Here is a 144179-nt window from a genome sequence, read left to right on the forward strand (position 1 = left end):
GGAGAAAGAGGAACACTCCTCCATTGTTGGTGGGATTGCAAGCTTGTACAACCACTCTGGAAATCAGTCTGGCAGTTCCTCAGAAAATTAGACATAGTACTACCAGAGGATCCCACAATATCTCTCCTGGGCATACAGAAGATGTTCCAACCGGTAAGAAGGACACATGTTCCACTGTGTTCATAGCAGCCTTATTTATAATAGGCAGAAGCTGGAAAGAACCCAGATGCCCCTCAACAGAGGAATGGATACAGAAAATGTGGTACATTTACACAATGGAGTACTACTCAGCAATTTAAAAGAATGAATTTATGAAATTCCTAGGCAAATGGATGGACCTGGAGGGCATCATCCTGAGTGAGGTAACCCAATCACAAAAGAACACACGTGATATGTACTCACTGATAAGTGGATATTAGCCCAGAAACTTAGAATGCCCAAGATACAAGATACAATTTGCAAAACACATGAAACTCAAGAAGAACGAAGACCAAAATGTGGACCCTTTGCCCCTTCTTAGAATTGGGAACAAAACACCCATGAAAGGAGTTACAGAGACAAAGTTTGAAGTTGAGAGGTAAGGATGGACCATCTATAGACTGCCATAACCTGCGATCCATCCCATAATTAACCTCCAAACGCTGACACCATTGCATACACCAGCAAGATTTTGCTGAAAGGACCCTGATATAGCTGTCTCTTGTGAGGCTATGCCAGTGCCTGGCAAACACCGAAGTGGATGCTCACAGTCAGCTATTGGATTGAACACAGGGCCCCAATGGAGGAGCTAGAGAAAGTTCCCAAGAAGCTAATGGGGTCTGCAACCCTATAGGTGGAACAACAATATGAACTAACCAGTATCCCCCAGAGCTTGTGTCTCTAGCTGCAGAAGATGGCCTAGTCGGCCATTATAGGGAAGAGAGGCCCCTTGGTCTTGCAAACTTAGTATGCCTCAGTACCAGGGAATGCCAGGGCCAAGAAGTGGGAGTTGGTGGGTAGGTGAGTGGGGGGTAGGGTCTGGGGGACTTTTGGGATAGCAGTTGAAATGTAAATGAAGAAAATACCTAATTAAAAAAGTAAACAAGAAAAAAAAGAGTCAACAGAGTCATCTCAACCACTGAGAAGGTAATTTCCATTCTAAGTAACATCTTCACTGCCTCTGTTTTACATTGTCTCCATCAGTAAGGTTGGAGTGGCTGCTCTTCTGTCTTCAAGTTGCAAGCACTCAAGTATTCAAGACAATGACAACAATACGGTTGAACACAGATCAATCCTTTTTACAGCACTTATAAAAACCTTAAGAGGAAAAGCAACCTTATTGACTGAACAAGTCCTACATCCCTGTTCTGATGCTAAGGATGAAAAGTATAACATTTACAACATTGTTAGAATGCTAACATTACTGACCTTCTATTACTAAGGAGATGAGCACTGGTCAAGCAATGTACAATAAAAGGAATGAGCATTCGGATCAGAGTTTTCCTCACTAAAACCATTTCTCTCTATAATACTGCACTGTATTGCCTTTGGAAATAAATGCAATGATGCATTTAGAAAAACTACAATTGATGATCTGGGTATATCAGAGATGACTCAGCAGTTAAGAGCACCGACTGCTCTTCCAGAACACGGTTCAAGTCTAAACACCCAAATGGTGGCTAACAAATATAATTGCAGCTCCAGGAAACCAAATGACTTCCCCTGTCTTCTACAGATATTTCACAAATGCTGTAAGATACCCACACACCAAGATTTAAAATAAACAAATATCTTAAAAATGAAAAAAATAATTATTTTTACATATAAAATCCATGTTCTTTAATATACTATGATCTATAGAGATAACACTTTTATATTAAAGGCCTCTCCCATGGAGGGGCCATGTTTTCTTGTTTTGTTTTGTTTTGAGCTAAACTTGAAACAAACTTGATTACATAATAACTAGGTCCATAGATACGGGTTAGGTCCATACTGAGATCTCCAAGGGTGTATAGTACTTAATTATTTCACTCAGGGACTGTGTGTAAAGACAACACTCACAAGGCTATATACTTTCCACCTTTGACAAGCATACACCTTGACATGCTTCCTGTTTACATGCATCCTGCTTATGTGACATTAAGCACATGCTGTGCAGTTTAGGCAATCAAGCTTGTTCACAGAAGGGAAAACACAGGCTTGTTATCTTACATCAACAACAGCATGCAGTATTCCAGGAAGTTATCCATCCTTGGGCAAGTGGAGATTACAGGTCAGAGGCATTTTTGTTTTATATATCTCTTAAGCACAATAATTAAAATTTAAAACATAACTTTAGCCACCACAGGACAAAATCCTCCAGGTCATTTAACATGGCTACTAGAGTTCCAACTATCACATACACATTCCAGGAATGAAGAAATGAAAGATCCAAAGGACCTTAGTGACTGTAGACCTTTCTTCAACAGCATTCACTTCATTGAATTAATAACATAACCCCACTTTAATTAATTAAAAAGAATTACATCACTTCCTCCTTTCCTTCCTCTCCTCCCTCCCATGTATCTTCCTTTGGATTCTCCAGGCTCCCACTTAGCCCCTCTCAAACTTAGCTTCTTTTCCTTTGAACACTATTGTTATATGAGCACATAAGTACATAAACATACCCTGCTCAGTCTGTTTATTGCTACTGATGTACATATGATTTCAGAGCTCACAACTTGGTATTGAGTAACCAACTAAGTAAGGGTCTCACCCCTGGGAAAGACTAATTTTCTTCTCTTGACAGTCATTAATTGCTTATGGTTCTTTGTCTAGGGTCAGGGCTCACTGAGATTTCCACCTTCGTGTTAACATGTTTGTTGATATTATCATTGTTAAAGTCCTGTTTAGGCAGCCCTGTTTTTGTTATATTGTGTGTGTAGCTTCCTTGTCATTCCTAGAAGACAGTCATGCTTTTTCAGGGCAGCAATGTGCTCTGCCTACAAACTATACTGACATGCCCTCCTTGAAACTAAATATTGTGAATTGAATGAAGCCATGTTTATTTTTATGATAATATCATAAGTATACTCACAACGAATAACTTCTAAGCAATAGAGGAGATAAGCTGAAATAATTCAATGTACCATGCTTCTAAAATACACATTTAATTTCCATCTCATTTTTCTCCACATTTTCCTACTAGAAGGGATAATTAGTGGTAAGATAATTTCATAGGTGAAATTCCACACAATGGACACAAAATGTAACTTTGAGTTGATTTCTATTAATGGATGTCTGCCCCAGCCTTCAGTTTTGAACAAGCATGCAGGGAACAGCTAGCCATATGCTTGAGTGCAACTTGGGGCCAGGAACATTCTGTGCTTCTGCATACAGTAACACTAGCTCCTAGAGGGCTAAGTCATGTTGCCCTTGTTGAAAGGAACCCATCATCCAAGTCATCCTCTTCACAAACCTACGTAGAGTCCTATATCAAGTTACTAAAACCCTCAGTAAACAAACACAGCAATGTTAGCAAAGTCTTTCAAATGTACCTGTTTCAGAATTACATTCTGACCTATCGTAGGAATCCCTAAAACAGCAGCAACTACAGGATATTCAATAATGATCAAAAGGTTTTTGAAATGAGGCCTTCATTTTAACATGCTGAACTTTGCTTCAGTCCAAAAAGGCGTGTCTGGAATTAGGGCCCTCTCCCTCAAAGCCACATTGCTGCTAAGCAAAATAAGAAAAAATGAAGTTATTTAGCATGATCACCTTCTAACCATGTTCCTTGGTGGTTATCATAGACCATGCCTTGGGTGGCTATTGTAAGTTCCCAGGCCAAAAGGAAAAGGGATTCACAAGTACAGTATAAATCAACTAGAAACCATTTTGCTTGGCTTTCATACCATTGTTATGAAATACAAGTACTAGAGACTAATAAAGAATAATCTGCCAAAGCTGACCGCTTCCTGTGCCTTTACCACATATTCACAGCAGACTTTGGGTTGGAAGAAGTGTGGCATGTGATAGAAACCATTTATCAAATTCTCTACCTTTAAAAGAAAATTCTATACCTTGGATCTAGGTCTCTGTCACTCTATGAGGTAAATTATCTATTGGCCCATGAAAAGTATCAGCCTCAAAAATTTCTATAGAAGGTGCACTAGCTGGTTTTGTGTCAACTTGACACAAGCTAGAATCATGCAAGAAAGAGCAGCAGTTGAGGAAATGCCTCCATGACATAGAGCTATAAGGCATCTTCTCAATTAAGGATACATGAGTGGAGGGAAGCCTATTGTGGGTAGTAACCCTTGGGCTGGTGGTCCTGGTTTCTATAAGAAGATAGACTAAGCAGTCCATGAGGAACATACAAGGAAGTAGTACTCGACCATGGCCTCTCCATCAGCTATTGCCTCTAGGTCCCTGCCACATTTGAGTTCCTGACCTGACTTCATTCAGTGATGAACAGCAATGTGGAAATGTAAGCTGAATAAATCCTTTCCTCCCCAACTTGCTTTTTAGTCATGGTATTTTGTCCCAGCAATAAAAACCCTAAGTAAGACAGAAGGCTAATTGTCAAGTTTTAAGAGATAATTTGAGTTGCCTACTTGGGAAGTTCCAAAGACTATCCAGTGAGTATATCTATTGTCAAGGAGACTTTTGTCTAACTTACCTGGAGTTTAGTGCATTTCAAAGAAAAAAGGAAGAAGGAAGAAGGAAGAGGGAAGAGGGAGGAAGGGAGATGAGGAGGAAGTGGAGGAGGAAGAAGAGGACAAGGAGGAAGAAGAAGAAGAAGAAGAAGAAGAAGGAGGAGGAGGAGGAGGAGGAGGAGGAGGAGGAGGAGGAGGAGGGAGAGAGAGAGAGAGAGAGAGAGAGAGAGAGAGAGAGAGAGAGAGAGAGAGAGAAACAGGTTAAGCATATGGGGTTGTTTCTTAGTTGGTAAAATACTTATCCACTATGCACAATATTACACTTTTATCCTCACACCACAGTGGTGGTGTAAGCCTGTAATTTCAGCACTCAGGAAGCAGAAACAGCAGGATCAGAAGTTTTGGGTCATTCTCATCTTCACAGTAAGTTAGCTAGCTAGGCATCATCTGGGTACACACTGTATTTTAGCAACTTAGCATTAATTACCTCAATACATCTCAGTATATTATTTTACCTGGGAAAACAGGAGTTCAAAGATCAAATGATACTTTTATTTCCTGGAATAGTATCACTATGAATAAAAATTTCATTTAATGCATTAATTAGCTCCTCAAACAATACTAGGTAATATTAAACAGTAGATGTTTAATAAATAATTGTTGATGGACCAGTTCCAAAGTTGATTAACTTTTATCTATGCTAGAATAGTTCTCCAGATTTTTGAGATGATAAGATCGAAGAAGAGAGGGAGGGGGCTGGAGAGATGGATCAGTGGTTAAGAGCACTGACTTCTCTTTTAAAGGTCATGAATTCAAATCCCAGCAACTACATGGTGGCTCACAGCCATCTGTAATGAGATCTGACTCCTTCTTCTGGAGTTTCTGAAGACAGCTACAGTGTTCCTACATATAAAAAATAAATAAATCTTAAAGGAGAAGAAGGAAGAGGGGGGAGGGGGAGGGGAAAGGGAAGGGGAGGGGGAAGGGGAAGAGAACAAAGAGGAAGATGAGAGGGAGGGAAGGAGGGTTTGTGAAGGGAGAGGAAAGAAGAGGGGAAAAATGGTACTATCTCCACTATCTCCATAATAGGCAAAAGAACATTTGCCTATTATGGAGTTAGGCAAAAATAATAGGCAAAATAGGCAAAAAAAAAAAAAAATGGACAATTGTTTTTCTGCCCTGGCCCATCTCGTTAACATAGCTGAAATGAAAATTCAGTTACTGAACACCAAAAGTATTTAGTCCAGATCTTGTTAAGGGAGTTTTATAACTTAATCAGCCTACTTCAAAATGCTGAATGATGAAAGCATCAAGGCAGAGTTGGATGACCACCATACAAGCAGCTAATGGTGACGATGTTCAATCTCTCATCTGTACATGGCTGTAATGTGCTATATAATAACACAATAAGTATTGAAAATGTAACTATAAATACAATAAGATGTCTACTTCAAGTTTGTAAGTTTGTTATATAATAAAGTAACTGAAAACAAATATAATATGCATTGTAACATAGAAGAATCTAAAATATAGAATATCTTATAATCTTAAAATTGAAGAAAAAATTAAAAGAATTTTGCACATATGATCTTGGTCAGAAGGCTGGAAAGCAATTAAATAAATTTGTTATTCAAAATACATAACTTTTCTGCCGTACAGAAAAAAATTATATAGTTTTCAGGAAAATGTAAACAGTTGGAGATAGTTTTATTAAGTGACTTAAATCAGTATCAGAAAAAATTGCATGTGTTTCTCATTTACGGGCCCTATGTTTTATATAAATATATAAAATCATATATGTACAGATGATGTAACCACGGAAGCAAATATGTGTGGGGGGGAACAGAGGGAAGATCAAAAGGGGAAATGATTAAGGGGGAGAAAAGAGAGGATTGGTAGTGAGGAGGGAGAATATACGCAAAGTACATGACATGTGAGCATTTGTAACATAGTATAATGAAATTTTAAGTTAAATAATAATAATGCGTTGGGAGAGAAAGAACACCAAGCTTTTTCTCTGAACTTGACACAAAGCCAAAGAATGAAAAAAGTTCCTTTGAAAGCCTGCATCAAGAACTCATTTTAATTCATTTAATCTTGAATGTTTATTAAGTTTTTCATTATATTGTAGAAGGGTCTGTGCGTGAATGTGTGTTTTTGTGTGTGTGTGTGTGTGTGTGTGTGTGTGTGTGTATGTGTGTGAATGTAGATACTAAGATAGCCAGAAGTGCAGAGTCTCCACAAACTAGAGATTCAAAGGATTGGGAAGCATCTGACATGGATATTGAGGGTCAAACTCAGGTTCTCTGCAAGAGCAGCAATGTGCTATTCACCACTGAGTCATCTCTTCTGCCCCTGCCTTTGAATCCTTGGAAGCTTTCGCTAAAGAAAGTTCTATTGTGTTTAAAATCCAGAAAATTCTTATTTAAAAAACTCTTGGTGGAAGATTCACTTAGAACACCAGAGGAGTACACAGTAAGCTGAACAGAGCTTCTGGTTTCTCTGTCCACTTGTAGCAGATCCTCTGCCACAGGGCTCCACAGGCAAATAGCTCTGAGAAGGAGCAAGCCTCCAGGAGTGTGAAAAGGCCTGTGAGTGCAGGTAGGACTACCACTGCTGCTCAGAGTAACCCACCTGGAACCCTCAGGACACAGGAACTGAGGGGCTGCCTGAAACAGGATTCTTCCAGTCTCCTTCTGTGCCCAGAGCTGATCATGTACCACCGAGCTACATACAAAATACGACCAGGAGAGAGCTGGTCTCCCAGGAGTGCCTACAAACCTGCAAGCATAGATAAGACCACCACTTCTCTTCAAATTCCTGGCCCAAGAGGGACCCTCACAGAGCCATCAGGACACAGGAACCAAGGATTATCTGGGGAAAGGATCCTTCTGGTCTCTGTCTGCACCCCAGAGCAGATGCTATACCACATCTCTCCATCCCAAATCCTCCTGAAGAGAAGTGGTCTCTCAGGAGTACTTCTCCCATCACAGTGAACCCTGGTTACCCTAGTACACCAGAAAATCAAGACCCTGATTTAAAATCACATCTCATGATGATGATTGAGGAATTTAAGAAGGACCTAAATAAATCCCTTAAAGAACTACAACTTAACACAGGTAAACAAGTGGAAGACCTTAAAGAGTAAACACACACACACACACACACACACACACACACACACAAAATCCCTTAAAGAATTACAGGAAAACACAACCAAACAGATGAAGGAATTGAACAAAACCACCCAGGATGTAAAAATGGAAATAGAAACAATAAAGAAACCACAAAGGTAGACAACACTGGAGATAGAAAACCTACGAAAGAGATCAGGAGTCATAGATACACATTACAAACAGAATACAAGAGATAGAAGAGAAAATCTCAGGTGCAGAAGATTCCATAGAGAACATTGGCACAACAATCAAAGAAAATGCAAAATGCAAAAAGCTCCTAACCCAAAACATCCAAGAAATCCAGAACACAACGAGAAGACCAAACCTAAGGATCATAGGTATAGAAGTGAGTGAAGATTTCCAACTTAAAGGGCCAGTAAATATCTTCAACAAAATTTTAGAAGAAAACTTCGCTAACCTAAAGAAAGAGATGCCCATGAACATACAAGAAGCCTATAGAACTCCAAAAAGACTGGATGAGAAAAGAAATCCTTCCTGTCACATAATAATCAAAACACCAAATGCACAAAACAAAGAAGGAATATTAAAAGCAGTAGCAGCAAAAGGTCAAGTAACATATAATGGTAGACCTATCAGAATTACACCAGACTTCTCACCAGAGACTATGAAAGCTAGAAGATCATGGGCAGATCTCATAAAGAGGTTAAAAGAACACAAATGTCAACCCAGAATATTATACTCAGCACACTCTCAATTACCATAAATGGAGAAACCAAGATAGTCCATGACAAAACCAAATTTACACAATATCCTTCCACAAATCCAGTCCTACAAAGGATAATAAATGGAAAATGCCAACACAAGGAGGGAAACTACACCCCAAAAAAAGCAAGAAAGTAATGTTCTCTCAACAAACCCAAAAGAAGATAACCACACAAACATAAAAATAACATCAATAACAGGGAGCCAGACTAACCAGAGGGCACAGAGACCATACCCAAACTAACAAAATCAGAAATGAAAAGAGAGATATAACAACAGAAACCAAGGGCCTCTCCTCTCATTGATGGCCGACTAGGCCATCCTCTGCTACATATGCAACTAGAAACATTATGTCTGGGGGTACTAGTTAGTTCATAGGCCCGTGGTCTTGGGAAGATTATATGCCCTAGTAAAGGGGAATGCCAGGGCCAGGAAGCAGAAGTGGGTGGGTTGGGGAGCAGAGTAGGGGGAGGATATAAGGGACTTTCAGAGAGGAAACTAGGAAAGGGGATAGCATTTGAAATGTAAGTGAAGAAAATATCTAATTAAAAAAGTAAAAAACAAAAAATAAGAAAAAAGAAAAGAATATTGCAATGCTGAAAAAAAAAGAAACTGAGGAAATCCAAAATATCATCAGATCCTACTACAAAAGCCTGTTGCCAACAAAACTGGACAATCTGGATGAAATGGACAATTTTCTAGACAGATGCCAGGTAACAAAGTTAAATCAGGATCAGATAAACAATCTAACAGTCCCTTATCCCCTAAAGAAATAGAAACAGTCATATAAAGTTTGCGTGTCCAACTTTATATGCCCCAGTACAGGGGAACGCCAGGGCCAAAAAGGGGGAGTGGGTGGGTAGAGGAGTGGGGGTGGGTGGGTATGGGGGACTTTTGGTATAGCATTGGAAATGTAAATGAGCTAAATACCTAATAAAAAATGGAAAAAAAAAAGAAATAGAAACAGTCATTACTAGTCTCCCAACCAAAACAAGAAACAAAAAAACAAAAAACAAAACTTTGATTTTACAGGGAAAAAAAGAGGCAAACTCTCTTAGTAGTGGTTAAATTATCATAAATTAGACTGTAAAATATTTATTACTCAGTGAATAATAAAGAGCATATGATGGCTTCTTTCACATGTCAATTTCACCACCTAAGTTATAAAGATGTTATATTGTGGGTGAGTCTGTGACTGTGTTTCCAGAGATTAGGATTTTAGAATTTGAATCAGATGACTTCATAAAAAGATCCAGCCAGTGTGAGTGGGTCCAGCATTCTGAATGGCTGAATGCAACAAAAGAGAGAAGGGACTGAGTCTACTCTCTTCCTGAGATGGGACATTTGGTCATCTTCTCCTGGCCCTGCCATTATTGCTCCGGTTATCAGACCCTCAAGCTTGACCTAGAATTAACTTCCATCAGTTCCAGAGTTCTTTGGTCCTCAAAAACCCAGACTGTGGAATTTTAACTGAATTTTACCATCACTGGTTCTCCAGCTTATTGACAGAAAGTGATGAGACTTCTCAGGTTGTTTATGTACTTTTGGTTCTGTTCTATAAAGAGAAGAAAAGGGAAATAGTCGGAGCTATAGGAAACAGTTACAAAATATAATAAGGGGTAGTATTCAGAATATATAAATAGCACACAGAACTCAATAAGAAAATCACAACTATCTCATTGGAAAATAGATAGACTTTTAAAGTCACCTCACATAGGAAGATAAGCAAAAGATTAGTAAACATATGAAAATGTGCTTACTTCCATTTATTATCTAAAAATGAAACTGAACTACAGTGAGCCAGAGCTTGGTGATACATGTAGTCCTAGCATTCCAGAGGCAAAGGCAGAAGGGCAGCTGTAAGCTCCACACTACCCTGATCTACATAGTGATTTCCAGCCATCTGGGGCTACATAAAGAGACACTGTGTTATGTGATAGTTACCTGCTGACTTGATTTGGATCTGGAATCACTTAAAGACAAGCTAAACAGCACATCTACAGAGGGTTGTGGTCTGAGTTCATTAAGGTGGAAAGACTCACAGTAAAAATGGGCAGTGGCAATCTCTGGGTTTGAGTCCATAAATATATATAAAAGAGAACGTAAACTGATTCATGACTGAAGATGCAGTGTGGCCAGGTCCCTCTAACTCATGCCCCTGTGACCTCTGTGTTATCATGGCCTACAACATGCACCTGTGAGCCACAGTACACCCTTCCTTATATTGCATTTGTCCAGCTATTTTTATCACAGTAACAGGAAAAAATAAAAAAATTGTTTCAAAAATTAAAAAAACAAACAAAAACTCAAATAAATATAAGTACAATGAAATGACATACATGTAGTAACAAAGTCAAACTTTAATAAAATTAACATATAAAATTTAGTAAATATGTAAATGTCAAGGTATGTGTAACATACGAAGCATTCATAGCATGTACTGCTAATTGTTTCCTGCTTCAGAGATGGTGGGACCCGGGATAAAGAAACAGATAAATTAGGCAGGCTGATGTCCCGTGAACCAGCCAATCTTATTAAGCATCAGACAGTTTGTACTCTGATGATTAAGAGGAGTCATTGAGCAAAGTGTACCATCTCAGGGACAAGTTGCACGTGGCAGCCAAGCCACACGTGGCAAAAACATGCTTTCCGATAGAGGTATGTATCCTGGGAGCTTAACTATGGCTCAGGAGAAAGGCTATTGGGTTTCATCCTCTTTATCTCCCTTGGTCCATATCTAATTATCAGCCCACAGCCTGTTCACTTTTCTTTAAAATTTCACCTTAGTTAAGCAGTATTAGAAGTCATGTTTTCTGCAGAAGGAGTCTCAACTCTGTTAGCAGCTGGTTTCCCATGGGGTTCTCTCATTTGTTCATCTAGTGAGACAAAGCACTGGCCCTTCCTTCTAGAAGAATGTTAGTAAAGACAGTGTGTCCTTCGTGAGCAGAGGGCCTGACATGTGCTCCGGGGTGTGGAAGATATAGATATCATCTTCCTCTGAAGCAATAATGGCTGATACTTCCCACCATACTCCTTTTGAATAGAGTAAGACCTAAACAGGAGCTAGCTCACCAAGGGTGGTAAGGAAAGGGAGCCCACGGTGAAAACTGCAGGTTAGTTGCAAAGGTGAAATGGGTGCTAGAGTAGCACAAAATGTTAAAGCTGAAATAAGGATGAGAAGACTGAAGATAAGTAAGAGAGAGTGCTTGCACTTAGATATGAGCAGACTGGCTGAGAGATAAGAAGGATTGGAGCTCTAGGAAGTGAGGTCAATGTTAGTAGCTGGCAGGCACTCCTGCAGCCCTAGGAACATATGCAAGGCACTGTTCTGCTCCTATATATCCTTGCTTCTAATTCTGATGTAATTAAATGGAACCAATTAAACTGTGGGTATGGACGGCCTCTAACAAATTTCTACCTGTCTCACTCACCCCAAGACCATCCCACAGACAAGGAACTAGACATGAGGTGACCAAAAGGACTGTCAACTAAATGTAGCTATGAACGTGTTAACCCACTGCACACACACATCCTAATAAAATGAGAAGCTGATTGTGTAAATGAGAGAACAAAGAATGGATAGTCAACACTCAGAAATACCCTGTCAAGGTCTATGGTGGGAACAATACCCAGGAATAACAGATAACAGTCAAGGTCAGAAGTCAAGGTCAGAAGCTAACAAGGCACTCGTCAGAGAGAGACTGAGGAGACTTCAGCCTCCCTAGCTGGAAGACAGTCAGCTGGCAAACAGAGAACCAACATCTCCTCCTAATGTTTACATTCACTGTCTGTTCTCTCTGATGTCTGTATTTTCAATCTTCGTCAGAGTAAAACCACAAACTTGAGAGCCACTATCTTGAGATGAATTTTGATGGATATTGAGTGTCTGACACTGTAAGTCACCGGGTCACATGCATCTTAAGGGAGACAGGACTGTCACGCTTAAAACTCTGTAACAACACCTACTGTATATACAAGCATCATCTGGCCCTCTGTGTAAAACTCTAAATGATTAGGACACAGGAGCACTAGACCAATAATTTACATACATACTTTGCATCCTGGTATTCTTGTTGTAGAGCACTGAGCTCATACTGCAGTTCCCAATTTGATGCTAGCTCCCTTGAAATTAGGGACCTCATTTTTAGCTAGAAAATAGAGTAAATTCCCAGTTTTTTAAAATTTAAATTTGAGGGGAAGTTTTTGAAACACCATTGTTCAAGCTCTGTCAGTATCAGTGAACTCCGAATCTCTGGCAGAAAACCTTGGCATTGGTTCTTTTAAAAGCCCTCAGGCAATTCTAGGGGTCAGCCCTGTTACAGGAGCCCACAGAGTAGAGGCAGCCATATACAGCAGCCCACAGAAAGAGTTTGGATCTGAAACTCTCAAATCTGACTGAAGCTTATTTTTCAAGTTTCTTTTCTTGGAAAAAAATAAAAACAAGAAAAGAAATCAACTAAGAAAGAGAAACATTTCCACCAAAAAGCAACTCAAATGTAGAAGACAAGGTAGACAGACAAAGGGTGGGGAGAGCGGTACTCAGCCTCCCTAATACTGCAACCCTTAAATCCAGTTCCACATGTTGTGGTGACCCCCATGCAGGACAATTCTTCGTTGCTGCTTTATAACTGTAATTTTGCTACTGTTACAAATCATAATGTAAATGTATGATATTCATGATACCTGATATGTGATCCTCAAGGGGGTTACAACCCACATTAATAACAGAAAAAAAAAATGTGGCACGATCTTAGAAGACAGAAGAGAAATTTCTTCAAGGTGTTCAGATTCCTGTAAACTGTGAAGGGTAACTTCTCCAGCTGCAAACACAGAATTTCTTGTCACAGTAGTTTGAGAAGAGCAGCTTGCAGTTCCAACAGGAATAAATAAAATTTAAATGAGCATAGGTTGGAGATGTCTGTATAGTCCAAGAACTTCAGGGTGAGTGTCATAGTACCCAGAGCCCTGGAAGCATATGCCAGAGCAAAGATGGAATTGGAGATAAAATGAGGTCAAAGCAAAGGCGGAACATGAAAATAGATCCAGACAATGGATGAAGCAATCTTGATTAAACGTTGGTCTGTTCAGAGAATATGGAATGTGAGATCATCAAAGTGCTTCGCTTGGACGATATGGACTGGCAAGCATATGTGTCGGGGGTTTGAGAATACAGCACTATCAGCATCAATTAGTAGAATGTAAGGAAGTCTCAAGAAGAAAAGGCGAATACACTGAGAACACAGCACTGGGGATGGGCAGGTGACAGCTTATGAAGGCATTTGAGAATCAGCATCTCCAACGTGCATCCCTGAAGGAGAAATTCAAAGAGTTGGGAGATGCGGATTAGGAGTGTAGTTCAGTAATAGAGAGCTTGCCTAGCCAGAGCATTCCTGGTTTCAGTTCCACAGAGAAAGAACAGGAGAAAACATGATTTCAAACAGAAACCCTTAAGAAACGCAGGTTCCAGAACAATCAAAAGGAATTCTGATTCTCGAATCTATGAAGAACGATTATTACATTGGTGCCGAGGGAAATTTGCCTTTTAGCAGGTTTCCAGACTTAGGCACTTTGTATTAAACTTAGAGAAAATATAAGCATTGGGGCCACAGTACAAAGGTGAGGGATACCTGGCTCGTGCTTAGATTAAAGCTTTGGGGAACAGGAGTTGACCGCGAAAATGCTGACATTTCTCCTCCTGCCTCCTTTTTATGATCAATCAAGCCAAGGCTGCACATTCTTCTCTATCCTACCACTGCTAGTAAATTACAAGTCTGGCTTCTGGAAAGTGGTCTTCCATAGTCCAGATAGGCTCCAGGTTGACCAAATCTGATCGTTCATGGGGTTCAGCATCCTTGCCATAGACCCAGTCAAGTGTCCCAAGAGTCTCAGCAGGAAAAGAGCTAACACTTAGACCGTCCACCAGCTAGATTTTTGTTGTTGTTGTTGTTGTTGTTGTTCATTACAACTCAACTGGAACCAAGAGAAAGGATTTAGAGCACTGTTCCTTCTCAAACTCTCCATCTCTTCCACTGTGAAGCTCAGCCTCTCAGAGGGGGCCATGCTACCAGCCTAACCCGAGTAGACATTTAAGAGGAGCCATTAAACTGAGGCAATTATAATAGGAGCGTGGTATTTTTCTGAGTAAATGTGGATGGGATTTAGTAAGAGATTAGAATGTTATGTAGGCCCGAACAACCTGAAAAATGATAATGCCACCATGACCCATGTGAAAATGGGGCACAGAACTGGTCATGGTTATCAGGACTCCTACAGCGTTACAAACATTAGTGTGATGCAAGGTACCAAACACTGTGTTGTGAGTTAACAGTGCACACATGAAAGGGGGCACTTTGCCATGTACCCAATTTTGCCTTGCCAATCAACACCAGCAGCTGGAAGAGTGGCACATTCCATACAGCAGAATACAAGTCTTGACTCCAAGTACCTTGCTTAAGCTTGTTGAAGACTATGAAGAAGAAATCCAGATGCATGGTCCACAATGACAGCAATGCCACCGTTGTCTCTGGTATCTTTCTACCTGCCCCTCCCCCCAATTTTCAGGAATGCCTAATGCACAATCTCCTCATTTTTTTTAAAGAATTTTTTATTTAAGTTATGTATGTGAGTATGCTGTCACTCTCTTCAGACACACCAGAAGAGAGTATCAGATCCCATTACAGATGGCTGTGAGCCACCATGCTGTTGCTGGGACTTGAACTCAGGACCTCAAGGAGTAACCAGTGCTCTTACCCACTGAGCCATCTCACTAGCCCCCAATCTCCTGGTTTCTAATCCCCAAAACCCTGCTCTCTCTTCTTTCCTCATGCTTCCTTCTCTGTCTTCATTTCCCTCCACACCTGATCTTTGCTCCTAAACTGGTCCATGATTTCTAACTCACAGAATGAAATCAGCCGACCATCTATCCTCCCCACGTCTCCATTTTATCTCCTGACCTGGCATCACAAACAATCTAAACTCCTTTCTAGAAATGCCAAAACCCTTCAGAAAGTGATGGATCAGGCAAGGCTAAATGAGCAGGGAAAGAATTCTTTTTGGGGGTGAAAAACTATAAGGAAAGCTAAGAATTCTTATGCAGTATTTTCAATCATGAATATAATAGAAATGCTGAATATATACTGTACATGTAAGGACATGTTTTAAATGTTTTTACACAGTCCATTCCTTTAAGTCCAAGGAAGTTTTGGGATGCTCTGGAGTTTTGTTTTTATAAATTACTATTATCATTCCTGTGGTTTAAAGGAAGAAACTAAGGATTAGTGGATACATATTACACAAGAGAAATGAAGACAAAACTAGGCCTAGGGTTTCCCTGAGTTGAGAATCCTAAACACTTTTATGCATTTACATAAAATACATAATTTGCCTATATACAAACGCTGAAGCTCTCAATTTTTACAATATTTTTTTAATTAGCTATGTGTGTAAGAGGTATATGCATGTGAGTATGGATGACCTAGAGGCCAAAAGTGCCAGATACCCTGATATTGGAGTTGTAAGCAGCCACGAATAGAGTAGTATTGGGTGCTAGAAACCAAAATCAGGTCCTCTACAAGAGCAATACTGTTCTTAAACACTGAGTCATCTTTCTATCCTTATCCCTTTTCCAGCGAATGTTTTCTGATGGATACTATCAGGAGCTTTAAAATACTTCAGAATGTACACACACACACACACACACACACACACACACACACATACGCCCATATAAATGGCAACAACATATTAACAACATATTGTGAGCACCCTACAGAATTTACTTATTTAACTTACAAGATAAACATGCCTACAATTTTTCCAATTTGTTTTTCTTACTTCTCTGAAGTGCAGGGTCCCTCTCCCCCAGCCAAGGCCACAGCATCAATGCAGAATTCGCTGTCTTTTACGTAATCTGCTAGGCCTTCCTTTGAGATATTCCTTACTACTGTGACTCTTATTCACATGACTTCTATCACAACTGTCCTACTGTCTCACCATTTTGGAAGCATCACTTTAGCATCTTAACTCCACTCCCACTATTACAGCAGCTGTCATCTGACTTCCACACACATGCCATGGCACAGGCAAACCAAAACACAGACATGCAAGTAAGTAACGATAAAAAGTATAAAAGCTGTCTTACAAGCATGATTTAAAAAAAAAAAAAATAAAAAAAAAAACATTGCAAACATGCCGTAATAAAAAGGAAGTTGTTAAATAGATACAAATTCATATCTCAACCCTAAAAACATACAAATATGAGATAAAGCATGAAGTACATTTCTAGACCATACAAAATATATTTCTATACCATTTGGCACTTTTTGTATTAGCATACATTTCTTTAATAATTAAAATTGATAGAAGCATGAAGCAGAATCTGAAAGGGGAAAGAAATGTAAGAAGAGAAAGGTGGCAAAAGGCCCTTTGCAATCCCCTGGTGAGACCTGCTTTAGGGACTTGTAGTGTTAGATGTAAGCTCCATGGTACTTTAGTTTCTAACATAGCTGTGGCTTAGGAAGTCTCTTAGAGACCTGAATTAAACTGTAGGACACTAGGTTATTAAGATCTGTTTTGATAATGTGGTAATGATAATACAGACTGGTTATTTTCAGAAAAGCCAGTTATCATGAATTATTAAAGCCTTCATATTAATTCATATTACTGAATAGATAATTGATTCTATCCCACTGCCTTATTTCTGAACCTATTAATGTACAGCTGAATCATTTCCTACACAGCACTGCGCTGCCCCCCTGTGGCGGCTTCTGTGCATGACAGCAAGCGTCTTCTACAATAATCACGGTAAACGGAAGGTAATCATCAAACTTTCCCTATGGTCGAAGCGTTTCACTCTACTCCAAAAAAATATTGCATACGTTAAAATTTCTCAAATATACGACATAGCGTCACCTCAATGATCAAATTATGAAAATATAGAAATAGATTGTATTTTATTCTGTTTCAGATTACAATATAAAAACGTTCCCCGTTTTCCTACCTGTGCTTTCTGCGCCACCTACAGGAAACGTGTAGAACTTTTATTAAACATAAGCAAGTGCATGCCTCGTATAGAAAAACTGAACAAGCTCATCATTACTAAATTTATAAAAACAACTTCATCTCCTATGAGGGTCCTCACGTAGTCTTCTGGAAATGAAGTCAGATGTCGCCCTTCTTAGGAACACTATTGCTGTGGTGAACCACCATGACCAAAGCAAGGTACAGCCTTGGCTGCCTCTGGAACACAGCTTCTGTGTACTGACTCTCAGAAAACACTTCCCAGATTTCACCTCAGTGACGCTGGTCTCCTCTAACCACAGCTGATTCCTCAGCCCCGGTGGACCAGCATCCATTATCCCAGCAAAGCAAAGGTTTGACTTTAGTGGTTTTGGGTCTCTTGTTAGTCACAACCAATTCTTCAGCTCCAGCTGAACAAACACCACAGATTCTTCACATAAATGACCTGGCAGAGTCTTTGCTTCCCTCTGAAAGGTCACACATGAAACTCAAGAAGAACGAAGACCAAAGTGTGGACACTTTGCCCCTTCTTAGAATTGGGAACAGAATACCCATGGAAGGAGTTACAGAGACAAAGTTTGGAGCTGAGACAAAAGGATGGACCATCTAGAGACGGCCATATCTAGGGATCCATCCCATAATCAGCTTCCAAACGCTGACACCATTGCACACACTAGCAAGATTTTGCTGAAAGGACCCATATATGGCTGTCTCTTGTGAGACTATGCCGGGGCCTAGCAAACACAGAAGTGGATGCTGACAGTCAGCTATCAGATGGATCACAGGGCCCCCAATGGAGGAGCTAGAGAAAGTACCCAAGGAGCTAAAGGGAACTGCAACCCTATAGGTGGAACAACAATATGAACTAACCAGTACCCTGGAGCTCTTGACTCTAGCTGCATATGTATCAAAAGATGGCCTAGTCGGCCATCACTGGAAAGAGAGGCCCATTGGACTTGCAAACTTTATATGCCCCAGTACAGGGGGACGCCAGGGCCAAAAAGTGGGAGTGGGTGGGTAGAGGAGTCAGGGGGAGTGTATTGGGGACTTTTTGGATAGCATTGGAAATGTAAATGAGGAAAATACATAATAAAAATATTAATTCTAAAAAAAAAAAAAAAAGCAAAATACATCTGTGTTACTCAGTGATCCAGTATAAGAGAGGCCAGAGACTGTAAAGGCCAGGTGATACACAATGAGTAAAGAAATAGCTGAAGTGTTTCTTCGGTTGGAAGTTTATAAAAAGAAAGATACTCCACTATGTCTGGTACAGTGAGTAAAAGGGAAACAATAGCTGAGCACATTCACATAAAAACTAAAATCAGGACACCCAGAGACAGCTTGACTCCCAAGATGTCCATCATAATTAGGCTTGCAGGTGAGACACACCCCTCCACCCTAATACCTAGTATAACTGGGACCCCCATGGGGCCCAGTGGAGGCAGAACCTATCTGCCCTGCCTGAAGCACATCATCCTTCTAGGAAGCAGCTCTGCCTGGAACAGAGGTGGCACTCCCAATCCCCTCCCACTCCCAGGGACAGCTGAATTCCCAGGAGGTCTGTCATAACTAGAGACAGGTTCCAGTCAGAAACAACAAGGCCAATTAACACAAGCAATAACAAGATGTCGAGAGGAAAGTGCAAGAACATAAGCAACAGAAACAAATGCCACTTGGCACCATCAGAACCCAGTTCTCCCACCACAGCAAGTCCTGGATACCCTAACATACCTGAAAAGAGAGATCCTGGCTTAAAAATCTCATTTCATGAAGATGACAGAGAACCTTAAGGAGAACATAACTTCCTTAACGAAATACAAGAGAGCACAGGTAAACAGTTAGAAGACGTTAAAGAGCTAACAGGTTAATCCTTTTAAAGAATTACAGGAAAACACAATCAAGCAGGTGAAGGAATTGAACAAAGTGATCCAAGACCTGTAAATGGAAATAGAAACAATACAGAAATCACAAAAGAAGGCAACACTGGAGGTGGAAAACCTAGGAAAGAGATCAGGAGTAACAGATACACACGCATCACCAACAGAATACACAACAGAGAAGAGAGAATCTCAGGAATAGAAGATACCATAGAAGATATTGACACAACAGTCAAAGGAAATACAAAGTGAAAAAATCTCCTAACCCAGGAAATTCAGGACACAATGAAAAAAGCAAACCTGGGGAGGCGGCCTCAGCCTCAGCAGCAGCGGTTGCCATCTTGGTTCCAGGACTCAGCAGAACTTAGGAAATTAGTCTGAACAGGTTAGAGGGTGCGCTAGAGAACCGGACAGCTTCTGGGACAGGCAGAAGCACAGAGCCGCTGAGGCAGCACCCTTGGCGGGCCGCAGACAGCCGGCCACCTTCCGGACCAGAGGACAGGTGTCTGCCTGGCTTGGGAGGTGGCCTCAGCCTCAGCAGCAGCGGTCGCCATCTGGGTTCCAGGACTCCCTGGAACTTAGGAATTTAGTCTGCACAGGTGAGAGTCTGCACCACAGAAGCTGACAGCTTCTGGGAACTGCCAAAGCAACACAGCTTCTGAGAGAGGCCCTGTTTTGGGCCTTCTTCTTTGACCAGGAGGAGGTCCAAAAACAAGATATCTGCGCACCATCCCTGTAAGAGAGCTTGCCAGCAGAGAGTGCTCTGAGCACTACTAACAGGAACCAAGACCACTCACCATCATCAGAACCCAGCACTCCCACTTCGCCCAGTCCAGGGCACCCCAACACAACCGAAAACCTAGACCTAGATTTAAAAGCATAACTCATGATGATGGTAGAGGACATCAAGAAGGACTTTAATAAATCACTTAAAGAAATACAGGAGAACACTGCTAAAGAGTTACAAGTCCTTAAAGAAAAACAGGAAAACACAATCAAACAGGTAGAAGTCCTTACAGAAAAAGAGGAAAAAACATACAAACAGGTGACGGAAATGAACAAAACCATACTAGACCTAAAAAGGGAAGTAGACACAATAAAGAAAACTCAAAGTGAGGCAACACTGGAGATAGAAACCCTAGGAAAGAAATCTGGAACCATAGATTTGAGCATCAGCAACAGAATACAAGAGATGGAAGAGAGAATCTCAGGTGCAGAAGATTCGATAGAGAACATCGGCACAACAATCAAAGAAAATGGAAAATGCAAAAAGATCCTAACTCAAAATATCCAGGAAATCCAGGACACAATGAGAAGACCAAACCTACGGATAATAGGAGTGGATGAGAATGAAGATTTTCAACTCAAAGGACCAGCAAATATCTTCAACAAAATTATTGAAGAAAACTTTCCAAATATAAAGAAAGAGATACCTATGAACATACAAGAAGCCTACAGAACTCCAAATAGACTGGACCAGAAAAGAAATTCCTCCCGACACATAATAATCAGAACAACAAATGCACTAAATAAAGATAGAATACTAAAAGCGGTAAGGGAAAAAGGTCAAGTAACATACAAAGGCAAGCCTATCAGAATTACACCAGATTTTTCACCAGAGACTATGAAAGCCAGAAGAGCCTGGACAGATGTTATACAGACACTAAGAGAACACAAATTCCAGCCCAGGCTACTATACCCAGCCAAACTCTCAATTACCATAGATGGAGAAACCAAAGTATTCCACGACAAAACCAAATTCACACATTATCTCTCCACGAATCCAGCCCTTCAAAGGTTAATAACAGAAAAAAACCAATACAAGAACGGGAACAATGCCCTAGAAAAAACAAGAAGGTAATCCCTCAACAAACCTAAAAGAAGATAGCCACAAGAACAGAATGCCAACTTTAACAACAAAAATAACAGGAAGCAACAATTACTTTTCCTTAATATCTCTTAACATCAATGATCTCAACTCCCCAATAAAAAGACATAGACTAACAAACTGGCTACACAAACAAGACCCAACATTTTGCTGTTTACAGGAGACACATCTCAGAGAAAAAGATAGACACTACCTCAGAATAAAAGGCTGGAAAACAATTTTCCAAGCAAATGGTATGAAGAAACAAGCTGGAGTAGCCATCCTAATATCTGATAAGATTGACTTCCAACCCAAAGTCATCAAAAAAGACAAGGAGGGGCACTTCGTTCTCATCAAATGTAAAATCCTCCAAGAGGAACTCTCAATTCTGAATATCTATGCTCCAAATACAAGGGCAGCCACATTCATTAAAGAAACTTTAGTAAAGCTCAAAGCACACATTGCACCTCACACAATAATAGTGGGAGACTTCAACACACCACTTTCACCAATGGACAGATCATGGAAACAGAAACTAAACAGGGACACACTGAAACTAACAGAAGTGATGAAACAAATGGATCTGACAGATATCTACAGAACATTTTATCCTAAAACAAAAGGATATACCTTCTTCTCAGCACCTCATGGTACCTTCTCCAAAATTGACCACATAATAGGTCACAAAACAGGCCTCAACAGATTCAAAAATATTGAAATTGTCCCATGTATCCTATCAGATCACCATGCACTAAGGCTGATCTTCAATAACAAAATAAATAACAGAAAGCCAACACTCACGTGGAAACTGAACAACACTCTTCTCAATGATACCTTGGTCAAGGAAGGAATAAAGAAAGAAATTAAAGACTTTTTAGAGTTTAATGAAAATGAAGCCACAACGTACCCAAACCTTTGGGACACAATGAAAGCATTTCTAAGAGGGAAACTAATAACTCTGAGTGCCTCCAAGAAGAAACGGGAGAGAGCACATACTAGCAGCTTGACAACACATCTAAAAGCTCTAGAAAAAAAGGAAGCAAATTCACCCAAGAGGAGTAGACGGCAGGAAATAATCAAACTCAGGGGTGAAATCAACCAAGTGGAAACAAGAAGAACTATTCAAAGAATTAACCAAACGAGGAGTTGGTTCTTTGAGAAAATCAACAAGATAGATAAACCCTTAGCTAGACTCACTAAAGGGCACAGGGACAAAATCCTAATTAACAAAATCAGAACTGAAAAGGGAGACATAACAACAGATCCTGAAGAAATCCAAAACACCATCAGATCCTTCTACAAAAGGCTATACTCAACAAAACTGGAAAACCTGGACGAAATGGACAAATTTCTGGACAGATACCAGGTACCAAAGTTGAATCAGGATCAAGTTGACCTTCTAAACAGTCCCATATCCCCTAAAGAAATAGAAGCAGTTATAAATAGTCTCCCAGCCAAAAAAAGCCCAGGACCAGACGGGTTTAGTGCAGAGTTCTATCAGACCTTCAAAGACGATCTAATTCCAGTTCTGCACAAACTTTTTCACAAGATAGAAGTAGAAGGTACTCTACCCAACTCATTTTATGAAGCCACTATTACTCTGATACCTAAACCACAGAAAGATCCAACAAAGATAGAGAACTTCAGACCAATTTCTCTTATGAATATCGATGCAAAAATCCTCAATAAAATTCTCGCTAACCGAATCCAAGAACACATTAAAGCAATCATCCATCCTGACCAAGTAGGTTTTATTCCAGGGATGCAGGGATGGTTTAATATACGAAAATCCATCAATGTAATCCACTATATAAACAAACTCAAAGACAAAAACCACATGATCATCTCGTTAGATGCAGAAAAAGCATTTGACAAGATCCAACACCCATTCATGATAAAAGTTCTGGAAAGATCAGGAATTCAAGGCCCATACCTAAACATGATAAAAGCAATCTACAGCAAACCAGTAGCCAACATCAAAGTAAATGGAGAGAAGCTGGAAGCAATCCCACTAAAATCAGGGACTAGACAAGGCTGCCCACTTTCTCCCTACCTTTTCAACATAGTACTTGAAGTATTAGCCAGAGCAATTCGACAACAAAAGGAGATCAAGGGGATACAAATTGGAAAGGAGGAAGTCAAAATATCACTTTTTGCAGATGATATGATAGTATATATAAGTGACCCTAAAAATTCCACCAGAGAACTCCTAAACCTGATAAACAGCTTCGGTGAAGTAGCTGGATATAAAATTAACTCAAACAAGTCAATGGCCTTTCTCTACACAAAGAATAAACAGGCTGAGAAAGAAATTAGAGAAACAACACCCTTCTCAATAGTCACAAATAATATAAAATATCTCGGCGTGACCCTAACTAAGGAAGTGAAAGATCTGTATGATAAAAACTTCAAGTCTCTGAAGAAAGAAATTAAAGAAGATCTCAGAAGATGGAAAGATCTCCCATGCTCATGGATTGGCAGGATCAACATTGTAAAAATGGCTATCTTGCCAAAAGCAATCTAAAGATTCAATGCAATCCCCATCAAAATTCCAACTCAATTCTTCAACGAATTAGAAGGAGCAATTTGCAAATTCATCTGGAATAACAAAAAAACCTAGGAGAGCAAAAACTCTTCTCAAGGATAAAAGAACCTCTGGTGGAATCACCATGCCTGACCTAAAGCTTTACTACAGAGCAATTGTGGTAAAAACTGCATGGTACTGGTATAGAGACAGACAAGTAGACCAATGGAATAGAATTGAAGACCCAGAAATGAACCCACACACTTATGGTCACTTGATCTTCGACAAGGGAGCTAAAACCATCCAGTGGAAGAAAGACAGCATTTTCAACAATTGGTGCTGGCACAACTGGTTGTTATCATGTAGAAGAATGCGAATCGATCCATACTTATCTCCTTGTACTAAGGTCAAATCTAAATGGATCAAAGAACTTCACATAAAACCAGAGACCCTGAAACTTATAGAGGAGAAAGTGGGGAAAAGCCTTGAAGATATGGGCACAGGGGAAAAATTCCTGAACAGAACAGCAATGGCTTGTGCTGTAAGATCGAGAATTGACAAATGGGACCTAATGAAACTCCAAAGTTTCTGCAAGGCAAAAGACACCGTCAATAAGACAAAGAGACCACCAACAGATTGGGAAAGGATCTTTACCTATCCTAAATCAGATAGGGGACTAATATCCAACATATATAAAGAACTCAAGAAGGTGGACTTCAGAAAATCAAATAACCCCATTAAAAATGGGGCTCAGAACTGAACAAAGAATTCTCACCTGAGGAATACCGAATGGCAGAGAAGCACCTGAAAAAATGTTCAACATCCTTAATCATCAGGGAAATGCAAATCAAAACAACCCTGAGATTCCACCTCACACCAGTGAGAATGGCTAAGATCAAAAATTCAGGTGACAGCAGATGCTGGCGAGGATGTGGAGAAAGAGGAACACTCCTCCATTGTTGGTGGGATTGCAGGCTTGTACAACCACTCTGGAAATCAGTCTGGCAGTTCCTCAGAAAATTGGACATAGTACTACCGGAAGATCCAGCAATACCTCTTCTGGGCATATATCCAGAAGATGCCCCAATCGATAAGAAGGACACATGCTCCACTATGTTCATAGCAGCCTTATTTATAATAGCCAAAAGCTGGAAAGAACCCAGATGCCCCTCAACAGAGGAATGGATACAGAAAATGTGGTACATCTACACAATGGAGTACTACTCAGCTATTAAAAAGAATGAATTTATGAAATTCCTAGCCAAATGGATGGACCTGGAGGGCATCATCCTGAGTGAGGTAACACATTCACAAAGGAACTCACACAATATGTACTCACTGATAAGTGGATATTAGCCCAAAACCTAGGATACCCAAGATATAAGATACAATTTGCTAAACACATGAAACTCAAGAAGAATGAAGACTGAAGTGTGGACACTATGCCCCTCCTTAGAAGTGGGAACAAAACACCCTTGGAAGGAGTTACAGAGACAAAGTTTGGAGCTGAGATGAAAGGATGGACCATGTAGAGACTGCCATATCCAGGGATCCACCCCATAATCAGCATCCAAACGCTGACACCATTGCATACACTAGCAAGATTTTATCGAAAGGACCCAGATGTAGCTGTCTCTTGTGAGACTATGCCGGGGCCTAGTAAACACAGAAGTGGATGCTCACAGTCAGCTAATGGATGGATCACAGGGCTCCCAATGGAGGAGCTAGAGAAAGTACCCAAGGAGCTAAAGGGATCTGCAACCCTATAGGTGGATCAACATTATGAACTAACCAGTACCCCGGAGCTCTTGACTCTAGCTGCATATGTATCAAAAGATGACCTAATCGGCCATCACTGGAAAGAGAGGCCTATTGGACACGCAAACTTTATATGCCCCAGAACAGGGGAACGCCAGGGCCAAAAAGGGGGAGTGGGTGGGTAGGGGAGTGGGGGTGGGTGGGTATGGGGGACTTTTGGTATAGCATTGGAAATGTAAATGAGCTAAATACCTAATAAAAAATGGAAAGAAAAAAAAAAGAAAAAAGCAAACCTAAGAATAATAGGTATAGAAGAGAGTGACGATTCCCAATTTAAAGGGCCAGAAGACACCATCGACAAAATCATAAAAAAAACTTCCCTAACCTAAAAGAAAAAGAGATTTCCATAACCATACAAGAAGCATACATAACACCAAATAGATTGGACCAGAAAAGAAAATCCTTTTGTAACATAATAAACAAAACACTAAATTCACAGAACAAAGAAAGAATATTAAAAGTGGTTAAGGAAGGCTAAGTAACATATGAATATAGACCTATCAGAATTACACCAGACTTCTCAAAAGAGACTCTAAAAGACAGAAGATCTTGGACATATGTCATACAGACCCTGAAAGAACACAAATGCCAGCCCAGGCTACTATGCCCAGCAAGACTCTCAATCATCAAGATATTCTATGACAAAACCAAATTTAAACAGCATCTTTCCACTAACCCAGCCCTATAGAGGATAGTAGAAGGAAAACTCCAACACAAGGAGGAAAACTACACACAAGGAAAACCAAGAATGTAATCATCTCACAACAAACCCAAAAGAAGAGAACCACACAAACATAATATCACCTCTAACAACAAAAATAACAGAAACCAACAATCATTGGTCTTTAATATCTCTCACCATCAATGTACTCAATTCACCAATAAGAACACATAAGCTAACAGACTGGGCTTAAAAAGGACACAGAAGTTTGTTGCATACAGGAAACACACCTCAGTGACAAAGACAGACACTACCTCAAATTAATAGGATAAAAAAAAAATTAAGCAAATGGTGCCAAGAAACAACCTGGAGTAGCCATTCTTATATCCAATAAAATAGACTTTCAACCAAAAGTTACCAAAACAGATGAAGAAGGACACTTCATTCTCGTTAAAGGGGAAATCCACCAAGAGGAACTCTCCATTCTGAATATCTACACCCCAAATGCAAGGGCATCCACATTTGTGCAAGAAATGTTACTAAAGCTCAAAACACACATTAAACCTCACACAATAATTGTGGGAGATTTCAACACCCCACTCTCAGCAATGGACAGATCATAGAAACAGAAACTAAACAGAGACACAGTGAAACTAGCAGAAGTTATGAACCATATGGATCTAACAGATATATACAGAACATTTCACCATAAAACAAAAGAATATTTTGTTCATCACCTCATGGCACCTTCTCCAAAGTTGACCATATATTAGGTCACAAAACAGGCCTCCACAGATACAAGAAGATTTAAATGCATCCTATCAGATCATCACGGACTAAGGCTGGTCTTCAGTAACAACAAAAACAACAGAAAATTCACATACTCATAAAAACTATACAACTTCTCTACTCAATGATAACTTGGTCAAGGAAGAAATAAAGAAAGAAATTAAGAGTTTCTATAATTTAGTGAAAATAAAGGCACAGCATACCCAAACTTATGAAACACAATGAAAGCAGTACTAAGGGGGAAAACTCATAGCTCTGAGTGCCTCCAAAGAAGAAACTAGAGACAGCATACACTAGCAACTTAACAGTAAGTCTGAAAGCTCTAGAAAAAAAAAGAAGTAAATACAGCCAAAGGGAGTAGACATCAGGAAATACTCAAGCTCAGGGCTGAAATAAACCAATTAGAAATAAAGAGAACTACAGAAAGAATCAAGAAAAGAAAGAGCTGAGTCTTTGAAAAACTCAACAAGATAGACAAACCATAAGCCAAACTAAAGATAGTTAAACCATAAGCCAAACTGACAAAACCAGTAATGAGCGATATAACAACAGAAACTGGAGACATTCAAAAATCATCAGCTCCCCCTACAAAAGCCTATACTCAACAAAACTGGGAAATCTAGAGGAAATGGTTGATTTTCTAGACAGATACCAGGTAACAAAGTTAAATCAGGACCAGATAAGTTATCTAAACATTCTCATAATCCCTAAGGAAATAGAAGCAGTCATTAGTAGTCTCCCAACCAAAAAAAGCCCAAGGCTGGATGGTATACCAGACATTCAAAGAAGCTAATACCAATACTTCTCAAACTATTCCACATAATAGAAACAGAAGCAGTACTATCTAATTCATTCTGTGAAGCTGTACTTACTCTCATACCTAAACCACACAGAGACCTAAAAAGAAAGAGACTGAAATAATGCCATAAATTCTATCTGATCACCATGGATTAAGGCTGGATTTCAATTTTGCTTATGAATATGGATGCAAAAATATTCAATAAAATCTCACAAACTAGATTCAAGAACATATGAGAACCATCATTCATCATGATTAAGTAAGCTTCATCCCCTGGATACAGGGATGGTTCAATATAAAGAAAGCCATCAATGTAATCTACTATATAAACAAACTCAAAGGGGAAAAACATGGTTATTTCATTAGATGCTGGAAAAGCCTTTAACAAAATACAACACCCCTTCATGTTAAAACTCTTGGAAAGATAGGGAATTCAAGGCACATACCTAAACATTATAAAAGCAATATACAACAAACCAACAGCCAATATCAAACTAAGTGGAGAGAAACTTGAAGCAATCCCACTAAACTCAGGGACAAGATAAGGCTGTTCACTCTGTCCCTATTTATTCAACATAGCACTCCAAGTTCTGGCTAGAGCAATTAGACAACAAAAAGAGGTCAAAGGGATACAAATTGGAAAGGAAAAAGTCAAGGTATCACTGTTTGCAAACGATGTGGTAGTATACATAAACGACCCCACAAATTCTACCAGAGAACTCCTACACCTGATAAACAACTTCAGCAAAGTGGCTGAATATAAAATTAACTTTAAAAATCAGTAGCCTAACTCACTCAAAGGATAAATGGCTGAGAAAGAAATTAGGGAAAAACACTCCTCACAACAGTACAAATAATATAAAATACCTTGGTTTAACTCTAACCAAGAAAATAAAATATCTATATAGCAAGAACTTAAAGTCTCTGAAGAAAGAAATCCAAGAACACCTCAGAAGATGGAAAGATTCCCCCATGTTCATGGATAAACAGGATTAACATAGCAAAAAATGGCCATCTTACCAAAAACAATCTACAGATTCAATGCAACCTCCATCAAAATTCCAATTCAATTTTTCACAGAGGTAGAAAGAGCAATTCTTAACTTCATATTGAATAACCAAAAAATGGAATAGCAAAAAACAATTCTAAGCAATAAAAGAACTTCTTGGGGAATCACCAATCCCTGACCTCAAGCTGCATTACAGAGCAATAGTGATTTTAAAACGCATGGTATTGGTACAGAGACAGGCAGGTAGATCAGTGAATAGAATTGAAGACCCAGAAATAAACCCACACAGCTATGGTCATTTGATCTTTAGCAAATAACTCAAAACCATACAGTGGAAAAAAGAAAACATTTATTTAAAAAAATACTGGTCTAACTGATAGTCTGCATGTAGAAGAATGCAAAATGATCCATTTTTATCTCCTTATACAAAGCTCAAGTCCAAGTGTATCCAGGACCTCTACATAAAACCAGATATGCTGAATCAAATAGAAAAGGAAGTGGGGGAAAACCCAAACAAACATGTTGACACAGGGGAAATTTTCCTGAACAGAACACCAATGGCTCAGGCTCTAAAATCAAAAAATGACAAATGGGACCTCATGAAACTGAAAAGCTTCTGGAAGGCAAAGCTACTTGGTTCTATTTTGTCAACAGAACAAAACGGTAACCTACAGCTTGGGGAAAGATCTTTATGAACCCTACATCAAAAATATACAAAGAATTAAAGAAGTTAGACTCCAGAAAAACAAATAACCCAATTTAAATTAATTTAATTTTAATTTTAAAGCTAGAAATTCTCAACTAAGGAATCTCGAATTACCAAGAAGCACCTAAAGAAATGTTCAGCATCCTCAGTCATCAAGGAAATACAAATCAAAACAACCCTGAGATTCTACCTTACACCAATCAGAACAGCTAAGATCAAATACGCAGGTGACATCAGATGCTGGAGAGGATGTGGAGAAAGAGAAACACTCCTCCTTTGCCGGTAGGATTGCAAGCTGGTACAACCACTTTCGAAATCAATCTGGTTGTTCTTCAGCAAATTGGAGATAGTTCTACCTGAAGACCCAGCTACACCATGGCTAGTCATACACCCAAAAGATGCTCCAACATATAACAAGGGCATGTGTCCCACTATGTTCATAGCAGCCTTATTTTTAATAGCCAGAAGCTAGAAACAACCCAAATGTCCCTCAATGGAAGACTGGATAGAGAAAATGTGGTACATTTATACAAAGGAATAGTATTCAGCTATTAAAAATAAAGACCTCCCAAACTTTGTAGGCAAATGGATGGAAGTAGAAAATATCATCCTGAGTGAGTTAACCCAGATCCAAAAGGACACAAATAGTATGTACTCACTGATAAGTGGATATTAGCCCAAAAGCTCAGAATAGCCACAATACAACTCACAGGCCATATGAAGCTTAGCAAGAAGGAAGGCCAAAGTGTGGATTCCACTTAGAAAGGGAAACAAACTAATAATCACAGGAGACAGACCGAGGGAGGATACTGGGGGGAAGGGGGGAGGGGAAAGGGGGCAGGACCAGGTACAGGAAGAGACAGGAGAGAAGTCCAGAGGGCCAAGAGAACGAATAGAAATAAGTAGCAGTGCAGGTGAGAAACGGGTTGGGGGCTGGGGGGTGGAGATCTCTAGAAAGTTCCAGATGTCAGGCTAATGGCGATGATAATAGCCAAAATACTCAACAGGGGAGAGATAGAACCTGAAGAGACCTCCAGTAGATACGCATGTCCCCCAGTGGAGGGATGGTACTACCCACACAACTCAAAATTTTTAACCTAGAATTGTTCCTGTCTAAAGGAAACACAAGGACAAAAAATGTATCAAAGACTGGAGGCCATCCAGAGACCTTTCACCTTGGGATCCATCCTATCCGGAGGCTCCAAACCCCAACACTATGGCTGATGCTAAGAAATGCTTGTAGTCAGGAGCCTGGTATGGCTGTCCTCTGAAAGGTTCTGCCAGAACTTGACTAAGACAGATGCAGATACTCACAGGCAACCATCAAACTGAGCCAGGGACCCCAATGGAAGAGTTAGGGGAAGGATTGAAGGAGCAGAAGGGAATTGCAACCCCATAGGAAGAACAACAGTATCAATTAAGAGAGCTCACAGGGACTAAACCACAAACCAAAAAGTATACACAGGTGGGTCCATGGCTTCCGATACATATGTAGCAGAGGATGGCCTTATCTGGCATCAATGGAAGGAAAGGCCCTGGTCCTGTGGAGGCTTGTTGCCCCAGAGAAGGGGGATGCTGGAGGGGTGAGCTGGGAGTGGGTGGGTGGGTGAGGGAGCACTCTCTTAGAGGCAAAGGGAAGGAGGCAGAGGTGGGGAGGTTGTGGAGGCAAGACTGGGAATGGGTGGCTAGTGCAAAGGTGAAAGCCAATTCCCTTAAAAAGGAATAAGCACAAACTATCATCAGAATGGTAAGAACTACAAGGTTGTAGGAAAAAAAAAAGAATCGTTTCAAAATTCTGAAGGATGATGATTTTTCACCTAGGATTCCGAATTGGACAAAGCTGTCCACCAAATACAAAAATAGAAAAGTATAAACATCTTCAAGCACATAAGCAGTGAGGAAGTTCAGCCCAAAATTTTATCATAAATTTCTTAAATGGCAATTAATTAAAGAGTTGCAATTTTAAATAATTTTTTGTTTTGGAATAAGTTTGGATTTGCTATAGTTTTATGAAGGTATCACAGATTGTCCCCATATTTACCTCACCCACATCCCTTGAATGCTATTTTGTTCGATTTGTCCATTATAATTTTTAAGATTTATATTTTTATTTAGTATAAAACAAACTTTATTATAAAAATCAGTTGCAAAAGCATTAGCCAAACCTAAAGCCTATACTACTTAATGAACTTATGTACAATTTAGAATTGGTATTCAAAATGGAAACTATAAAGTTTCACATTAAATTTTACATTTTTCAGTATTGAATATATTTTATGCACTTATACACCACCAATTGTATGAATGTGGATGGATGCCCACATATAGATATGTGCATCACATGACTGGTTCCTGTAATAGCCAGAAGGAGTCAGATCAGCTAGAACTGGAGTTACACAATGTTGGGAACTCACCCTGGGGGTGCTGGGAATCAAACTTGGGTCCTATGGAAGTTAAGCAAGTGCTCTTAAAAGCTGAGCCATTCCTTCAGCCTCTTATCCATTACTCTTAAACAAAGTGCAGTCCTCGGTGACATTTTTTGTAGCATGCTTTCTTGTGACTTTTTTTAACTCTAGTATCCATATAAATTCAATTTATTAAATGTTATAAATATATTACAGTTTTGTTTCCCAGTATCTCAAACAATTTTCAATTCAAGAAACAAATTTTGTAAAATATCTACATACTACAAGAATATTTTGAAATCCCATTTCTGAAGATGAGTCGTGAGCATGGAACATCACCTAGGTAGCTTTTGTAAAACCATATCTTCCCAGAGAAATGCATAATATGTGTTTGTATTTATCATTATGCACAAGGAAACTGACATAAGGGGAGAAATTTTGATCTCAGAAAGCACAAATCCATAAATTACCTTCTAAACATAACTCTCATGAGAACATGAAATTCTGGAAGAGTTAAAAAAAATAAGGAATTAATCAGATTAAACGCCATATTGACGCATCTGATATTGAAAAGTCGGGTTTCTTAGCACAGGTGCTTTTTCTGTACACGTTGATGGGTTCCAGCAGTAACACAATATGGACAGTAGGGGGAGCGAGAGGCAAAGCCATCCAGTGACCGTCCACAAACTTTCTCAGTTCCTCTTAGAACCCAGTCACACATTATGAACTAACCAGTACCCCGGAGCTCTTGACTCTAGCTACATATGTATCAAAAGATGGCCTAGTCGGCCATCACTGGAAAGAGAGGCCCATTGGACACGCAAACTGTATATGCCCCAGTACAGGGGAACGCCAGGGCCAAGAAAAATGGGAATGAGTGGGTAGGGAAGTGGGGGGGAAGGTATGGGGGACTTTTGGGATAGCATTGGAAATGTAATTGAGGAAAATATGTAATAAAAAAAAATTAAAAAAAAAAAAAGAACCCAGTCACACACCAAGGATGATGTAGATATCGTGCTGTGGGACATAGTAGATTTCTATATTCTCCGTAGTATGAAGATGTCACTCTATCTATGGGAGCCCATTCTTACCAAATATTATATTAAGGCAAATGTGCTTAGGAAAAGGTCGTATATACGTTTATTTTAAACACATTTTGAAAACACAATTTTTTCAGCATCTCTACAGTTCCTTTTACAAGTCTACCACCAGCGAACGCCAAGAGGGGAAGGGCCATGAGACTCCTTTGCATTCCTGCAGACTTGTAAGGAGCCCCTGTTACAGATAGTCCACACCAGATGTGGCAATGCTCTTATCTCTGCTTGCTTCCACTTGCTTATCGATGCACATTTTCTCAAATCTCCATATATCACACTTGCTCACTGCTTTTCTTTAAAATTATATTTTCACCAACAAACCCTCAGCCAAATTAAGTAAAAAGCAGGGAGAGATTGTCTTAGAGTTTAACCGCTGTGAACAGACACCATGACCAAGGCAACTCTTATAAAGGACATTATCATCAAGGTGGGAGCATGGCAGAGTCCAGGAAGGCATGGTGCAGGCAGAGCTGAGAGTTCTACATCTTCATCTGAAGACTTCTAGGCAGCTGGGATGAGGGTCTTAAAGCCTGTGCCCATAGTGACACACCTACTCCAACAAGGCCACACCTCTTAATAGTGCTACTCCCTGAGCCAAGCATATACAAACCATCACAGAGATGATCCAAATTAACAAAATTAGAGATGAAAGGGGGGATTATACCAGATACCAAGGAAATTCTGAGAATCATAAAGACATACTTTAAAAATCTGTAGGCAATCAAATTGGAAAATCTAAAAAAATGGATAATTTTCTCAATACAGACCACCTAATAAAGTGAAATCAAGATCAAATAAGCAATTTAAACAGACTTGTAATCCCTAATGAAACGGACGCAGTAAATAAAAGTTTCCCAAGCTATAAAAGAATAAGAAATAGTCCAAGGCCAGATGGTTGGAGCACAGCATTCTACTGGACTTTTGAAGAAGAGGTAATTCCAATACTCCTTAAATTAGTCCACAAAATAGGAACAGGGGGAACACAGCCCAATTCATTTAAGCCACATAAAAATCTAATGAAGAGAATTGTGGAAAATTTTCCCAAATGTAAATATTTTTAATAAAATACTTCCAACCTGCATCCAAGCACATATCAAAAAGATCATCCACCATGATCAATTAGGCCTTATCCCAGGGATACAGGGATAGTCCAACACACATAAGTTGATAAATGTAATCCATAAATAAAGTGAAAGCCAAAAAGCACATGATCATTAGATGCAGAAAAGGCCTTGACAAACCCTAACACCCCTTCATGATAAAAGTCCTGGAGAGATTAGGGATACAAGGGACATTCTCAACATAATAAAGGCATTTTCTTGCAAGTCCATAGTCGATATCAACTTAGAGAAATTTTTAAAGCAATTCCACTAAAATTAGGAACAAGCAAAGTGGTCCACTTTCTCTCTGTACCTATTCAATATAGTACCTGAAGTCTTTCCCTAGGGCAGTAACACAACTAAAGGCAATCAAGGGGATATGAATAGGAAAGGAAAAAAAATCACAGAATCTTTATTTGCAGATGAATTCCTAATATACAGAAGTGGCCCTAAACATGGCTGAATACATAATTAACTCACAAAAAGCAGTTGCCTTCCTAGATACAAACGACAAAGAGACTGAGAAAGAAATCATAACATCTTTCATATCAACCCCTCTGTCTCTCTCTTTCTCTCTGTCTCTCCCTTTCTCTCTGTCTCTCTCTTTCTCTCTGTCTCTCCCTTTCTCTCTGTCTCTCTCTGTCTCTCTCTGTCTCTGTCTCTCTCTCTCTGTCTCTCTCTCTTTGTCCTTCTTTTTCTCCTCCTCCTCCTCCTCCTCCTCCTCCTCCTCTTCCTCCTCCTTCTTCAACTCTAACCAAGCAAGTGAAAGACTTTGATGATAAAAACATTGAGAGAGTGAAGAAAGAGATTGAAGACAATATCTATATTTGAATGCTTAGTCACCAGGGAGTGGAACTCTGATAGAAGAAGAATTCAGGGGTGTGGCCTTGTTGGAGGAAGTGTGTCACTTGGGGTGGGTTTTGAAGTTTCAAAAGCACACACCCAGCCCTCTGTTTTTCTTTATCTCAGCCTACAGATGACTACTTCTCCAACTCCATGCCTGCTCAGCTGCTGCCATGCTCCTTGCTGCCATGATCCCTGCTGTAATAATGAACTAAGTCTCTGAAACTGTAAGCAAGCCTCCAACTAAATACTTTCCTTTCTTAGAGTTGCCATAATCATGATAATAAAACTTAAGATGATATCGGAATACAGAAAGATCCCCCATGCTCTTGGATTAGTAGGATTAATATAGTAAAAAGTGTCATCTTACAAAAACCAATCTACAAATTCAATGAAATCTCCATGAAATTTCCAATTAGAATCAATCTACCTCAAGATGCAACTACATGACTTATATCCAAAGGACACAATCCTACCACAAAAGAAAAAAAAAACTTGCTAAATTTATATCCATTGCTGTTCTTTTTTTTTTTTTTTTTTTAAAGATTTATTTATTTATTTATTTATTATATGTAAGTACACTGTAGCTGTCTTCAGACGCACCAGAAGAGGGCATCAGATCTCATTACGGGTGGTTGTGAGCCACCATGTGGTTGCTGGGATTTGAACTTCGGACCTTCAGAAGAGCAGTCGGGTGCTCTTACCCACTGAGCCATCTCACCAGCCCCTCCATTGCTGTTCTATTCATAATATTCAGAAACTGGAAACAACCTAGATGTCCATCAACTGGTAATAAAGAAAATGTAGTAAATAGAATGCTACTCAGTCATCAAAAAATGAAATCAAGAAATTTGCAGATAATTGGATCTCACCTCTACATGGCCATGGAGTCTACCCTTAATGGTATGTATCCCCATTGCTACTCAGTTGGAGAGAACAAATATTTTACTTGTGAGTGGTTATCAGTTAGAAATAGCTTCTGGGTTAAGGATATAAGCTTGTACCCATTTCTTCTCTCCTTCTAGGACTCCATGTGGCCAGGCCATTGTAGGCACCATGCATGCTGTATCAGTCTCTATGAGTTCATATGTGTATTTGTCTTAATATCTTAGAGCCTTGTTTCCTGAGTCTCCTCGAACTCCTCTTACACTCTTTACCTCCTCTTCTTCAGAATTTCTTGATCCTTAAGGGAAGGTATTTGAAGGAGACAAACCATTTAGGACTGTTTGAGGTCTATTTTTGTCAGATATTAAGATAGCTATTCTACCTTGCTTCATGGGAAAATCCTTTTCCAGACTTTTACCCCGAGGTGATATCTATCCTTTAAGATAATTTTTGGGGTGCAGCAGAAAAGATGGCTCCTAATTTAAATTCCAATCTGTTAGTCTAGGTCTTTTCACTGGGCAATTGAGACCATGGGTGTTGTGTCATCAGCCAATGAACACTGGTTGTTGACTCCCGTTATTTTGTTGGAGTAGTTTAGGTTTTTCCTTCTCCCGTTTTATGATTTGCTGGTTTGGGATGTTTGATTCCTTGTGTTTTCTTGGATGTGGTTAACCTGTTCAGGTTGAATTTTTCATCTTAGATTCTTCTGTAGAAGTAGATTTGTAGTTGCATACTGCTTACACTTGGTTTTATTGTGGAATGTCTCCATCTGTTGTGATTTAAATATCTGCTCACTATAGTAGCCTGAGCTGGCATCTATGGTCTTTTACAGTTTGGGGAACACAAAGCAGGCCCTTTTTGCTTTTAGAGTCTCCATTGGAAAGTCAAGTATTATTCTAATAGATCTGCCTGTATAAGTTATGTGCGATTTTTCCTTACAGCTTTTAGCATTATTTGTTCCTTACATTTAGTGTTTTGATTATTGTCATTTGGAATTTCTCTTCTGGGCCAGTCTCTTTTGTGTTCTGTGTGCTTCTTGTACCCCTAATAGATGTGAGGCATTGGGCTCTGCACAGACATTCTGGTCTCCAGTCAAGCTGAGGTCTGAACCCCGGTGATGATAATTCACCTTCATGACATGGTAGGCATTCCCTCATGCTCCTGGAACTCTGGCCCTTGCCTAAGTTATCGCCCCCCCCACAGCCCCCACAAGAGAAGCATGGTCAGTAGTCATGTAGGCAATGGCCCAAGCTTCTGACCTTCAGGCTAAACTCCCCCCCAGTTACCCAGCAAGAGTGAAGACCATAAAAAGGGCTATTCAGCCCCACCTCACTCTCTTACTCTCTTGTCTCTCTCACTCCTTTGTTCTCTTACCTCTCGCTTCTCTCACTCCTCTCTCCTCTTTCCTTTCTCTTTGTCTTCCTCTCCTCTCCTGTCCTCTCCTCTCCTCTCTCCCTCTTACTCTCTTTCTCTCTAGCCTTTCCTCTTTCTCTCTCTCTTTTCTACCTTCTCTCTTTCCTGCATTTCTATAATAAAGCTCTAAAACCATAGAATGTCTCTGCTCATCAAGGCCCACTGCACTTGGAGGACAGGACAGGCTTTCTCCTAATGAGCCGTTTCTAATCTATGATTAGAAGACCTTCCTGTGCTCCAGTCAAGATCCACTGCACTCACTCTGATTGGTGTTGGGAACCTCTTCCCTCATCCCTCTCTCCTATAACCCTGGTGGCTTTAGCAAAGTAGCTCTTGGAATCCCAGGTAGGGCTGCCCCTTGGCAACAGAATACAATAGACATAGGAGATAATTTCAGGCATTGAAGAAAAATAGAAGCGGGTTCCCCAGTCAATATGTTTAATCAACAAAAACAACAGCAACAAAATCAGGAAAAAAACATCCAGAAAATCTGAGACAATATGACAATAACAAATCTATGAATAGGAAGAGAGGAGGGAGAAGACACCTTGGTCAAAGGCACAGAAATCGTTTCCACAAAATCATAGAAGTTGACAAAGCTAAAGAAGGAAGTATCTATTTGTTGGGAACTAAAAAGGGGGCCCCTGGGGGTAGGGGGAAGGGAAAACCCACACCCCGCCAGAGTTTTACCTATTCTCTTGTCAGTCAGGTGTGGGAGAGCTGCCATACACTTTCCACTCAGCCCTGGGTGGGCATTCAAGCCTCTGACCCACTCTTCAGGGGGTGGCCAAGGGGCAGCCCTACATGGAGCCCCAGAGCTACTTTCCTAAAGCCCCAGGAAGGGCTTTTCATATATAGCCCTTTTACTTTTCTAAAGCTAAAGGGGGGGGGGGTTATAGGAGAGAGGGATGAGGGAAGAGGTTCCCAATACCGATGTGAGTGCAGCAGATCTTGACTGGAGCAGAGACTATCTATGGTTTTAGAGCTTTGTTATAGAAAGGCAGGGAGGGAAGAGAGAAGGTAGAGAGAGACACACACACACACACACACACACAGAGAGAGAGAGAGAGAGAGAGAGAGAGATGAGACAGAGACAGAGACAGAGACAGAGACAGAGAGACAGAGAGAGAGTAAAGGCTAGAGAGAAAGAGAGAGTAAGAGGGAGAGAGGAGAGGAGAAGACAAAGAGAGAGGGGAGAAGGGGTGAGAGTGAGGGGTAAGAAGTAAGAGAGTGAGAAGAGAGCAAGCAGGGGCTGAACAGCCCTTTTTATGGTCTTTACTATTGCTAGGTAACTGGGGAGGAGTTTAGCCTGAAGGTCAGAAGTTTGGGACATTGTCTATGTGACTTCCAGCCATGCTTCTCTTGTGGGGGCTGTGGGGGTGGTAACTTAGGCAGGAGCCAGATTTCCAGGAGCATGAGGGAATGCCTACTGTGTCATGTTCCGGGGTTCAGACCTCAGCTCAACTGGAGACTAGCCTGTCTGTGCATAGCCCAGTGCCCCACAAGAGACTGTCCTTTTGTAAAAATCAAAAGTATATTTCTGTTCATTGATTTACTTTATAAATGTTTATCTAGTGCCACATGTTAATATAGCATACATATATGGTATGCTAGGATGTATACCAGTCACTGTGATTGGTGTACATACATACAAAATAAATACATCAAATTAAAAAAAAAAGAGAATGATTTTCTCTAAATCCTATAGTAAATAAGAATAAATTATAATTAAAGCACTACCTTATAGCACCGCCAAAATACACATTTGACATTGCCATAAAAACTCTTATAAGAGGGAAGACGTTGAGGAACCTTAGGGCATGAGTGCAGTGCCAGTGAGAGTTATGAATATTGAATAAGAAAATGAATGAGCATAATGAAGAAAGTAAGGTGATGGTCATTCTTAGGCTGAAGGAGGGTGTTGATAAAAAGGTAGCATGCAGGACCAGTTGAGCCGCATGTACATTGTGTGTGGCAAGGATAATGCTTACACAACATTCAAATCAGACGCAGCAATTTAGTAACCCCCTTTCATCTTCTGTAGTCTCCATGGAAAAAACTGGAAGTCCTGATTACCACAACTAATACTTCCGTGCTTCCTTTGAAAAGGTTAAAATTAGTACTTTCTTCTTAGGAACTTGGTGAGAATTTCCAAAGTTAACAAGCATAAATTACTCATAACTGTTCTTACAGCACACTGACTGTTGTGACGGTGTTTCTGACTGCTGATGTTGGACTTCGACTAAAGGTTATTTGCCAGGGACTCTTAGAATCTCTCCAACTCACTCGACTCTCTTATGTCACTGTACTCCTAGTCAGTGTTGCCTGGATAACATTTTATTATTCTCTAATTATTTTGTGTGTTTTCATTTTGTGTCTTCACTGGTTGGTGAGGTGAGCTCTTCTTGGGCAGTGTCCTGTTGTTGTTTAGCTTTCTGTAGAACGAATGCGATTCAGGATATACAGTAGCTAATACACTCACCCATCATTCGTGTTTCAAGAGACGTGAACAGTGTGAGCTATTGATTAGTATATTAGTATATTAATATATTAGTATATTGATTAGTGGAAGTGAAAATCATGCACAAGGCTGGAAGAGGACTGAGAAAAACTACCCTTTCAGACAGATTTTCCTGTTCCAAGGTTGCTCAGTTATAATGGAAACAGTTTGCTTGACGTCTACTATTAAATATTTATCTACACAGAATTTATCATTATAATTTGTATGACAGCCTTGCAGGTTTTGTGAGAGAATGAGATTCACAGAGGTTCTCAGTCATAATGTTATCAGTGTCGGAGGGGCTATGATCCATATCTGTATCTATAAACTAAGTGTGTACTCATTCTTGTAGGCAGGCATCTTCCGCTGATATGAGCAAACTGGAAGTAATAATTCTCATTTTTAGACTAAGCCAATGTGTAAGCCAGAGCAATTGTTAAATGAACAGATAACATAAAATGAAGAAAAGGGCTCACTTACAGAGTTAACTGAGGAAATATTAGGGGAGCTATGAACACAAACAAAATGATTAATTAGAAGGCTGGAAATTCTTATGATTTGTCAAAAGTTCCAAAACACATCAACATTGACATTTTTCAATAGTACAACACACTTTCTCACATGTGATATCAACATTCATTTCTGAGAGTATCAAAGCTCTGAGAACAACAAAGCATTTGAATACTTATGTCATATTTCGAAAACCAGCATCCATCCTTTAGACCCCTGTGAGAGAATTATTTCTTGGCTCTTCCATAGTAAAATAATTTTAAAAACCGCAGTCATGCCATGTTCTTCCCCAACCCCTGTCACTAACTTGATCAGATGCTCCATAAAAATCTGCTTTTATTTGCACCTCTGTTGAGAACCTGTAATGTTCCGACACTTTTAGAATTTTGGAATACACTAATGAAAGAAAGCAAACATTCCTCTTTTCTTCTGAGTCATGGGCCTATTATAAAGCACTGGCTGACCAGGATCTCACTAAGTAGACCATGCCAGTCTCAAATTTATAGCAATCCTCCTGCCTCTGTCTCTCTAGTGGTAGAATTACAAGCATGCACACTGAGCTCAGCAGCAGTCCTGCACCTTAGAAATGAGTGAAGGCACTGAGTCTGCCAGGCAGCACAGAGACTGAGTTGCAATTCAGAATGGGCAATTCAGGACAGACCTCAAGGAAAAGATGAGCCACTGGGACAGAAACTTAGACAAAAAACCCTCTGAGTAAATCTAGGAAAATGGCATGCTAGGTGCAGAAAGCCGCCAGGGCGAATACCCTAAGGCACAGTTCTTGTAACATGTTTGATGAACGATGAAGTATCCAGTACATCTGGACAGAAACAGACAAGACCAGGGAGAGATGAGCTGGCCTGGGAAGCATGTGGGATGGGAGAAGACAAAGCAGGTAGGTATGTGTGGGCCTTGAAAGGACTCTGGCTTTACTTGGAGGGAGATAAACTACAGGAGTGACAGGCCCTGATATTATCTGTTGTTCTAAGTGAATAGCAACAAGCCATGCAATTATTTTTTTCATTTTTTTATTAGATACTTTCTTTATTTACATTTCAAATGCTATCTCGAAAGTCCCCTATACCCTCCCCACCCTGCTCCCCAACCCACCCACTCCTGCTTCCTGGCCCTGGCATTCCCCTGTACTGAGGCATATGAACTTCACCAAGGGCCTATCCTCCCATTGATGGCTGACTAGGCAGGCCAATGCAACTAGAGACACAGCTCTGGGGGGGGGGGTACTGGTTAGTTCATATTGTTGTTCCTCTTATAAGGTTGCAGACCCCTTTAGCTCCATGGGTACTTTCTCTAGCTCCTTCATTAGGAGCTCTGTGTTCCATCCAATAGCTGACTGTGAGCATCCACTTCTGTGTTTGCCAGGCACTGCATAGCCTCACAAGAGACAGCTATATCAGGGTCTTGTCAGCAAAATCTTTCTGGCATATGCAATAGTGTCTGGGTTTGGTGGTTGTATATGGGATAGGTCCCCGGGTGGGGCAGGTTCTGATAGTGCAGGCCGATAGGATTTGCTAAAGGAGGCAGAGGCAGGAGGATCTGGAGTTCGAGGCCAGCCTGGTATTTTTAAATAATAAGTCAAAAGCAGGCAATTAGGCTGGGCCTGCTGGTACGGACCTGTAATCCCAGCTATTCATGGTACTCAGGCAGGAGTATGACAAGTTCAAGACTAGCCTGAGCAATTTAGCAAAGTCTTATTTCAAAATTAAAAAAAAAAAATGAAAAACGGGCTAGAGCTGCATCTCAGTAGTTAGGTGCTTGTCTAGCATCTGTGAGGGTGTGGGTTCAAGCCCTAGAACAACAGCAACAGCAACAAAATAAATAAATAAACTAAACCGAAAACAAAGAAGAAAATGGCCCATTATCAAAACACCAAGTTATTCCCTTAGATATGAAAATGTGTTGAAGCTTTATAGTACTTAATATCGAATGATTAACCTTAATTTTAACATAATGGAAAATGCTTTGCTTTATACAGACTTATAATAGTGCTTTCTCATTCACTTTCAGTTATTAAAATGAAAACATGAATGATCTTCCAGTGTACTTAGCCAGTAGAAATCAAGTGTCTTAGTAAAATGTGTTGTTAGAGTTGCTTTCACTCACAGAGCAGCTGGCCTCTTGGGATAGCCAGACGTTTTGGGTTAACTGAAGGAAGCGAACCGCTCATGGAGCCCTTGTTAGCAGTTTCAGATGCAGGAGAACAGATCTTGGGAGAGTAAACTTATTTAGCCAGTGTCAGAGGAGGAGCTGCCCTTCAGAGCAGCTGAGACTAGATGGCAAGAAAATCCAGTTGCTGCATTCAGAGGGCACAGAAAACTCTGAGACGGATACCTATGACAGGGAGGTTGAAGGTAGCTGAACTGCTCCATTGCTCAGCTGGTAATTATGCATTTGGACTGCCACCACAATTACCACTGTGTGTACTAAACATTTTTTCCACATATCTGGTTTCTTTGGGGATATTTTATCGTGGCTTTGGAAATTGTTGCTGTTTCTGTGTCTACACATCGTGCCCCTCAGTCTATACTGCTTCAATCTCCTATGATCTTTTTGAGAAGATACCAAACATATTGGATCAGGAGCTCCCACATTACCTCAATTGCTTTAATTACATATCCTACAGGCCTTATCTGCACTACAGTCACATTCTGAGTTACCAAGGAAGAATTCTTTCCAAGGGGGCAAACAAATGAGTCTATAATGCCTACTTTCAGTATCTAAGAGATCTGGTAAAAAGAGACTCCGGGTTGGGATACTCAGTTTATTTACATTGTACATAGACAAAGGAACAAGGACAAGGGGTGGATTTGTTTATTGTAGATTTTGAGATTTTATAAATCATTAAACTGAAACCATCGAGGGGAAAGTAGACTCTTACTACAGTTTCTTATACTGTCTTAATTTTTGAGTGGGCTTTCAAATCTTCGAGTACATTCATTTACCAGCCCATAATTAAGAGCCAAGAAAGCTGTCCAGCCACATGGGTAGGTTTAGATGCCTGGTTAGCAAGGTACATGGAAAATGGACTACAAATTAGAAAACTATACATCAACATATAAGTTTGAGAGGAGGCAAAAAGGGAGGCTTCCATTCTGGATGGAAACAGGCCTGGTAGAACTCATTTCAGATGCATCGGCTACAGCAGACCTGGAATATGAAGTTCATTTGCATTCCTTCAGAGCTGGAGGAGCTAAATCAAAAAGTAGTAGGAAGACAGGCTCTGACACTGCCCACACAAATACATACACAATGCCAGTGACCCAAAGACAGGGTGAGCAAACGTCTCTGGATCTCGATTCTATGAGCATCTTTATGGATGCTTGTTCACTTCCTTTTTATCTCATAGCTGTGGGAGATTATAAATTAATCTAACAAAAACTATAGAAGAAAGAAACTGGCGCCCCCAGCAACACAAAATTACATCGTCAGCAACCTGTGTCCAAAATGTTACAAGTAATAAAATTCAGTTATTGGCAGGGCAATAATATCTTATTAAAATAACTAAGAATTAAAGTACTTTCTTTCATTTGTATCCAGTTATGAAATCTCCCCTGAATTCTCATTATTAGATTCTTTTTTGTGAAGCTTAAACATTGGTTATTGCCATAAAAGCACGCTGTTGACATTTCTGGTTGCTAGGCACATCATATCCTTGGAAGCATATATAATAATAGCATTCTGTTGGCTCAAATGGGAGATTTTTTAATCAGCAGGATTCTGTTTTTTTGCCTGCTCTACAATATTAGATTTACCATTCAAATTATACACAAAGACCTAAATCCACTAATGCAGAGAAACATAAGTATTTAAAGACTTATGTTCAAGAAAATGTTCTTGTAGTCCTTGTCATTAAAGAACAGAGTAAATCTAAGCCTTGAGACAAAGACGCCCATTGGTAGCAAAACATCTGACTACGGTGTGCTAGTCACACCACAGAATGCCAAGAAATCATTAAAAGTAGCAATACAAGTATGTTAATTATAAGTAATATAAGTATAGATGTGTCAGCTTGAAAGAATTTCTACCATGTGCAGTCAAGAGAGGACAACAAAATCTAGCAAGCTGTGTATATTCGCCAGTGTTCATAGCCAATAATCAAAAATGGGGAGGGGAGCAACTAATGCCCATCAGAGACAAGCTGAATATACGCTCCCAAAGTGATATTATCCTGCTTTAAATATGATGGAAATTCTGACCGATGCTACAAGGTGAATGAATCCTAAGAACATTGTGCTAAAGGAAATAAGCAACTAGGAAAAAGAAAGAAAGAAAGAAAGAAAGAAAGAAAGAAAGAAAGAAAGAAAGGAAGGAAGGAAGGAAGGAAGGAAGGAAGGAAGGAAGGAAGGAAGAAAGAAAGAAAGAAAGAAAGAAAGAAAGAAAGAAAGAAAGAAAGAAAGAAAGAAAGAAAGAAAGAAAGAAAGAAAAGTAGTGTATGATTGTAGTGGAACTATCTAGGACTGCCAACTATATAAATAATGACACAAAGGCTTATTAATATTTTAAAGCTTAGGCCTTTTGCTGGGCAGTCTCATGCCTGACTAATCCTTGCACTATGTTCCACCATATGGCCAGGTCTACCTCTCTGCTCAGCTCTAGTCTGTCACCTCCATGCCCACTGATTGAATCTTCCACTTCTCTCTCTCTCTCTCTCCTCTCTCTCTCTCTCTCTCTCTCTCTCTCTCTCTCCCTCCTCTTTTCCTTCCCCTCTCCATCCCCTCCTTTCCTCCTCATCCTTGCCCATGCCCCTCAGAAGTTCTGCCCTCCACTTCCTTATCAGCTATTGGTCATCAGATTTTTATTACAACCAATCAGTAGCAAGACAATCTCTGATGCATTCTAGATTTCCTTAGGCAGGCAAAGAAGAATGAATATTTACAAAATAGAAAGCCTGGTAATGGGCCATAGAAATGACAATAACAGAATTCTGCCAGCATTTAGCTGCTTTCTGCTCAGAGTTGACAATTGAATACACAGAGACACACCTTGACACAATGTGCCCCCAACATACAGTTCTATGTATAAGAGGTAGTTATAATACCCAAATTTATAAAGACAGAAAGTAAAATGTTCTTTGCCAGAAATTGGTAGGAAGAGAAAAGTGGTTGTTTCATGAGTATTGATTTTCACAGCTTTGGATTTTCAAGATAAAAGGAGCTCTGCAGCTTTGCTGCACAATTTGAATGTATTTAACCTTATTAAACCTTGCACTTAAAACAGTTAATATAAACTGGATGTGGTAGTTCACCAGTGACTAAAACCTAGAATCAGATGCAGGAAAATCAGGAATTCCCGGGCATCTTCAACTACATAGGGGGTTCATCAAGGTCACCCTGGGGCTTGGAGACCCATCTCAAACAAAACAAAAACACCACCACAGAAGAACACAGACTAGTTCACTATCTAAAACTAAGTTAAAAATAAACCTTTAGAAAAGGTTAGAAAGTTATACTTGTGCAAACTTGTAGGCCCAGTTGCTCTGAGGAAAGAGGATCAACTGAGCCCAGCAATCAAGACAAGCCTATAGCCCTACCCATCCTTTATATGTATGTATAAGCATACATAAACACACACATATTTTATAAACATACATAACATATGTTACTTATATAAACATATATATGCTCTGATGCAGAATTGCCATTTACGGAGAAGAGCTAGAAAGCTGACACCAGGTTGTCAAATGTGTTTCCTTGTATAAATGCTTGATAGTAGCTGTTCTAGTACATCAAGAAAATATGTGATACACAATCTATATGGAAACAATGGAAACTCATCACACAATAAAGCTGCTGGCTGGTAAGATCTTGGAATATATTTCTCACCATGAAGAGACACTGCAAAGTCACATGTAATAATGAACTTTACAAGCCAGTGCTGAAATCCAGCTTCCTCACTGAACTCATAGTTGAAAGAAGACGCTTCTCTTCCACAAGTTTGGAAAACTTTGTCACGTTTCCACTCAGAAGAATGAAACTCAACTGATTTCATATTAACAATGACTGGATATTTTTGGTCCCTCCCAAAGAATTACTGTTAGGGAAAAGGTCCAGTTGTTTTCCCACAATATTGCGATAATGTGGAATGTTACCAGGCACATAAATCTCAGTTGGAATTCTTCCACGCATACAAAGATGAGTCAGCCAGAGGTTACAAAATGTCATTTACTATGTTGATGAGCCTGCTGAAGTGTGTGGCCTAGAAGACTTTAGAGTGACTACAGGTGTTCTTCCAAGACAAAAGACAGCAGGCAAAACAGCGCCATTACCTCCTATGGTAGTGTGACCTACATGGCCTCCAGTATTTGAATACTTAGTCTCCAGCTGGTGGCATTGTTTGGGTAAGTTTAGAGGGTGTGGTCTTGCTAGAGAAAGCATGTCACCAGGGACAAGCTCTGAGGTTTCAAAGTGTTGCACTATTCGCAGTGTGTTCTCTCTCTATGCAGAGAAAGATGCAATAAGCCCTCAGCTTACAACTCTAGCTACCATCTGCTCTGTCATTGTGAAGTCCTATTTCTCTAGAACGGTAAACTCAAGTATACTCTTTATTCTGTACATAGTCTTGGTTCATGGTGTTTTATGAGAGCAATAGCAATGCGGTGATTACCCCTTCGTATTCTGGAAAGCTGGGTCTCTGCCAGGATTTAGAAAATATCAAAGCCACATATGAACAATTAACAAATCACTTAATAAAGCTTTAAAATGTATGAAGAAACAAATGGATACCCTTTACTACTTGAGATCCAACACTCAGTACTAATAACCTGACTACTCTGTACCATTCCAGTAATGGAGGACTCCAGGAAAATTCTTGAGTCTCAAATGCCTCGAATACAAAGGTTACAGGCTAAGCAACCTGCAGGTGTCAGAGTGGTTTCAGTATAAGGAAAGAATTCACTTCTTTAAATATTTAATAAAATTCGATTATATTCTCAAAACATTAAGTTTAAAGTATCAGTTTTATGTAGATAATTTTATTTTAAAGTTTGAAGTTATTAATGTTATTTACATTTAGTTTGAAATTTTGTAATTCCGGATTTTTATTCACATGAACATAGCTTTGTAATTTTCAATGTTCAGTATTTTACTTTTATATTTTAGGAAGATGTATTTACTTTTTTGTGCTTTGAAAATACTGAGTTTTTAATAATTTGATCAAGATAGCCAACAAAACACCAGTTTTCTGTTAACTTTAATAAGGACAAACCAGCCAGTGACTGTACTGAAATAAAGATTTACAGCAATAATTGTAATCCTATGACCATAGAACAATAGTTACATAACTATAAGCTATAGTTATATAATTTAAATTATGTAGTTGGTAATTACATAAATCACAGACAGGCATGGTGGAAAATGACCATAATTCCAGCTCCTAGGGAAGCTGAGGTAAAATTCACAAGTTCCAGGCCAGCTTATTCTACGTAGTGAGTTCCAGACCAACCAGAGCTACATAGAAAGATCCTGTCTCAAAAAGAAAAAAAAAACATACTATGAATATCATATAGGGATAGAATAATTAGGATAACTTGTCTGATCTAGGCGGACAGCTTGTATCATACACACACACACACACACACACACACATATATACATATATATATATATATATAATCATTTTTTAAAACCACTTTAAAATATCAGGCAATAATACCTGGAGTTGGAAATCAAGCAGGTGTCCTATCATTGAACCATGTGCTCACTTTGTGAACTTAGCTTAGAAAAACTCTATACATCTTTTCATTGTTTTTATGAATATTCATTCAACAAGGTATTTAATTGAACAACTGGTTAATTTGATTCATGGGCTTTAAGTGCTCTAAGAATGTTGTGTAGCCCTCTATGTTTTACTTTGGCCTCAGGCCACTCAATTCTTTCAGCAGAACTTAAAAGAACCCAATGTGGCAGGATTTTCCCTGTCCAATCTATTTAAATATTAGAGCAGCAGGAGGCCTGTGATTGTTGAGGGAAAAGGGAGGCAGCACTAAGAGTTGGAGAGGCAGAGAGTACACAGAGAGTACAGGAGAGAGGGGGCGGGGAAGAAGCCAAGATGGCTGCAGACAGACAGGAAGAAGATCCTGATCCTGCATGGTTTTAAATAGCCACAGGTAGTTATGAATATCATATAGGGATAAAATAATTAGGATAACTTGTCTGATCTAGGTGGACAGCTTGTGTCATTATCAGTTGGCTCTGAAATTATTGTGTGGGCATCTTGTGAATTGAGCATTTATTGATATATAAATCTGACTTGTTAATTATAAGCTTCTAGTGTTTTGTTTTACTGGCTTACTGGAAGGTTTGACCGTCAACCACATGGGGATGATAGCTGAGAGGGTACTGGAAGTACTGAGGTAGTGAACCAAATCACTGCGGAATGCTGCAGTCGGTTACTGATGGGGCGGGTCTAGAGGCAGAGGCTCAGGGACCAGGCTGGGGCAGTAACAGGGAAAGCCTGCCAGTCTTCAAATATTTGCCACAACACCCCAAAGGTATGGCTATCTTCACAAGGTCATAGGTTGTCACTCAAGATATTAAACTCCTTACTGGGCCAGCAATTTAAAAGAAAACACTGTTTTAAGTTGATATAAATACTTTGAACTTTATTTGGACTACCAAAAAGTAAAAATTCATTTCTACATTCATCATCAGAAGTAACACAACTTTTGATGTTCTTTAAAAAAGAAGAAAAACTAAGATAAGCTTTCATATGGTAGGCATTTGATCCATCTTGCTAATGCTAGTTAACTTACAGAAAAGTATGCATTTATCGTTACAACATTTCAAGTCTTAACTTACACTAGAGTACAAATTACAACGAGCTATTACACTCCACAATATTATTTAATTGGTATTTTACAGCAAATTGGAGTAACTCTAACAGCCATCACAGAGGTATAAACCTTAAGATTTCTGCTATTAATCAGCAATTATTTCTCATGTCCTACAAGGTCATGATTAAGACAATATCAAACTCTGATTTGATGGTTGGCATTATGGCTAAACAGCAAAGTGTTAGGCAGGTTCCCGTCAATCCTGTTGACACCTCTCAGATCATGACATATACACAAGAATAATTGTGTCTTCCAGAAGCCAATATTTACATAATTTTCTGGGTATTCAAATTAAGAGTATACTTCTGAGCTCGATCCATACACAAATAATTTAATATTTGAGGTGGTTCAAATAGCTCTGTTTTCAGAGATGTGTGTGATAAGATTATTTGGAATAAAAGATCACTTAAATCCTATTGCTTAGGAAGATGAACTACAAATTTCTTTATCTTCACCTGCACCTTCAATTGGAAAGATGAGGAATGAAAAATGTAGTCTTCGTCTGATTCTATTCTGGTGAAAATAACAGAAGGCTTAGATTTCAAGTCACTTACCATCTAACTACCTTTTCCTGAGGCTTCCAGACCTTTCACTTGTCTGGACCTGTTCTCTTTCTAATCAGCAAACCTCTATCAGTACTTAAGTAGGACACAGAGATTTCATCTTTATCTGCAGCCCGCAGAAGTATCTGTCAAAGAGCCCCACCCCTCTGTTTCCAAAAAGGCCAAAGCCTATGTTCCAGTTAGGTTTCTGTGCCTGCGATGAACACTATCACCTAAAGCAACTCAGGGTTGGAAAAGGTTTATCTGGATTACAGGTTATAGATGGTCATTAAAGGAAGCCAAGGCAGGAACTGAAGCAGTAGTCACAGAGGAGTGCAGCTTGCTTCCTTTAACCTTCTCAGTCAACTTCCCTACAGAACCCAGGCTGTCCTTGTCCACACTGGGCTGGGCCATCCTAAACCAAACAGTAATCAAGAAAATGCCTGACAGACATGCCTACAGGCCAATGTGATGGAGGCATTTCTCAGGTGAAGTTCTCTCCTCCCAGGTGACTCTGGCAGCCCATATTAAAGTGTTTATATCATCTATCCACACTAGATGTTTTAGAGTGAAGGTGATTATGTGGAAGAGTCTAGCTTACTATGTGCAGTGCCACTCCAGGGCTGGGTTGTATAAGAAGACTGGCTGAACACACCATAGGAACAAACAAGTAAGCAGGACTTCTCCATGGCCCTGGCTTCAGTTCCTGTTTCCAGGTTCTTTGCTTTGAAACTCCTCACTTCTTTTTAGGATGGACTACAACCAGAAGTTGAAATAAAACCCTTTCCTCCTGAAGTTGCTTTTGGTCGTGATGTTTAATCATAGCAGTAAAAAGCAAACTAAGACAAAAGTTGGAACCAAGAGCAGGGAATGACTTGACAGATCTGTCTGTGTTATTTAGGGGAGGGTTATGGAAGGAGTTTGAACTCTAAGGCTGGCAAAAACAATGAGTGAATGAGTGTTTAGGGATTAATGAGCTGTTGTGGAGACTTGGAAGATAACTGTGAGAACAGGGCATTGTCTTGGAGACAATGGAGGTCTGACTTGGGGCACTTCAGAGGGAAGTTTGAGAATCCCTCAAAGTTTCTAGAGGAGCCGTTCATGTGATGTTTTGTATTAAGAATTTGGTGTTGCCATTTGGAGCTAAAGAATCGGCTGGGATTAAAAAGAGACCAATACCAGTGAAGTGAAACTTTACTGGAACAAATGACCCAGGTTAGCATGGGTTAAGTCAGCTGTGTGATTAAGAAGACGTCAGCATCATTGAAGCTGAAGTATTTTCTCCTGGTCAGCACAGAGCTGCTGTGGTCCAGACAGGGCCAAGGCTGCAACTCATGCTGTCAGGTGGATTTGGTAGTGTGTAAAAGTCTCCTAGGTGACATTGCTTTTAAAGGCATGAAGGGATTCTGGAGAATAGCTGAGGCTTGACACTGTGAGAGCCGGGTGGGGAGGGCGTTGGTGAAGGTGCAGCCTCACTTACAGTGGCAACCCCGGGATTTAAAGGGTTAGAGAGAGGAGCTGAGGCTTGGCACTCCCTGGAGAGGGCCCAGAAGTGGCTATTCGTGAAGGTTCACCTAAGGTGCAGTACAGACCCAAACATACCGGACACTGCAAAAAAAAAAAAGCAGCAAGTGTCAAATGCTGTTGGCCTATGTTCCAAGAGAAGCTGTATGCTCTGTGAATGGCAGACCCTGACAGGTGGAGCTGCCCAAGCTCTTTGGAGCCCAGAACGTCGTAAGGAATCCGCAGGTGCAAGACATTGAGCTATAGGATTTGATTTACACCGTTGAAGCTTGGTTTTGCTTTAATTTGATTGTGACTGGACTTTGATTTGTTTCCCTCTTAAAATAAGATGTTTAACTTCTTTTTGATTTTCATGCACCCACAATTAATAAATAACCTTTTAAAAGTTGGGATGTTTATATTATTATATTGATATTACTATGGGATCTTAAAGATAAACAAAAAAGAAGAGATTACTTTTTTAAAATTAGATATTTTCTTTATTTACATTTCAAATGCTATCCCGAAAAGTTCCCTATACCTCCCCCCCACCCTGCTCCCCTACCCACCCACTCCATTTCGTGGCCCTGGCATTCCCCTGTACTGGGGCGAGTTGTGTTGGTGTGCCAAATTGACAAGGGGCCAATCTCTCTGGTTGGTTTTACTTTATTTTATTTTTTTCATAACTTGACACAAGTTAGACTTAACAGGGAAGAGGATTTATCAGCTGAAGACATTCCTCCATAGGACTACCTGTAGGCATGTCTGTAGGGTATTTTCTTGATGAATAATGAATGTGGGAGACCCCAGCTCACTCAGTAAAGTGCTACCTCTGAACAGGTGGTCCTGGGTTCTCTAAGAAAGCAGGTTGAACAAGCTGTGAAGAGCAAGCCAGTGAGCAGCATCCCTCCATGGCCTGTGCTTTGGTCCCAGCCTGCAGGTTTCTGCACTGAGCCCTTGCCCTGACTACACTTCAGGATGGACTACAACTTTAAGCTGAAATAAACTATTTTCTACCAATGTTGTGGTGTTCTATCACAGTGATAGAAATCAAAGCGAGGCATCAGTCTTCTTGAAATTTTTTTTAGTGAACTTTTCTAGTCTTCTTTTGAGTTCTCCACTTGCAGAAATGCCTCCCAAGGGTGCTTAAGCATTTTGCTACTGGTATTGTTTTGACGTCACAGATGACCTCAAACCTAGGTTTTAATGACATTCCATTATTATCTAGCCTTTTCGAGAATCTGATGTTTTCTTGCTGCTAATAGCTCCTTAGCCATATAACTCCAATTTGAACTAATCATAACCACCCCTCCACTCCCCATTTCCTCTTTAGTCAACAAAAAAGGTTTGTACTGCCTGACAATAAGTTAAAAGGGCTTTTCTGGTGATTAGGTAAACTATATCTTATCCAAATGACTTTTTAAGGCTGAGATGATTCATGTGATAAATATTATCAAGCAGTTCCTAAGTTATTAGCACTGTGTTTAGTGCTAAACACATGGGGTACACAAGGTAAGTAGTCTACCAGACCAATGAGGGTGCTGCAGAGCAAATGAGCAACTGCAGTATGACAAACTATATGAAGCCAGAGCTCTACAAGCTATGGGAGCCCACGGGAGGAACAACTAATCCAGAGTTGGAGGTCGTGGAAGACAAAGCAGATGGTTAGCATTTGTCTGCTTATGCATTCATTGATTTATTTAACAAAAAATAGAGAGGTGGTATACATAAACAAGGCATTACAGAAACTATGTTTCTATTAAACATTTTCAAAATCTAGTATAAATTCAATAAGTTCTTATAATCTAGCACAAAAAGGTGACATTACGTTAAATGGGATAATACATCATTAAGGGAGGTTTTACAAAAATATGTATTCTGTATCAGCCGGGGTTCTCTGGAGAAATAGAATTGATAAAATGAATACATATACTCATTTATATGCTTTATATACATCACCATATATACATTATATATTATATATGATTTATGTATGTATTTATGAATATATTATACACACAAGCATACATATGGGATTAATTAGAGTTGCTTACAGGCAAGTCCAACGATGGCTGTCTATGTCTGTGGAGTCCAAGAATTCATTAGTTGTTCAGTCCTTGAAGCTGAATGTCTTAGCTGTTCTTCAGTTTATTTTGGACTCCAAGGTATGAAGTTGCCAGCAAAAGCAAGAGCAAGCAGGGAAAACAGCAAGTGCTTCCTTCTTCCATATTCTATTCAGGCTGCCAGCAAAAGTTTTGGCCCAGATTTAAGGTGGATCTTCCTGCTGCAAAAGATCTGGATTTAGGGTGCATCTTTCCACCTAAGATTATTCAATCAAGAAACCCCCCTCATTGGTGTACCCAGCCACTTGGGTTTTTATTAAATTCCAGATGTAGTCAACCTGACAAACAAGAAGAGTCGTCATAAATTCTGTGTGGAATTCTGCTTGTCCCTGCAGGCTAAGCACATGACAGAGCTAACAGCATGCCAGAATTAATAGAGACGTGAAAGAATATGAATTCTTCTTACCTGCAGTACAGCTACCAAGTGTGACAAAGACATGAACAGAGATTGACAATGAGTGGACAGGACGATGGTCATGGGATCACAAAAGATCTGTGCCATTATAACAGGGCAGGACTTATTCTAGAAACATGGGACACCATTGGGTAGTTTCCAGTCTGGAAGTGGCTGTTTAGATTTGTAAGCATGCAGTGACGGACCAGAAGAGGAAACGCTTTCCTAGGGCTTTATCTGCTGTAACTACAGCAGGATTTTCACTGCCATTTTCTCTGTGAGGCTCTGGGACTGAAAATATTCCCAAACTGAGGTAAAGCAACCCATCATCGCATTGGAATGTGCTTGGAAACTTCTAGCTAACCCACTCTGGGAATCTGGCTACAGAGTTGGTTCTGATTAGCTTTGTGTAACTGGTTGAATAGAATTTGTACCAACCTGAATCAGACCCTTTGAAGCTTCCTCTTTGGGTTGCTGTGAGGATTAAATAGGATAAGACATGCAAAGCCCTTGTCACATAAGACCTCATCAAATATTAGTCTTTTTTTTTAAAATCACAGTTACCCCATCATATATCCCCATCATATATCCAAACAGTGCTGTATGACTGTGTTCAGTATATGCTTACTGAAAAAGTTGTCTGTCTGTCTATCTATCTATCTATCTATCTATCTATCTATCTATCTATCTATATTTCTTGCCATTAGCCCAGGATACCTGGAGCTCACTATTTAACCCAGGTTGACCTCCACTGCTCCACAGTTCTACCTCAGCCTCCAGAGTGCTTGACTTACAGATTCCAGACACTATGATCAGCTATTAAGTAACAAACAAAACAAAACAACAACAAAAAAAGTTTTTTAAAAAATCTTTTTTTCAGAGATCCACGTTATTATAGCTACTCTTCACGGGTAGAAAGTCTTATTGTCAATGAAGAAATGGGAAATTTCGCTCAAGAAGCTGTTCCGAATCACATTTTGCCTGAGGAAACCCCTGTGAGGTACATGCAGAACAATCATTTTGACTCAGATACTCTAAAACTAGACTCGTTGCTTTTGAACTGGGCTTATGACAGGCACCTGATGCTTGCTGAGTTGAGAAAAGCATATAAGATGCTCTTAACAGATGCTGGCTCCTAATAGTACACACACACACACACACACACACACACACACACACACACAATAGCAAGTACTTCACAAATAGGGAACTATTATTCATGCTTCAGGTTTTGATAAAACTGTCCTTAAATGAGCTATTTTTCTCCCCATGAAAAATGTATAGAAAAGCTCATTGTCTTTAAGATAGTTTCAACCAGGGGCCTAGCACATCTGCTCACAAGCAGCTCACTGCCCCATGTGATGTATTCCTTCCTTTAGATTGGAGCAAATTACTCTTCGCCGGTCAAACTTATGAGTCAACTGCCCTTGGGCTTCTCTGCACTCTGCCAGCCACAGCCGGTGCACCCAAACCCTTTCCATGCGAATCCACTAAACAAGGTTTCCCTGGACCCAATATCATTCCCTAAGAGAGTACCCTGCCTAAAAGGTAACAGAGAAGGCTGAACCACTCTTGGGCCCACCCCTCCTCGCGGCAGCAGCCAATCGCTTTGCTCTGTAGTGCATCCGAAGCCTTGGATTGGACTCGCTGAGACCGGGCGCGGGAGTAGAGCGCAGGGGTGGAGCGCGAAGCCTTGTCCATCACGTGCGGCCGCGGGGTCTCTCCGCCTTCACCGCGCGCCCCGCGGCGCCGAGGGGGCGGAGCCCGAGATCCGCCGCGCCTGCGTGGTGTGCGTTCCCCGGAGCAGCAGCTGCTGCCACCGCCGCTGCTGCCGCCGCCGCCGCCGCCGCCGCCGCTGCGACCTCCGCGTTCGGTAGTAGAATTTGGAATCCCTGCACCGGGCTAACAATGAAGCAGAGTTCCAACGTGCCGGCTTTCCTCAGCAAGCTGTGGACGCTTGTGGAGGAAACCCACACCAACGAGTTCATCACCTGGAGTCAGGTAGGGTCGGGGACGCGGTGGCCTCGGGTCCCCCTTGTCGAACCGGCTCGGCTCGGCTCGGCTCGTTTCGGCTCGGCTCGGCTGGGCTGGGTTGGGCTGGGCTGGGCTGGGCTCGGCTTCTCCCGCGGCCTGCGGCGGCGCGCGGCCTCCCCACCTCGCGCGGACCCCCGGCTTTGTGTGCGCGGCGAGCCGGGCCCCGCAGGCTCCGTTCTCCTCCGGCCGCGCGCCGTGGGGGAGGGGCGCCCTGGTAACGGTCCCGCCGGCCCGGGGAGCTCGGAACCGGCCCCGGCGGCGCGTTCTGCACACTCATCCTCAGTCGTCTGCTCGCCGCGGGGCGCGGAGGTCGCGGAGCCCCGGGAGAGCGGGCGAGCGGGCTAGTGAGCGAGCACAGGTCTTATCTAAAGAAATCACCTCCGCGGGGATTGCTTGCCCTGGCGTCTGGGATCTTTTATGATGATAATGGGAAAATGTGCAGACTCCGACTGCTCTTGCCTTGAGCTTTTAAATTTTATTTATGTATTTTATTTATGTAGTTTTAACATAGAAATTTCCCAGTTATTGTTTTGAGACTGGGTCGTTTCTTTAAAATAATTCAAGTAAAAGTGCCTGTAGACTATGCTTAGTAACTTAGCGGCTTGGAGTTAAAAACCGAGTCGTTAAATTTCACAGAATAGTTGCCGGCATAGTGGTTTGTGGTTGCCTTGATCAGTTTGATCCAGATCCTCCTTATAAATAAAGATGACCTTAATCAAGCCCGGTATCTTGCCTGGTCTAAGTTATGTGTTAGATTGATGCGTTGCCTAGGTGACCCAAGACCCCCTCCCCCCAGTTCCACACAAAGATTCTTTGCAGAGTGATTCTTTACATCACTTGTGCCTTTCCTTTGCTAGACTCGCAATGCTTGGATTGTTCAAATCTCTTCATGAAGGGGATCGGCTCCTCTTACTGGAGTTGATGACTTATTCAGGGTATTTTCATGTTCACAGTTTTTGAGATGAGTAAGTGGGAAATACCTAGCTATATGTCAAATAAATGTTATCTCCTCCGTTTCATTTGTGCCCTTTTCTGTTGTTAAAACTAGTTTTCACCCTTGCCTGCTTTTAGGAGGTAACAGCAATAGAATATACCTGATATTTGGACAACTATGTCACTGAATTTTTGCTGAGTATTAGTGCCAAGTTTTAAAAATTTCTTTCTAGGATTTAATTTTCGTGTGTATTGTCACATAGGTGCCCCACCCCCAACCCCTGCTGGTTGTGTAGACTAAGCAATTGATTAATTTGATACATTGGTACAAAGAAGTGAAAATAAAGAAAGGCAGCTAACCAGCATGAACTTAAAATAAACAGACGGCTCATGCTTTTCATCAGGCAGAAGGATTAAAGGTTGACGAGACCGGATCAGTGCAGACCGCTCCTCAGCTGTCTTTTAACATTAGAAACTGGACTGAAATAATTTCTTTCCCCCAACCAAGCTGAGGTCATTGAACGTGAATTTGCAAAAGGCCATTTATTTGTATTGTCTATAAGTTCTACACAAATGTATTGGCAATTGGTTCTAATTAAACAGTATTGTATAAGTGACCTGATAACTTCAATTAGCCAAAACATTTTAATAACTTTCTTGCCTTTTTTGATCGGTAAGGACTGTGGAGAATTTAAACTAGTGCATACGTGTGAATTCTTAATTGTAAATGAAACAAGCTACTTAATGGCTTTTAATTACCGTATTAAGTCTCAGTTTATATTTTTAATTGCCCATTTCTAATACACCAATAGGACAGTCAACGTGTAATTAAACTCAGTGGGGTATTGGTTCTAGAGATACAGTTGGTGCTTTAATGTTTGTGTCACTGAAACTATTACATTTACAATGTAATGGGTTTGATTGGAATGGAGAAACAGGTGTTCTGAGATAGATATGAATGTGGCCCAAAACTTTTGTAAATGACAGAGTAATGTATTGTCAAAGGTTGGACACCCCAGATGGGATACTATTTGGAATGCCAGTACTGAAAGGTACAACTTTAAGCTAATGTTGATGGAAAGCCAAAATAAGTCTTTTTTGTTGTTGTTATCTTTTTTAAAAGATTTCATTTTTAACCATGGCCTTGTCTGTGTGTGCATATTGCATATTTGAATGAAGGCAGAAGAGGGAGCCAGACTTCCAAGTCTTGGACTTTGGACTGTTTTGAGCCTACCCACATGAGTGGTAGGAACCAAACTGGGGAACTCTCTGAGCAGTAAACTCTCTCTTAACTGCTAAGCCTTCCCTACATACAGCCTTGCTGTGCTCTTCTAAAAGTTTGTTTGTGTGCCTAGCTTCCTTTACATTTGTATTGAGTTGTAGAGGTGATTTTAGGATTTACAATTGGCTCAGTGGCTATTACTTTAAGGCCTTTTAAAAGCAGAAGCTCTTGAGGACTAAGCAAACTTTTATGCATCCCCTATCCTCTACAGTGATAGACAATCATATACTCCTTTAGTTTGAGGATAAAGATTTCTTTTGAAAGAAACCTTTTCACCTGTATTCTGGAAAGCTTGACTTAATGGTCCTACAGCTCTGTATAAGTTCACTTTTCCTAGAAATTTATTATGTGACAAAATTGAACACAGAATATTCTCAATTATCCTTAAATGCAAAAATATGATAGTCTGAGCTATGAAAATTATACCGAATAAGTTATCAAGTCAGAATAGTAGGTATTGTACCCAGACTATTTTTTTTTAATGTATTTATTTCAGTCTTCCCCAAAAAGTTTCTTTTATGGTGTTTTTAACATTTTCTGTTTCTTTTCTAAACAGAATCTAGGACAGAGATAATACTTTTAGACCCCCTGAGGATGTTTTAATGTAACACTGTCCCAAAGAGAGCACGTGTTTAGGGTGAAAACAAGTTGAGAAACTTGATACAGAAAAGGGCTTATGAAAGTTAGAAATTCTAATTGACAAAAAGAGCTTTTATTTTTATTAACGTTTTCTAAGTGGAGCTCTCTGAAAGAAAGTAATGAAATCTTGGGTGGTAATACGTACACAAAAAGAAAATAAAGCAGGGTAAACAGAGTATTCACAATGAAGATGCAGCCACATCATAGAAGTCATATATTTTCAGCAGTAGAAGTTTAATAGAATTACCCACTACATTAAGCATATGGAAATAGCCAACTCAGAAGACTACAAGACAGCCACTGTTGAGAGAGATAAGATCCCTTCTCACATGACTAAGATGCAAACCTTTAGGGAAAGTATGTTTATGTGTTACCGAGTGACAAAAAAAAGTCACTTATGCGATGCTATTGGAACAGAACTGAAAATCTGCAAAACAGAGAGGCTGTTTCCTTAGTCGGTTTCCATTGCTGTGATGAACAAAGGCAGCTTAGGGAGAGGATTTGTTTGGCTTCTGTATCCCTGGTGCTGGCCATTCATTGTGGGACTTGCACAGGAACACAGGTAGGCACCTGGAGGTAGGAACTGAGGCTGAAGCCTTACAGAAACACTGCTAACTGGCCTGCTCTCTGTGGCTTCCTCTTCATGGTCTCTTACAGCAGTCAGGGCTGTCTGTCTGCCCAGGAGAGGCATTGTCCTCCCTCAGTAAACTGGGCCCTTCCATTTCAAAGGTCAACCAAGAAAATTCATACAACTTGCCTAGAGGTCATTCGAGGGCATTTTCTCAATTGAGGCTCCCCTGTCACAATAAAAAAAAAAAAAAAAACCCAGAAAACTAGTCAATGCTCTGGTCAGCTGCCTGATGAATACAGTTTAATTGGGACATACCTATGCCCATTTGTTTGTACTATTATTTTTGTGGTGCTGAGATGCTAGGACTGATAAGCAACTGTTTTGCCTTTAAGCCATACCTTTACCCTTATGCCCAAATATGTTTACATACTGTCCTAGCTGATTTTTGGATAGAAGTTGGATTGTTGGTTTGGGGGATTAGCAGATCAGAAATACTGATTTGATTTTGAGAAAAGTTTGCCATTCTTCAACTTAGAGCATCACAGAAAACAATGAGGAGGTGCCTTCTTAGAAACATGGCTTTGAAACCTCCCAAGGGAGAGGGGTTACAGAAAAGATGCTGTCTTAGCTCCTCTTAGCCACCATACATGAGCCATGAGCCTATTTGTATTGCAGGAGACTCTCCCAAACATACTGGAACCAAGAAGAACCCATGTGAGTTTATCACTAGTATCCCCTACTGACTCAAGGGTTAGATTGTGACCTAAAAAGATATGTTTGAGTCTCTGTTGTTTGCAGATCAGATAGTCTGAATGAGTTTACAGCAAGAAGTTGACAACCTGAGTGGAAACTCTGGAGAGATTAAAAAAGGTAAGGGAAAGACCAATCTAAAAGAGCATTTAAGTAGAGACCAGGGTGGTTAGAAAGGATGGGTGAGGCAGAGATATTGAAAACAAGTCTTGCCACTATGCCCTACTGGGGGAAGCAGACAGATTTGAGGTTGTACTGTCTTTAGGAAGATGAGGTTGTGGTGGGCAAAAGCAGAGACATTAGGGCCTTAAGGACCTTTCTGTGTTCGAAAGAGACTGAAGGTAAGGGAGCCAGTTAGAGAGGATCACAGCTTTTCAGACTAGTTGCAGTAGTAGTGAGAGACTTTGATTGGATGCCTATTATAAGGCAAAGCTTCAGAGCTTGGTGGGGAATTCACTGGAAAAGAGACAGAATAGAATTAACGGGGGCTCATGGGGAAGCGCATAGCTCAGTAGTAAGGAGCTTGGATGGCATGCTTTAGACCAGATCCCGTTCTCAATACCATCTTTTACTTCCCCACTTCCAGAAAGAAAGTCAGAAGGGAAGGGGTACTCAGATTTGGCCTGTGGAAGATAGTGGAAGATTAGGAGGCATGCTAGTTGCAGATTATATATGGTCACATTTTATGTTTGAAATTAAAAGAGATCACTATAGTGTGGAACAAGAATGCCTTCTCTGGAATCTGGTATATAATAAACTAAATAGGTATTTTTGGAATATGGCTGTTGAACTGAAGAGGTTTTACAAATGATTGAAACTCTTCTGATCACAAACATTTTGGAGAAGGTATACCAACCAGTATTTGAGAATTGTCTTATTCTGCTTACATTTGGTTAGCCACCTTTAGTCATATGCATATACCTAGTATCATAGGGAGTGGCGATATGCAGTACTAGAAACAGAAATATTTCTGAACAGCATGGCTTCTGTACTTCAAGACATTCCAATGGAAGTAGTCAATAGGTTGTTAGATCCAACTTGGCATTAGGGGTCCTGCAGAGCCTTTGAGGATAAAGTCAGTTGGTTGAAAGAAAGTACTTCGGAAGACAAACACAAAAGGTGTAGTGTGTAGTTTTGTCTACCCTGCTCTGAATTCCTGGTGAGTCGCACCCACCTGCCGAGGGGCTATCTCAGATCTGAGGATTTTTAACCTGCCTTATGGCCCAGTGGCTGGGTTCTTCTAAGCCTCCCTCAGGCTAGAGTGCCCTTCCCTTTACTCCTTGCTCAACACTCTAAATCTGCCCTTAGCTTGGTACCTTCTTGCTCAACACCCTACATCTGCCCTCAGCTTAGTTCTGTTTCTAATCTCCCGCCTTGGGGAACTGGCTAATGGCCACTCCACCCAAGATCTCACTTAGCTTGTGAGACTCTCCCTCCTCCTGTGTCTACTAGCCTGCTTGAGGGAACCTGGAAGTTCCTCCTCTTCCAACCAGCCATTGGCTGCTGCCTTCTTTATTGATCTATCAAGAACCAGTTGGGGAACAGGGTCTTTAGCATTCATATGCAGATTCATGATGGAAAGCATCCGAGCCACCCCTTCAAAAAGGAACTAAATGATTTGGCATTTAAATAGAGATTACTTAGACTGGAAGGAACAGGGAAAATGAGTAACCATGAGAGTGAGATCATAGAAGTTAGTCCATAGGCTGCTATCAAATGTTTCAAATTTCTGGTGTATATAAACAATTTATGAAGTACAAGAAAATAAGATGTTGATAATTTAACCACAGATTGTGTACATTGCTTTCCAAAGACATAAAATCAGCTTTTTTTCTTGATAGTTGTGCATGAAATGTTCAGTTACTTCGCCTCTTTAAAGAGAATATTACCATTCTTAGGGGTTACCAGTGGAGTAAATAGAAAATATTATCTCAAAAAGGCTTTGCCTTAATTTCTATTTCTGTATAGTATTTAGTGAATTCTAAAGTTCTCTTCTGTTATTAGTTACATAGCTTCCTGTTCTGTGGGAAATTTGTATTGTAGACTTTAAAAAACAATATTGTTATTACTTATAGCAATTCCTTATAGTAAGCATTGAATTACCTACTATTTGTTGTAATTGCATTTCATTATCTTTAAAACTCCTGAAAAGTAAGACAGTTAAAAGTTAAGACAGTTGAATGCATTGGTTAAGTTAAAGGAGAATGAGTGACTTTATAGTGCTGAATTTGTTTTCCTCAGGTCCTTTTATCTTAATACTTAAAGGTCCTGTGTGTTTTGGTAATTTATTATTGGGGCATTTTACTCTATTGTAGTTTCAAATTGTCTTTTTTTTTTTCCTGTTTTATGGAGATAAATGTGCTTTTTCTTTTCTCTGTCTTAAGTCTATGTGAAATAAACGTTTGTGGGTAGTTTGATGGGTCCATCTCGCTTTTTTATTTAAAGTTGTCCAGCATCTTTATTAAATAATCCTCCTTTTCTGGATGATTTATGCTGCCACCTCTGTGGGTTTTTTGGTTTTGTTTTGTTTTAAATTAACATATTTTACCAATGATATCAAATTAATCATTTTAGCTATTTTTAAGTGTATACTTCAGTTACACTACAGTTTATCTTTTCAAACTGAAATTGTGCCTTAGCTTCTATTGCTGTGACACAAGGAGCCCTTTTGGGTCTTACAGTGAAGAAGGTGAGTCCATGACCCTCGGCATGGGGATCTTGGCATCAGAGCAGTAGCTAGGAGTTTACATCTAATCTACAAGCCAGAGGCAGGGCGAGCTACGTGGAAATGGTGTAGACTTTTGAAACCTGAAAGTTGATCTCTAGTAAGAAACCCCTCTAACAAGGCCACACATTCTAATCCTTCCCAAACAGTTCCACCAACTGGAGCCCGATCACACAAGTCTATGAGCCATGTTCATTCAAACAGCCACAGTGCCCGCCTGCCTGTTAGCGGTAGTCACCTCTCACCCTGAATACCCACACTCCCATTCTACTTACCTAGGAAATTGGCTGTTAAAAATTCTTTGTGTAAGTGGAATCCTACAGTATATATCGCTCTTGGACTGGCTTATTTCACATAGCATAATGTCCTCACCATTCATCCACTTTGTAAAACATGTCAAATGAATCTGATTATTTCATTGTATGGATATACCACATTCTGATTATCCATTGATCAAATGAGGGACACTTGCGTTGCTGTTGCTTTTTGGCTTTGTGACTTACATTACAGGGATCATGTGGTACCCATATCTCTTCAGGTTCTTTTTCTGTTTTATAGTGTTTATACAAAATAGGAATTATTGACTGATTTCGTAATTACTTAATTTTTGTGTGTTTGTTTTTAGCAACCTTTGTACTATTATTCCTCAAGAGCTGTCCTATATTCTATTCCACTAGCAATTCATAATGGTTCAGAGTCCTTCTTTAATATGTTTTTGATTAAAGCCATTCTGACTTGCTGGGAAGTAGTACCTTACTGTTTCAGTTTCAGTGTCCTAACGAGATTGGAGGATGTAGGGCATCTTTTGTGTGTTTATTGGCAATTTATGAATCTTTGGAAAATACTTCTTAAAGTCCTGGCTTATTAATGAGCTTTCTTGTTTTTTGAATTGTAGGTGGTTATATCCATTGTGAATGTGTGTCACACATATATGTTACATATATGATTTACAGTCAGCTTTCTCGTCCTGTGCTGACTCTTCATTCTAGCTGATGTCCTACATACAATACTGTTTAAACTTGATACGGTCCCATATTTCTGATTTTGCTTATGTTGCCCATATTTCAGTGTTATATTCAAGAGATCATTTCCAAATCCACTGTCAAGAATTTTTTTTTTTTGTCAGAAGATTTAGGTCTTTGATACTAATGGGTTTAGGTTTTTGATCTATTTTGAGTTAAATTTTGTAGATGATGTCAGGGAAGAGTTCAGCTGTATTCTTTTATATTTGTGTTTCTTTCTTTTTTTTTTTTTTTTCAATGCCATTTGCCAAAAAGACTTGTCATTTTTCCACTGAGTTGCCATGAAACTTGAAAATTCTTTGACTTTATTATTGGGCTGTTTTGTTTTTGTTTGTTTTTTCTGTTGCCCTGTCTTCCTCCAGTTCCATGGTGTTTTGATTATAGTAGTTTTCTAGAAAGCCTCTAATTGTTTTAATGTTTTTGGATGAAAAAACACTTAGTGATTTTTAATACTAATCTCGAAACCAGCCTGGCCTGGTGGTGGCGGGTGCAGCTCCTTATAGGCTGAGTATCACCAAATTGAGGCCAGCCTGGGCCACAGAGTGAGTTCTAAGGCAGCAACTACTGAGACTGTCACAAAGACTCAGGGCTGGAGAGATGACTTAGTGGTTAAGCCACTTTGGATCCTTACAGTCCCATGCTGGCGTACATGTATGTTGCTCCAGGTCTAGGTTATCTGAAGCATTCTATTCACCTCCGTGGATGGCAGGACATACATACAGGCAAAATACTTACCTATAATTAAGGAAATCTTGTTTTAGAAATTCAGGACATACATACAGGCAAAATACTTACCTATAATTAAGGAAATCTTGTTTTAGAAATTAAAGAGCAGGCTAGATGCGTATTTCCGTAGGTCAGTGCTTGCCTAGCTCTACGTTCAGGTCCCTGCACCACACTCTACTGAATTACTTAGTCTTGTAACCAGAAAACTTTCTGAATTCTTCTATAGTTTTTCAGTGTCCTGTACTAAAATATAGTATCATATGTTATGAATAGTGGTAAAACAGTGATTTAGGAATTTATTTTTGTCTATTTACTTTGACTTTAAAATAACTTAACAGTACTGCTAACATATTAGGCCGTTCGATTCCCTAATAGGAATTGTTCTAATATCTCATCACGGAACATGGTGAAGCTTTTGCTTTGAAGCTGACATTGGAAAACATTCTTGTAGTTTGACTTGTAATTGTAGAGCTTTTTTTATTAGTTTGTTTTGTTTTTCCATTATCAGAAAGAGTGTTGGTCTAGAGGTATCCTGGAACACTTACCAGAGCTGACTTGGATATTTGTCAGCGGAACTTAACTAATTGACATTTCTGGACTTTGTTTGATTTTTAGAATGGACAAAGTTTTCTGGTCTTGGATGAGCAAAGATTTGCAAAGGAAATTCTTCCTAAGTACTTCAAACACAATAACATGGCGAGCTTTGTGAGACAACTAAATATGTGTGAGTATGACCAGTGGTTTGCTTGGAGAGCTGCTAACAGCGGCTGATAAGCCAGCTCTTCTCATTAAAATAACAGTGTATTTCTGAACAAACTTCATTAATTTTTGACTTGTCTGATGTTAGTCATGTAAATTTTAATCTTTGTCAGATGGCTTCCGAAAAGTAGTGCATATCGAATCTGGAATTATCAAACAGGAAAGAGATGGCCCTGTTGAATTTCAGCATCCTTATTTCAAGCAAGGCCAGGATGACCTGTTGGAGAACATTAAAAGGAAGGTGAGCTTCTGTTGCTGACGTAACTAACTAGTGAGGTGCGACATTTTTTGAGCCACTCAATTTAAATTCAGAGTGTACAGAAGGGCTGGAGAGATGGCTCAGGGGTTAAGAATACTGACCGCTCTTCCAAAGGTCCTGAGTTCAAATCCTGGCAACCACATGGTGGCTCACAACCATCTGTAATGAGATCTGACGCCCTCTTCTGGTGTGTCTGAAGACAGCTACAGTGTATTCACATATAATAATAAATAAACTTAAAAAAAAGAGTGTACAGAAAAGGACAGGTGTGGTGGTGCGCACGGGAGAGGCAGGAGGATTGCTGCAAGTTTGAGTCCAGCTTGGACTGTGGAGTGAGACGCTGTCTCAGTAACCCCCAGTAATGACAGATACATCAATGAAGAAAAGGACAAGCTAAATTAACAACAGCATTCTGACTCTTCCCATCACTTATTTTCTAAGCTCAGTGGTGCTGAGAGTGCTACAGTCTTCCCTTTACCATGTTGAGCCAGAGGGTAGCTACACATAGGGGTGCTTAGTCCTGAGCTGCCCGAGGGGAAAAATCAAAACCAAGTGTCTTCTGCTGACATGGATGTCTTTACTAAATCCATAAAAGGTGGATAGAAAGAATACGGATATAGTCCCTTAGTAGGACACATGACGAGCACCCTGAAAACCCTGGCTTCAATTCCCATCACCAACAAGTGGGAGGTGGTGGTGAAAGGGGTGGGGAGCAAAGGAATGCGTATATATAGCTAGTGGCTGAAATATGTAAGTCTCATCAGTATGCACAAGTCCTCCACTTCAGTCCTAAAGCCTGCAACATAATAACAAAAGCTGAAGAGCCCATGGGAGAAAGTTACCTACTGTACAACTGTATTACTGCGTACTGTGAACTAAATGTGGGATATGATAATAAAGAGGCTTGGAAATGACATGGAATTTGGCAGAGGGAATAAACAAAGATTCTCATATTCCTGCTTATCCCATTATAATGAGCTAGGTTACTCCTAAGTTAGCTAGGGAAAAATACAGTGATCACTCCTTGCTCTCTCTTGTATTGAACTGTGAAGTGTATTCTTGTTTTAGAATTTACCTAGAAATTTGTAATCACATCTCACTTTAATAAGCTACAGAGACTTTTTATAACAGGAAGTTTGATTTACAATCTTGGAAGTTTAGTATATATTTAATTTTCTAAATTTGTATTTTGGAAGGTTTCATCTTCAAAACCAGAGGAAAATAAAATTCGTCAGGAAGATTTAACAAAAATTATTAGTAGTGCTCAGAAGGTTCAAATAAAACAAGAAACTATTGAGTCCAGGCTTTCAGAATTAAAAAGGTAAAAATATTGTTTCCAAATATAATCCTAATATTATGGAGGTTGGGGTGTGTGTTTTGGAGTGTGGAGATTGTCTGTGTTGTTGTAAGTAGTCTTCAGTAGCCAAGATCATTGTGTTTTTTTGTTTGTTTGTTTGTTTGTTTTGCCTGTAAATTTTAGTTTTCTTTACTTTTAGTTTGTAGTTGTAGACTTTGTCCTAATGTTTTAATTATGTTGTGAGAAGAATATATAAATCAAGCCATGAAGCTAGTCTTGTTTATGATCTTTAAGATAGTGTAGTAAATTATACATAGATTAGTTTTCATATGGGCTTCATATGTAAATGACTTGTTAAAATGCATGTCTCCCAGTGGCTTAGGAAAAAGTAGGGCATACGAGAGTTGAGTTACTTGGTACTGCACAGAGATGCAGGAGATGGCTCCACAAACCTCTCATCTTCAAAAGCATGTTTTATTTTGTTTTCACTGCACTACTTAGTAGCATTTTCTTAACTGCCATACTCATAATGTATATAGATAGGTGTGTTCTATTCTTACATAGCTGGGGTTTTTCCTTAATCACAAGAGCCTGAGAATAGTTGTTTTACACATTGTATCTTACATTTTGCTGTTAGTGTTTAAGTCAAATATATCCACGATGAGTAACTTTGGACTTTGATTCCTTGTTTGAAAAGGCCTTAAACATTCCAGTTTTGCTTATTTTGTCTAACTAGCCGTGTTATTTGCTCTGTTTGTCTTCTGTCAGCAGTGTCCTTTAACCTAATTCAAGACCTCCATCATTTAACCATCCTGTACTCTTAGTGATAACCATCTTCTATCAGTAGACAGCTAGCAGCAGTTTTAAGTTTGGTTTTTTGAAAATAGTGATTATAGAGTAAGTACTTAAAACAATTTCCTTTTCTGATACCTACATATGTGAACCGGCCTTCTCTCTCTCTTTTTTTTAAATAATAGTACAGATTGAGGAAGATAACTTTTTTCATATAAGTATTTGATAGTTGGATTATCCTTCTATATTAACTCTGCTAATTTACATATTACAAATTCAGTTTTACAAGGCAAGAAAGAAGTGAAAGGAATTATGCCTATTGATTTTCCTTCTTTAAAAACACGTAATGGTTTTCCTGTGCTTCCTAAGAGGGTTTGAGACAGACCTTCAGATAGCTGTAGAGTCTGACAGACTTTCGTATTACTCTAATAGTTGTAGATTTATCCCAATGGGAGAGGGCAAAGTTCTTCCCTTTTCCATACTTCAGTGTCTTCTTCTCTGCAACGAGGAACATGATTCTTTTCTTGGCTGTGCTTATGGAAGTGTAGTGAATCCTACATGTAAGATGATAAGCAGCACAGTGCCTGGAGAACAAGTGCTGCTCAGTGTTACTTTCCTCTGTTTCCTGAAGCAATTAGCAGAGTCTAAAGATACTTGCTATCCTGTTGAAACTTAGTATATGCTTAAGCAAATACTAACAAACCCAGTTATCAAAGGGAGGAAATTACCTACTGCTATGTACATGTAAGTATGTATCTTTTCCCCCTGTATTGTTGTGACTAGTAGATAATACAGTTAAGAATTAGTTACAGTGTAGGAGAAGTAGTATAGTTATCCAGTACTGTTTCTGTAGACAAGGTCTCACTGTTTAGCCTAAGTTTTCTAGAACCTGTAGTTCTCCTACCTCTGCCTGTCTCCTCTCACCTCTGAGTTCAAGTTCTGGGAGTTTGTTGATTAAAAACTATTGAGGTTTGATCTTCTGACCCAATCTTTTTTGTTTTGGTTTTTAAATTAATGTTACTACAGTGAGAATGAATCCCTTTGGAAGGAGGTGTCAGAACTAAGAGCAAAGCATGCCCAGCAGCAACAAGTTATTCGGAAGGTAAGAAGCTTCCAGCCTGCCCTGTGCTCTGCATTTGCTTGTTTGTATTCTGTGTTTGCGTTCGACTGTTCTGTGGACTTTTTCCTGTTGCTTTTTACTCTGATAGGTAAAGTTAATTTTTAAGTCATGTGGCCCACCTAGGAGTTCAGCGGTGCTTTTCTCAGTGTATGATGTAACAGGCATAGTCTATACGTAGTTACAGTAAAGTAGTAAATAAATTCAGCATACTGAGCTGTATCAAAGGAGGCCCTAGAACCTGCCCCTGGCATTGTGTCCTTGTCATTTCATCTTTATGTTCCAACTTCCATTTGTCAGTAAGTAAAGAAACAGGAGAGCAATAGAGGGATCTATTTTTTGCTTATGAGTAAACGAGGCTCATAGCAACAGGTTCTTTGGAGGGGTGGGGGTGGGGGAGTGATGAGTCTTGTTCTTGCTGAAAAGTCACTTGAGCTAAAAATAAGCTGATGACTGACAGGGTTTGAGTGTAGTGAGCCAGCCTTAGGCAGACATGAAGAGCAGTTGTCGCATGTGGCCTATGATCAAAACGGTAACCTGTGTTATGATGTAAAGTAACATTAAGGTTAAATATTATTGAATTCATTTCCCAGTGTTTCAAGTATTTGTTTGTTTAACTTCTGTACGAAGTTCTAATGCATTAAAGTAACAGCTGTTCTTAATTTTGTACTTGATGAAAAGACTCTGTTACTATTTTTCATAAGACAGCATTTTGGTTGAATATGAACTACTTCATCTGCACTTTCTTTTTTCAAAAAACAAAGTTAATTGATGAACTTACAACAGGACTTCAGTTTTTAGCCAGCACTTTTCCTGTTCAACTTTGAAGTTTGAATTTGATGTATAATATAATACTTAGTTGATTTTTTTTTTTTTTTTTTTTTTTTTGGTTTTTGGAGACAGGCTTTCTCTGTATAGCCCTGGCTGTCCTGGAACTCACTCTGTAGACCAGGCTGGCCTCAAACTCAGAAATCCGCCTGCCTCTGCCTCCTGAGTGCTGGGATTAAAGGTGTGTGCCACCATGCCTGGCTTGATATATTCTATTTTAATCATGTAATTGCATTTCATAAAGCATATGAAACTCTACAGAGTCTGAACGGTCCTCCAACTACTTTGGCCTTCTTCAGACACCAGAACACTTTGGTCATTATTACTCACAGGCTTCACTTGTACTTGGCATCTATGGTAGGAAGCTGACAATACAGTTTCAAGTCATAGTGGAAGCTGCAGTGGCTCTCACAGGCTACCTAGAAGCTTCCTAACCACCTAGTTAACACATACATTGCTGGACGCCATCAGAATTCAGATGGAGCAGTTTTGTAGTGAGGTTGAGGATTAAACGTCTAAGAAGACACTGGATCGGCGTAGCCAGCCATGTGTCTTACATAAAGAAACAAGCCTATAAAATAAGAGTAGTTGGTTAGGTCTATTTGTTTAATAAAGTTTCCTCTAAGTTTAGCAGATATTTAAAATTTACTATGTCTGTAGCTTGGGTAAGCTTGCATGGATGATAAAACTGGCCAGTATACTCTTTGAAGCCTGAATTGTATGATCTGTTCTGAGTTAGTAATTCCTTTTGCTTCTAATTATATTACCTTTGTTAGAAAATGGTTGTCGTACAACAGTTTGTCTTTTTTGCTTCACAGTGCTGTCTTCCTGGAAAAACAAATCTCATATGTTAAGATTGTGGGAAATATAATGACTTAGCATTATATGTGTGTGTTTTAGAGGCATTTATTGAGCACACTGCTTGAAGGCAGACAGCTGGGTTGTAACTAATGTAATTTAATATAATTTGCAAAGTCTTTTTTAAAAATTTACACAGTCTTTGATGAAAGAATTTTATTTACATTTTCCTCTCAGATTGTCCAGTTTATTGTTACATTGGTTCAGAATAATCAACTTGTGAGTTTAAAACGTAAAAGGTAAGTTTTTTGAGTTTTGGCTTACAAACATTTAAGTGTTGAATCATGAATACCTATTTGCTGAGTGTATGCCTGGTACCAAAGAACAGCTTTCCCTTGTTAAATTATGTTAGCATTTCAAGAATAGTCTTAACAGGGTGAGGATCCCTTTCCACAATACTTAGGATAGTAGAAATATTTGAGAATTTGGGGGGATATTTACAAGCCTATGAATCACCAGTGATGAAATTTATGTCTGAGTTCAAATGTTTGTGTTTTGTGTGCATGCAGTCTGAAAGTAATTACATATAATATCTTTAATAATTTTGTACATAAGGTAGTTTAGTCATATAGCTAAAAGGGCTCAGAAGATTTTCATCTCATAGGCCCTTAGTTCACCATGGCCCATCACATAAGTATGAGTGAATTTTCCATTTGTGCAGTATCATCATAATAAGGTTACACATTTTGGATATATGCACCCTGTTTGTCTTCTCATTGTCATCCTTGTGATGATCTATTGTCATCTCCCCCACCCCCCTCCCCTGTTATAGGGCCTTACCTAGATACCTGGAAGTCGCCTCAAACTCACCAGCTCCTAGTCTGCCTCCTGGGTGCTGGGGTTGCAGATAGCACTGCACTCTCTGCTTCCTGCTTATGTTTGTAAGCTAGGCCAGGTGGTCACTTTTAGTAGCCTTGCAGAAGTTACTGAGTTTTCATTCATGTTACCAGTTTAAAGTAGCATTAAAAGGCCCCAGTGAGGAGAACTCTTTAAAAATAATGTTGTGAGGAAGGAGAGAATCAGATATTTGGTTTACTTTAAATTTAGTAGACTTGATAATTTAAAATCCTAATGATAGGTGGTAATGCATATAAATATGTTAGCTATTGGTGACATTGTCATATCTGAACTAGAAGAATAATTGACAAAGGCATAGATGGAAGGAGGAAAAGGTGAGCTATAAGGCTAAGATTTTGACAGTTTATACATCTAAGTCTGTGGCTTTAATTCTATTGCCTTTTATTCTGTGATACTACTGTTTTAAAAGCTAGGTATACTTTGTATGGAGTTGAATAGTTCTAAAGAATTTCTATTGTATACTTATTGAGAGCTTTCATTCACTATTGAAGGAAGTATATGAGTAAATTAGTAGAAACCTTTTATTCTTTCATTTTTGGGGTGAAATTAAATATTACAATTCTTATTTACAGGCCTCTACTTCTAAACACAAATGGAGCCCCAAAGAAGAATCTATATCAGCACATAGTCAAAGAACCAACTGATAATCACCATCATAAAGTAAATTTTAATGCATTTTATATTTATTGTCTCAAACTAAATTTTATTGTGGCAGTGTTTCATGCAGTCAGAGCCGTTTAGTGAATAATGTAAGTGCTCACTCCCCAGCTCTGCCGCGTTGTGACAGTTCCGTTATTTGCTGTCAGGTATTTTAAGAAACATCGTTACAATACAGTTGCTTATTTCCCAGCTTTCTAGTTGTCATTGCCATGCTGTTTTGTGTGGTACATTCAGAACTATGACTGTTATTCTGTGGATATCTACACATGCCAGTGGTGATGATATTTCAGTACTGTGCAATGTGGACTGCATGAAGTTTACCAGGGAGCTCTACCTCAACAGCGTGGCCTTATGTAGTTTTTATAGTGCTGTATAAGGTGAAGAGTGATGCGGTCATCATAGTGTAACATGATTATGGAATTTTCTTTTCATCTACCATGTGCCAACTAGAGTGCTTTTCTCTAGCAATTTCAGAATATTTGTGCATGATTTTGTTTTTGCTATAGACTATATAATTTGTTAACATCTAATTGCAGATTAGTCTACCATCAAACACGTTGTGCCTTTTTTTTTATGATACTGCTCTCTCTCTCTCTCATTGATAATCTCCTTTTTCTTTTTTGATGTACTAGAGATCAGAGCTGAGTTTTTGAACAGTAAGGCAAATGCTGTCCTACTAAATTACTCTTATTTTGAACTGTTAGAATTTTCAAATATTATGTCACATTAACTGTTGGGCTGTTGAAGTTTTGTTTATTTTACCCCCCCAGGACAGTGTTAACTTCATCATATCTCAGTGTTCAGCCCCTTTCTCTTTCTAAACCAAGTATATATTGTAAACCTGTGTGGCATGGGTGTTGGGTTGAAAGCTTATATAAAGTAGATGAAGGTTTGCTTTAGTTTAACTGAAATTTATGTATCTTTAAAGTGTTTCATATGTTTTAGATTTTTTTTGTTTAACTAGTGTTTATATATTTAAAACATTTTACTTCTCTTACCTGCGTCATCTATTGTTGAAACTTAAACTTCTTTTACATTATAGTAATTACTTGCTTGGTTAGAGAACTTGACTTCCTAATGTAACTGTCCTGAGTGCACCCATACATTTTATTTTTCTTTTGGTGGTCCTGGGTATCAACCCTAGGCAAGCACTTACACTGAGTTCTAGTCCCAGCTACCCTTTTTCATTTTGTGATGGGATTCCACCAAGCTGTCTAGGCTGCTCTTGAACACTCTGTAGCCCAGGTGGGCATTGAACTGGACATTTTCCTGTGCCAGCCTCTTGAGTAATTGGGATTATGGGCCTGCACTGTCAGACCTGTGTATCTACATTATAACATTATATATAACATTATAACACAAAGCAGCTGCTGGTGAAGTAGCCAGTGGCCTCTAACTGTGGAATTGTTGAAGTGCTGTATCTCTCCCAGTGAAGGGCTTTAATGACTAAGAACAAAACCTCCTGAGACACACACAGCAGGTTCAGATTAGAACAGCCACTGCCAGGGATAATCGCAATGGCTGTGCGATTATAATTGAAATTTCCGAAGGTCTGGACTTGTTCATTGTTTATCTATTTAAAAAATACTTAGGAATTTGAACATCTCCATGGAAAAACACACTTTGGGTATGTCATTCATCTTCAGGGTCTCTTATAATAAAGTAATTTGTTAAGTAGAATATGGGTATATGCTTAATAGCTCTGTAAAATGATATCATATGTCATTAGACTGTGAGTCCCAGAAGGACTGAGGACAAGCAGTTTTGTTTACTATTGAATCCTCAACATATTTAGTAGACAGGATGAGTCTATTTTTTTGCTGATAAATTTTGTAGTAGTCCATGTGTTTTGTTTTCTCCCAATTCTTTAGGTTCCACACAGCAGGACTGAAGGTTTAAAGTCAAGAGAACGGATTTCAGATGACATAATTATTTATGATGTTACTGACGATAATGTGGATGAAGAAAATATTCCAGTTATTCCAGAAACAAATGAGGATGTTGTAGTGGATTCCTCCAAGTAAGGAATCATGAGATAAAATTTGGGAAAATATTGGCCATTTTTCTTATGAAATAATAGAAAAGCCCTGGTTTTGTTTGTTTGTTTGTTTTTAAACTAATTTTTCTCATATTTGGTTTGGAGTACTAATCTTTTTCACATATTTGGAATTATTGACCCAGATAACTACCTAAAAAAAAAAAAAAGAATGAAAATTGATGACTTTTATTTGGAGTTAACCATTTTTTCTTAGTTCTCAGGGTTTCTATCTTACGGATTGTCAAAACCTATGCTTAAGCGACTCACTTCCAGAAAAGGAGACCTTTCAATAGATTTGGGGTCCTTCAGAGAATGAAAATGAATTAACCTTGTCTAAAGCTGACATGGTTCCATTTTGTCTTTTTTTTTTTTTCTCATATTGCTGATATGGATGTAGCCAGTATCCTGACATTGTCATTGTTGAAGATGACAACGAGGATGAGTATGCTCCTGTCATTCAGAGTGGAGAGCAGAGTGAACCAGCCAGAGAACCCTTACGTGTGGGGAGTGCTGGCAGCAGCAGCCCTCTCATGTCTAGTGCTGTCCAGCTAAACGGCTCCTCCAGTCTGACCTCAGAAGACCCTGTGACCATGATGGACTCCATTCTGAATGACAACATTAACCTGTTAGGAAAGTGAGTATTCACACAGATGTGTGTGTTTTTTTTTTTTTTTTTTTTTTTTTTTTTTGGTTTGGTTTTTTCGAGACAGGGTTTCTCTGTATAGCCCTGGCTGTCCTGAAACTCACTTTGTAGACCAGGCTGGCCTCGAACTCAGAAATCCGCCTGCCTCTGCCTCCCAAGTGCTGGGATTAAAGGCGTGCGCCACCACCGCCCGGCTCACACAGATGTTTTACATGACTTTCTTGTAGTCAGTTCAGTCATAAACCTAAAGAATTATTTACATTTCTATAAATGTGAAGTAGCAATAGTAGCTTAACTTCCTTCTAGATGTAGACCCTTTCTGCTGATCAAAGGTGAAGTCTCTAGTGGACGAGATTTAATTGTCCAGGAGTAGTCTTGGAACTTTGGTGAGCAATTCTTTAGATTTTTAAAATGAAATTCTTGTTTTAACTGTAAGATATTCTTGATTTTAACTACCAGTGGTCTTTAGTGGTATAGTTTCTGTTAAGGGACATATTGTATTCAAATGCAGTAATCTATGGTATAGAAGTCACTTGATTATTTGGAGTGTTAGCGTAGTGAGGTGGCATAGAAGGAAAAGAGCACACTGTCATTGTAGCACATCTTTTCTGAAAGTAAATTGGTGTAAAGATTATGAGTTTGTCAAGTTTCAGAAATTCCAAATCTTAAATGGAATGCCTTAAGAACTGTTAAGGACTTAGGACTCACCAAGATTATTTTGTAGCACTAACTAGGTTACCAACAGTGGTTTGAAATGTAAATGAGAATACCTAATGAAGATGAAACTGTTCCTTTTTTTCTTTAGGGTTGAGCTGTTGGATTACCTTGACAGTATTGATTGCAGTTTAGAGGACTTCCAAGCTATGCTCTCAGGAAGACAGTTTAGCATAGACCCAGATCTTCTGGTTGATGTAGGTATTTTTGATACTCTTTACTGTACTGGTGGTTTGTGTACTTACATGTGCCATTTAAAATCAATACTCTTGTATTCTACACTTTCTGTATTTTACTTAATAATTTACTAGGAAGCATAGGCAGACAGGTACGGGACACTGACGTGTGGTCGCTGTCTGCCTGTGAAGAGCAGTTGCTCCCGTAACAACGTGCCACTCTTCGACATTACTGCTACTGAATACAGGTTTAATCTGGACTTGCTGCTGTGTTACCGTTTGTGCATTTTCTCTGGGATAAAATTGAATAAAAACTTTTGTGAATTAGTAATAGAAGTGGAACTAGTATAAAGACACTTCTTAATTCTTAGGGAATGAATGTTTTTCTAGCAAATACATTTCATTTTATTTGGTATATTTTTAATGTCCATTCTGATTTCCTGTCTCAGTCTTTGTCCCCAGCTGTGTGAATGGAACTCCACTGTTGTCTGTGCCTTGTGGTTTTGGGGTCATATCAGTTCCACTTTTAACATTTACTAAATTGATATTCAAACCTCTATACTTGCTGAGAGTAGTTCACTATCTCCAATCCTGTCAAATCTGGCAGTTTTGTATCCTATCTTGGAGGTAATCCTTAGCTGCCTCCTTCTGCCCAATTCAAATTTCCATCCTTGGGGTGTGTGTCTACCTGTCTACCTCTCTTCCTCTATCTCACATTCTACTCTGCGTGTTTGCAATATCCTGTTTTATCTGCAAGTCCTTAGATTATTTAAATTCCATGCCCAAATGTTTTTTATCTCTGAAACTATGTACCCATTAATAGCATTTTCCCCTTCTGCTTCCAGTCTCTTTAGACACGGACGCCTTTCTGTAAAGACTACAATTATCATAGAAGTAGCCTTGGCTTTCTTTCCATTTCATTTCCCTCTTTTTTCATATCCCCCACTGGTCGCTGAAGAGGAACAGAGCTCATGTGTATAGCAGACTCCCTTTGCTTTTCTTATCTCATCATCAGGTACTATTTTTTTCAAAATAACATTGACAAACCACCCTAATTTTGTATTTTCACTTCTCTCATCTAAGACTTACATCACCCATGAATTAGATTGAAGTGTCATAAAATTGAAAATCTAGTCCTGGCTCACCTTATTCTCTGAAATGGTGAAGATGCTCAAGATATAAACCAAGTGCATTGAGAATGCTGGCTGTACTTTATAATGGTCAGGTTTCTGTACCAGGGTGGAGTCAGCAGGAGGGTATCAGGCCTTAGAACTTAAGTTGCATCAGTTCCTTATATGTGAATTGGTTGTGTATATTTTGCCCCATCTACCCGCTGGGAGTATATAAGACATGTTCCCAAGTCTGAATAGGATGCTGAGGCAAAAAGAAAAGAAAGAAAAAAAAAGGGAAGCTTGCTTGCGGTGCTGGCCTCACTCAGTGTCTTTAAGTGTAGAATTACTTTGGGGTTCTCTGAAGGAGTAACAGGCTGAGTCGGCATACAGAGAGTAGTCGTCTACCACCAAGGATTTGAGCTCCGTTCCTCTTCAGCTGCCAGTGGGTGATCAGAAAAGAGGAAAATGGAAAAGAGAAAAGGATAGATGCATCTATGACAGCTGTGGTCTTTAAAGGACTCCATGTCTAAAGAGACCGGAAGCAGAAGGAGCTAACCTGCATTGTGTTGTTTTCTTGCTTTGCTCATTCTCATCCAGTGCAAGCCTCCGGTCTGCTCAGTGTTCAGTGGTTCTCAGGGGTCTAAGCTAAGCCTGATGGCATGAGGCCTGGACCACTCATGGCTTTGCTCAGCTTTTGTTTCTGGTTTCAATGATTGTCTATAACTGTATAAGGTAGTGGATTGGTCTTAACCATTTCTAGAACATGCTCTACCTTCTTGGTAATACTATTCCTAAGCACTCGTCGTCGTCTAAATTCCAAATTCCCGATGTTTTCTCAGATTGATGATGCGTAGCACCTAGCTTTATTACAGCCCTTTTGTTTTGTCCTGGGTTTGCCAGTGTTCATGCTTTCCAAACTCCTTAGCGCTCTTAAGCTCTGTAATTATAAAACTGGATTGGATATAAGTTGGCTATTTAATGTCCATATTCCCTTTTAGATTGTAAGCTCCAGGAGAGCAGAAATAAATGTTGTTATGGTGCCAGTGATTTCTTACAAGTCTTATACACTGTGGATGGGATTTGCTAGGACTTTGAAGCTTATGACTTGAAAGTTGCATTTATAAATTGGCTGGACTGAGTACAGCTCATTGGCATTACCTTAGCACTTAGGAACTTCCTTAGCTACGTAGGAAATAAAGTCGGTATGCCATATTGTCAGAGGCCCCACTTGATATGAATGCTAAGTTACACTGTCAGTAGATTTGATGAATTTGTCATGTAATCAGTAAGTAAGTAAATAAATGTTTAACGTCAAGTCATGGGACTCACTCAGCCTTTAGCACTACATATGGCTAAGAACAAACATTTAGAGAGAAATAAAAGATACTAACTTGAATAGAGATTAATGGACGGATAAGAATTATGGGGAACTGTCCCACTGTGGAGAGACTTACAAGATAAAATTCCATCTAGCGCATGGGCCAGCTTGCTCTGCCTTTGTTTGTTTTTCTTTCTGCTTTCTTGCTTTTCCAAACTTGATTGAATCTGTGGAAACTTCCTCATGTAGGAGTGACATCTTCACTCACCATGATTGTATAAAAATTTTTAACACACAAATCTTTTAAAATTTTTTTAAACTTATCATCTTTTTTGTTTGGTCTTTTCAGCTTTTCACTAGTTCTGTGCAGATGAATCCCACAGATAACATCAATAATACAAAAGTAAGTTTTAATCCATGTTGCTCAGGACCCATAGCTATACAAGTATGGAAGAGTCCTATTAAACATACATACAGAAAGCATTTCCTATTCTTACTTAAGTGTGTGGTTGAGATAGTACAGTGCTAGATGGAAAAGTAGCAGTTGGTTATGGGGTTAGTTTTTCCTTGTCCAGTTCTCCTGGCACATGTGGGGTTCATTCTCAGTATGAAACCAGCCTCTTAGTGCTGAGAAACCAACAAGCCTCGGCTTGTTCAGATATTCCTTTAAAATGAAAATGATTAAAATATAATTTCTGCATTGTATATTTTTTCTTCCCACAAACAACTTCTCAATTTCAGTTGAAAATCACTGGTCCTTATTACCTCTGTAAGTCCCTTCACGTTGTCAGTATCGAAAGCAGTAAGTAAGGCAGAGGTCAGTTTTATTGGGTAGAGGCAGCTTTATAGTTTCCCTGGTTTTTTTAACTTATAAGGATTTTTTTCAACAAATAGCATCCAGTTGGACTTAGCAAGTGGACAGGAGATCCTTAAGGGCAGTCTGTAATGGCAGATGCTTATAAAATACTTGTTACTTTTGTATAGCTTAATTGTCCTGACTAATTTACTCCTGTATCTAATATGGATACCAAATTGTTTAATCTTTATTTTTTTATTAGTTACAAAATAAATTAAGCTCAATTTCTGGATTACTGAGGTCAGTTACATGCTTGTCCTTTGTAATCTAAAAATAAGACATAAATGTGAAGGATTATATGGGTGATGAGTGGGAATTTCCTGTTGTCAGGTGTGAGGAGGTCTGGCCAGTGGCAGTTCACCTTGGCTGACTCAACACTATATGAAATTCTACAATTTAGAATTGTAGAGTAGAAGTTCATTGTGCATTGTTAGGTTATTGGCATACGTATACTATTTCTATAAATGACCAAATGTAAATATGCTTGGTTTTATAAGCTGTATGTCCCAACAGTGAATGCTGTAATTGTAGATAAAGCAGATATGGATAATGCATAAAAGAATGTGTGGCTGTGCTTTGATAGACTTCATTTACCTGTGTTTACAGTGTAAGATTTTGTCATTATATTGAGTATTAAGTCACATCATACTTTAATTTAGTGAATATGCTTTGCTGTTTATTACTAAAACTGACTCATTGTTCTTTGATTATGCTCATTATTCTAGAAACCAATAACTTAAGATTACTTTCTGATCTTATAAGAATATATTTAAGGGTGATGCTTTATTGCGGTTCTGAGACTTGAAAACTATTGGTATTTTTTATCTCTTTTGTTCATGACAAGCGTATATAACATGTATTAATATTTTCTTAGTCTAGGTACTTACTGTATAGTGTAGCAGAGTGGCCACTAGTAATGAACAAGAACATACATGGGAAAAATGCATTCCTAGTCTTGGTTATCATGTTTAGAATATCAACAGTGGTATTCTTGGGATATTGCTATTTTAAGATTTGTAAAAATGTATTAACATTTATGTATTATAACTTCTAAGTGATGACTTCTTTTTCCTTAATTTGGGATGATTTACTTTTCATCTTGGGATCACTATCTTTTTAGAGTCTTGAAACTTTTACTGTTTCACTTTATGACAGCTCTCAGGAGATGTTCACTCTTCATACTATAGCAACGTGTAGGGATACGGTAGTTGGTGGTATCTGATACACAGGGGTATCTGAAACAGTTGAGCCTGGTCTGCCCCTCAGAGTTCGGGCACTGTCCGGCTCACAGCCATATCAGAAGCATGGTGGATTTCATTCCACACGGTGACCAGAGGGAAAGACGACGGCAGCTGAGGAATCGACCAAGTGAAGGAAAAGATCTAAGGAGTTACAGAAAAGACAAGAAGAAACCATCACAATTGAGGCTTCCAAGAGCAGGGGCACTTTGAGAAGTGTCCCCATATCATTCCTGGCGACCTGAGCATGTACTCATCTCTGTAGGCTGACCTGTTCAGGAGAAGAGCAGTGTGTGGTGCATTTCTCATCAAAACTGTTTAAAGTGTGGATTATATCTTCACTAACATGCGAAACCATGTCTGATTTACTCCCATCTCTTTGGCAGCGCTGTCTGTCATTATGGAATGCCCTCTGTTACTGAAATGCCCTTCCCTTTATCCTACTTTGGGAACTTAATTCTGGTCCTTGAGAAGTTTCTTAGCTGGTCTGCCCGATTCCAGTGAGATTTCTCTTCTTGTTCATCTTTTCGGATGTTTCCCTTTTGACTATATTTCAGATGTGTTGAAGTTATTTTATCAGTTTTTAACTATTTGATACTTTTAAGGAATGTAAATAGTAATTCTACATTTTTTTATAGTCTGAGAATAAGGGACTAGAAGCTACCAAGAGCAGTGTTGTTCAACATGTGTCAGAAGAGGGAAGAAAATCTAAATCCAAGCCAGGTAGGAATGGAGGTAGTCTTAATTTCTTTAAATTGTCATACTCAACAGCTGGGTGGACTGGACTTTGTCATAGCATGTGTAGAGAGAGTCCTGGGCTGGCCCCAGTGCTACACAAGTCCATGTGAACCAGTGAGAGAGCTGACCAGGTTCTGGATGGTGGCTCAAGCTCCTAGTACTTAAAGAACACTTACATGGTAAAGGAAGGGGTCTTACAGTTTGAAGCGTTTCCCCTTAACATTAAAAGAAGAATCTCACAGTTAAAATGTTGAAATGAAAGGCTAACTTTCTTTACTTACATGTTTTAAAATGTAGTGACATAAAATATATAATTTCTTATTTGGGTTTATAAACATATTTTTTTCTGATCTTTATAGACAAACAACTTATCCAGTATACTGCCTTTCCACTTCTTGCATTCCTGGATGGGAACTCTGCATCTGCTATTGAACAGGGGAGTACAACTGCATCGTCAGAAGTTGTGCCTTCTGTAGATAAACCCATAGAAGTCGATGAGCTCCTGGATAGCAGCCTGGATCCAGAACCGACCCAGAGTAAGCTTGTCCGCCTGGAACCATTGACTGAAGCGGAAGCTAGTGAAGCCACACTCTTCTATTTATGTGAACTTGCTCCTGCACCTCTGGATAGTGATATGCCGCTTTTAGATAGTTAAACTCCCAAGTGGACACTGTATATATTCATCAAAATGATGAAGTATTTATTTTAAAGTATCATTTGGTACTTTGTTCTGTAAATTACTTTTTGTTTAATCCGATACTGTGGAATCAAAGCACCTTTTGCTTTTCTCACTAACCATACTCTCACATAGCTTTCAGATGCTACTCGACTGCCTAGGCATATACGTTTTAATGCACATTACTGGCATATCTTAAGTTCAATTCAAATGGCCATTTTCTCCAGTTGTAATTGGATTTTTTTTTTTTTTTTTTTTTTTTTTTTTACAAATATGACCATTAATCCCAGCTAAACTTGTTTATTTTCAATTGAGTTTAAGTGTCTAGAACTAAAGTAGAAAACTCTGGCCCAGTTACTTTTATTAAATATTTTTCACTTGGCTTATTTCTAAAACTGGGAACATAAAGTGCCTGTATCTTGTAATATTTCATGTCTTTGTTGGTTCAGAGAAATTTATTCCTGTTAGCAGAAACGGCAAAGTGTACACGAGTACTCAGTCACTGATGTGGTACTAGCTCCAGATACATAGAGAATGTGGAGACCGGGTGTGCTTAGCCCCACCCATTTAGACTAGTTTAAGTATGTTTTCTGGTTTTTGTTCTTTTGAACCATGGTATTTAGTAAAATAAATATGATGGATGTCGAGTACTATTGTTTGTTGAGTCGTCTTTGGAAGTGATCCCACATGAAGTGGTTTTTCCTTCTCATAGGAAGAAGGTGGCTTTAAATTGTGTTGTCCATTATCACACTGTGAGTCACATCAGGGTCTTTGTGCTTTACCTGGGAGGGGCGGGGGGAGACTGTGTATTGCAGTATGGGAGGAATATGATGCTTCTGACCTTAATGTGTTTTAATGTTCTTTGTTTAAAAAGTATACTGGCTTGCTTTCTATGTTTCTAATAAAGAACCAAGAGAAAAATTCCTTCTCATTGTTGCAAATAAGATGAGAACATTACCACTGGATGCCACCAAATGCCAACGTTTTCTACTGCAATATAGGACAAGAGAATCAAATCAAGTTGTCCCTTTCAAGAACTGGAGAGGCTTTAAGGCCAGGGTACTTTAAAACTTGGACAAGTCTCTATTCTGGCAAAGGGCTAGAAGCAGTGTGGTTAATACCTAAATTGTACAATTATGCGATAAGGCATTTCCAGAATGCTTCTTTGGGCCATATTGTGCTCCAGGTATTAGAATTTTCTTTCTAAGTGGTAAAAGAGTTCTAATAAGTTTGCAGGAGAAATGAAGACTAGCATTCCTGACTTTTCTGACCTTCCTCACAGTCCTCCAGTCTGTATTTCTTCACTGGCTTGCTTCCTTCCTTGACTGGAGAAGTACACACCTTCTAAAATTACATTCACAATAGGAACTGACTTGGCTTTCAAAATCAGCTTATAGGAGAGCCACCCATCCCTCCTGCATACTTTAGACTAATCATCTTGATTATGAGCTTTTTAGGTTGGTCTGTTAAAGCTTTTAGTGCTCACTGGTAAAAGAATTATCTGAGTTGTTTAACAAAGGTTTGTTTTTTTTCCACAAATACTTCTTTTACTGGGATAAACAAGATTCAAAGTTTAATAATGGCTCTTGAGCATCAGTTTTGATTTTGCTATCACAAACAATATAAATTTTGTTATAGTAAATATTAAGTATTTTAAGTCTTTCATAATTCTGTATTAAAATTCTATTCATCAGGTCTTGTTTACTTTTTCTGAAACGAAAATATCAGAAAAGTACAGACATGTATAAAGTAACCCTGGGTGCCATCAATCCAAGTCTGGGCCTGATTTGTTGAGAAGAGTTCAGATCTTTCCTCCTGTATAAAGATCATTACTATTGAACAGCCCAGCAAGTATAGAATGTGAGATATAAGGTGGAGAGTGAGTGTTCTTTGCAAGTGACTCCAAGTTAATTTAAACCTATTAAATCAGCAGGTTTCTACTTCTTCCAGGCAGCTGGGGCTTATCTCATCTGATAGTCTTCGAAGCTTGACTCCCTTTTAATTGGGTACTCACTCTAGCAGGAACAGGCCTAGTGAATCTGGTCAGTTTCAGGAACTTCCTGAAGCTATTTTGAGTTTTCCTTCCTACTTAAGAGCTTCCTACTATAGGATGCAATATTTTGATCTCTGAGGAAAATGTTTATTCCACAAAATATGTATTTGTGAAGAAGAAAAAAAAAAACCCCCGCACATAATTAAGTGTTGCTTTCATCTCTAGTTGCTTCCAGCAAATAATCTTTGGTCTAGCCACCATATCCTATATACATGTATTATATGCTGATTCAAGGGATGAATGGGCCACAAAGGGAGAATTGGGAACGTGGTACATATCCGTGGGTACCAAAGCATAGTAAGATTAATCTTAAACTGGCTTGGTTAAAGTGATCAGAATGAGTGTATGGTTCTAAATGTTCTCAAAGTCTATTATTAAGTTGGTCACGGGTTAAAGTTTGGTTTGTAAAAGCAAGCTACGAGTAGTAGTATTTTACAGACAAGCCATTTCCCATGTCATGACTTTTCACTAACCCAGGATTTGAGTTAGCTATTTCCTTACTACTTAGCTTACACCCCATGTGTAATCATTCACCCAAGACATCCACTGTCTAGGTTTGGCTGCTAGAAGCAGTTGTAATGGCTACAAACCAGAGTTCAGTTCTCATCAGGCAGTTCACTAGCTCCAGGTACTAACTCCAATGTCCTTCTCTGGCCTCTCTCTCTCACACAGAGATTGCTTGCTTATACACTCTAGAAACTCTATAAAGAATTTACAAGTAAAATATACCAAAGTTTGGCAACTGCTAGAACTGGATGTCAAATGTTCCCATGTGGACAGACAGCATGTTCCCAGGAAACTTTAGAAGGTGGGAATGGGTGTGGGCAGACCATTGAAGATTATATAATCCTAGTAAATTGTGAGAGTCCAGAATCTTGCTCTGCTATGGATCCTCACTGGTATGATACTTTGACACTCCAAAGAAATAAGGACACTTAATTGTGTACTGGAACCTTCAGACTTACGAGCCAAAATAAACTTACGTCTTCTTGTGATCTATTGTGGAGATCAAAAGTTAATGTAGTGATTCATGGATAGGAAGATCTTATCAAATAGGCTAGAGTCATTTGGGAATAGAAGGTCTCAACTGAGGAAATGTTCCAATTACACTGGCTAGTAGGCAAGCTGATGACCAGTTTCTTACATCACCTTGATGGAGAGCCCAGCCAATTGAGGTAGTTTTCATCCCTCCTACTCCCTGAGCCTGTGGTTCTGGAATGCTCTATAAAAATAAGCAGGCCAAGTCATAGGCATCAAGCCAACAAGCAGCACTCCTCCGAGGCCCTGCATTGGTTCCTGCCCTAACTTCCCTGGATGGTGGACTTCAAACTGTAAGAAGAAATAAACCTTTCTTTCCCAATGACTTATGGTCACTTTTATCACAGCAATAGAAATCCTGAGACAAATTGTTGGCCAGAGAAAAATGCTGGCCACAACCTTTGGAAAAAAAGGCCTGTGGAAGGAAGAAAGCCACCTACATTTGTAATGCTACCACCACACGTTTTCTTTGAATGCATTTATTTAAGAGAACACAGCCATTCAGAATTGTGAAGCAGTATTAACACAGAGTAAGGCTGGAACATGAAGATGAACTGCTATAGTACATTTGCACAATAAATACTTTTAAAGACACATGTAGTTCTTTAAAAGCTAGATACTAACATAAATAACTAAGCATTTTTATCTTAATTAAGTGGCATACTAATTTTCTAGTCGATTTACTATATCAATTGCATGGCAGTAAATACAAACATTTTAAGCATGATTAAATATGTAGTGAATGTAAGTTGTCTATTCCTCAAGTTAATTATCCTCCTGGCCTCATGTTTGGATAAAAAGAAGAAAAGCATGCTGGACAGCAGCGATACATTTTACACAAATTTATCTACTATTAATAATGTATAAAGTGAATTGTACATTTTGAACACAAAGTTTTTATGTCATAGTGTTGGCTATTTTTGGTATCCAACTTTGTCACTAACTAGCTTTAGAGCTAGTTGACTTTTAAAATGAGAACTGGACTAGACTTTATCTTAGTGCCTAACCCGAGCCTAATGTTTTATGTCCTGTAAGGTTTCCCATTTTGTTTGGGAAGCTTTTAGTTTCAAATTTTTCTAACACAATATCTTTTGCAAAACCTTGTCTAAATGCAGAATTGTTAACATCGCCATGAAATTCATAATTGTGTGTTCACAAAGAGCAAATCATTTTTTTTTGGTGGGCGGGGGTGACGGCCATATTTTCTTACAGAGAAAACCGTGATCTAAGTACCTGCTTTAAACCCGTATTGCCAGTGACTTCCTGTGACGGCTCCTGTCTATTGCTTAGCTTCCCTCCACCTCCTGTACTGTTTTCCACTAACTATGGAACATCCTGGGCCTACCTAGTAAGAGAAGATTCTGACAAAATTAAAGTGACTTAGAGTTTTCAAATAACTAGCCTGTGACTTATTTACATAATTTTAAAACAGCTATTTGCTTTATACTTGTAGTCCTCTGTAAGGCAACAACAACACATCAAGTATTTCAAAGGCAGCCATACACTTAATTAATGTTTCTAAAATAAGTGCTAACACAATTTTGAAACCCAAATGTCAAGAATATTTGTTTTCAGTTTTAATACCATATGTACACAAAGCAGATGATATGCCTATCAATGTCCATTTTTCCCAATTTCTCACCATATTCAAAATTCTCCCTTTCCAATTCATATCATCAATAGACTTAGCAAGAACATGGATAAAATTGGCAGAGTAAATCTATTTCATGCAAGAGAAAAACAGTGTTACACTTACACAACAGCACATACAACTTTACAAAAATTGGGAATACTGTTACTGTCAAATAGACAATGGCCAAAGTGGGACTCATGCCAGACATCCCATTCAGTCAAAATCCCGATTTGTAAGAACAAGTGGTGCCACTAGTGTCCACACGTACAGCACAAGGCCAATCCAACTGGAAGAGATTTTCACCCAGACTGCTGTCCACTGACTTTTCATCTCACGAGAAGGCTCATACCTACAATATGAGGAAAAGTCAAAGTGATTGTAGGTTAATGGCTTGTGTTACTAAGCTATCAAGCTACTAGGCCCCTTCATTTAAGCTTCCTTTGTATGGAGTTTGTGATAATGTGCAGTAGCTCCTGGAATCATGATGGTCCTGCCATACCCTCCATACTGCTGCAGCAGATCTTTCACATAGTTCGAAGCAAGGTATGCAATCTGTACATGTTATTAAATAGGAATAGATGAGGATTGAGTAAAGTCTCATCTGACTATTCTGTACATGGTTGCAATGTTGATGGGCCTCCCTTCTCTACCTCACCACCCTCCCCTTCTAAGATTTGACAGATGGGGAAGGAACTAGATCCTAAAGTCAGCTGACTTTTGTACACACACACAAACCCTCATATTTATTTTTGCTTTTGTTTTTTTAACACACAGATTTCTCTGTGTAGTCCTGGCTTTCCTGGAATTCACACTATAGATTCAGGCTGCTTCTGCCTCCCAAGTGCTGGGATTAAAGGTATGCTCCACCACTGCCTGGCTTAGATCTAAATTTTCAATATTTGATATATAGTAAGTAAGTTATAAATTTCTGATAATACTCTTTCATAATAAAAATGAGTAAATACTAGCAGAAAATACATCAGAAAAGGATGATTTTTTTCTCCATCTCTGCTGGTTCTATAATATTTAAAGACATGTATAACCTGTCCAACCATACAGGTGAATATCAACCTTGTGTTGATTTTCTTTTGGCAATCATTTTAGTCAAAGTCATTTTAAAAGCAAATTATGAAGTTACTTTTATCAGAAAAATGTGTATTAATTAATTTTGAAGGGATTAACAAATATAGTTAATAGCTTAGTCTTCTTGTAGGACTCATAAAAGTGGGAGCAGGGGCTAGTTGTCTCTGACTCCTTTGTTTGCTTTAGGGACCTTTTCTTCATACTGGGTTATCCAGTCTCGCAATGAGGGGAGGTGCCTAGTCTTTCTACAACTTGATATGCCATGGTTGGTTAATAACTTTTTTCTGAAGAGAAAAAGAGAGGAGTGGACTGGAGAGGTAGGGGATAGGAACTAGGGTAACTGTTTAGGATGTTTAGGAAAAATACCAAAGAGCAGAAAACAAATGTACAAATAAAAAAAGTTCTACAAAAAAAAAAATCACACATTAACATCTGCATCAAAAATTTTCAGATACCTTTTTAAGATTTTTACTTGATGTGTTATATAGTTATTTTGCTTCTATGTATGTCTGTGCATTATATATATGTCTATGCTTATGGTGCCATTGTCTAGACAAGGTATCAGATGCTCTGAACATGGAGTTAAAATTGTGAGGTACCATATGGGTGCTGGAAATTGAACCTGGGTCCTTTGGAATAGCAGCCAGTGCTCTTAACCAGAGTCATCCGTCTCTCCAGCCCAGTTTCTCAGATCTTTTAATGATATCGTTAAAAAAGAATCCTCTTTTAAACAACTGTATGAAACAACTATATGTTGTTATTATAGTATGTTAGGAATAAATTTACAGTATTAAAAATTAAAAAAGTAAACAGTATGTTAAACCAACTTATAGTTAACATGAATTTCTGTTAAAATGGGCTTAGTGAAGTTTTCCATTTACGCTTCCTCAAGAACTGTTTGTGTAATTGTCAAAGAAGTAAGTCTATACTTCTCAGAATTCATTTTAACTATTGAAATACATCAGAGGACTAAAAAGTACTTTGAAGCTCAAGAAATGGCTCAGGAGATAAAGTATTTGCCTGGTAAACATTAGGACTGAAGTTTGACCCTCAGACCCCCATTTTATAAAAGCCAGGTGTGGTGGCACGGGGAAGGTGAGAACAGAAGAATCACTGCAGTTTGCTAGCTAGCTAGGCTAGTCTCCAGAGCAGCGGGGAAATGGTCAGTGCCTCAAGAATACATACGAGTTCCCTCTCTGGCCTTCACGTACCAGGTACGCACATACCTACATACACACAAATGTACACACACACACATGTACACACACATGCATACTCAAGTAGTGCCATATACCATGAAAAATCCACAAGAATTATCTGAAGTTATCATTCATACCTGTACCAATTGGTGAGGGTCATCATGATGTAAAGTGAAGCCAAGAAGAGCATGAAGTGAAAGAAGGAGTAACTGTACGTGACTCCATCCCTCTCGTTATCTACAGCTCGGTGGATGCCATCACCATCATCTAGTGATCCGTCACTTCTGCCATTCCCATCCTCTATCAATGTTGACTCATCACTTGTTAGAGTCAGCTTATTAACCTGACTGTTGTTGGAGGTACGGATGCTGCATGAAGAAATTCGTAGAGAAAGAAAGAAACAGTTTTTTAAATGATTCCTTAGTCTATATAAATGCACTTCCTGTAAAAGTGGATTCATAGCCTGTCTTACCTCGAATAAAACACACACAGCAGGAAAAGAACAAGTCCTATAATTCCTTGAGGATGCCACCACTGAACAGACTGCCCGTCCTTTGGAATAGGCCTTGTGGTATTGAAGCCAATGATGCTCAGTAGACTTGGATTGCAATTTGTTTCTATAAAGCACATTTAGGTCATTAAATGTTACAGTAATTAAAAAATTAGGACATATTTAACCCTTGGGACCTTGAAAAGTTTTAAAAGGCACAAATTAACAAAATACTTAAACATAATTTGTATGTATTAATGAGACTTTAGAAAAGTGTTTAGAAAACTAAAGTCACTTTCTTTCCAATCTTATCTCAGAGCCAAGGTATCTTAGTCAACAAATGAGTAAAATTTAGGTATCTTATCCAAAGTTAATATATTTAGAAATACAATGCAAGTTGTTGTAGCCATTTTAGTATCTAACAAAATAGGCTTTAAACCAAAATTAATCAAGAGATAGGGAAGGATACTACATACTCATCAAAGGAAAAATCCACCAAGGTAACGCTTCGGTCCTTAACAGCTATGTCCCAAATACAAGGGCACTGTAGTTTGTAAAAGAAATATTACTGCAACTTAAACCACATATTGACCCTCACATACTAATGGGAAACTTCAATGCCCCACTGTAACCAATGGACAGGTCATCCAGCTGAACACTAAACAGCAGTATTGTAGCTGACAGACATTACAAACCAAATGGACCTAACAGATAGCTATAGAACACTTCACACAAACAGAAAACAATACACCTCTGCACCTCATGAAACAGTCTCCAAAACTGACCACATCCTTGAAGACAGAGCAAATCTCAACAGATACAAGAAAATGGAAATCCCTACATTCTATCAGACCATCACAGATTAAAGCTGAATATTATCAACAAGGACAACAGAAAGCTTACAAGCTCATAGACACAGAACAACTCTCTATTGAATGAGAAAACAGGACAAGACAGAAATAAAGAAATTAAAGACTTTTCTAGAATTAAATGAAAAATAACAGCATATCCAAACTTCTGGGACACATCAAGAAATAACCAAACCAAAGGCAGGAATAAAACAGAAAAAGGCTACAAAGAGTCAATGAAACAGAGTTGGTTCTTTGAGAAAAATCAACAAGATAGGCAAACCCTTATCCAAACTAACCAAAATGTGGAGGCTATCCAAATTAATAAAATGAAAAATGAAAGGGTACATAACAGACACTGAGGAATTCCAGAAAATCATAAAAATATACTAAAACCCCATATTCTACAAAATTGGATAACCTAAAAGAAATGGATAATTTTGGTAGGTAATATTTACCAAAGTTACCAAAGATCAGATTTTAAAAAGCCTATAATCCTTAGTGAAATAGAAGCAGTCATTAAAAGTATTCCAACTGAAAAAATCCCCAGGACCAAATGGATTTAGCACAGACTTCAGCCAGACTTTCAAAGGAGAGTTAACACTAATACTCCTCAAATTATTCCACAAAGTAGAAACAAAAGGAACATCTGCCCAGTTCATTTCATGAGGCCACAGTTACCCTGATAACCAGACCACATAAAGGCTCAACAAAGAAAGAGAATTACAGACTAATTTCTTCTTTGAACACAGCTACAAAAGTAATACTTGCAAACTGAATCCAACAGCAAATCAAAAAGACCATTCATCAGTAGGCTTCATCCAAGAAATCTCAGAGATGGATCAATATACAAAACTCAGTAAATATAATGCACCAAATAAACAGACTGAAAAATAAAACTCACATGATTATCTCATTAGATACAGAAAAAACCTTTGACAAAAATCCAATATCCCTAAAGTTCTAAAGAGATTAGGGATACAACATAACAAAGGCATTTATAGCAAGCCTATACATAACCAACATTAAATGGAGAGACACTCAAAGCTATTGCACTAAAATTAGAAAGAAGGCAAGGTTGTCCATAAATATCTACTCGATATAGTACTTAAGTTTTATCTAGGACAATAAGACAACTGAAGGAGATCAAGGGGGAAAAATGGCAAGGAAGAAGTTAAAGTACTATTATTTGCAGATGGTATGATAGTATACGTAAGTGACCCCAAAAATTCTACCAGTGAACACCTACAGCCAAAAAACTCAACAAAGTAACTGATCAAAAAAAAATTTTATTTTTTCAGTAGTCTCCCTATATACAAATGACAGACTGAGAAAGAAATCAAGAGAAACAACACCCTTCACAATAGCCACAAATAATACAAAATATCTTGGAATAACTCTAACCAAGCAAGTGAAAGATCTGTATGATAAAAACTTACCATTAGATAGTAAGATTTTTCCATGTTCATGAACTGGTAGAAGTAACATAATAAATATGGCCATCTTACTAAATGCAATCCCCACCAAAATTCCAACACAATTGTTTACAGACCTAGCTAGACAGGACAATTCTCAACTTCTTATGTGAAAATGAAAGCACCTATACAATAAAATAGCTAAAACAATCCTATACTATAGGGGGAAAAAAAAAACTTACAGAGGTAGCACCATCCCAGATTTCAAGTGCTACATAGAGAGCTGTAGTAATAAAAACCACCTGGTACTGACAAAAACAGACAAGTCTTATTTGATAGACACCAGAAATATAGAATGGAAAATAAAAAAAAAAAAAAAAACCATCTTCAACAAATGATGATGGTCTAACTGGATGTCTGCATGTAGAATTCAAATAGATCCATATCTATCACCCTGCACAAAACTCAAGACAAAGTGCAACAAAAACCTCAACATAAAACCAGATAATACTGAGCCTGATAGAAGAAGTAGAAATAGCCTTGAATCCATTGCCACAGAAGACAAATTCCTGAACAAAACTCCAATAGCACAGGCACTAAGATCAACAAGAAATGTAACTCATGAAACTGAAAAGCTTCTATAAGGGAAAGGTATTGTCAATCAGACAAAGTGGCAGCCTACAGAATGGGAAAAGATTTTTAGCCATTCCATATTTATCAGAGGACTAATATCTAACATATATAAAGAACACACAAAAGTAGATCTCAAAAAACCCAAATAATCCAATTAAGAAGTGGGGTACAGAGCTAAACAGAATTCTCAATAGAGGAAACTCAAATGACTGAGAAACAGAAATATTCAACACCCTGAGCCTACAAGCTTTACCTCTCTACTAGTGATGAAGTAACTTCATCTCTTAAAACGACAAGTTCTGAATAAAAAAAGCAACACTTCACGACTCATAAATAAAACATACCTGGTTCATTGGTCATAGCAGACCATGTCAAATACATTGTGTAGACTGTAATTACTGACGACTGTAACAAGCCAGACCTTGGTTGTGATTCCTGGATCTTGGGCAGAATGGACATTACTGAGGCGCCAATGCAGAGGAGCATGTTGACACTGATGAACGCCTTGTTCTCTGCACAGCTGGCTGGGTGAGTGTAGTAGACAAAGAATAGCACGACGGCAACTAAAGACAGCAAGTAATTCAGAGCTGTAGCTGACAGTAGGGCTGTGAAAGAAATACAATGGAATTATTAGATTTTATAAAAATATTAGGGATTCAGCATGGTACCTGGTTCTAAATAAATCTTACATTTTATGTAACTAATCAATTCAAGCTTGTTATTATAATTATACTACCAGAGACATCCCCTTAGCTGTTAGGCATCCTTTATACTTTTATATAGTGTTCCAAAGTTCTTGTTTGAGCTGCGTATTGCTGCTGACCAATTACACAACTCTGTGTTTATTTCTAGTAGTCTTCTCTTTAAACTTTTAATGTACTGGGAAATTTGGGTGCAAAAATATAGTTTTAAGAAATGGACTCTGAAGTCGGGCGGTGGTGGCACACGCCTTTAATCCCAGCATTTGGGAGGCAGAGGCAGAGGCAGAGGCAGAGGCAGGCAGATTTCTGAGTTCAAGGCCAGCCTGGTATCTACAGAGTGAGTTCCAGGACAGCCATGGAGCCAGGGCTACACAGAGAAACCCTGTCTCAGAGGGAAAAAAAAAAAAAAGAGGGCTTTGAGCGTTGTTTTGGCTATTCAAGGGTCTCTGGATTCTTTACTGGTCCCTGGATAAATTCCCAGCTACTAAGAACAAAATTTTCAACAAGTTGCTGATAGTCACTCATAAACCTTTACGGAAAGCCTCTTCAGAGAACATCAGAACACAAAAATCCTAAGTAATTTGCTAGCAGCCTATTCTATTCTCCCCAACATTCACCATACTGAAGATAGAAGAAACAAAAGCTTACCTGCATACCAACATCTTGAGTTCCCTTCTTCCATTTTTTCAACCCACGATTCATTCCAAGAATGGGCAAAATCAATAAGTAAGACTAGTTGTATAAGGATGAAACAAAAGGCGCCCGCCATGCCTACATAAAACCACACTGAAAGGAAAAACAGTGCATTTTAAGCAAAGGATGACTGCTTTCGTTTTTATTATTTTTCTTAGTAATATTAATACAAAAACGGAAAACAAAATTATATACATAAATTGATTTTGCAACGGGGGTAAAAAAGGAAATAAGAAAAGGAGTTCCAGGTAGCAGTTACTATGGTTTCCTATACAAAACAAAAGATGATCACAGAATTTTTAAAAGCGCCTCACCAGTTGTAAAAGTGCCTTCTGGGATGAAGAATGCGCCAATGATAATTGCAACTGCTGTAGCAAATTTAAAGAACCAGAATCTAAGACAGAAACAAATGTAGTAAGAACCCTAGAAACAACTCAAATAGCAGAGCTCTGAGGAACCACTTAAAAGAACAGTTACACTTTATGTAATAGTTCTTAGTATATACTAAACATAAAAAGAAATTATCATGTAGGCTACTGTAAAGACGGTCTTATGAAGACGTGCCACCAATTCATTTAAGAATATTGGCTTCACTTCAAAGCACTGAGCTGCATAATATGTTTATATATAAAGCACAATTTCATTTCATGAATAGCTTTAATAAACTATGACAAATGCTTATATCCAAAATAGTAATTTAAGACAGCTAATGACTAAAATGGTAAAAACCTATTATAGAACAATTTTTATTATCCTAATATTACATTTTTACTCTCTATCTTTGGCATAGCATGACAACAAATAAACAATAGAACATATTTAGAAAAACTAGTTTATAAAAAGAAATAGATAAAATTCAAATCATTCAAATAAAATAACAGATTACCTACTCAACATTAAAGGACACTGATTAAATTAGCATTTTGTTTTCTTTCTAGGCTGTGGAAAACAATCATCTAGATAAGCAATGCCTGTTCAGTAATAATGGCTGCCTTGTGGATCTAGGAACTCAGAGTTCTATATAATAGGACTGGCTCATCAAAAGCTAAAAGAAGGGGCACCAGTACTCTTCCTTCAATCACACATATAGCCTCCTTTGAAATTAAAATACATAATCAGATGTGATACCAATAAACAACCCACCACTAGTGTTTAATATCCAAAACAAGACTTTCTCTAGTAAAATCAACTATTTTTAAACTTTTTTTTTTTTTTTTTTAATGAAAAAGATATATCTGCTCTGAAATTTCTTTAGATAATATCAACATTCCTGAGAGGAAAAGGTGATATAGATGTTCTCTCCCATAATCAAAGCTTACCCATTGTGGACTGCCGCTCTAGGGTCACTGCTGCTTTTTACCTTGATCATTAGTAAAGAGAGGAGAAGATAGAACATGGCCAAACCAAAGCACAGGCGATACACAGCTTTGTAGCCAACCAGGATATTACAGGGAACAACACCTTTCTCATTCTCACAGAACCCAGGAATCTAGAAAAACAAAATGGGTTTATGATCAATACTTTTCATGAACTAAAAGTTCCATGTAAACCGTAATATGCTTTAAAGGCCATAATACATACACACACACACACACATACACACACACACACGCACACGCACACAAACATATACACTCAGTATAAGCATTTTAATCAGGTAAAATGGGGTGACAGGCAGGCATTTATTCAATCCTAGCGTTTGTGGAAGTAAAAGTAGGTAGAGCTCTACGATTTCAAAGTCAACCTGGTCTACACATAGATCCGAGCAACTGGGGCTACATAGTGAGAACTTTTCACAGACACACACACACATTAAAACTTCAAGGCAAGCAAATAATAAACTAACAATTGTCAAGTCTAAGGTGATTACTTTGAGCTCGATTTATTTTTATTCTTTAAGTATGTATTTTAAGTTACATAAAAACAAAATTGTACATATTTATACTGTTATCATAATTCTAAATTTCCTAAGACTTGCATTCTACTGTGGTATGCTGAATTATATATGCAAAATAGGTGGGAAGAAATTAACAAAAGCTTAAAGAATTACATAAAACAGTCACGTCTAAGATGGAAACAAAATGGCTTTTTAAAGTCAAGGTTATTTATACCAATTTTGAATATAAGACCTTTAAATGTTGTTTGTGACCATAAGGACATTATTGACTTAACTTGAGCTGACAGCTTATTCATATTGTAATTGGGAATGTTGAGAAACAGCAGGGACTACTTCAGAAAGGTATAATCAACTGGGGTAGAGAGGCACAGTAATACTACTGTTGCCAGGCAACAGGGATGGGGCCCAGGGCTTGATCTCCACCAACATACACTCACAGATAGAAAGTTACATTGAACTCAGAATACAAAGAAGAAACTTTTTTTTTAAAGATTTATTTACTATTATACATAAGTACACTGTAGCTGTCTTCAGACACACCAGAAGAGGGTGTCAGATCTCATTATGGGTGGTTATGAGCCACCATGTGGTTGCTGGGATTTGAACTCAGGACCTTTGAAGGAGCAGTCAGTGCTCTTACCCGCTGAGTCACCTCGCCAGTCCCCAAGAAGAAACTTTTGTGAGGTAACTGACAGTATTATTTAGAACTACACATACTGTTCATATGTATAAGAATAAACTATTTCTCCCACGCCTAACTGCAGTACTCTAAGAATACTGCACTTTAGATATCAGTTTTGGAGCAGTTATATCCAGCAACTACCTAACTGCATGTGAATTCTAAGAGGCAGAACCTTGTGAGCGCCTCTCTTCTCCATCACTGATGTTAGTGGTCAATCACGTGTGCCTCACAGATGCTGTGAGTTTGCAAGTAGAATGTTATGTCAAGATTTGACACCATTTCTTCATTTCCTTTGACTCTGTCATTCTTTCTGTCCCTTCATAAACAGTGTTCCCTGAGCCTTGAATACAGTGACATAGATAACCCATTTAAAGCTGAGCATTTAAGCATCAAGTTATTTTCAACACTAACTAGTTTCTAAGCCTCTGTAGGTATTGGAGTCCACTGTAAAACACAAGCTTCTCTGACCATGGCTAAATACCACTGAGCTGTGTATCTGAAGACCAGTTACTTAGGAGGAAATTTGATGGTAGTTCATTTGGTAAAACAGTAGCAGTAGCGTCCTGAGTAGGACCACTACTCTATACAGGCTTTTGATGAGGCTTACAGTCAAAGGTTTACAATAACAAATGTAAATTCCTTCCAGTGGAGTGGCCTCTCTGACAGGCTTGTCACTACTGTACTTGGATACATCTTGCCTGGCTAGTAGGTACTGTTATGTGCAGAGTCAACAACTGATTAAGACTACACATGACAATTCTTCCCCAACAGCCTGCATAGCAACTGCTGATATGATGAGAGCCAGTCTCAGGAAGGAAGCATACAGACCACTTCCAGCCTGATTTCTTTATGGCCTGAGACTGAAGCATGTTGTATCTTCAGTAATGCCATCTACCATCTGTTCTGGTGGGAACTAACTGCGAAAGAACATTTTCAGTGCCGCCATCATAAGACTATAATCCACTAAAACTGGGATTACATATTACTGTACTTTTATATTACCTTATTTTTAATACCCCAAAAGTCATTTCATGCATATTCTATAATCTTAGTTCGTCAACATTAAAACAAAAGCCTGACCTTATTCAGTTGTTCTTCCATTCCTGGTATTAACATTACACAAGCTACACATACTCCGACGAGCAAGAAAAGTGCGTAGATCAATCTAGTCACAGTGGAGTTGTTCCCACTGGGGCAGCATCGGCACAGCAAACACGGGGCACTGCCACACAAACACGGAATCTGGGAAAAATATTAAACATCAGCATAGTTTAAAATCGTCTAATAAAATGCACATTCTATTTGTTGAAGGGATAAACAGTGACATTAATTCAAAAAGCTTAAAAGTGTTCGGCTCGCATACATTACCTACATGCTCTAAAAACCTAAGGCAAAGATGGAACAAGGAAAATAGTAAATAGCCTTTGTCCTCTACATCAAGTAAAATTATTTAAAAACGTGGGAACTAACCATCGGCAACCAAGACTTATCTAAGAAATGGAAGATTCATAAATAGCACAGCTCCTCAGCTCACCTCCAGGCCCACCTCCAAGATAAAGAGTACAGCCATAGAATTCTGGGGGGTGGGGGGATGATCCACCACAACCCTGAAGTGAATTGGTGTTCTTATTTTTTCCTTTTCTAGCTTTCTGTTAATAGCAATAAAACTACCACTAGAACAAGGTTGGGTTTTTTTGTTGTTGTTTTGTTTTTTAAGGGTAAGTCAACAACTAGTTAACAACTAGTTAACAACTAGCTAACTTTCTCTAATGAACTCCTTGCTGAACTATGAGTAGGGTTTTGACCAGGAGAGCTTAACATGCACAAGCATTAATAAGGAATATCTCAAGAAGGCAAAATTTAAGTATCCTCACAAGGGTTGTCCATAACCTAGACTGAACTCCATCAGTTAGACCAGGGTATTCCAGCTCTGGGGAAAAGAACCACAGATATTCCCGGAAAATAGCACTGTACTAGACAAATTTCTATAGCAAATGTAAGTGTTAAGACGAACACAAAGCAGCTGTACACTATGTTTGAGGATCAGAAATTGATGGCATAGCTATTATGCAAACATACACAGAAGATTTCTATGATCACAAAATTAAAAAATAGAACATCTACATAAAGATAACTCAGTATGCAAAGGACAAATCCTGCCAATGCACTTCATTTGAGCTAGAGAAACAAAAGCCAGAGAGGGAGGGATGGGTGGGGAGGGAGGAGAGGGCTAGAGGAGGGGCCCCTGAAGGGCAGGAGGGACAGAGACTGAGACACTAGCTCAGAAATGAAATGAGAAAATAGCAGATCAAAATGAGAAAGGAATCATGGGAATAATGAAAAAAAAAAAAAGGCAAAAACAAAAGACCAAGCAAGCTACCCAGGAACAAAAAGACACTGCTGATAACAGAATTACAGATGGAAAATGTACTTGGGATAATTACCTAAATGCAGGCCAAGAAGAAGTAACAGTGACCGGACTTACCTTTTGCTTTAACGATGGAAAAAAATAATCAAGCAATTATTTCAGATACAGTATGAACTAATAAAACTGGAAAGAAGAAATGCAAGGTAGTGATTCTGGAAAGCAGATGGTGTCGACCCTAGGAGTTGCCCATCTTTCTAACTAGAATAGGTCAGCACAGCAATTTGCCTGAGGAGACAGAGCTGAGAATTCACAGAAGTGAAAGCAGCTAGCATTCCCAGGGCAGAATCCCAGCTGTCTAAAACAGGTTGAACTCATTTCACTTGTAAGCAAGCATCAAAGACATAAACATCTCTAAGTAATTTACCTATATCCAAGAGCATAGCCCAAGAATAGTTTTTAAACATTGAATGAAGTATATCCAGCCTTCATCAAGGTAAAACCTGTATCTGACATCTAACAGAGACTCAGAAGACATGGAGAAGAACAGGAATATACAACCCATGAGGGAGGACCAAGTAGGCAAAACCAATCTGCAAGGTAACATGTACAAATGTCCTTTGATACTGTTAACTACATTTTACACAGTCAAGACAGTGGAGGGAGCCTAGAGCATGGGAAGGAGACATGGAAGACGATTTAGAAGAACCTACTAATATTTGGAGACAAAAACAAGATATGTCAACTCAATACCATAAAACAAAGACATGGGTTTTCACATTTACACTGAGGAGCTTAGCCAACACAGGAGACAGGAATAAAAGATGAAAAACTCAGAACTGAAGAGAATAAAACAAGGCTCAGATGACCAGCAAGAGGAGTCTACAATATACTGACTACATAAAAGTAGACTTTATATGCAGGCAACACGTCACCACACTAGACTCCCCAAATATCCTAACCAGACAGGAACCTGCAAGTTTTCTCTGGGTGCACCAATAGCCTCAGATGAGCTTTCTGCTGCAAATGGCAAAACTAGATCAGTTCATTATAAAGTCAAAGCTGACAAGTCCTACTAAACTGCCTGTGTCTGAAAGCAATCAGGGATGATTTCTTAAAATAACAAAATTGTGTTACAAAACAAAAATGGAGCAGAGCTTGGCAGTGAAACGGGTGCTTGGTAATTCCTACATCTTTCCTCTTAATTACTTAGCTACATTAACTATCTGGGGTAAAGAAATGATTGTGATTGTTCACAAGATCTAGTTATTAAAAAGTATCTATTCAGAATACCAATGCTGACCTTATATTGAGGAAAGATATGTTAGTGGCTGGCAGTATTACAGTTAGATAAAAGGTCCAGAGATGCTCACATGTAAATTTTCTTTCATACATTTTTGTAGTTCAGGAGTAATGTTTTATAGTTACTTTATGAACCAGAAGCAAAGTGTTACTAAACTCGACTGAGTCTTCAAAAATCTGTTAAAAAATGAAAGCCTTTAAATTATGGATTACTTGACATACTTAATTATTTCAACCAGAGGAACAGTTGAATAAAATTTCACCTCATCAAAGTTCCCAAGCAAGTAAGCATATTAAACTTGGGAGTTGGAAAAGATGGAGGTGTACCTCCTAATACAAATTCTACTTACAGATATACACTGAAATCTAATAGTTAAAAGGAGCACACTGAACAAAAGGTATGATTCAAACTTCACACCATGAACCTCCAGATGAGTCAGAAGAAAGGTGCATCATGATGAACAACTTGCCCCCTAGTTCCAGTCATACCTAACCCTGCTATTGTTGCAACCTCTTCAGTGTACCTAGGTATAATAAAATGATGCTGGCAAGACAGCACCAGTTTCATCAAAGACATTCCTTTCGTGAACAAAAGTGTCAATCTAAGTTGTAGATGTAGTCATGCAATGTATCCAATGGTGTTCTCCAAAGCTATTTTGACTTAAAACACACATATACAAAAATTCCTTAAAACTTAAAAAGACAAAAGAGAACAACAACAACAACAGTGCTCAAAACTAAACTGGAAAATAATAAAATGGAGAATTCATATCCCTCTAACTCTATGGTCTCAATGGAATTGCTGTGTGCCCACACCACAACCAAGCTAATTCTAGTATTACAAATTAAATAACTCAACATCCTAACAAACAAACCAAGGAAACATTTTATAATAACTACTTACAATTGTTATGTGTATGCATATGTGTCTTATGTGTGGGAGTATGTGCCCATGGGAGCCAACTGTCAGTGGAGAGTAGACAGGGGGTGTGAGATTCCCTGGAACTGGAGTTACAAGCAGTGAACTGCCGAATGTGTGGGTGCTGGTAACTAAACTCCATAATCTAGCAAAAGCAGCAAGCTGAGTCATCTCCCCAGCTCCTATTTATTAAGTTTTACTACACTTAATTTTGCCTTCTGTATAAAGGGGTCAACAGACTCAATTAGGCTCTCCGAGGTCAAATTTCCTTATCCAACTGCAAATAGCAAAATATAAGGGAATAGCTCATTGGACTTACAAACAGTATTGAGTAAAAACTAAGCATAATTCTCGTCATATCATACCAAAGCAGTTTTCAAATGATGAGGCATGTAAACTAGCCAGTACATTGGTTACATATACACAAAGGGATGATTTAGTTAAAAAAGATTGTTCCGAGTTAAACTTAGAAATCATTGGCCAAAGAATAAGATTTGAATCCAAATACCTCACCCAAAGCAATGAAGCTTTTTATTATAAACTGCTCTGCCAATGTTTTGTCTATTAGAGAACGGGGTCATCTGTGCCATCTGGTTTACGAAATCTTGCCACTGTTCTAGAGGATTGTACTGCCTCACGAAAATGCAACATACCCTTCCTATAGCATCAACTTTCAGATTGCACGTTCATGTTTTACGTCAAAAAAAAAAAAAATCAGTACCCACAGACCTGAACACCTTTTCTAGAAACATAAATTTGGAAATATAAGAATCAAAGCAAACAAAACCGAAAAAGGTACGTAGTAAGGGAATTTGACTTCTGTATTAAAAACAAGAACAAAAAAAACCCGGTAAGACTACGTCGACACTTGTCGAGATGTCCCAAATAACGGGCCCGACTCCCTGGCGGCTGCGTGTCAGAACAAAAGAGGCCTCCGGGAATGACAGTGCCGCAGTGCGAGGTCGCCGGAATCGGGGTGACAAGGAGAAACTCAGTGCCCGTGGGAGGAAGGAGCTGGAACGGCGACGGCCGAGGCTCCCACGAGAGAGAAAGCCATTGCTCGGGAGACGCCCCGCTCCGCCCGGCCTCACCCTCACTAGGCTCCAGCCCCGAAGCGGAGCCGCAAAGACCGGAGGAGGGCGGATAAACCCAGCTCGCACGGGCCGCGAGCCCCAGGTCGCCTTACCCAGCTCGCCACGGAGCACAGCCCCAGAACGCTCCCCATCGCCGCCGCGTCACCAGCTCGGCGCGTGCCGACAAGATGGAGACAGCTTCTTTCGTCCTTTTTCTGGGCTTATTTACTGTCTGGCAGGCACTTCCGGCGCAGACGCACAAGCCCCTCAGCTTCGCGTGCGTCACTTCCGCTCAGACCTGGACCCGGTGACTGCTGCCGGGCGTGCGCAATGCGCCGAGAGGAAGGGCGTGGTCTTCAGCGATGCTAGATTTGTGGCTTCATGGAGTGGGCCTACTTTGCCAAGTAAAGAAGACTGTGTTAGGGAAGGCCTCTGTCATTGTCTTGAATTTGGACGTTAGAAGAGCTACTGTTACTGTTTTTTGGTTCCTCTTGGGATTTAGCCATCTCATTTCCACTAAAGTCCCCTTTTTAGTTTTGTTTTCTTTGTTGTTGTTCTACTAACATACATATTTTACTCCTGCAGCCACTATGTGGAACAAGTTTCACTGGTGTGTGTATATATGTGTGTGTGTGTGTGTGTGTGTGTGTGTGTGTGTATGTATGTTATATATCATATATATACATATATGTATGTATATATGTATATAATATATATCTGTGTGTACATATATATGTGTCCGTATATATATATGCGCGCGTGTGTGTGTGTGTGTGTGTATGTGTGTGTGTGTGTGTGTGTGTGTGTGTGTGTGTGTATTTCCCCCGCAAGTTTGGGCCTTTCCGTTCTTTTGTTTACTATTGAGACACATTTTAACATGTACTTGAAAAAGGGTTCACTTAGTTAAGACATTTATTATAGTATAGGGGTTTATTAACAGCTATCCGGACATACAATTGACATCCTTGTTTTGATGTGTATGTTTGGGCTGTGTTCATAGAAAAGTGTCGATTCTTATTTTTCTGTAATTTGCCCTTGAAAACATTCCATGAGAAGAGTTTGGTACACAGACATCACTTTGAAATACCCATTACTATAAATATTTTAAAATAAAGATGTCTCATAAAATTGACAAAAAACGCATATAGAGGGGTGGAGTAACCCTTATCAATCTGGCAGAACTACAACTGTTAACTAACACAGACCAAAGAGTGGGGATAAAATTGAAAACAGAAGATAATCAGCCTGTGTGTTTTGAGCATGCAAATCTGTAAAGTCTCTGGTATCCGTTCCCTAGTATTTGGAAGTTCAAGATTCAAAAAACAAAAAACAAAAAACAAAAAGAAAAAAACAGAACACACAGAGCTACAAAATGTTCAGTGAGTCCATTTGTAGTTGGAGATAGATATGGAAGACTGGGAACCATTGTAGTTACAAGAGTCCTGAAAGTAGAGCCCAACATTTCAAGACATAAACTATCACGTAGAGGCTATTTGTACCTCCTCTGATTGATAATGTGACCTCTATACTCTTTCGCCCAAGTGTAAAACTCTGTTTTCAGTATAAGTTGTGAAGACACTAGCTGTTACAGTTAGTATTGTCAACTTGACAGAATCTAGGTTCATCTCTGGCCATGCCTATGCAGGATCATCCTGGTTACTCTAATTGATATGGGCCTTAATTGTGAACAGAGCTGTGATGGGCTATAACCTTGACTTACGAGCTAAAATAAGCCCTCACTCTCTAAGCTTCTTTGATGAGAGTATTTTATCACTGCAAAAACAGAAGGGAGGGAGGGAGAGAGGGAGGGAGGGAGGGAGGGAGGGAGGGAGGGAGGGAGGGAGGGAGGGAGGGAGGGAAAACAAGACACCATTAGTAAGATGCTTGATTTCTCAAAAGCTTAGTGTCTTTATTAATATATATGGGTATAAGATTCAACTATAGAACTGTAAGGGTTAAATTATATGACACATGTTTTTACAAGTGCAAATGCTAGCACCATATACAGGAGTCCATAGAAAATCAACACAGGTTATTTTCTCTACTTTCTTCCCTACCAAAATTACCACTGTCTGTGATTTGCCAACCTAGGTTGGATACAGCCTCCACCTAATGGGTTGCGTCAGTTTCTCAGGTGATGTCTCCATGTTCCTTTATATTTTCTTGTCTATATTTGTGGGATGGATATAATCAGCTAACTTATAAAATGAAGTTTTCTTCCTAGAAATTTGATACTCTTATGAAGGAGACCCAGATATCATTTAATATGTATTGCTCATGTAGAGAACTCCTAGTCAGTTGTAATTTCTGGTATCTGTCATGTCTTTTCCGCAGATGTATAATAATTTATGTGAGAACATTGTTTGCTATGTCTGGTAATAGAGTGATATGTTAATTATAAAAAGTATGACTTCTATGAACAAGTTTTAGAGATTCTGCAATTATGTAGTAGCAGGGGAGAGACTGATGGCATGAGAGTAATTTTTTTTTCAAGAAAGAATTTTACACACACAAAATGATTCATATGGATGCCTACTAGATACTTAAATATCAAAAATATCAAAAATGTCAAAAAGAGGAAATTATGTTACTAAAAAACTAAACATTTTCAAAACATTTTAGAAGCATAGTAAGATAAGAAATGTCATGACCATTAACTCTTTTTGTCCTCAAGAAATAAAACATTACAAATAAAGTTGTTTCTGGTTGTATTTATGCCTGCTCTCTTGTTAGAAATGAAAACAGCTAGCGTATAGCCAACAATCTATGCTGTTATAGCTTCAATTTGGTGCCATCACATTGCAAATTGTGCTTAAAATGAGCTTTCTCAAAGCACTCTTCTCCACTTGTGTTTGTGTTGCCCTACTGTTGGATAACACAAATTTATCACATTTACTATGGAAAAGATGAAACTCTTCATGTTGTCCATTGACACCCTTGATCATTGATAATGTTGACAACTTTTCTTTGCTTATTGAACAATGAGATATACTCTTCTAGATAAAGTTCCTTTTCAAGCCTTTAAAAACATTACAGCTGGACTATCTACCTATTTTATTATTTTAATAATAATTTATACATTTAATAATAATTACATTGTGGATGGCCTTGTATAAATTTTAAATATGAATATTTTAGAAAAAATATAGTGAGAAACATTCCTTGGTCTGAGCTTATGTCAGGATACTCTGGTGGAGTCAGCTTGTGAGGCAGAAATGCCAAAAAGCTGCTCATGAGAAATGAATTTCTAGGACTCTCCTCCTGGATATTCTGGCAAAAGCCAACTCTCCAGTTTGGATCGGTTTGTCAGGTGAAAAGCCTGGAAGCTGTTTCACGAGGATAAGAGTCCAGGGAAATTTTCCTCCCAGAGTTATGGCATCTCTTTCCCTAACCCATTATATTCAAATTTCCACCACATTAATCTAGTGTATAGATTCACGTGCACTCTATATAGTATTACCTTATAGTAAATGCCTTTTAAGACTGTATTCTAACATAGCTAAAGCCTTTTTCCAGTGTTCTTAGATTCTAGATAGCAGCAAGGAGCTTAACCTATTCAGTAACTAATTAGCCCCATCATAAAACAATATAAACATCTGTCATTTACTCAGCTGTCTGTAGATAGAGACTAAAAGTCTCACTGAGATAGAAATCTTTTACTACAGGCTACATTCTATGTCAAGTATAGTTGATATACTACCCTGATAAGGGGAAACTCTCCAGACAAGATAAGTTTTACTAGACCTAAAAATTTAGAGCTCTGTGATAGCGCATTACTCTTAAGGCCTGTCAAGAGTTAACAACCCCCTGATGCTTTTAACCTTAAAGTGTGAATTTCTTGCCTGACATTAGGCTGATCCTAGGCAGGGCTTGTTATCCCTAATGTAAACATTTAATTAGTCCCTGTAAATTCCTTTCTGCTGTAACTGGTGAATTTCAGTGTATCTTGTCTTTTTGTGATTTGTATCCTCTGATAATTCGTTGTTATATAAGTCTGAAGCTCAACCAGAAGAATACATTCAGATCCAACACCATTCTCCGTGTTCGACTGTCTGTCACTACATCTTATCTCTGCCCATCTACTCTAGAGACCCTTTCTTACGCAGGCACAGGGGACCAGAGGGCCTGTGGCAAGCTTACTTATTTTTTTTCACGTTGTAAAATACCATTCTTCAATCACTACTGTGACAAGATTTTTAAAGTCATTTTAAGTGTCATAATGAGCACATTTGTCCTTTGAGTTACATGACTTTATTTATTGTTCAAAACTTGTTTCCAATCCCAAGACATTAGAAGACATTTTCCTCTGTATATTTGCTTCTAAGTCTTGAATTTTAGTTTTCACACTTAAATGTTTAAACCATCCAGGTATGATGTAAGATAGAAATTCCACCAGTGATGTGCTGGTAACCCCACCCACCCCAGAAGGTGGAAATGCCTTGGTGACCAACAGTCAGTCAAAGGTTCTCCAGGGAGGGAGAAAGGATTAAAAAGAAAAAAGGCAATTAGACAACACTGTATAGCATGACCCCAGACAATTCTGAGGCTGAAGTGGTTTTATTTTTTTCCATTCTGCTTTTATATCTTTCTAAGTACATGCAAAGAATAAGGTCAGTCCTAAGTCATAAACAAAGTAGTTAAGGAACAAACAAAGCATAGGCAGGGTGGGTAAGGAGCAAAACATAGACAGAAGGTCCCAGGATTACTACAACCAAAGTCTCAACAAGACCCATCAAGATACAAAGAACACATTATTCAGCTGTATTCTTGAGCCTAATTCCAAGAACTAGCCCAAAGTCAAATTCCTGCCTCAATCTACTTCTGTATTCCAGCCCAAAGTCAAATTCCTGCCTGAGCCTACTTCTGTATTCCAGCACAAAGCTAAATTTCTGCCTGAGTCTACTTCCACATCCTAGCCCATTATCAAATTCTTTCCAAATTCCTAGAAGGCAGGCCCCAAAACTCTCCACACCTTGGTATGTGGTGTCTACTGTTTTCCATTGTATAAACTCTCTCACGGGATGATTTCAAGGTACCAGTGGTATACAAATATACTTTTGAAATTCTTCAATATTTAGCATGTAGTGAGCTGGAGACACTTCTGGTACATGCCTAAGTAAAATTATATTTTAGCTTTTCATATAGATAATAAATCTTCCTACTAAAAATTATAGAATATATAGCTTCATCTCACACCTGCAATGCCTCTACTGCGATATGTAATTTTTCCACATAAATAGGTGTTTGTTTCTAGACTTTACATTCTGTGTCTGAATTGACCTATCTACACTTGCGTCTCTTGTATGTACTTTTAATTGTGGCATTTGGAAATGAGTTGTGATATTTGTAAGGGGACATTGATTCTTTTCTTCAAACGTATTTTCGCTGATCTTAGTTCTTTATATTTCTATGAATATTTTAGGATCCTTATCAAATTTCAATGACAAATTATGTAGCCACACTAATCCTGAGGCTTTGCTCATACTTTAAAAGTATGTCTTAAGTATCTGTACGAGCTTCTTCATGATTAATAACTTTCTCCAGGAAAATGCTTAATTTTGGGCTATAAAGTACTTTATTGAGATCGTATTTCTACTAGACAACTTAGTGAGCAACCTTGAATCTCATCACTATTATTAGCCACTTTCAGTTATTATTACTAGGAACAACCTAATTATGATAAAAATCAATGGGACAATCTTGTTTCTGTTTATTAGTGGCTTAGAATCAGTTGAAGGGAAACTACCCTTAATGTTTTAATTGCAGGAGACTGTTATTTCCAGTACTAAAAATGATCTAGGTGTCAGAGAATGCAATAGGAAGCATTAATATACTAGTAATTTTAGAGTCTCAAAGAATAATTGATTAGGCTAATGGAGAAAGACAGGTCTTTGTAAATTTAAGATTTGTGTTTTTTCTTGTGTGCAAGAAGATCCCTGATTAATTCATACATTTTCTTTTTTTTAAGCTTTGTTGTTTTTTTTTTACACCACTCACCAGATAGGTTTCTTTCTGAGACATCAATGTTAAAGTTTTAATTTTAATTCACTAGGAGTACACAAAACACTCTAGTTCACTTACTGTATCAACTGTAATATGAAATGGAATTTTCTTTATTTAAGGAGTTGCACACTGAATAATTGAACACAGCAATGCATAAATTTGAAAGATTATTTGTTAGAATAGTTGTGGACAGCAGTCTTTTTACTTCTTGCCTGATGTTCAAGAGAAATAAAATGAAAATTTAATCAAATTTGAACTCAAACATATAAAAACAACACAAAACATACTTTTCCAATGTGTATAAACTCTAATATAGGAATATGGCTTCTTTTGTTTTTTATTTCTTTATTTCTAATTTATTTTTCAGTGTCCCATACTTTAGGAAATTAATTTTCTTCTTTGTAAAATGGGTGTTATACCAGAACTTAGTGTTCTGTGAAAGACAAGTTTTATTTTTTGACCCATGGACCATGCAGTCATTAGGCAATCTTCCTGAGCCATTCTTTTATCTTTTATGACTTTTGATCATAGGGTGGCATCAGAGAAGTCAAGGTTATGTTCTTTATGAATATATATGTTTTATGTGATCAATTATGATAAAATATATGCTTTAACATTAACATAAGTTCACAATCTTTTAAGAGAAGTTCAGGAGTAATCCCAACATGAATCATGTAATAGAAATACACAGAAGGGGGCTGAGTCATAGGGCACTAGGGATGAACTTTTCATCAGAAGACAGTCTAGGTACCCCCCCCCACAACTATAAATAATGAATTGAGCCACCATGTAGAGTGTGGGTATAATGATTTGACCCTGAGAACAACAGAAAATAGAAAAAGCTGACGATAAGTATTGTCCACATGCATTGAAATTTCATATTGTACCACAAAATGCATACAACTATTAAGGTTTAATAAGGTGTTGACAGATACATAATTATTAAGTTTTATGGTAATACTAAAGGCTTCAATAATAGATTTGTAAAGAACAATATCAACCAGTTTTTCCCAGTATGAGTGAAGTTAATGTATTCAATTTCTAGAGATAACAATTTTGTCTGGAATGTGAACTTCTTGTGTTCCAGTTGTTTAAGTGTTGGAGGTATATTTTCCCAAAATAATTTCTTGTCCATCCCCACAAAAAATGCTTTTAAAAATATCTTAGTACATGAATTATATTCTTAAAAATATTAATACAAAAGTCGTTCTCCTTAGGTCTCATAATCCACCGGTCTTTATATGAATCTCTCATCAGTTTTAAAAGAAAGCTTTAAATGGACTGTTTTACTCAAAGTTCTATTGCTGTGAAGAGCTACCATGACATTATAAAAGACACCATGACTCTTACAAAAGGAACATTTAATTGGGGGTGGCTTTCAGTTCAGAGGTTAGTTCATTACCTGAGAAAGAGAGAGACACTGGGCATGGCTTGAATATTTGAGACTCCAAAGCCCACCCCCAGCAACACACATTCTCCACACCCATTTCAACAAGGACACACATCTAAATAGTGCCACTCCTTGTGCCTATGCCTACGCCTACGCCTACGCCTACGCCTACGCCTACGCCTACGCCTACGCCTACGCCTACGGAGGCTGTTCCTATTTAGATCACCATAAACATAAGAAACAATGTGGAAATGGAAGATTTTTAGGAAAACTAAGCTCCATTTATTTTTGGTTTTGAGCCTAGCCTTTAATAGCTGAACCATCTCTCCAGCCCAAGTTCCACTGTATATGGAAATTATAAATTTCTGCACAATTATAATTATAATTATATTTCTGCACAATTATAATTATAAATTACTGCACAATTCCATAATTCTAAAAAAAAAGTAAAAGACACCTTGGCTTCTAAAAATAAAATGCCTAAATTTGAATAAAATCTGAAAATAATTTCTGTGGAGATGATTAAGAGCAATTCTTGTTCTTGCAGAAGATCCAGGTTCGATTCCCAGCACCCACACACTGGTATATAGCCATCTGTAACTAACTTCAGATCCAGGAATCTAATGTCCACATCTGACCTCCACAGGTGTCAAGTGCACACATGGTTCACAAATATACTTATAGGCTAAACACTCATACACAAAACATAAAATGAATAAATCCTTTAAAAAAAAATCTAAAGATAGTTTTGGGTTGTATGACCTAAGGAGAGAAAGGGCATATGAGTATTTTATGGCATTCTTCCTAAAGAAATTCAATCCCAAATTTAAACTTTTAAATAGTTAATTAAATATCTGAATAGTTAGTCAAAATTTCTGTAAGAATAATTCAGAGATTGGAACGTAATAACCCATAGGTGTCACTATTAACTTAGAATTTGAAGATAACACATTGTGATGCGTTCTTTTCAGTGAGTTTGTATAAAGAAAAAATAAACTCAAAAATGAATAATTTCAAAGGTACAAAAAATCTTCTTTTTATCTTCATTTAATCTTAATGTTAAAATAGCAAAAGAACAATATTCCTTTCACATAGGTTTTCTTTTGCTGAAGACTAAGCCATTGTGTTCCACAACTAGATACTTTTTACACCAGTGAAGTAAATGTCACAAGAATTCATTACATCAGGAAAACCTTCCATAAATTCAGGAAAAGAGTGCATAATCACAACGTAAATAATGACATAGGCTGAGGTGCAAACATGTGTCTAAGGCTAAACATGCTGCTTTCTAAGAGTTAAGAAGAGAGAGAGAGAGTGACTACTTAAAAAATACTAAGGAAATTTCCAAAGCAGTTGACCTCTTAATGGCAGTTAGATAAAGTGTTTATGACTTCACGCCAGCAAGATGGTTCAGCAGGTAAGGCCTCTTGCCACCGTGGCAACCTAAAATACACGATGAAGGAGAGACTCAGCTAAGCTACTGCAAGTTGTCTTCTGACTTCTACATGTGCTAATAGTACATATATCCAGACGCATGCAGAAATGCACTCGAGAAAATGGATAAATGTAATTTAAAAATGTAAAAGTATTTGTTGACTTTACATAGAGTTCTACAAAATATAAGATAATCATACTGGAAACTTTATATCGAAACAAAGCATTAATTGAGCAGAATTATATTATAGGAAGAAACTACTCCCTTGTTATTCATCAAATTTCTGAATTCTTATGAAGCATGATATAAGAAGATCCAAGTTACCCCTTGCCCATATAAATCTGAACCACTTTTTTAATTTGAAATGTCTAATATCCATCTTAAAAAGAATAAAAGGAACAGATGAAGTTATATTTGATTAAATATTAAGTAAACATACTGCTAATTCTCGTGCACGTTTCCATACCTCATTCCGTTGCCTGCAAATCTTGCGAATCCAATCATAAAGCTCTGATGTGAGTGTTCAAGGACTGTGGGAAATCTTTTCTCCCAATTTGTTCCTACTAGCTCTCCATGCAGAAACAGATGAGCTAAACTTATTAGATGGGAATGTGTCAAGCACATAGTTAAATATGGAAAGAGGCTGCCTTTGCTTAAGTGTTAGTCCACTCCAGGTTATCTATGTATGAATCAACAGATTCCATTTCCTGAGTTTCATGTTACCATATTTATATATTTATGTGAAAAAGGATTGAAAGCATGTACACAGATTAGTGTCTGACCCAAGGGAAATTTTCTCTCAATGCTTATTTATGCAACAGGGTTTTCCCTTTCTTTGGTTCCCTTTTTATTAACTCCCATCTCATTTTCTTAATCTTTTGAACTATATATCCAACAGTTAGCCAGACTTCCATATAGGTTTTTTTTTCCAGGATAAATTGGTGTGAGATAGGGTAGTAATTTCAGATGATTCTAAGTGACAATGCTACAAGAGAATCTCACTTCTACTTTATGTTAATTTAAGAAAGTACAACGCCTATCTATTGTTAAAAAAATCAAACTCCTTTCCTCTCCATATTTCTTTCTCTTTTGCCTGACTGTCTTCTCCATCCTTCCTACCTTTCTTTCTTCCTTCCTTCCTTGCCTCCTTCCTAACTTCCTTCCTTCCTTCTCTCCCTGTGTCTCTGTCTTTCTATTTCTTTCTCTTATTTCGTCTCATATCTTACTTTACTTAACCTTATTAAAACCCTATACTCAAGAAGAAAAGGAGACTGAAACATGTACAGCTGATCTTATGTTAGTGACAGTATAGTTGTAGAATGACTAACTAAATCATTATCATTTTGAAAGACACAAAATGGACTACCTCCTCATAAACAACTTTCTTCTACAATGAGAAAAGCCTTGTCCAGGTGCAGCCTCACTCTCCTGTTCCTTGCTTGCCACATTCTTCTTAGGCTCAGTGCCAAAATCATGTTACATGTTTTTAAAAACACTAACTGGACATAGGAAGCTCTGATAGCTTTCTTATGTGCACTTTCACACAGGCACAGCCTTGGAACAAACCAGGACACATTCCAGATCTCTTTGAGACCTACTTCTCTAATCTCAATGCTACTCCTTCCTTAAACAAATTTTACAAATGCCTTGTTTTTTCAACAATAAAAAGTACAACAAAATACTATTCTATACAAATTCTTTGGATTGTATCAAAGCTAACTTGCACTAATTGTTCTTTTTTTTTTACAGTAAAGATTGTTTAAGCTTGAGCATAAATTGTTACTCACAGTGACACTATATATCTTAATTAATATTTTTTTCTTAATTTTTATTATTTAAATGCATTTTAAGCTAACATATCAATAATATTGAGTATTTTGAGAATCAAATAATACATAAAAATTGTTCAACTTTCATATTCATATCCTTCCATACCCTAAAAATACCATTAATGGAATATTTAATACTATCCATAACTGAGGATCCTATATGTAATACTGAATACTAAATTATTTCAAAACATACAAAACATTCTTTGGGAGTTAAGCATAGAAAAAGAGCATAAAATATTAAAAATGAATCATTCCGAAATATATTCAGAAGCCCTTATATGATACCACCTGACATAGTGAGAGAATTTTTAAAACATATTATATATCTGTATAAATTTTCTAATAATCAGTTTATTTTAAAAATATTATCAGTGTTTCTAGGAGAGAAATTATTTTATCAGTAAGTATATATTAAAAACATCAAAATAGCAAAAACTCTTTGAAGTTAAATATTAAGAAAATGCTAGGGCTGGAGAGATGGCTCAGCAGTTAAGAGCACTGACTGCTCTTCCAAAGGTCCTGAGTTCAAATCCCAGCAACCACATGGTGGCTCACAACCATCCATAATGAGATCTGCTGCCCTTTTCTGGGGTGCATGAAGACAGCTACAGTGTTTTTACATATAATTTTTTAAAATGCTAATTTCAAGTACAGTGAGAAAAGTTATCAGTAATATTTCATGATGTTTATGGAACATGATTTTAACATTTTCAACTGTTAATATTCAACAAACACAATAATTACTTTGAGGTATATTTCATTGTTATGTCTCCCTTTTCATTTCTGATTTTATTAATTTTGATACTGTCTCTGTGCTCTCTGGTTATTCTGGTTAAAGGTTTATCTTGTTGATTTTCTCAAAGAACCAGCTCCTGGTTTGCTGATTCTTTGTATACTTTTTTTCGTTGTTGTTGTTTCTATTTGGTTGATTTCAGCCTTGAGTTTGATTATTGAATAGTTATCATTGAGTAGAGCACTGTTCACCTTTAATGCATATGTGTGCTTCCCTGTGGGAAGCCGCAAACGCCATTACAAAATGGCACTGGTTTCAATAAGCCGACGCCCATGAATATGGGTAAACAACCAATGTGCGCATGTGCCATAGAATTTTTTGCTGAGTCACTGCCTGGCATGAGGCATATAAATGAGGTACTGAAAGCATAACCAATCAGATGTAGACATGACTCTCCTAGGCCTATATAAGCAGCGCCAGTTCTGGGACTCGAGGTCTTCCCCCTAAGCAGTCAATGCTCTCCCAATAAAAGTGTTACAGAAGGATCCTGCTGTGGCGTCTTTCTTGCTGGCAAGTCAGGCATCCCACACTTCCCTTTGTTTCTGTTGGTATTTAAGACCAGCCTTAGTTCGTGGTGATCTGATGGGGTGCATGAGATTATTTCAATCTTTTGCATCTGTTGAGGCTTGTTTTGTGACTAATTACATAGTTAACTTTGGAAAAGGTGCTGAGAAGGTATATTCTTTTGCTTTAGGATGAAGTGTTCTGTAAATATCTGTTAGATTCATTTGTTTCCTAACTTCTGTTAGTTTCACTGTGCCTTTGTTTAGTTTCTGTTTCCATGATTTGTCCATTGCTAAGAGTTGGGTGTTGAAGTCTCCCACCATTCAATAATAGTGTGTGGGGTGTGATGTGTGCTTTGAGCTTTAATAAATTTTCTTTTATGAATGTAGGTGCCCTTCTATTGAAGCAGAATGGAGAGTTAATCTTGGTAAATTTTTCCTGTGATAAGTATGAAGTGTCCTTCCTCATCTTTTTTGATAATCTTTGGCTGGAAGTCAATTTTATTCCATATTAGAACGGCTACTTCAGCTTGTTTCTTGAGACCATTTGCTTGGAAAATTGTTTTCCAACCTTTGACTCTGAGGTAGAGTTTGTCTTTGTCACTGAGGTGCATTTTCTGTATGGAACAAAATGCTGGGTACTGTTTGCATATCCAGTCTGTTAGTCTATGTCTTTTTATTGGAGAATTGAGTCCATTGATGTTAAGAGATCTTAAGGAAAAGTGATTGTTGCTTCCTGTTATTTTCACTGTTAGAGGTAGAATTATGTTTGTGTGGCTCTCTTCTTTTGGATTTGTTGAAAGAAGATTACTTTCTTGCTTTTTCTAGGGTGTAGTTTTCCTCCTTGTGTTGGAGTTTTCTATCTATGACCCTTTCTAGGGCTAGATTTGTGGGAAGATATTGTGTAAATTTGGTTTTGTCATGGAATATCTTGGTTTCTCCATCTATAGTAATTGAGAGTAGTTGCCTGGGCTGGCATTTGTGTTCTCTCAGGGTCTGTATGACATCTGCCCAGGATCTTCTGGCTTTCATTTTCTCTGGTGAGAAGTCTGGTGTAATTTTGATAAGTCTACCTTTATATGTTACTTGACCTTTTTCTCTTACTGCTTTTAATATTCTTTCTTTGTTTAGTGCATTTGGTGTTTTGACTATTATGTGATGGGAGGAATTTCTTTTCTGGTCCAATCTATTTGGAGTTCTGTAGGCTTCTTATATGTTTATGGGCATCTCTTTCTTTAGGTAAGGAAATTTTTCTTCTATAATGTTATTGAAGATATTTACTGGCCCTTTAAGTTGGGAATCTTCACTCTCTTCTATACCTATCATCCTTAGGCTTGGTCTTCTCATTGTGTTCTGGATTTGCTGGATGTTTTGGGTTAGGAGCTTTTTGCATTTTGCATTTTCTTTGAATGTTGTGTCAATGGCTTCTATGGTATCTTCTGCACCTGAGATTCTTTCTTCTAGCTCTTATATTTTGTTGGTGATGCTTGTGTCTATGACTCCTGATCTCTTTCCTAGGCTTTCTATCGCCAGGAAACCTAGGATTTTTTTGCTTCTCCCTTTGTGATTTCTTTATTATTTCTATTTCCATTTTTAGATCTTGAATAGTTTTGTTCATCACCATCATGAGAAATTATTTTAGACCTGAATCTTGCTTTTCTGGTGTGATGATGTATCCAGGACTTGCTATGTTGGGAGAATTGGGTTTTGATGATGCCAAGTAACCTTAGTTTCTGTTGCTTATGCTCTTACCCTTGCCTACTGCTTGATTATCTCTAGTGCTACCTGCCCTTGCTATATCTGACTGGGTCCTGTCCTTCCTGTGATCCTGGTTGTGTCAGAACTCCTCAGAGTTCAGCTGTCTCTGTAATCTTGTGATTCTGGGATCCAGGGTTTCTGAGATCCTGGATGTGTCAGAGCTCCTTGGAATGAAACTGCCTCTGGGACCCTGAAATCCTGGTGTGACCAAGCTCCTGTGATCCTGTGATCCTGTGGTCCTGGGCATGTTAGAGCACCTGGAAGTGTTGTGGGACTGGCTGTGGAATTCGTGCCCAAGGTCTGCTCAGGGCACCAGCTCAGACTGGAAGGAACCTGTGCCACTGGTCAGGTGGAGTTCCTGGGTGCCTGGGTCCTGTTGGTCCCAGTCACTCCTGGTGTTGGAGCAAATGTTGTGTCCTCCTCACCTCTGATCATATCTACTTAATACTTTTTAATTTTGGGAAGTTACTTTCTACACTGGCAAATAATCCTACTAAAGGCCCCCTTTGGACCTACGGGAGCATTGCAAGAAGAATCATCAAACAGGCTCAGCTATTAGAAGCAGGTCTCCTGCATAGGTTGAAATGCTATGGTATCTGCTAGGTCCTATTTTCAAAAGACAATTACTACCCAAAACATTTTGATTCAATGTTAGGGAAAATAAGTAAGCAAATTGTCCACTACCAGAGATGGTGACATATATATCATATTTAAACATTTGTATTAATAAAATGTCAATAGTATGTGTCCAGTGTTTTCTTATTAGGAGCCATTATAGCTATTATAGCTGGCATCCCACTTGGTTATCAGGAATGATGGAGACTTGATGGGTTTCAGATGAGTAGCCAGCAGTGCCTAACACCATTGCAAAATAGTTAGTAGTTCAAAAATTAGAGAGGAAAATGACTGAATTAAACCTCTTTTGGTTAAACATTACATCCCCCTGCTCTTTAGTTTTGTGGTGTATTCACCAGAGGAGACTGCTCAGACATGGTTTAAGTCAATAGAAAGTATTAGCTGGCCAGTGATGATTCCATTGGCTGTTTGCAGTCCAAATGTAGTGCTGAGGCTTTATTCCAGGTGATATTTTAAGCATAAAAAAGTATGTTTTAGGTTAACATATGTTGGTTAACAAGAACAGTTAGCCAGAAGTAGAACTAACAAAGCTAAAAAAGGCAGGGTTAGTATATTTTGAGACTTTCCCAGAACTATATGGACTTTGATGGATTAGGCCTTCATTTCAGTTTTGGCAGGTGGCTTTGTCTATGTGCTGAGTTTTATAGCTTGAATAGTATTTCGATCAAGGAGTCAGATATGCTAAGATCTCGGGGACCTACTAAGTCTGTGCCCTACTATATTTAAACCTAATGTCTCATTGAGTAATGATTGCTTCAGAGATTGTGTTATATCTCATCCACTATGTCTGGACTTTGAACTGACTAGTGGGGATGTGGAGAAATGGAGAAAGCACACATATGCAGGCATTATGGAGAAAAGCTTTGTCAGGTAGGCTGTGTGCACCCTGATGGTGTGGCACTGACTATTGTGACAGCCAGGACCCTCCCTATGTTTATGATGTATAGCATGGAAGGAAAGATCGAGCTAATCTCAGGAGAAGGTGTCTGTAGGTGAGCAAGCTCAGACTAACCATTCAGGATGATGAAGTTAGTTTTCACACAGAGTCATCAATCATTCATAAGCACGCATGCCTGTACAGACTGTCAACATTCACACTCTGACACTATAGGCAAGTTTTGCCATCTCTCTGAGTTGGGGGAAAGGCTTTGCTATTTCCCATGGGTCTGAGACAAAATGTGCCCTGTGTTTACCCCAATAGCTTGCTGTGGTTTATTGAGTGATGTTTTGGGTTAGATCTTCCAAGAAAAGGCTCAGAACAAGTTTTTTAAACAGTTTTTACTTTATTTGATATGAGGGCAATAATGGGTCTGGGATTACATCATTTTCTCTTGGTGACTTTTAATGTGTTTCCAAATCATTTCTTTTTGTTTTTTGTGGGTTATTTTTTTTTTCTGTTTTATCAAGTATTTCTGCAAAGGAACCTTCTGCTATGTAACTATTTTTATTTTTTGGTTTTTTTTGAAACATTACATTTATTTAATTACTTACTTATCTGCAGGTGTGTCACAGCAGATGTGTAAAGGCCAAAGGACAACCTGAGGGGATTGGATTTTTAACCTCTACCATGTTGGTCCCAAGTATTGAACTCAGGCCATAAAGGTTTGGTGATGAGAACCTTTAAAGACCTACTCAACCACTAAAACTGAGCTTAGTTTTCTCTCCAAGACCTAACAACTTGCTTTTGGGCTTGTCTCATCTCCAATATTAAATTTCAGTACTTATGTTTTATGATACGTGTGTGTAGTTTTATGCGACACAAGTTTCATTGCTGTATTGTTATTTTGTAATTCATTATCATAAACTAGACTCAACTTGTAGACCCTGCTGTTACTGTCAGTTTTTACCCTTGAGTTAGGAAAATTTGGACTATGCTACACATTGGACAGAACCCTAGAGCCATCTAAAAGAGGCTACCTCCATCAGACTGCCTGTAGGCAAGTCTGTGGGGCACTCTCTTGATAAGTAGCCAATGTGGGAGGGCTTAGTCCACTGTGAGGAGTGCCAACCTTGGGCAAGTGGTCCTGGGTGTTACAGGAAAGCAAGCTGCAAGCCACAGAAAACAAGCCAGTAAACAATGTTCCTCTGTGGTTTTGTTTCAATTTCTGCCTCCAGGCTCCTGCCTTGAGTTCCTGCTCTGCCTTCCCTTTATGATAGGCTCTAATCTGTAAGTTGAAATAAACCCTTTCCTCCCCAAGCTCCTCCTGGTAATGGTGCTTATCATAGCTTCTGGAAGCATCAAAACCCACACTTTCCCCTTGAAGGAAAACAAGTTTGCTATGAAAATCTGTGAGATATATAAGACCTTAATCATTACGCTTGTAAGCACACCAATCGATATTTTCTGACCTGAACTGGTGTGATACAGCCATGTCTGTCTAATTACTTTTCAAATTTTTCTAAAACCACTTAAAACAAATACACTCATCTGTGTTTAGGAAACAAATGCAGACATAAATCATATATGTGTGTGTGTGTGTGTGTGTGTGTATGTGTGTGTGTGTGTATGTGTGTGTGTATACATATACATATACGTATACGTATACATATACATATACATATACATATACATATACATATACATATACATATATTGCGGTTGATAAAGTACCTGCTTAGTAAGTATAAGCCCCTTCACCTCTATTTGATCCCCAATACCATTGTGAAAGTGGGAATGTGGCTGCATTGTTTCTAACCTCTTCAGTGCTGTATTAAAGAGATGGGAAGATTGCTGGGGCTCAGTGTTCAGTAGCCTAGACAAATCAAGGAGCCATAAGTTCAATAAAATACTTTGTTTCAAAAACTAAGATGGAGAGTAACTGGGGAAAATATCCTGTGTCAACCTGTGACTTCCATGTACATGTGCACAGGCATCTGTACACACATGTGCATATGCCCACATTAACACATATGCACACACCCCACACACTTGCAAAAAATGATAGGTGAATGAATTAAAAAATGCTTTACTTTGAAACACCCAAAAGTCTTGTTTCGATGGTTTTAAATTTGCAAAAATTTTATTTTAAGATACAAATAAATATGTTTGTCGTTTCAAAAAAGTTTGATAAGTAATTGTATGGATATGGCAATAAACAACCAGTTCAGCTCAGAAAATGAAGATTGGTGTAATTAAAATCATATGACTACAATCTTTATATTTCTCAGAGATTTTCATAGCAAATTTGTTTTTCTCCTAGTAGAAAGTGTGATTTTTTTTCTGTTTCCGGAAGCCCACGCACCACCTGGGAGCTGTCAGCAAATAGAGCTATTTCTGTCTTTTGCTTTCTCATCCATAACAATTATTCCAATTTCATCTTATCTGTCAATTCTCATTCTTCTGCCCGAGAGAAATAATCTATTACCCTTCCTGCAGTAAACAGCTAGAAAAGCTAGATTCTTGGGAAGAAGCAAACAGCAAGGGTTGGTTTTATAGTAATAGAATCATTTATCAAGGGCAAGTGCCAGGCTATAGTGATGCATATTTAGCCCTTGGGAGACATAGCTCAATAAAAAATTAAAATGCACCTTGTTAGCTTACACATAAATGAAAATGCACTGGGTATTATAATCAGCTAATCTATAAATATCTTGGAAATAAAGGCAAATAAGCCTTAAATACAAATATTATTATTTACTCTGTTTTGGAAAAGATAGAGTGCCAAGTAAGTTTCATATTATGAGTGGTAAAATAAAGGCCATTTCCATTTTTTAACCACATAAAATATAGAATAAAAGTAGTTTAATATGTTTGCACCCTGGAATTGACCCTGTGCCAAGCTCTCCATACCCAAATCCCACCGGAAGAAAGCTGGTCCCCCCAAGAGCGCTGACATACTTGAGAGCACAGGTGAGACCACCACTTCTGCTCAAATACCTGGTCCAAGTGGGACCTGCCCAGAACCATCAGGACACAGGAACCAAGGAACATCTGGGGACAGGATCCTTCCTGTTTCTGTCTGTGCTTGGAGCTGACCCTGTGCCACAGCTCTCCATACCCAAATTCTACCTGGAGAGAGCTGGTCTCCCAGAAGGGTTGACACTCAGGCTTACAGTAGGGACAAGCCATAGTCAGAGAGAGCAAGACCAGCTAACACCAGGGATAACCAGATGTCGAGAGGCAAGGTCAAGAACATAAGCAACAGAAACCAAGGCTACTTGGCATCACCAGAACCCAGTTCTCATATTATAGCAAGCTCTGGATACCCCAAGACACTGGAAAAGCAAGACTCTCATTTAAAATCACATCTCATGATGATGATAGAGGACTTTAAGAAGAATATAAATAACTCCATTAAAGAAATACAGGAGAACACAGGTAAATAGGCAGAAGCCATTAAAGAGGAAACACAAAAATCCTTTAAAAAATTATAGGAAAACACAAAGAGGAGAAGGAAATGAACAAAACCATCCAAGATCTAAAAAAATGGTAATAGAAGCCTTAAAGAAATCACAAACGGAGAATCAAAAAGAAATCCTAGGTTTCCTGGCGATAGAAAGCCTAGGAAAGAGATCAGGAGTCATAGATACAAGCATCACCAACAAAATATAAGAGATAGAAGAAAGAATCTCAGGTGAAGAAGATATCATAGAAACCATTAACACAACAGTCAAAGAAAATGCAAAATGCAAAAAGCTCCTAACCCAAAACATCCAGGAAATCCAAGACACAATGAGAAGACCAAGTCTAAGGATCATAGGTATAGAAGAGAGTGAAGATTCCCAACTTAAAGGGCCAGTAAATATCTTCAGCAACATTATAGAAGAAAACTTCCCTAACCTAAAGAAAGAGATGCCCATAAACATACAAGAAGCCTACAGAACTCCAAGTAGATTGGACCAGAAAAGAAATTCCTCCCATCACATAATAGTCAAAACACCAAATGCACTAAACAAAGAATATTAGAAGCAGTAAGGGAAAAAGGTTGAGTAACATATAAAAGCAGACCTAACAGAATTACACCAGACTTCTCACCAGAGACAATGAAAGCCAGAAGATCCTGGGCAGATGTCATACAGACCCTGAGAGAACACAAATGCCAGCCCAGGCAACTATACCCAGCAAAACTCTCAATTACCATAGATGGAGAAACCAAGATATTCCATGACAAAACCAAATTTACACAATATCTCTCTAATCCAGCCCTAAAATGGATTATAGATGGCAAAAACTCCAACACAAGGAGGAAAACTACACCCTAGAAAAAGCAAGAAACTAATCTTCTTTGAACAAACCCAAAAGAAGATAGCCATACAAACATAATTCCACCTCTAACAACAAAGATAACAGGAAGCAACAATCACTTTTCCTTAATATCTCTTAACATCAATGGACTCAATTCTCCAATAAAAAAAGACGTAGACGAAAAGACTAAGTACACAAACAGGACCCAGCATTTTGTTGCATACAGAAAATGCACCTCAGTGACATGAGTGACCTGAGGGGCAGAATCAGGTATAGTAGGAGATGGAGGAGATGTACAGAGGGTCAGAAAATTGAACAGAGTTGTGCAGCAATGGGGGGTCGGGAACTGGAGGTGGTAAACAGAAAGTCCCAGATGCCAGGAAAGCAAGAGCCTTCCAGGCCTCCTCGGGGATGACATTAACCAAAATACCCCACAAAGGGCAGGGAGAACCTGTCCAGACCACATCCAGAAGTTAGACCTGCCCCCACCCCACACACACACCAGTTAAGGGATGTGTCCCATGGACCGGCCTCAGTCGGCCCCCCTCAATCCGTGAGAGAAATAAGGGTTCTGGTAGAGATGGGCAGGTAATTTGTGAAAAGGGTGACAAACAGACACGGACACAAGGGAGTGTAGTATCTGAATGTAATTTATCAAAGCAAGCCCCAGACTTTTAATACAAAAGAAAATAGGGAAGTTAGGTGACACATTGTCAAGGTACAATGAGGTTACTGTATGCGGGAGAAATCAAGCAAGAGAAGAGAGTGATAGGATAGCTGGGAATGAAAAGAAGATTGAAGCTGCAGGATAGAACTTGGCTCTCAGGAATATTCTCTATCTGAAATTAGTAACAAAGCCAGAAAAGCACACGCAGCTCTAACCCTTAGAAGAGAAGATGAAGTATGTGACAATGGGATATTATCTTGACACATGCTTTTCCTGGTGTGGCTCAACTGTCAGTACAGAGGCTACCTAGCATAGTGCAAATGCTTCAGTGTTGAGCAGATCTTGATCAGCTATTTTACATTCTCTAAGTTATAAGGACAACCAGCATACCGACAGGTCCAGGCACATGGTAATGATCATCATGTCTTTTCTCATTCACAATGAGAAAATTAACATCTCCTTTCTTCAGGCTACATGAATTCCCCTACCAGCCCACAACAGGGTCCATGCAGGCAGTGCAAGTCTAGATTGCCAATCAGTAGTCAGAAATGGATATCTTGAGCCTGATGGATTCTACTCTACAAAACATCAAGCATCTGTGAGGAATGGGTGACAAAGAGAGGACTCCATGAAAATAATACTCTATATACTGTGCTATGTGGGAGTGTGGGCTGTAGGGTGGGACAGGCATCCCTAGCATCCTAAAGGAGTAGTTCTAGCATGAGAGTCACAATCAGCCCTAGCAGACACCAGCATGGAGGTGGGGAAAAGAAATGTTCTCAGTGATCAGAGTCCTACCAAGGTGGACTTCGGGTCAATTCCTGGATCATAATGTGCCTCTTACCTTTGCACAAAATGGATATGGTTCTTTCCAAGCACAAGGCCTGCTTTGTTTAATTCATGGAATTATAAAGCAATACTATGGAGGAGAAGAAAATCATCTGGGACTGAAGGGTCAACATGTAGCTGTCCCTGTGCCAGTCTGCTTTGGGGTGTTAGGTACAGCCCTTTGCGGTTCTGAGAGCTGTGCTATGAACTATTGGGGCATTCTAAAGACTTCTACATCAAAAGCAGGAGTAGTTACCAACCTTATGGTATGTTATTCGCTCTGAAAAAAATCTCTTGGCCACGGTGTCTATGACAAAGTCAAAGACCACATGAATTAGAAAGGCACAGTAATTCTATGGTTGTAAATGGTAGCTCAAATCAAGCACATTGAGCTGCACCCCTCCACTCTCCACCTCACTGAACACTTTTGGAAACTAACATGTATATTTTGGATGAATGCCTTAGTCATTTGATGAACTCCCCATATATGACTGTACCCAAAGTGAATTACGTAAAAGTAGAAATTGTTTCCTCTTAAGAACAGCTGCTTCTTTAAATTGTACACAGCTTGATGGTCAATTAATTGCCAAGTCATTTTTCTGTGGAGGGAGAAGGAAAGGGCTATCTGTGACTCACAGCATCTTGTCAGCACACTGCTATTAACCAGAGGCACCAATTGAAAGCCAGAAATGCCTAAGGCTATTCAGGAAAGTATTTAGGTCAGATAAACCAATGCAACTCTGGCATTGTATCTGTACCAGGCTTTAACAAGCTGAAGTAAGTGGCCACCCCATCTCTTCATTATAAAAAAAAATCCAGAAATTGATCCATGTAAATGGCATAAAGCAAAAATATAATCTGCAAAAGCAAACAAGTAATCCTAACCCAGGTAGTCTTTTCTGGCTTTCCCCTATTGGTAAAATTGGACCCAATATTAATTTTCTGCTCCCATGTGAGTCTTGGGGATGTGTTCTGGAACACTGAGTTGGTAGGCCAGAAAAACAGTGCAATGCACTGAGCCACAGGTATTTGCAACTGTGTTTTCTACTGTGAACTCAAACACAGCTCTAGTAATCATGCTCTGGACTTTCTCAAAAGACAGATGAGACGATGGGAGGCTAGATCGTTTTCTTATTTGAGAGAGGGAGGCATGCAAGGTGCATCTACCGTAACTGAGTAAGTCTCTACCAACCTCATGGCAACTTTCATAATAGTAGTAGGCAAAGAAAGGAACTAATCACACTTTGAATTTTATCTTGCTCTCTTAAATTGTGGGAAAGACATGCCATTCCTAACAAAAGATGTAAAAACTGGCTTGAAGTAATGAGTACCAGAGGTCTATAATGGGCTTCCAGAAACACATGGAGGTGTGGGAGGAATGACTGACCCATCTATTAAAAGAGCATTCAGTCTCTTCAATTACATGTGCCAACGCCATTCCAACTGTCTTGGTGATCAGGGAAAGCTCTCAGAGAAACTGACCTTTATTTCAGTTGTGCTCCCAGCCTCCTAGTTCCCATCAAACCAGCTCTGATGTTACCGATAGCCAAGATGCTCATTCACCAGGCTCTGGAATCCAAATGTATTTATGAGTTACCTGAGCAGTTTGATGATGCCTCTGGTTACAGGTCTTTGAAACAGCACGTTTGCTAGTCCTTGCATCTGATATACAAGAAGCTATCTGTACTTTCCAATTAGATGAGAATAAAAATGAATTTGGTAGTATGGAGAAGTAAATGAACAAGGGCTTGAGGTTGAATGGCTTCGTACACTCCAGTTCCCTCTTTTGCTATTTTATAGATATTATAATGAAAACTGTTTTTTGAAACCCCAAATCTCTGATGTCTTTCTTTTTTTATCTTTTAATTTTTTTTTAGTTTTTGTTGGTTTTTTTTTTTTTTTTTTTTTTTTTTTTTTCGAGACAGGGTTTCTCTGTGTAGCCCTGACTGTCCTGGAACTCACTCTGTAGACCAGGTTGGCATTGAACTCAGAAATCTGCCTGCCTCTGCCTCTGCCTCCCAAGTGCTGGGATTAAAGGTGTGCACCATCACTGCCTGCCTCTGAATGTCTTTCAAAGAAGTTTTTTGGGGGTGTTATAAGCTATAAAGGCTAAGAAATCAAATTTATTTTCTTAGATACTTAATATGCTAAGCAAGTATGTTGATGTTTCTGAATGAATAGCTATCACTAAACTTTATAATGCTGAGTAACATTGGAGACGCTGAGTAACATTGGAGAAAGACTCTCTGGCACCCATTGAGAAAACTCTGGATTACTTTTCTGCCTCCTATTTCATATCTCAGGTCTGAAAAAAAAATAGAAAGCCTAATACAGAGCAACATTCAGTTGAATTGTGAAACAGAAGACAAACTTTTACATTCTATAATAGTTTTCTTTCTTAGCCGAAGTAATAACTGTGCAACATTGTCATGAAATAAACAATACTAAACTAAAACAACAACCCTTGTGTCTATTGCATAGGACCTGCAAACCTTTGTTATCTATAAATATGTAGAAAAGTGGTGTTTCAGGAATAAAAGGTGAACCTATGACACTTTTTAGAATCTAAATTTTAAAAGTAGAAAGATGAGTTATCACAAGTTGTTGCTAATTAGAATTGTTTTCTTTATGTTCTAGAAATATCCATGGAACATGTTTTAAGGTTTGAAACATTAAATGATAGGATTAAAAAATCCAAAATGTATGCCTTTTTTACCTGCTTTTTTTGAGAAGGGGTTTTTAAAAATTTATTTATTTTACTTATGAATATACTGTAGCTGTTTTCAGACACACGAAAAGGGGCCACCAGATCCCATTACAGATGGTTGTGAGCCACCATGTGGTTGCTGGAAATTGAACTCAAGACCTCTAGAAGAGCAGTCAGTGCTCTTAACCTCTGAGCCATCTCTCCAGTCTGAGAAGGGTTTTTTTTTTCCATTTTTTATTAGGTATTTAGCTCACTTACATTTCCAATGCTATACCAAAAGTCCCCCATACCCACCCACCCCCACTCCCCTACCCACCCACTCCCCCTTTTTGGCCCTGGCGTTCCGTTCCCCTGTACTGGGGCATATAAAGTTTGCAAGTCCAATGGGCCTCTCTTTGCAGTGATGGCCGACTAGGCCATCTTTTGATACATATGCAGCTAGAGTCAAGAGCTCTGGGGTACTGCTTAGTTCATATTGTTGTTCCACATATAGGGCTGCAGTTCCCTTTAGTTCCTTGGGTGCTTTCTCTAGTTCCTCCATTGGGGGCCCTGTGGTCCATTCAATAGCTGACTGTGAGCATCCACTTCTGTGTTTGCTAGGCCCTGGCATAGTCTCACAAGAGACAGCTATATCTGGGTCCTTTCAGCAAAATCTTGCTAGTGTATGCAATGGTGTCAGCATTTGGAAGCTGATTATGGGGTGGATCCCTGGATATGGCAATCACTAAATGGTCCATCCTTTCGTCACACTTCCAAACTTTGTCTCTGTAACTCCTTCCATGGGTGTTTTGTTTCCTATTCTAAGAAGGGGCAAAGTGTCCACACTTTGGTCTTCGTTCTCTTGAGTTTAATGTGTTTAGCAAATTGTATCTTATATCTTGGGTATCCTAAGTTTCTGGGCTAATATCCACTTATCAGTGAGTACATATTGTGAGAGTTCCTTTGTGATTGGGTTACCTCACTCAGGATGATGCCCTCCAGGTCCATCCATTTGCCTAGGAATTTCATAAATTCATTCTTTTTAATAGCTGAGTAGTATTCCATTGTGTAAATGTACCACATTTTCTGTATCCATTCCTCTGTTGAGGGGCGTCTGGGTTCTGCCCCTCAACAGAGAATGAGATTTTAACTGAAGCCCAGGCTGACTGAGCTGGAACTCACTAGGAAGCCAAGGCTAGCCTTGAACTAATATTAACACTACTGTCTTAATTTCCTCAATGCTAGGATTGTGACTGTGAGCTACCGTTACTTAGCAAGTTGGGACTAAAGAGATGGAGAAGGTAGGTTTTAGAGAAAAAAAAAATGACCATTTTTAACAGGAGATACTATTATTCAGTGGGAGTAACTGATAAATTAATTGAAACACCTTATCCATCATGTGATTTTTAAATAATATCATCACTGAAGGCATACTTTGTCATTTACGCCTCAGACTCTGAGGGGACTTTTAACTTGGAATTTTGTTTGAAGTAAAAAAAAATATAATAATAATAATTGGACACATCTGACACTCTTCCAAAAATGTCCATGGCCTGTTTTAGCTGCTCAGGGATTGATTTTGATTCTTTAAGAGTTCTACAATGCTTCTTCAATAATACTGTCTTCTGCAGGCCCCTGCCATTTGACAATATAATTGTTTTTATTTGCACAGCTTGCTCTTTCTGTTGCATTTAAAGGCAGAGCATGGGTTTTATAAAATGCAAGCATTCTAAGGCCCGGGAGATTTGTGTAGGTATTATTCCTGTCAGCCAATGACTAGGCGCGATTTTGTACAAATAAAGGCAAGGTTTTGTTTGAGAAAGTAGAGCAGCTGAGCGGAGCGGTAGAACAGCTCTGTTAAAAATAGGCTGCTGGATATGTGTGCATTTACCTCTGCATTCTGGTCCAGATAAAGACTTTAGTGATTATAGATGCTCAAATTTCACCTGGAAACTGCATGTTCTTGTGGGTAGAACTTAGATTATCCAAATTTAAAAAAGGTGGATTTGTTTAAGTCACTGTTTGATGTGTGCCATTTGGTGTAGCCTGAAATTTAAAAGAGGTGATATAGTACACTCTAAGTACTTGATATGAGCGATCTTTAAGAAACTCAAAGAGGTATTTACCTATTTATTTTATTTAGTTTTTGGGATTTTGAGACAGATTGCATTCATAGCTCAGACTGGCCTCAAACTTGCTGTGATCCATTTGTCTCCATTTCTGTAGGGCTAAAGGAAAGGTATTCTTGTTTTTGATCAGTGACTGATCTCTTTGGAAAAGATGCTTGGTTATAAAATGTAATATTTGATTTTCATATCAAATTAAGAGAGCTGACACTATTAGATGCTGTTCCATTTCAACTGTAAAAGCCAACATGATTTTGGTGGTGGTGGGTTTTGGTGCCTGATGCATCTTAGATAAGAGTTTTTTACCACTGAGCTATGTCCCCAACTCCAACAAGAGTATTTAAATTATTTTTCTTACATTTAATTTGTAGGTGCAGGCATTTTTTTTTCAGAGCAAGGGAAAAAGTCACCTTATCCCCTTGTCTCCATTGCATTTGGCAGTACTTACATTACCTGCCACCCACTGTTATATATATTTACACTGTTGGAGGACAACATAACTATCATCTCAAAAGGACTGAAGCAGTTTACTCTTAAGCCAAATGCGAGTGACCATGACTGGGGAACATGGATTTGTATGCCCTCAAGTGACACATTCCATCATGGAAAATCATAAAACAGGGCATTTTCAAATTTAGGATGAGAACATCAGCTACATGGGTTACCCAGCAAAGGGGAGGGAGGGTATGCTATGAGTCTCAGTTGTTACTTAATGGTATCTTTGTTTTCAGGTTGGTAGAAGCCTGTGGACTGCTAAGTCCATATATTTTAAAATGTTTTATTCGATAGTCACAAAGGATGTTAGACCAGACACAGAGGTGGGAAATAATGACTGTTAACTACAGATAGCCCTAGATACCTGTAGTTAACACATCACAAAATTATAACTAATCAATTAGCATTGTAGAATATTTAACCTAGTTGTCCACTCCACAACCCCACAATAGCAGTTCACAACATTTATTAATGATTTAAATAAAAAGTAATTTTTTTTGAAATTTAGAATAATACGTAATTTTTAGTTTATGTACCATGCAACAATTGAGTTATACTTACATTAATAAATATTTTAACTTTTAAAAAGGCTGGAAATTCAAGACAGATATGGTACTATATACCTGTAATTCTATTACTCAGGAAGCTAAGGCAGGAGGATTGCAAGTTCAAAGCCAGTCAGTGTAGGTTACACAGTGAATTCTAGGCCAATTTGGGTTATATGATAAAACCCTCATTTAACAACATAACAAAACACATTGGAATTGAAATTTTAAATTTAACTGGTTTTAATTGTTTGTTTTTAACTTGCTAAATGTAGCAACCAACTTGTTTATCCTTTGGCTCAGTCTTAATTTACACTTAAGTACTTTGAACATTATATTTCATAATAGTCCCACGAGATGATTTTTATTTCCCTTCTTTAAAAGTCCTTTTAAAGTGACTGGCCTAACCTACTTTTCTAGGTTGGAGACTAGATGCAAGGAAAATAAGCAAACATCATTCTTATTTTCTTTCTCAGTTAATAATAATGTTATGGAAAAAATGGCAGTCTGGCAAACTGCTGTGCAGCATGGAGACCAAAACTGAATGTGAGTACTGTTGGATACCAGACTTGATCTGGAAGCTTCCTCCATCCTCGGATGACAGCTACATGTGGGATTCCTAGTCTCACCTTTGCTACAGTGACCTTTCATCTCAGGAATAAAGCCATCTGCCTCTGAGACATGCCCTGGAGGAATATGTTTCCCCCTCACTGCTCCACTGAGACAGGGTTGCTATGGGCTTGGCTAACATCCCCGGAGCACATCCTAACCTTAGAGGTACAGATGGCATCACATTTAATAAACTCTAAGAGTGCAACAAGCTCTGTAGTATATTATACAGCAGAGCCCATATAATAGGCCCCAAATGCTATCACCAAGAGCAAGGTAAGAGACCGATATTGTCTCAAGACTCCCAAGACCAAGTTCTCAGGAGATTTATTTGGCCTAGAGGGACAAAGGGCAGGGGACAAGACACAAAGACAGAAAATCGAGAATGTGAAAAAAGGGGAAGGAAATAAGGGAGAGGGAGGATGGATGTTTGTCCTTGGTGGACAATGGACTGCTTTTGGATAGAGAGGAGACTGACATGGCCCATAGGAAAAAGGAGGTTTATAAAGATACGTAGAGGAGTTTCTCTTAATTATCTGATTGGCTAATAGCCAACTGATGACAAATAGCCAATCGCCAGGTGAAAATGAAGAGGTTTGTTTTCCAGGCAAGACAGTAAGAGAAGGGGAGGAGGAGTAGTTGGAGGAGATGGCAGATGGAGGAGGACAGAGGAAGAGAAGTTGGAAGGAACATGGAGCAGAAGCACATGGCCTGAAGGAACTGCAAGTAGCAAGGGGGATTTATAGCTGGAGAAAAAAGTGGTATAGAGGCATATCTGCCCAATATAGGCTTGCATTTTCCTTGCATGGGCTTATTAGGGTTAGAGATTTACCACAACAAAGATACTGTGTTAAGATAAAGTATTTTATTTTATTTTATTTTTATTTTTATTTTTACTTTATGTATTCACCATTGCTCTCTCCTTGTTTTATGTATTCACCATTGTTGGTTGGTTGTTTATTTGTTGTTTGTTTTTTAGCAAGGTAGAGGTGATGGGGGAGAAGGGCAAGGCTGCTAGAGCCACACACTCAGGTGGGCTATTGTCTTTACAAACAGAATTAGAGAAAGTGGGTCCTATGGTTAAGATCTGCCCAGGGGTGGAAGAGACCCTCCTCCTGGCTGCCTGCAGAAGATCATCTGTCCTGATCACCTTTGGATCAAGATGTAGACCTCTCCACTCCTCCAGCACCTCATCTGCCTGGATGCTGCCATGCTTCTAGGAATGAGAATTGACTGAACCTCTGAAACTATAAGCCAGCCCCAATTAAATGTTGTCCTTATAAGAGTTGCCTTGGTCATGGTGTCTCTCCTCACAGCAATAGAAACACTAACTAAGACAACCAGGAAAAAAAGCAGGTAGGTTATTAACTGTGTGGCTTAGGATCAAGAATTAGCTTTAGACCCTTAGTAAAATCATTGCAGACAGAGGTGAGAATCACACATTCTGTTAAGGGCACTTACACATTACAAATAGCTCACTTCCTTTTCCTCTCTCCAGGGAGTTTATTTAATGCTGAGATCAATTTCACAAGTTGACTCCGTTGATTTCTTGCCCTTGATATATTTAAAACTTTCCTTCTCTGTCAGGGGAGATGGCCTGACTGGTAAAGAGATCAGAATTAGAATCTTCCAAAGGCCAAGCAGGTTAACCTGTGTCTGTAGCTGCAGCGTCGGGAGGATGGTAGGGGACAAGAGACCAGCTGGTGCCCAGAGGAGTGGCTAAGGAGTTAGTCAACCAGTGAGTTCTGGGTTCATCCAGAAACCCTATCTCAGGGACAAGTGGAGAATTATAGAAAGGTACCCTACATTAATCTCTCGCCTCTACACACCAGTGTGTACACACATATACACATGCATACATGCACCCCACATATACATACACCCTACTCCTATTATAGAAAAACACACTAACATTAATCTCTTGCCTCTACACAAATGAATGAATGAATGAATGAATGAATGAATAAATAAACCACACACAACAGCAATACAGTCTGCAGTTGTTCTGTGTACACATTAGCTCCTGTTAGAGACTATGCAATCAGAGGGCAGTTCTTGCTTTTGACTTATAAGATGCACAGTTCCATCACTTAACTTTGGAGAGACAACCTACAGTGTGAAAAGGAAAGTATTTGTGAAAATAAACTTTGTCCTATGACTGACTAAACTGATTTTGAATAAAAATGCTACAGTTACTATAGTCATCAGTGAAAGCAAATTGTTGATGTTCAGTTCAATATACATTGAGATATTTATGAGTAAAGGACATCATGTTGGAAATTTGTTTATAAAAATATGCATATGTGCATATAAATATATATATGAAATATAATGCAGGCAAGAGGAAATCCTGATGTTTGGAAAATGAAAATTAAACAGAAACATTTGATACTTGAAACTTTCCAGAATCCTGTAATTAACTCAAAAGAAAAATTTATACACTGATTTTTTTCTTTTTTCTTTTTTTATAAACATTTATCATGTACTGTCCATTACAGTGGCCAAGAACCAATTATTTATCATTTTACAATTTTAATAAGTAATACATACTGTTTCATCAGTACAAGCAGCAGCATTGACAGTATTTGAATGGTGGAAGATAAGAGCATATGTTGAGCAATTAACTGATCTGAGTTTATACAGTAAAAGAAAAATGTGATTCAAATAAAGATGCAGATGACTCCATATTTATCTTTGCTGTACTGGCACCTGACCAAAATATTCAGGTTAATACTTTTTATCCCAAAGCAATTTTTGTGAGATATGAACACATACACATGGGGAAGAAGACATTAAAATGAGCTGGGGAAATAAATATGGTTTCATCTGTGTTCTAAAGTTTTACAGCCTGTTGAATCTTCTCTGAGATCTGGCATACTCTGTAGGTATCCAGTGGGTCACAGAGACTACCATACAGCTATCAGTTTCTAATACCTAACAGCAGGAGCAACTCTGCAGTGGCCTCAAAGCCATTGCTATACCTCTTTGTGTCACTGAGCCAGGAGGGGCTTCTTTAAACTCTTTTTGCATCTTGGGAGATTCCAACAGCTGGCTGCTTTAAAAACCTGCTTTACATGCAGCTGGGAGGAATGACAAAGAGACCAGAACCTGCCTGCCTTGTTTTGAAGTCTTCCCTGCAGTTTTCCCTGAGCCAGATCTGATTTTGAATCTGAGAATGTTTCAAACCTGATCTTTGATATCTGGGAGATGTCTGGGTCTTTGTGAGTATTTTCAGATTTTTGCATGGCCTATCTTATACACTTTTTGGTAAAGTGAGAGACCCCATTTGTGAGTTTAGAAAAGTCATGTGCACAATTTCAAGCTATTAATGACAGGTTCTATTAAGCAAATATCTACCTTAGCAGACCTAAGTAACTGCTTGAAACAGACATACTTAAATCTAGAACTTTCTCCCAGAAGCCTTTTCTGCCAAGAGACAAGCTATCTGTAAGCCAGGACTCAAGCAACACTCCTAGCATTACTCTGCTCTCCAGAACAACAGCCACAGAGCATTCACAGAATGCAAATCACATGACATTCTTTCCTAGAGATTTCCCTGCATGATATAAGAAATTCTGGCTTCACTTCAGAGCCAACAGGTCAATCTGCTCTCTTCTCCAGCCACATCCCGATTTCTTCATCTGCCCACCTATTGTAGCAAGATCTTGTTTCTGGAATAAGTGAACTTAACTTTCCTCCTGTCAACCTGCTCCTGCCTGCTTCCTGTCCCTGTGATAGCTTCAAAGTCTGGTTTTTCTCCTTGTCTTTTGAGGTCCCACTCAAACCTCACCTATTTCAAGACAGTTCACTACACAGAATACTATTCTTCCTCCAATATACCTATATCCATGTCTCTCCTTTCTCCAGACTTATTCATTGGATGTCCTTCACCTTAGAATTATGCTACATTTTGAGTGCATTTATAATCTCTGGCCCTATAAGACAAGTTAAGTTCTGTAAAGACAATAATATTTTCCATGTAAATCATTGTAACCTCAGCATCTAACATAACTTATTACCATATTCATTAAATGAATGGGTATAAAATGAATTTTAAACATATACTGAGCATAACCATTGACAATACTAAACAAATATTAATGCCCTTCCTGTTCTTTTTTTTTCAATTTTTATTAGATATTTTCTTCATTTACATTTCAAAAGCTATCCTGAAAGTCCTCTATACCCTCCCCTCCCTGCTCCCCTACCCACCTACTCCCACTTCTTGGCCCTGGCGTTCCCCTGTACTGAGGCATATAAAGTTTGCAAGACCAAGGGGCCTCTCTTCCCAATGATGGCCAACTAGGCCATCTTCTGCTACATATGCAGCTAGAGACACAAGCTCTGGGGTACTTGTTAGTTCATGTTGTTGTTCCACCTATAGGGTTGCAGACCCCTTCAGCTCCTTGGGTACTTTCTCTAGCTCCTCCATTGGGGGCCCTGTGTTCCATCCAATAGATAACTGTGAGCATCCACTTCTGTATTTGCCAGGCACTGGCATAGCCTCACAAGAGACAGCTATATCAGGGTCCTGTCAGCAAATTCTTGCTGGCATATGCAATAGTGTCTGCGTTTGGTGGTTGATTATGGGATGGATCCCTGGGTAGGGCAGTCTCTGAATGGTCCATCCTTTCGTCTCAGCTCCAAACTTTGTCTCTGTAACTCCTTCCATGAGTATTTTGTTCCCCATTCTAAGGAGGGATGAAGGAGCCACAATTTGGTCTTCCTTCTTCTTGAGTTTCATGTGTTTTGCAAATTGTATCTTAGATATTCTATGATTTGTTTTCTTGTAGCTGTGAATGGTTACTTTCCAAACTATACAATTACATGAATTTATTAACAAATCTTGATGAACCAAAGCCTAGAGATTAAAAATCATTGTTCATTAATTATATTTGCAGTAATTTGCTGCTTTTTAATGCATAGTTTCCTCATGTTTGAAAAGAAACTAGGCATAAAGTATATGGAGAATTAACATTTGTGATTCTCTAATTCATTTTACAATTATGCTCAGTTTTGAAATCACAATTTTAATGAGCATTACTTGAAAGTAACTAGACAACTATTAATTTATCAAAAATTTTAATTATAAATATAAGAATAGTTCGTAATTATAAATTGATCCTGTCCTGCACACATCCAAATTAATGAGGATGAAACAGAAAAATAACTTTTGGAACTATCTGCCAGGTACCTCAATACTTCAAAAAAGTTTGAGGCACGCACTGCAGGGTGGGAAGATTTCTACTTAATATTGTGAATTCTCTGGTTGATGCCCTCCTAAACTGAACTTAAGAGAGCTAGGCCAATAAGAGAAAGACAAAGATGTTTCTTAGCACACACACACACACACATCTTACACGCGTTCGCGACCGGCCAGGAAGAACGCAGCAAACCGGAATCTTCTGCGGCAAAGCTTTATTGCTTACATCTTCAGGAGCCAGAGAGCAAGATCCAGAGCAAGAGAGAGAATGGCGAAACCCCGTCCCTTTTAAGGAGAATTATTCTCCGCCTAGGACGTATTACTCCTTGATTGGCTGCAGCCCATCGGCCGAGTTGTCGTCATGGGGAAGGCAGAGCACATGTAGTGGAAAACTACCCTTGGCACATGCGCAGATTATTTGTTTACCACTTAGAACACAGGATGTCAGCGCCATCTTGTAACGGCGAATGTGAGGGCGGCTCCCCCCCCCACCCCCCACACACACACACAAATACCAGATGAGGCCAATTCAAAGGTTTGATTGAAATCTGGCCTCACATAACATTTGGTAAGGAAAGGTAACATGATAAGGGGGGGGGGGAGTGTTCAGAATCTTTGGCAATTTCATTTTGTTCTTCCTTGTGGGATGATATAGGATATCTTTGTAGATCTTTCTCCTGGTAGACAGCATAGGCAGGGTAGAGAGCTTTCCTTATATCCCCTTCTTCTCAATTGTCTTCAACTCAAAGGAATCCGTGTGCTTTGTGCTATTTTTACGATTGTGTATTTTGCTACCTTGAAACAGTCCAGATAGAATACATGTATATCAGACATGTAGACACATAGGCAGACACACAGATACACAGACAGATACACACAGATACACACAGATACACAGACAGACAGACACACACACACACACACACACACACACACACACACACAGAGAAACAGACACACACACACACACAGAGACATATCCACAAACACACACAGACACATACACAGACACATAGACAGCCAACCACACATATACACCACATGTAGAAACATAGACAGACAGACAGATACACACACTACACATAGAAACATAGGTAGATACACACACACACACACACAGAGAGAGAGAGAGAGAGAGAGAGACACACACACACACACACACACACATTGTCATAAGATGGGATTTTAAGTCATTATCTTGCTTTTCAGGCATATTGGGGTATCCAGGGCTTGATGTGGTGGGAGAACTGGGTTCTCATGGTGGGTGATTGCATTGGTTTCTGTTGCTTATGATCTCACACTTGCCTCTGTCTCTCTGGTTATCTCTGATGTTAATTGGCCTGGGTGTCTCTGACTAGAGCCAGTCTCCTTGGAGGCAGGCAATGCTGTGTCTAGTTAGGGTGGGCTCTTGTGTCTCTGGTTAGAGCAGAGTTAGGGCTGTGTCCCTGGTTACTGTGGACCTCCTGGGAGGCAGATAGGCTGTGGCGTGTGGGTGGGTATCTAGTAGTTGATCTGGCCAGAGTAGGAAGTGGGCTGGAAGAAGGGTGGAGCTCAGGGGGTGGAGTTTGTGGGGGGAGGTGGGTCTCTCTTCAGATGGTCCCTGTGGTTGTCTCAGCAGGCATGGGTATTTGGGTGAGATTCTCTCCTGTGTCTTTGTTTTCTGCAGACATCCTGGAAGGCACACAGTCTGTCTTTGTGGCTATGTACCTGCCTGCTGATATGGACCAGGGAAGAAATCAGGCTGGAAGAAAGGTGGAGCTCGAGCTGGGGTTGGGGGTGGGGTGTCCTGTGTCAGCTGGGCCCCGTGGTTTTCCCAGTTTGAGTGGGAATTTGGGTGAGAGTCTCACCTATTTCTTTGATTTCTGCAGACTTCCTGGGAGGAACATTGGTTGTTGGTGTGGGTGGGTATCTGGCTGCTGATCTACCCCAGGTAGCATGTGAAGATAGTTTTACAAACAGTAAGTCAATTATATAAAATGAATGCATATATTTAGATTATATATTTTATATATAACACACACATGTACATACATGTATATATATATATATATATATATATATATATCTTAAAGGATTTGAATTGGAGGCTAGGAGTGTGGCTGCATGGAGGAGTGCTGCTTAGTCTTCATGAGTGTTAGGCTGGTACCCCTGGTTTTGCCCTGAAGAAGCTGGGAAACCCCACCTGCCCTCCTTCCCCCAACCCCTCCTACACAGAGAAAACTCCTCTAGTCTCTTGGAGAAAACTCCAGGCTAACATGTCATCAGTCCGTGTCTCTGCTTTTCCAACAACCCATCCAAGAGAACCTGCCAGGGGCTCAGTTTTTGACCATATATGGACACAATCCTGGCCCATAGCTGACAGTCATCACTTTTCGCCTAAGATCTATAAAACTGCCATGCTTTAGCCAGATGCATGACTTCACTTACTTCCACTTGTCAGAGCAGTGAACCCACCCCAGAGCTGCCTCCTAATAAACTTGCCTTTACCTACTTTTAATCTTGTCTAATCTGGCCTATATCTATGTCATTGAGGGAGAGAAAATGTCTATCAGTGAGAATCTGGATTGGATCACCAGCACTAATTTTTAAATGTAGTATCTTCTTTGGAAACTAGAGGCCCACTTTACATCTTAACCATCAATTCTTGAAATTTGGATCATTATAAGGTACGATTTGATTTAATTTGTGAGCAGTATATTCTACGAGGAACTATTACAGTACATGAAATAGTATTTATTATTTATCTTTGTTAACAGGAGAATCTGGACATAGAAGAACAGTCCCAGGGACTGGGGAGAACAAACCTTGTCATTTATGACACATGAATGGAAATGAATTACATGGTTCAGTGCAATAATCCAGAAAGAGAAGAGAGATGCCTCCAGATCTTACTGATACATGGAATATGAGACAGCTGAGGCTGAGGGTCAGATAGTTGCCTCCAGGGACTGGAAGAGTAGGCGTTCAGGAGAACTGGGAAAACATGGCCATTGACGTACAGTTCAGGTAGGAAAATTTCTGATATGGTGCTGCACAGCAGAGTGAGTTCATATAACCAAAAAGCACTGTGTTCGCATGTGTGGTACATATACATGTTGGTGGATGCATGTACATGTACATCTGGAGGCTATAGTGGTGTTACCCAAGGTCTCTCCTACACTTAGAACTCATTCATTTGACTGGTCTGGCATTCCAGGAAGCTTCATGGATCCTTCTATCTGTGCCACACTCTGGCTTTTCCATGGATACAGCGATCTGAACTTAAATTCTTGTTCTTGTGTAGTGAGCAGTTTACAAACTAGACCATCTCCCCAACTGGTTTTATATATGTATATGTATATGTATGTGTATGTGTATGTGTATGTGTATGTGTATGTGTATGTGTATGTGTATGTATATGTATATGTATATGTAATGAAAGTACTTTTAGTGTTTTTACCATAAAATAATAAATATTTGAATAGATATATTTACTTTGACTTAAACAGTGCTCAATTTACAAGGGTATTAAACATCATATGGGGCTGTATAAATATGTATTTTGTACTTTGATTTGAAAAGATACTTAATTTCAGAAATAAAATGTGAATTAAAAAAACTAACAAAAAATGAGAATAGTCTCAAGTTGATCTTTCTCAGGTAGGACTGATAATTTCCTATTAGAAATTTACAGTACAGAGTACTTTATGAAGGATTTCAGAAATTCTACCATGAATAAGCCTATTTAACATTGTTTAATCCAATGTTCCCTAAATTTATATAAATTCAACACATTATGTTCCCTGAAATAAAATAAACATATGTCACATTCCATGAGTCATAATTTGGGAACACTCTTAAAATACATGATTTCCCCAAGTATGGTATTTAGGTCCTCTGTATTTCTTTTGAGAATAGAGCAAGACAATAGGGAAAATGAATTAACCTATTTAACAGACTATGAAAGGTCTAAATGCTAGTCTACAGAATAAAGGTATTTCCTAAAATAAAAGTAGAAGGATTAGTGATCGAGATCCTGCCTGCTTGCCTGAGAACCTGGGTTTGATCCCCAGCATTCAAAATAGTAATGATGAAATAATAATAATAATAAACAGGGAAGAAAAGACAGCTATAGCTCACTTAAAATAGAACAGAAAAATATATTTATTTTTGTTTTGGACTTAGATTAAAATATTAGGAAAGACTTCTCCATGGATCTGAAGCTGGTCCCAGATTTGCAGTGATCCTCATCTATTCAGCCCCCTGGGTGTTGGTAATACGAGTCGGTGTAGCCACTCTTGATATAGGACAATGGTTTAGGCTAATAAGGACTGGATCAGCAACAAAAACAGTAAATCCCGTGGAATACTAAGGCATGAGAAAATCTATCCATAGTTTGGATTTAGTGAGATTGACATCAGCTTTCAAGGGATCTGAAACTGCAGCTGGCATGCTTTCTGCATCCGAATTTAGCTGCTCAGCGCCACGCTGAGCTCAGTGACACGGGTGCTGCTTAGACCATGGCAAATAAAGCAATGCCTCGCCAGATCCCTAGCCTTTCCGGGAGTCAAGGCACTCACACTCTGAGACAAAGTCGATTTTGTTGTTAAGTGAGTTGTCTGTCCAGATATACGATTCAGTCACTCAACTGAAAGGATTAATAAATAAGGGGCAGAAAGGAGAGAGGATGGAACTGGAATCTGGAAATTAGTATGTATGGGAAGCACATAGCAAACAACATGAGAGAGCTGTTAGTGTGTTTCCGGGTCTCCATGAGAAGACAGCAGGCTCAGAAGATGCTTGGATTTGTGAATTGAAGCATGGAGATAGAAACCGTTAGCAGCTGACCAGTGCTGGAGGATTGGACATCACAGCTGCTGTTGTATCAGGAATCAGCCATAAACACAAGAGTAGCCTGGGCTTAGCTGAGTGATTCTCCACTTGTGAGTCATGACCATTGGTGACCCTTCAAAGGGGTCACCTAACACCCCTTAAAAATTAAAAGCACAGGTATTTACGTTATGATTCATAACAGCAGCAAAAGTACAGTTATGAAGTAGCAATGAAAATAATTTTGTGGTCCAGGGTCACCACAACCTAAGGAATGTATTAATGGGTTTCAGCATCAGGGAGGTTGAGAACCCTGGTTTATAGTCTATGACATTTGGATCACTTGTATACTGTAAATTTAAATTTTTCAAAGCCTATTTTTAATGATGGTGCTTAAACACTTCAATTTCCCATCTAGCCCACCACCCCCCAGTGGGAAAGAAATGTTATTATGATATGGGGAAGTGGATCTGTTTAGGGATGGATCTTTGGAGCCAGTTCCATCTGTGTTGTCAGGAACTCAGCAGTTCAGTTCACAGGTCAGCAGTGGCAGCTCGATCCACTTGCAGGCACTTCACAGATATCCCAGCTGTCTAGTTCAGTAGTGTCAGGAAAGCAGCAGCCATGGCAGGGCAGAACAGGAACAGGCAGGCCTCAGGCAAATGGACACGAGTCAGCAGGAGGAACTAGGACTAGCAGAGACATCAGGAGATGTTCTCTGCCATGCCTCTCTCAGCGAAGAGGTGAAACCAGGAAGCATGGCAGAGCTAGCTCTGCCTGCAAGCCCTTCTCACAGTCCGTTGAGTCCTATTTATACTCCTTCCAAAAATCACATGTCCTCCACGGGTATTGCCTTAGCACAAGTCTTGCCTCCACATGAGGCTGTCTGTCTTAGCAAAACTGCACGTGAGTCCGTTATCAGTTGACATCACTCTGCCTATTGGCCCAAGTCCGAGGAAGTAGCAAGCAATCTCAGAACTTTTCAAGAAGTTTTGTTGGGTGCATTTCTCTCTATGGAGTCACAACAAATGAAGCACAACAAGGATGTAAGGCAGCCCAGTACATGTGTGCTGTTAGCAAAGAGTTCTTCTTCATCACGCGTCCTTTCACGTGCTTGCTTTAGCAGAACATCCTTTCATTTGTGTCTGCTCAGCAAAGCGTTCCTTCACACACAGGAATTTACTCATCACAAATGTAGGTATCTAGAAGGTTCATGCTACGCCTAGACAGCGCCTGGCTCATTGGGTGCAGTCAGTCCTTTCTTGATGATGGATCCAGGAAGCATAACACGGTGTCCTGGTAGATGCCCTCTGAAAATGTATACATTCAGTTTTATAGTATTTTAGAACTGTTTATGAACAACAACAATAATAAAACCTGCCGTGAATCATTGAACAATTGGGAGAGTTAGGTAAGTCAACCATTTTTATTTTAAAAAACCAAGGTTAATCTAGAAAATACTGAACTGAAATGGAGTTGATTTCTGAAGCGACGTAGTAAAACATATACACGCTGCTTTTACAATGAGTCCGTTTTATTTATCTCTCTGTGACGTTTAGGAGTACCAAAATTCTTGGTAATTACATTACTAAAAGCTTAGACTGCCTTAAAAGCATGTCCCAGTGTCTGAAGGAATCCTGTCTACAACCAAGAGGGGGCAGCAGAGAGCCACAGTGCAGGAGCGATATATGTGACCAAGTCAGTTGAGTCTTGGACATCCAGATCAATAGTTTCACTTGTTGGTGCTAAGAAGCAGACGCTTGGATTTAAACTTAGTAAGCACTGGATAATTACCAATTGTTTATGGGCAGTGCTTGAGAGAAAAAAAAATAAACCAACCAACCAAACAAATGTAAACAGAGTGAAATAAGCAGGTTGCAGGTTCAGGGACATCCTGAGCTCACTGTGCAGTCTGAGCCTTTAGGATCCACAGTGACTCTGGACTCCTCAGCGTTCACATCAGACACAGTCAGGACAAAAGGGAGCTTCAGCGACATTTGCATAAACCTATATTTTTCTTATTAATTCCTAAACCATCATAAGGGAGATAAGAGATGATAAATTTTGAAAGAGTTTTTTTCTCAATTTCTTCACAATTTACAGACTTGGTTTTATTTTTTGTTCTCCTAACATTTTGTTTTATTTTTTAAAAGTGTTTGTCATTTCTGTTTATTTTCCCTATCAAGTAATTTTAAATATAAGATGAGTTTGCTTAAGAATAGTTTTGCCAGATTTTATACACATTTCAATAGAGTTATTCCTTTGATTATTTTTTACATGCTGTTTATTTGGGGACATATGTGTATATTCATAGAGAATGAAATTTATTCACCTCTATATCTTTCCTACACAATATCTGCACTGGTTTGTACTTATTTCCTTGTTTGAAAGTCTTATTGATTCATATTTAGTCTAAATGTAAAACTTGCTGAAAATTGAGGTTTACAGAATTAAGCAAGCAAACATGCATCTTTAGGGAACTGAATAGAGAATGCCTGCCTGGTGGTTTGAATTCTGTTGGCTTTGTGATTCACTAAAGCCATTCAACCTCTCTGGGCTTTTGTTTCCTTTGTGGAAACTGGGACAGAGCCAGCCAGTGGCACCAGATGGTGTCTGATTGCGATGGACAGTTGGAAACACATGGGTCTATTTTTGTTATTATAATAACAAAATATGGGGCAAGAATGTTAACTATTCTCTAATACACGCTGCAGTGTGGAGAAACAAGAGAATGGTCTAAGCCACAAGACTTTTGCGATCCCGTTGGAAGCAATAATAGATAATGGATAGTGGATAACAGATAATGGATAGTGGATAATGGATAATGGATAAACTCCTTGACAATATTTTGGTTCTTTTGATTCAGGAACATATTGCAAAGGAATAGAGAAGAGTTGCCGCTAAGAAAAATCTCCTTTCTGTTTTGGTTTGAGGAAAACACTGAGTACAGAAGATATTAGTGTTTGATGTTTTTAAATGTCCTAGAATGTCCTCCGTGAAAAGCCCATTTAGGTTTCTTTCAAATAAATTTCAGAATTTTTATAATAGTATGGTTTACCATTACAAGATTTTCAAAGATAGTCCAAGGAAGTAATTTGTACCCTGCTTTCAATTTTAACTATTTTAAGTGATAAAGGTGAACATGTGAGAGTAAGATGGAAAACTACAACTTAAAGAATGGAACTCAGCCTAAGTCCTAAGACACATGGCTACATAAAACCAGTCCTTCCAATCCCATGCCCACAAGTGACTCTGAGTTATCATGAGTTTGCTGAGATGACACTTGGATTGGCCCTGTGAGAATGCTTTCCTCTACAATCTATTTAGTACTAAGTATTTGGCAATGAGACGAGACAGTGAAAATAATCAATTCCTACTTGGAATAGACTAAATTATACTGTGTTCTATATAATATACAGCAGGGGCTTAATAGGTGCTAATAAAAATTAACTATGCCCTTAAAAGATTGCTTATTGAACATGTCCTTTCAGATACATTTTTTTTAGTGCAACCAGTTCACACAGTTAGTACAAGAAATATTTGTTTTCCTTCTACATCGCGGATGTGAAAGTTTTATGGTATGCAATAGGAATTTATACAGAAATGTATGCTATCTGTGATTGCTCTTAGAATACTGATGACTGCTTTAGACAGGCAATAAGAGTATAGATATCTGGATATGGTTGATTTCCACAGAATAATTAGTTACTGTATTTTTTACATATGTTGTCCCATGGTACATATCAAACATTGTTTTTTTTTATGATTTTGCAGTAAAAAAAATAGAATTTCTTTTCGGTAGCTTCACTACAGAGTATCAGGTGTTTTGATCCTGGGAAGCATAGGTTAAAGAATATGGATAATAATCTGCATTATCCTTTAAGCGAAGTGATTGTTCCTTTCTCTCTCCTCTTTCTGATCCTTGTTTATTAATCCTTACTATTGATTAACTTCATTATATGTGTGAAAACAGATCATTCACTTAACTATAAAATCCACTCTGTTGTGGAGTGTCAGGGCCTTGGCTACCTGGAAAGGCTCGAGATTCAGCGAGGCATTGCTTTGTTTGCAGTGGTCTAAACAGTACCTGTGCCCAGTCCTCAGCGGCTATACATGGATGCTGAAACCATGCCAGCTGTAGTTTCAGATCCCTTGAAGGTTGATACCAACCATGGAATGCATTTTGAGTCTAATTTTAGCTTTTTTAAAAATTTTTTTTATTTTTTAGAAATACCTGAATGCTCAGAGATAGTTATTTCTGATAGCTTGAACAATGATGTAACACAATTGCACTGTACTTTCTAGCTTTAAACTATATTTATTATTGTTTTGATGGTTTTGTTACTGTCATTGTTGAGTTATTACTATTCTTTGTTTTTTTGAGACAGGGTTTCTCTGTGTAGCCCTGACTGTTCTGGAATTCACATTGTAGACCGGGCTGGCCTTGAACTCACAGAGATCTGACTCCCTCTGCCTTCCGAGTGCTGGGAGTAAAGAAGAACACCACCACATTAGCAACATCTAGAAACACACAAAAGGCAGATCTTTGAGAGCATTTTAAGGTGGGATTAACTGAGCGGAGTAAGATCCACACTGAATGTGGGTGGTCCCACCCAATGGCTGTGGTTCGGTTTTGAAGGAGAAGGAGATAGGAAGATTGAGAGCAAGCTAGCAGAGCAACTGCAGCCTGTTTTCTGTTTCCTGATGCACTCAAGTTCCCTTTCTTTCCCTCTCTCCCCCTCCCCATTTCTCTCCCTTCCCCTCCAACCCCCGCCCCCACATGCACACATGCTCCAAGTTCAGAGAAAACGTAAGGTATTTATCTGTGAAGGTTAAGATGTGTGGATAAAATCTAGAATTACCTATGAGATAAACTTCCAGGCCCAGTTACATCTTTAGATTTGGTTAATCACTGTGCATGCCTGTGAGAAAAAAAAAAAAATCTTGATTTGTTGAAGAGATATCTTGGCTACTTGAAGTGGGAAGACCTACCGTAAAGGGGGACATCTGTTCCCTGACCTTCTAAATGGTTGAATAAACCAGAGAAATCATTGGTGGTAGAAAAAGTTCCTCCTTGAAATTGTTAAACAAACAATTGGTGTAGAACTTACTTGCCCAGTATGTTTGGGATAAAATTCTCATATTACTATTGTAGGGTCAATAATATGAGACTTAGCAGGGCTGAAGTCTGAATTAGCTGGCCAGCAACTGCCTAGAGAGAAACAATCGTTATAGAGTAGCCGGGACAGCTTTCTGTAGGGAACTTTTAAGGGCAGATTCAGGGGAA

General features: G+C 38.9%; 2 protein-coding genes and 1 long non-coding RNA gene across 5 annotated transcripts; 1 reads left to right on the forward strand and 2 right to left on the reverse strand.

The window, feature by feature from the left end:
• Positions 1 to 47528: 47528 nt before the first annotated feature.
• Positions 47529 to 55499, reverse strand: 4930467K11Rik (RIKEN cDNA 4930467K11 gene). The gene is made up of 4 exons (NR_045353.1): positions 55329 to 55499; positions 54185 to 54220; positions 53284 to 53513; positions 47529 to 47814 (listed from the first exon to the last, which is right to left on the reverse strand). It is a non-coding gene; the product is annotated as an RIKEN cDNA 4930467K11 gene (long non-coding RNA).
• On the forward strand, positions 52912 to 82289 carry Hsf2 (heat shock factor 2). Of its 3 annotated transcripts, none has more exons than XM_006512564.3 (13): positions 52912 to 55747; positions 65044 to 65152; positions 65301 to 65428; positions 66643 to 66767; positions 68562 to 68637; positions 70516 to 70577; positions 71769 to 71856; positions 73728 to 73876; positions 74292 to 74528; positions 75343 to 75448; positions 78207 to 78260; positions 80590 to 80674; positions 81049 to 82015. In XM_006512564.3, the coding sequence occupies exons 1-13, from the start codon at positions 55655 to 55657 to the stop codon at positions 81342 to 81344; spliced, it is 1608 nt and encodes a 535-aa protein (XP_006512627.1). In that variant the 5' UTR covers positions 52912 to 55654; the 3' UTR covers positions 81345 to 82015. The 3 variants fall into 3 exon arrangements, with proteins under 3 accessions (XP_006512627.1, NP_032323.3, XP_006512628.1); XM_006512565.4 differs by lacking the exon at positions 52912 to 55747 and adding an exon at positions 55874 to 60075; NM_008297.3 differs by lacking the exon at positions 78207 to 78260 and having other exon boundaries at positions 55531 to 55747; positions 81049 to 82289.
• Positions 82290 to 84919: 2630 nt separating this feature from the next.
• Positions 84920 to 101675, reverse strand: Serinc1 (serine incorporator 1). The gene is made up of 9 exons (NM_019760.3): positions 101503 to 101675; positions 96811 to 96972; positions 94471 to 94640; positions 93466 to 93545; positions 93107 to 93244; positions 92102 to 92362; positions 88844 to 88988; positions 88509 to 88739; positions 84920 to 86438 (listed from the first exon to the last, which is right to left on the reverse strand). The coding sequence occupies exons 1-9, from the start codon at positions 101539 to 101541 to the stop codon at positions 86303 to 86305; spliced, it is 1362 nt and encodes a 453-aa protein (NP_062734.1). The 5' UTR covers positions 101542 to 101675; the 3' UTR covers positions 84920 to 86302.
• Between the last annotated feature and the right edge of the window lie 42504 nt (positions 101676 to 144179).

This window comes from Mus musculus, chromosome 10 (genome assembly GCF_000001635.26).
Source record: "Mus musculus strain C57BL/6J chromosome 10, GRCm38.p6 C57BL/6J".
In the NCBI taxonomy this organism is placed as follows: Eukaryota; Metazoa; Chordata; class Mammalia; order Rodentia; family Muridae; genus Mus; species Mus musculus.

What these genes read in the sequence shown, in the direction of transcription:
- Hsf2 (XM_006512564.3), top strand. Translation starts at nt 55,655, where the DNA reads ATGAAGCAGAGTTCCAACGTGCCGGCTTTCCTCAGCAAGCTGTGGACG. An exon ending in TGTGAGACAACTAAATATGT is followed by an intron (nt 65,153 to 65,300) that starts GTGAGTATGACC and finishes AATCTTTGTCAG; the next exon opens with ATGGCTTCCGAAAAGTAGTG. An exon ending in AACATTAACCTGTTAGGAAA is followed by an intron (nt 74,529 to 75,342) that starts GTGAGTATTCAC and finishes TTTTTTCTTTAG; the next exon opens with GGTTGAGCTGTTGGATTACC.
- Serinc1 (NM_019760.3), bottom strand. Translation starts at nt 101,541, where the DNA reads ATGGGGAGCGTTCTGGGGCTGTGCTCCGTGGCGAGCTGG. An exon ending in TGCTATGACCAATGAACCAG is followed by an intron (nt 88,989 to 92,101) that starts GTATGTTTTATT and finishes TGTGCTTTATAG; the next exon opens with AAACAAATTGCAATCCAAGT. An exon ending in CTGTGTGTGTTTTATTCGAG is followed by an intron (nt 88,740 to 88,843) that starts GTAAGACAGGCT and finishes TTCTTCATGCAG; the next exon opens with CATCCGTACCTCCAACAACA.